Source organism: Amphiura filiformis, chromosome 2 (assembly GCF_039555335.1).
Source record: "Amphiura filiformis chromosome 2, Afil_fr2py, whole genome shotgun sequence".
NCBI lineage: Eukaryota > Metazoa > Echinodermata > Ophiuroidea > Amphilepidida > Amphiuridae > Amphiura > Amphiura filiformis.
In genome coordinates, this window is record NC_092629.1 from 96,781,597 (window position 1) to 96,925,775 (window position 144,179).

Here is a 144,179-nt window from a genome sequence, read left to right on the forward strand (position 1 = left end):
CCTATCCCACAACCTCAATTAAAATGCAAAATTTGACCTCAAGCTACAGAGTATGAGTTTTTGTTCCCAAATTTTCAAAGGTCATTCCATGAATCTACAAATGTATTGGGCTTAAAGAACTGTGCCCTGATGGGTGAGCATGTTGTGAATCCTAGTGTATGGCCAAAAAACCTTTGTGTGTAATGCAATCAACATATAGACCTCAATCTCTACTTCTGTGCAATCTCAGCAATGTTAAGATGTTTTCAAGAAAGAGGTCAAACAACACTTAAACGGATCCCTATGAACAAACATGCAATCTATGTTTTTAATTACCTGTATCCAGCTGGACCTAGTGTTTTTTCTTTCTAACATTAAGTTTGGTAATAATAATAATGTGCTTTCATTTTATTTTTATTATTATTTGTAGGTAATGGTAACAGTATTCTGTAATAATTGTTGCATTTATTTTGTTGTTGTTGTTGTTGAGGAGTTTAGATGCTTACTAAGTATAATTAAATTTAAATTAAATTGATACAAATTATGCATCAACTTCAATTGTTAAACCTGAGGTCCTGGGTTTGATTCCAGGGTGGGATCTCTTCTTCTGATTGTCTCCTTTATTATTTGCGACGGCGAACTGGTAACCTAACATAATTGCAAAATGCCTACTTAGCTAGACAATGAGAAAACTAACATACGGTATTATGGTAAAATAACGATTATTAAACCCTGGATATCTCACAAATACCTTATAACGCCAGCATTGGGCAATGATTCAATTCAAAAGTTTTTATTATGTACCAGATTTTGACTATATTTACATGTATTTAAATTTAAATTAGGCTGATTCAAAATATGCATCAACATCAAGTGTTAAATCTGAGGTCCTGGGTTCCATTCCAGGGCTCGGTCACCCTTTTCTGCTTGTCTCCTTTATTATTTGCGACGGCGAACCTGGTGAAAAAGTATGTTTATTTATCTTCAAGTGTATTGAGGCCCTTTAAACTGGAAACTATATTGACATAATAACAAAAAAGCCTATAACTAGCTGGACAATGAGCATACTAACATATTATGGCAAAATAACGATTATTAAAACTCTGGAGGTTTCACAAATACATTATAAATCCAGCAATCTAACTGTACCCGGCTATATTGTTTTAAAAAGATACTCAGGTACACAAATAAAAATTAAAACTTTGTTTGCTGGAATGTTAACAAACCCATTTTTAATTTTCTTTGGTTTCAGAAAGAGAGAAAGTTAACAAAAAACAATAACAGGTTATATGGAATAAGGTGGTATGAAAATGTTAAATTTAGCTTATCAGATATGCGCCTTAAAAACATAATAGATTTTCAACATTTTAGATGGAAATGACAATATGGAAATATGGAAATAACAATATGGAAGAACATCGGTTCCCAGAGTTTTGTGGTTTGTCTTTTTCATTCCTGAACTTAATTGTAACGGGGAAGACATAACAGAAGTAGTATATGACCAATGCCGTAGTTCTATAAAGAGGTGTTAAAAGTTTGGTACAAAAATAGAAACAGGAAAAAAAATTCCGTAAATATTATATTATTATTATTATAAATATAAGACATGAGAATGAGTAATGTATGAAAGACATTGTTGTAAATAATAGGATTTTAAATTTAGATTAAATTAATTATCTCAGATTATCACAAATACACTGAGCCTCTACTTTATTCCACAATTTAATTGATGTTATCCTGGAAAACTATTGCTATAGAATATGGTATTTTTAACAAGGGGTGGTCAATAAGTTCATAGAACAAGGTACTTGAAAGAGTACTAGTCAAATTCGTTATATCTCAATCTTGAGCATGGTCATTGCATACCTTAATCACCCGTCGCAATTTTTCTTGAAACCTTCCGATTGCTCCATGAGCCACTCTTCAGTGAAGGCTCACCATCATTGATCACCAGCAAACCTGATATTATGGAGGTAGAGTTTAAAGTTCTTAAATAGATTTCACCTACTGGAGGCCATGCCTGGACCACAGTATGGTTGCTTTAGTTAACTAACCCCTCTGTCGCGAATGGCAGCTTGACAAACTGAGAATATGTTACAGGACACAGTTGAAGAACAGTCAGATTCCTACCACCAACCTTTTTCACTTGATGGATTAAAAAACGGGTCTTAGATATTTTTTATCTAGTTTTTAAAAATTAATTTAAAAAATTGGCCCAAGTATTTTTTTGTTACGTTGAATGTAAAAGAAGTGGGCCATAAAACCGTTTTGGGGGATTTGGGGCCAAAAATTAGCATTTTGGCCCAGATTTGACCTCACATACGAATTTATCAAGTATTTGCCATTCTAAATATGTATACTTTTATATACTTTAGACCCATAATTTATCAGTTATGAAAGTTTCAATAATTCCAGGGTTAAGACCACCCTTAATCACCTTTAACCATATAGGGTGAGTCAAAAAAGTGCAATAGAGAAAAGAATCCATTTTTATTTAAAAACCGAGTTGAACATTTTAGGTTTTACAACATTTTATATATGATATATCAGTGACCTTGTGTGAAAACATCAAGGAATTAGCATTTACCGTTTTTTATGACACAGTTTATAGCGATACCCAATTTTAATATTTGTCCAAGAGACATCTAACATTTCAATGTCAGCCCACTCTGTGTAAGGTAGAATTGGAACAACTGCCATTTTCGTAGCCTCATTGGCATTGAAATAAGATGGAACACCCAAAGTGTTATTGCTCTTGGTTTTGTTCAAGAAGAAGAAACATTATTTGTTGTTATTTTCATTTTACCTTTACATTAAAGATGTTTATTCTCTATCAAAAACATACAAATTTGTAGGCGGGTTTTTCAACCAACTTTCAAAAAACTGGAGTTGGAGTCGAGTGAGGTATGAAGTAATGTTAGAAACTTTGTTTGAACAGAAAGAAAAAAAGAAATTAAAATAACGCAAAAATCAACCTTATTTAAGTTAAAGTCAGTTTTGGAGCTGGTGGCTTTACCTTGCATTGTGTGCTCTCATTCAAAATACATGGTACCGCGTGGACAAATAGCGAAATTGGGTATCGCATATTTTCACAGTAGGTGACTATTGAGACTATTTATAAAATTGATAAAAGTTCGACTTGGTTCTTGCATAAATATCGATTCTTTGCTCTATTGGACTTTTTTGACTCACCCTGTATATTATATGAAACCTGACTCGGTCCTCAAGTGTATAGAAGGTGTGGACCTGATTATGTCAACTTGTATCAAATTTGTGCATTAAGATTTTTGGACCCCATCTAGAAAACACCCTGGAATACCCAAATGTTACTGGATATAAATTATGTTGAAAACACTTTCATCAGAGTTGTCATATTTTGTCTCATCGTTCGTTTTGTTTCTCTATTCAACGCCACTGTATTAGCACGTATATCACTGGTGACGTCAGCAAGTCCTTTGAGTGATCTTCAAGGACTCTCATTCCATCCTTGAACTCTAAGGACCATTTCGTTGCTGTTGAATATCAAGGATTGCGTTATCATTTACAGCAACTTTACATTGTTACATTTCATGTGAGTTTTCACTACCGTCTGAAGACATTTCCATGATGACCCTGTGTTCACCTCTGGTAGTACCTGTGAATTTAAGGACGTAGGCCTGTGCAGAGTGTCCTGCTCATATACAGTGATGCAAACATCGAATATTTTTCATTATTATTTTGAAGGAACAAGCTTTCAAATGCGATCAAATTCAGTACCCTGCGACAAAGTAGCATACCTTGTTCTACGAACTTTCTGACCGCCCTCGTAACTGTTTTAAATAGGTGCCACAATATGCACCCATATCTCACACACCACAATATTATCACAATAAACGCAAAACGTTTTAAATAGGTTATATTTTGGGTTTGGGGTTTTAGTAAAACCTGTCGGGTTATATAAAGATCACGAAAACAAAACAAAAACAAAACAAAAACAGCAAAAAAAAAAAAGAAATAACAAAAACAACAAAAAACAACAACAACAAAACACTCCAACAACATTGTTAACATGTTGTCAAAATGTTATTGTCAATCGCTTTTGCAAACATTTTTCCCAAATATTTTGTAAATACTTCAATAACATTATGTTAGAATATCTTCAGTAAGTTGTCAGAAAATGTTTTTGAATGTTATGAAAACGATTTATACCCTTTATATACCCTTTATATAACCTGACATTTAAACGTTTTTTGTTTTGTTTGCTGTGATATAGTACTTTGCAATGATAGTATTATTATCTCATTTTAATATTATTTATCATGTATTACATTTCGTATAATGATATTAATTAATTCTAGAACTGCCTCCTTCGTATTGCATTATTCCTACTTGTACCAAAGTGTGTTGTGATGGAATGAAAAAAAATAATAATAAAGTGAACTAGGGTTAAAAAATTCTCTTTTCATGCTTTAATTGCTTGAAATAAATGACAGATCTGAAATATTGATAGCACATTTATCACACAGATCATTAGGATAACACAACAGCGCAATAAGTGTATTATGCAAAGTAATTCAATTATGACGAATTGATATCAATAGAACCATATTGATGTAGCAAATTTACAACCAGATCATTAGCTGAACACAATAGCGCAGTAAAGGTATTATTATTATTATGTTAACAACGTAAGTCACTGACATCAATAGAACCCAATTTTTAACACGTTTATTACACAGATCATTAGCTGAACACAATGCCGCAATAAGTGTATTATTTGTATACAAAGAAACTCACTTAAGAGGAACTGACATCAAAAGAACAAAATTTGTAGCACATGTATCACACAGATCATTAGCTGAACACAATACCGCAATAAGCATGATAAGTGCATTATACAAAGTAAGTCAACAGTCAGATCAATAGAATCACTGGTGGCACCAATGCAATAAGCTCTGTTAGAAAGTAAAAAGAGCAAGGTATACCAACTTGACGTGGATAAACAAGTAAAATACAAACTAGACCATACACAGAGGGGACAATTCCAACATGCTACTTTTATGATACAGCTTTCGTCTGGCAAATAAACCCACAACATAGAAGTGTCTGTACTCAAATTTTAAGTCAAAAAAGCTGACACACAAGATGAATGGTATGGGTTCTATAGACGAGATCCCAAGACTTGATATAAGATGTACCAATTCCGCCCCCATATACATGATTTTTCTGCCGAAAAACATTATACATTATTGGCCTTAAGTGAAGAACCACAAGATCTTTTATGGAAATATAAATTAAATTACCGGCTTTCATGACTCATTTCCTACAAGTTCGGTGCAGTTTGATAAATGTGTCAGGGCACCCACTTGCATGAAAACCATAATGTACGGTTTTAGAACCAATTTTTTCTGTGACATTGGGGCATATTTCTGTTACACTTGGGTGTATTTCTGAGACATTTGGGTGTATTTCTGTGACATTGGGCGTATTTCTGTGACATTGGGCATATTTCTGTTTCACTTGGGTGTATTTCTAACACAATTGGTTGTATTTCTGTGACATTGGGCGTATTTTGTTACATTTGGTACATTTCTGATACTTTTGGGTGCATATATGTTGGACCTCTGTAATATAGGATTATGAGATTATCATTTTCAAGAAATATTAAAATAGAAAACCGATATCATTTGGAATGCTAATTATATCAATTAAAGTTCAATAAGTACTACTTGACCTGTTGTTTGTTTTTGTTGGAATCGACCTTTGCATTTGGAGATATTGTCCTTTGAAAGAAGGAAGGACGTGTATCACGAATTTCCCTCACAATACAAAACAATTTGTCTACTGCTTGAAGGATTACTTACGAAGGTGTTGGCACTGTGCCCAGCAAAATAGTAATTTTTATGCTTTTCGGTTTGTAAATTAAATTCGTAAAAAAAAAAAATTCCTTAAAAAGCATATAATTTCGTATTTCATATTAAACCCGTAACTTTAAGCAATTTGAATCAATCTCAAATCTATCTCAATCTCAAAACGGTTTGGTTGTTTGAATATGGAGAACTTCTTCTGGAAAGAAAATTTTCCTTTATAGATCATTAGTTACATGGAACAAGCTTCCTTCCAACATTCGTATCAATTTTAATTAAATGAGCTTGGGTGAATATTTAGATATGCAATTGGTCTATAAGTTTCTGTATAATAATTTAAACACAAAATATATTCACCCCATTGTAAATATGCCAGTTATATCGGGAATGGACCATGGGTATTGCAGTTAAGTGAAAGGATACGGAACAGGATGTTAGCCTGAATCTGAACAATTTATAATCATAGTTTACCAATTATACTAATTTACATATTAAATCTGCATAGTTAAATAGGTTTTGCTAATTACATTTTAAAGGTTGTATTGATCCCTGGGCCTCAAGGAAGAACAGATGATTAATTGTGTTTTCAACTAATTGAGTGCCCAGGTTAAAGAAGAAATAAAACAAACAAACAAACAAACAAACAAACAAACAAACAAATATTCACAGATGAGTGGTAACAATTGTTGTGTCTTCACACAACTCTCCTTAATTCTCCTATAAACATTTCTCCAAAGAAATCTAAAACTGTACCCATACACTTGATAAATGTTTATCAATCATGCAAATAGGGGCCTGGTCATCGTTTTGAAGAACTAAATTGCTGGAGATAACTGTGACCTTGATATAGGATGAAATTTAAATTTGATGCACTGGTATTGTGGGATTGTAAGGTGTTTTTTACTAAATATATATGGGCAATTCCATGGTAACTTTTGCTATACCTTTGGGCATGCTTTTAAACACTTTAGGCTCCAGCTTTAAACTCATTTAAGCGGAATCTTAATTTTTTTTGTATTTTAATAACCACTATTCAAGGCTAGATAAACCCTAATGAAGATGTGCAAAGGAGATAAAAATGTAAGTCTTTTTGGCTCAAACAAGTACCAAATTCGTGGTAAACATGCACCAACATAAATGCAAGACAACTTGTTTAAAGCGCATGTTATCCTCTATTATTTTCCTATTGTAGCACTTGTAGTGTTTTCAAAACTTCCGAGTATTTTTCATATTTTGTGTCATGTCCCTGTGAATTGGAATTGCCCATATGTATAGCTGCTGAAAACTTATAACTTGCATACCAAAATGACTGTTTTGTTGTTGCAGAGTCTGCTACCTGTAGCCTATTATTCAAAGGAGATATTTGAGAATAATCACGTATCTGGTATCGTGCAAGTCAACTCAAAACTTGTCACTTTCTGTAGCATAATTTTTGTAAGCACTGAGATCTTTTAAAAATACTTTTGTTGTGACCTGTGTTTTAAGTAACCAAGGTCTTATGCATTTGAACCCTCTTGTTGTATATTTTAACTGATATATTGATGAATAATCTGGAAAAAATGTTTCCTTTGGTGTCTTTTATTTTAGCGAATTTTACGGTCTATTACGATATTTGACAGAAAATTATCGGATAAAATACTAGAGGTTTATTTTATTTACCGATTTTCATTACTAAGACAACTGTAATACCGTATCGTTACCAAGGCAACAGTTATAGGCTTATTAAACATTGATTCAAATGAATGAGTCTCCTCGTTTCTTATAGAGAAATAATTTATAAAAAACATTTTACAATTAAGTTAGTTGATCCCCATCTGTGTTTGACAACAATGGTTTGTTTATATGATCATCACTAGGGCAACTGACAACAGTAATACCTGATCGTTACTATGGTAATGGTTGTCAGGCATTGTGACCTTATTAAATATTCAAATAATTTGGGTTTTATGATCATAACTACCGGCAAACAATGCTTTATAATCATAATTTTAGGCAAGTGATAACTGTACCTGATCGTTACCAAGGCAACAGTTTTTTAGATGACTGAGCTTATTAAATATGGACTTAGATAAATGGTGATATACATAATATTTAATGGTATTCAGAATGTATCCGTACAGTACATTAAAACAAAATCAATATCTTAAAATAAACTAAACCATGTAAACCTGAAATAACCAAATAGAGTAGTCAATAAATGAAGAATTTCATTCTTCGTAGTTTGGTACCTCGTTCGACATGATGCGACTTTTGGACACCAAAATATTTTTAGCTTCAAAGAAAAGCTCCATTAAAGTATGATCAGATGAAATTTTCCTATTTGGGGGTCCTATAACTTTGTTTAGAAGGAAGATATTACTTTAATATGTGCAAATTTGAAAGGTAGAAATATCTATGTTTTCGGGGTGTAGTTGGGGAAATATGATCCATAAATCCAACTTTCGCACAATAAAGCGTTTTCATGCCAACTACCCCAAATTACCCCCCCCCCCCATGTATAAACTTTAAACGGTTGTCATGCATAATTATATCAAAGTTAAAATTACAAATATTCAGGGGTGACAACCGGCAGTATAGGGTAGGTCAGGTTATGCCAACCAAAGACATTTTCGCCAGCCCATTCGCGGGCTGGTATATATTTCTGGGATCGGGTCTGTTTGCTCAAGAGATTAACTTTTATTGGTATTGGAATGACTTATTTTTTTAAATTTTTTGTGGTGGAATTTTTAAAAATTATTGTAATTCGATTTGTCAGGAAAAGTAAGTATGTTTTGCCGTTTCAACGAATGAAAACGAGTGAGTATTACCAAAGTTATGTTTGAATTAATATGACTTTAAAAGTTTTAGGTATAGGCCTAAAATGTAACAATAATAGTTAATATACAGCATCATATGGTCAGCAGAAGAAAAGTATGTCATTTCAGTGTCTTTGACCCGGGGTCCTTGACCACTGAACAGCGTGATATCATGTTGATAACAGATCTAAGAATCAAAATCTTCATCATATGGACCATATTGATGTCAAAGTAATTATCTATCCTATCCTGTGTCGTTTTATGGATACAAATGACTCAAAATGCTATTGATGAAATAGTTGCTATCATAAACATCAGTTTTGCCTTTTCAACGGAAAAAATCCGATGCAAAATAAAGTTTTTAGGGCCTAGCTATAATATGGGCATAATTTATGCATATAGGCCTATTATATAGTATTGAACAATGTACCCATTTGACATGCACTTATAGATAAATAAATTGTCTTACTTTATTAATTTAATAACTTCTATGTTATAAATAAAATGACACATAACGTAAGTGAAGCTACTTTCTATCTTTTTTATTTGATTCATAAACTTACAGTCAAAACACACAAGAGTGAAGATTGCAGTGAGTAATCAGTCCTTTATAAATGTTCTTGCCACCATCTATCATAGTAAACTATACATTGCGAATTAATATCAAATTATTTTAAAATAAAAAATGTACATGTAAGGTGAGTTTATATTATGTTATATGGCGAATTAAAGGAGTATTTCGTGATCCTAGCATCCTCTTTTTATGACATTTTTCAGTAGATATCCACAAAAAAGCTTATTCTAAAAATTTCAGTTGATTCCGATTTTGCCTTTACGAGTTATGCATGGTAATGTGTAGACAATGTGTTGCAATTTTGTTCTGGTATACCTAAACGAAATTCAAATTTCACGATTACTTTGCTAAACGAATTAATCTGCAAGAAATATTTTGTACATAAACATTATGTATAGCCAGAGGTTTCCAGTGATATAAAAATCTCAACTTTTTTTTGAGAAAAGTTGGGGGATGATGCTGTGGATCACGAAATGCCCTTTTAACTAAAACCTGCAGTCAGTGCAGTGTAGTATTTGTGACGTGGTATATCGAAAGCAGACACTTTTGGGCAGGATCGTAAATGGAGAAATAGCCAAAAATCTACCCGGGGTGATTTTTTCACGATTTGGGTTTATGATGTTATTAATGTTTAAAATATTGTCTGATCGTTTCAGACCGGAATATAACTGGCATCTTGTATTTTTGAGACATTTGTCAAGGTAATTCCTACTCTCAACATTGTCAATAATATTTTTAAAGGCAGCTTATCTATTATTAATATTAAAGGCCCATTCAGTGATTTGCTCATCCGGACGATCGTAAAAATCATCAAAATTTTGGTACCGTACCTTTGTTATTACATAGATGTGCTAAGTCTGCGAATGGTTCAGCTGAAAGCCGTGTAGGCCTATTTAAGACAAAATAAGACATTTTACACGAATCTGTATTTTTAGATACTGACAGTATCTAAAATTAGCTACAAGTATTTGAATGGCGGGGCTTCAACTTCGTCAGTACTGCTGTTTTCTTAATTTTTGCCAAATTTGGCATTTCAAAATACCAAATGACAATTTGAATGACTTAGGCCTATCCTTCTCTTTTAAGCAATTTATAAACAATTGCACTTTTTTACTCTTGCGCTGGGATCACTGAATGGGTCTTTAAGAAATGTGGCGTATCATGTCAAAAACAGACATCTTTTGGACAGCTTATACATTTGGAGGCTTTCACATAAAGAGCTATTTTGCTCCACAACGCCGTTCGTAAGTTATGGTATTAAAAAATTGGAAATTGAAATATCGTGGGTAAAAAGCTGAAAAGACAAATAAAACCAGAACAGAACAATTTAGAGAACAATAATGAATTAATAATAATGAACAATAATGAATTAAAGAGGAGATTAGGAGTTAATGTTTTCTGCAGTTTCAGTGTACATCTTCTCACCGTTGATGGTTTGGTGGACTGTCATGTAACATGGATGTAGTAAGCCGTGATCCTAAAAATGCCTTTCACATTGACCAAAACTAATTACAAGACCTCTTCTACATTGAGGCTGGCTTTCCCTTTTAAAGGGAGTTTTATTTAGGCCTAATTGCTTACAAAGGATGACAAGTAGGTTAAATAGAATGAAACCTATTGATATGCATTATAAATGTGAAATGAATGTTTGGTTTAGTATTGTGGCTTAGCCAGGACTTTTTCAGAGGGGTTGGAGAGAGGCGAGGGTGGAGGGGGGATGAAAATGGTCAAAATGGCCTGAAATCTACAAAAGAGGTATACAAATTTAAAATATCAGGGCGGCCAGCTCCAGGGGAGTTGCTCCCCCTGTCCCTTTGGCATATATTCAATTATTTAGAGTATAATTTCGTCTTAGTAATGATACATCAATGTACAAAGGATGACAACTCCCCTGGAGCTGGCCGCCCTGATATTTTAAATTTGTATACCTCTTTTGTAGATTTCAGGCCATTTTTGACCATTTTATATTTGAATGAAATAAAGATGAATGTATATGATAATAAGCATTTAAGAGGCTGATCGGTGTATGGATGGATATTTGTCAAAATTGATAGAAAACCTGGTTACAATGACTGCTGATATTTACTTGATTGTTTTATGTTCTATGATGAAGAGTATCATCAACCTTATGGAAAAAGGTACCGGTATGATTTGTTACTAGAACACGGACGAGACACGGACGAGATGGTTCTCTATTTTGGTACTCTTTTCTCGTTTCTATCTAAAATAAGCAATTCTTACTAATCCTTTCCAGGACAAATAGTCCAGGACAAAAGATACACGGTTTGTTTACCCGATACACAGATATTGGAAACAAGCTTTATCTTTTACGGGAGAATATGAACAAATTGTATCACGCACATACACTTTTAACCAGAGGACCTTTAAAATTGTCGTTTATTTTCCCCAAATTTGAAGCAGCTCTAGTAGTAGCTGCAACTACAAACCTTTTTGGGTTGTGATATCAAATATCTAATTTTGTCACGGACAGACAGCATTATTTGTTACAGACGGACAGAATTTCGTGACGGACAGACAATTCCTTACAAATCACCAGAGGACTTTTAAACTTGCCACTTATTTCTTCCATATTTGAAGCAGCTCTAGTAGCAGCTTGCAATTCCAAACCTTTTTCTGGGTTTTGATGTCAAATATCTAATTTTGTCACACACATATAGCATTATTTTACACAGACAGACAGAATTTCGTCAGGGACAAACAATTAATTACGAAATTTAGACAATGTTATATAAATCTAAACTCTCAAAAGCGACATCTAATCTAAGAAGGAAAAAAGTCTATGATGAAAACACAAATACGTGTTATGTGAAAACTTATTAACGTAAAAGATATATAGGCCTATATTACATATTGCAGTTTAGAGGTTTTGATTGCTGCAAGACTCTATTTTTTTGGATATGAGATTTTATGTATGGATCCAATACATCGCAGCCAATTAAAATGAGGGTGAACAAGAGCAATGTAGTTTCATTTCCCATACTATAAGTGAACACAATTGGATAACCCTTTGTGGTAACTTTAAGTGTTTTACATCAGGAAGTATTGTAACCCATTTGCCATTGGTGTGACCATTTGCAGAGTATTGTGAGGTCAGTTTGCAGGATTTTGGTATCACTAGATACCTTTGGTATCTGATAATCCTATAGAGGAGACAAATATCTGCAAAAAGACGAATACGGGATGAACTGTCTATGTGCATGTGGGAGGAAACGTTTATATGAACCAAAAACATAAAGGGACTTAATACAAGATACAATTCGGGCCGGTTTGGCTGATTCGCCATCAACGACAACTGTCGGTGTTCTGTTCATTAACCAATTTTATACCCATTTCCACATTGAACCTCTATACAATTAACATGATTCTAAACTTAGTTTTACTATTTTTGTGTTAACCAATTATTTTTAAATTTGATCTGAATGAGTTAATCAACAAGGGGGCCTTAATTCTTTGGATACACCCCTAAACTTGCTCCATATTGCCATTTCACACTGTCACTAAGTACCATATCTAAAGTGAAAGTGAACTAGAAGCACCTTTTGGGTCATAAATGTTCAACCAGTTAATGTTAGTTTCTTTGTAAAGATTGATCATCAAGAGATTGTTCATAATAGATCTCCTGAAATTTGCCACCAAATGGTTGTGTTTGGTATTGAAGGTAATTGATAGTGTTCACAAACTAGTCTATCATTCGCAGTAGTGAATCATACAACAATGAAACTGAATTAACGCATCTTTAGCCTAATATACAGGGTGTCCCAGAAAAAATTACCGGGCAAACTAATTTGGCCATAACTTGAGAATTAAGCAATTAAATCGTAAAATTTAAAAAGCAGCGTGTAGCCTATTTTATTTTGCATCTTATATGTTAATTTTATTTGAATCGGTTGACCAGTTGGGAAGAAATGAGCGATTACATAACACATGCACAAATTTACTTCATTCCAAGTTTGCAAGAAAGTTCACTCCACACAATGCACTAGTGGTTAACGTGCATTATATTTCTTACGAACAAACTTTACAATATTAAAATGAAACCTTACATGAAACTCAGTACTTGTAAATATCTTTCTTCGTTTAGAAAATGTTAACATATTGCACAACATAAAGAATGAATTCAAGCTGGTTAAAAATATCGGTTTTCTTTCTTATTTTTGGAATATTTCCAAGAAATGATAATACAAACTTCTTAAATCTTGCAAGGATGGAAGGAAATGTCCAGACGAGTAACCCTGTTAACTGAGGATTTGGACATTATGTTGTTCCGCCTTGCACTCATTCTGGGATTGCGTTGGAGGGCTTGTCTGATAGCGGTGTGTTGTGCAAAATACGTACAGTTCTTGGTCTCCCTGACCTGCACTTATTCAGGTTGACACTCGTACCTTTCTCCTGACACTTTTTGAAATTGTTCCTGATTGTTTTTTCACAAGGATGCCTTCTGTGATGATATCGCCTTCTGAAATCTTGCTGGGCCTGCACAGCACTGTGTGTTTCTGCATATCTTGAGACAACGAAGGCCCTTTGACGGGCAATAAACCGTTCGCCAACCATGTTTGACAAGAAACATTCAAGCAATGGGCATAGACTGCACTGCTAAGTGAAGTACAATCTGAGTTTGACAGCTAGGTCTATATGCTGGTTGTCCAGTTATTATCATGTTAATTAAAAACCCATTGTTAAACCATCATCTATAAAATAATGTCCACTCCAACCAACCTGTCAGAATATCAAAAACCATTGTTGAAGACGGGATGAGTTGTTGGGCTTGTTGTTAATTTTTGAGATGTAATGTCGTCATTCATCAGCTTTACCCTTATTCATTGACTGAATTCAGGTCGTCCAACTTCAAAGGTGAAAGCATGAATAACAAAACATTATCGATTATAAAATAGATACGAGGACTAGATTTAATGAGATACACAGAACTTTAATAGGAAGAGGTGAGCGAATATGAAAAAGGTTGCTGTCACTCCAATATTATATTGCATTCATTGTTCATATCAATTAATAAACCATGATTCTGTATTGAAGTGCTTGATATATTATCCTCATGTAATACATTATTAGAAAGCTTAATATAAACCATAATTAGATGCATTGATTTTTTTGGTCATCTTAATTTTTTGCCAAATTTGGCATTTCAAAAATACCAAATGACAATTTGAATGACTTAGGCCTATCCTTCTCTTTTAAGCAATTTATAAACAATTTTAATTTTTTTACTCTTGCGCTGGGATCACTGAATGGGTCTTTAAGAAATGTGGCGTATCATGTCAAAAACAGACATCTTTTGGACAGCTTATACATTTGGAGGCTTTCACATAAAGAGCTATTTTGCTCCACAACGCCGTTCGTAAGTTATGGTATTAAAAAATTGGAAATTGAAATATCGTGGGTAAAAAGCTGAAAAGACAAATAAAACCAGAACAGAACAATTTAGAGAACAATAATGAATTAATAATAATGAACAATAATGAATTAAAGAGGAGATTAGGAGTTAATGTTTTCTGCAGTTTCAGTGTACATCTTCTCACCGTTGATGGTTTGGTGGACTGTCATGTAACATGGATGTAGTAAGCCGTGATCCTAAAAATGCCTTTCACATTGACCAAAACTAATTACAAGACCTCTTCTACATTGAGGCTGGCTTTCCCTTTTAAAGGGAGTTTTATTTAGGCCTAATTGCTTACAAAGGATGACAAGTAGGTTAAATAGAAACCTATTGATATGCATTATAAATGTGAAATGAATGTTTGGTTTAGTATTGTGGCTTAGCCAGGACTTTTTCAGAGGGGTTGGAGAGAGGCGAGGGTGGAGGGGGATGAAAATGGTCAAAAATGGCCTGAAATCTACAAAAGAGGTATACAAATTTAAAATATCAGGGCGGCCAGCTCCAGGGAGTTGCTCCCCTGTCCCTTTGCATATATTCAATTATTTAGAGTATAATTTCGTCTTAGTAATGATACATCAATGTACAAAGGATGACAACTCCCCTGGAGCTGGCCGCCCTGATATTTTAAATTTGTATACCTCTTTTGTAGATTTCAGGCCATTTTTGACCATTTTATATTTGAATGAAATAAAGATGAATGTATATGATAATAAGCATTTAAGAGGCTGATCGGTGTATGGATGGATATTTGTCAAAATTGATAGAAAACCTGGTTACAATGACTGCTGATATTTACTTGATTGTTTTATGTTCTATGATGAAGAGTATCATCAACCTTATGGAAAAAGGTACCGGTATGATTTGTTACTAGAACACGGACGAGACACGGACGAGATGGTTCTCTATTTTGGTACTCTTTTCTCGTTTCTATCTAAAATAAGCAATTCTTACTAATCCTTTCCAGGACAAATAGTCCAGGACAAAAGATACACGGTTTGTTTACCCGATACACAGATATTGGAAACAAGCTTTATCTTTTACGGGAGAATATGAACAAATTGTATCACGCACATACACTTTTAACCAGAGGACCTTTAAAATTGTCGTTTATTTTCCCCAAATTTGAAGCAGCTCTAGTAGTAGCTGCAACTACAAACCTTTTTGGGTTGTGATATCAAATATCTAATTTTGTCACGGACAGACAGCATTATTTGTCACAGACGGACAGAATTTCGTGACGGACAGACAATTCCTTACAAATCACCAGAGGACTTTTAAACTTGCCACTTATTTCTTCCATATTTGAAGCAGCTCTAGTAGCAGCTTGCAATTCCAAACCTTTTTCTGGGTTTTGATGTCAAATATCTAATTTTGTCACACACATATAGCATTATTTTACACAGACAGACAGAATTTCGTCAGGGACAAACAATTAATTACGAAATTTAGACAATGTTATATAAATCTAAACACTCAAAAGCGACATCTAATCTAAGAAGGAAAAAAGTCTATGATGAAAACACAAATACGTGTTATGTGAAAACTTATTAACGTAAAAGATATATAGGCCTATATTACATATTGCAGTTTAGAGGTTTTGATTGCTGCAAGACTCTATTTTTTTTGGATATGAGATGTTATGTATGGATCCAATACATCGCAGCCAATTAAAATGAGGGTGAACAAGAGCAATGTAGTTTCATTTCCCATACTATAAGTGAACACAATTGGATAACCCTTTGTGGTAACTTTAAGTGTTTTACATCAGGAAGTATTGTAACCCATTTGCCATTGGTGTGACCATTTGCAGAGTATTGTGAGGTCAGTTTGCAGGATTTTGGTATCACTAGATACCTTTGGTATCTGATAATCCTATAGAGGAGACAAATATCTGCAAAAAGACGAATACGGGATGAACTGTCTATGTGCATGTGGGAGGAAACGTTTATATGAACCAAAAACATAAAGGGACTTAATACAAGATACAATTCGGGCCGGTTTGGCTGATTCGCCATCAACGACAACTGTCGGTGTTCTGTTCATTAACCAATTTTATACCCATTTCCACATTGAACCTCTATACAATTAACATGATTCTAAACTTAGTTTTACTATTTTTGTGTTAACCAATTATTTTTAAATTTGATCTGAATGAGTTAATCAACAAGGGGGCCTTAATTCTTTGGATACACCCCTAAACTTGCTCCATATTGCCATTTCACACTGTCACTAAGTACCATATCTAAAGTGAAAGTGAACTAGAAGCACCTTTTGGGTCATAAATGTTCAACCAGTTAATGTTAGTTTCTTTGTAAAGATTGATCATCAAGAGATTGTTCATAATAGATCTCCTGAAATTTGCCACCAAATGGTTGTGTTTGGTATTGAAGGTAATTGATAGTGTTCACAAACTAGTCTATCATTCGCAGTAGTGAATCATACAACAATGAAACTGAATTAACGCATCTTTAGCCTAATATACAGGGTGTCCCAGAAAAAAATTACCGGGCAAACTAATTTGGCCATAACTTGAAAATTAAGCAATTAAATCGTAAAATTTAAAAAGCAGCGTGTAGCCTATTTTATTTTGCATCTTATATGTTAATTTTATTTGAATCGGTTGACCAGTTGGGAAGAAATGAGCGATTACATAACACATGCACAAATTTACTTCATTCCAAGTTTGCAAGAAAGTTCACTCCACACAATGCACTAGTGGTTAACGTGCATTATATTTCTTACGAACAAACTTTACAATATTAAAATGAAACCTTACATGAAACTCAGTACTTGTAAATATCTTTCTTCGTTTAGAAAATGTTAACATATTGCACAACATAAAGAATGAATTCAAGCTGGTTAAAAATATCGGTTTTCTTTCTTATTTTTGGAATATTTCCAAGAAATGATAATACAAACTTCTTAAATCTTGCAAGGATGGAAGGAAATGTCCAGACGAGTAACCCTGTTAACTGAGGATTTGGACATTATGTTGTTCCGCCTTGCACTCATTCTGGGATTGCGTTGGAGGGCTTGTCTGATAGCGGTGTGTTGTGCAAAATACGTACAGTTCTTGGTCTCCCTGACCTGCACTTATTCAGGTTGACACTCGTACCTTTCTCCTGACACTTTTTGAAATTGTTCCTGATTGTTTTTTCACAAGAAATGCCTTCTGTGATGATATCGCCTTCTGAAATCTTGCTGGGCCTGCACAGCACTGTGTGTTTCTGCATATCTTGAGACAACGAAGGCCCTTTGACGGGCAATAAACCGTTCGCCAACCATGTTTGACAAGAAACATTCAAGCAATGGGCATAGACTGCACTGCTAAGTGAAGTACAATCTGAGTTTGACAGCTAGGTCTATATGCTGGTTGTCCAGTTATTATCATGTTAATTAAAAACCCATTGTTAAACCATCATCTATAAAATAATGTCCACTCCAACCAACCTGTCAGAATATCAAAACCATTGTTGAAGACGGATGAGTTGTTGGGCTTGTTGTTAATTTTGAGATGTAATGTCGTCATTCATCAGCTTTACCCTTATTCATTGACTGAATTCAGGTCGTCCAACTTCAAAGGTGAAAGCATGAATAACAAAACATTATCGATTATAAAATAGATACGAGGACTAGATTTAATGAGATACACAGAACTTTAATAGGAAGAGGTGAGCGAATATGAAAAAGGGCCTGTTGATAAAACTTGGAATGAACTGCATTGACGCATGCATTATGTAATCGCTCATTTCTTCGCAGTTGGTCAACCGATTCAAGTAAAATTAACATGTAAGATGCAAAATAAGATGGGCTACACGCTGCTTTTTAATTTTTTTGATTTGGTTGCCTAATTTTCAACTTACGGCCAAATTTGTTTGCCCGGTAATTTTTTCTGGGACACCCTGTATGTTTTGACTGCCGTATTTGCTTTATTAGTTCATGATTGCAGTTTTGCAAAGATTTAGCATCAAGAAGTCTATCATCTTTAAAATAGGATCCCTTGAAATTGTCCCAAAATGGCTTATGACCAATATTATTGACACAAATTCCCATTTTCAGTAGTGAATAAATCAACAACAAAGTGAACTAAAGGCATCTTTAGCCTAATATATGTTTTGACTGCCGTATTTGCTTTATTAGTTCATGATTGCTGTTTAGCAAAGATTTAGCATCAAGAAGTCTATCATCTTTAAAATAGGATCCCTTGAAATTGTCCCAAAATGGCTTATGACCAATATTATTGACACAAATTCCCATTTTCAGTAGTGAATAAATCAACAACAAAGTGAACTAAAGGCATCTTTAGCCTAATATATGTTTTGACTGCCGTATTTGCTTTATTAGTTCATGATTGCAGTTTTGCAAAGATTTAGCATCAAGAAGTCTATCATCTTTAAAATAGGATCCCTTGAAATTGTCCCAAAATGGCTTATGACCAATATTATTGACACAAATTCCCATTTTCAGTAGTGAATAAATCAACAACAAAGTGAACTAAAGGCATCTTTAGTCTAATATATGTTTTGACTGCCGTATTTGCTTTATTAGTTCATGATTGCAGTTTTGCAAAGATTTGGCATCAAGAAGTCTATCATCTTTAAAATAGGATCCCTTGAAATTGTCCCAAAATGGCTTATGACCAATATTATTGACACAAATTCCCATTTTCAGTAGTGAATAAATCAACAACAAAGTGAACTAAAGGCATCTTTAGCCTAATATATGTTTTGACTGCCGTATTTGCTTTATTAGTTCATGATTGCAGTTTTGCAAAGATTTAGCATCAAGAAGTCTATCATCTTTAAAATAGGATCCCTTGAAATTGTCCCAAAATGGCTTATGACCAATATTATTGACACAAATTCCCATTTTCAGTAGTGAATAAATCAACAACAAAGTGAACTAAAGGCATCTTTAGCCTAATATATGTTTTGACTGCCGTATTTGCTTTATTAGTTCATGATTGCAGTTTTGCAAAGATTTAGCATCAAGAAGTCTATCATCTTTAAAATAGGATCCCTTGAAATTGTCCCAAAATGGCTTATGACCAATATTATTGACACAAATTCCCATTTTCAGTAGTGAATAAATCAACAACAAAGTGAACTAAAGGCATCTTTAGCCTAATATATGTTTTGACTGCCGTATTTGCTTTATTAGTTCATGATTGCTGTTTTGCAAAGATTTAGCATCAAGAAGTCTATCATCTTTAAAATAGGATCCCTTGAAATTGTCCCAAAATGGCTTATGACCAATATTATTGACACAAATTCCCATTTTCAGTAGTGAATAAATCAACAACAAAGTGAACTAAAGGCATCTTTAGCCTAATATATGTTTTGACTGCCGTATTTGCTTTATTAGTTCATGATTGCAGTTTTGCAAAGATTTAGCATCAAGAAGTCTATCATCTTTAAAATAGGATCCCTTGAAATTGTCCCAAAATGGCTTATGACCAATATTATTGACACAAATTCCCATTTTCAGTAGTGAATAAATCAACAACAAAGTGAACTAAAGGCATCTTTAGCCTAATATATGTTTTGACTGCCGTATTTGCTTTATTAGTTCATGATTGCAGTTTTGCAAAGATTTAGCATCAAGAAGTCTATCATCTTTAAAATAGGATCCCTTGAAATTGTCCCAAAATGGCTTATGACCAATATTATTGACACAAATTCCCATTTTCAGTAGTGAATAAATCAACAACAAAGTGAACTAAAGGCATCTTTAGCCTAATATATGTTTTGACTGCCGTATTTGCTTTATTAGTTCATGATTGCAGTTTTGCAAAGATTTAGCATCAAGAAGTCTATCATCTTTAAAATAGGATCCCTTGAAATTGTCCCAAAATGGCTTATGACCAATATTATTGACACAAATTCCCATTTTCAGTAGTGAATAAATCAACAACAAAGTGAACTAAAGGCATCTTTAGCCTAATATATGTTTTGACTGCCGTATTTGCTTTATTAGTTCATGATTGCAGTTTTGCAAAGATTTAGCATCAAGAAGTCTATCATCTTTAAAATAGGATCCCTTGAAATTGTCCCAAAATGGCTTATGACCAATATTATTGACACAAATTCCCATTTTCAGTAGTGAATAAATCAACAACAAAGTGAACTAAAGGCATCTTTAGCCTAATATATGTTTTGACTGCCGTATTTGCTTTATTAGTTCATGATTGCAGTTTTGCAAAGATTTAGCATCAAGAAGTCTATCATCTTTAAAATAGGATCCCTTGAAATTGTCCCAAAATGGACCAATATTATCGACACAATTTCCCTTTTCCAGTAGTGAATAAATCAACAATAAAAGTGAACTGAAAGCATATTTTGCTTTATATAATTATGTTGAACCAGTTTAGTTACTTTGCAAATCTGTGCAAAGATTGGGCATAAAGAGATTGGTAATCTTTAAAATAGACAAATCTGAAATAACAGTGCCCGATTGTGACAACATTTGTGTCTGTCCGTGATCCACTTTAAATGAAAGATTTAACTTACTTATTGGTGCCTCTTTTGTTTATAATTCCTGGATGGGAATGGGCATACGATTGATACTCCATTATCTTTTTATTTTTCTACTCTGTAGACTTCTACGCCCAAACCTGTCACGGACGGACAGGCTGCACCAAAATGATAACACATGTCATTTTTCCCACAACTTTTTTTTATAGAATATTTATCTAATCTTTTTAAAACAGGTTTTGATCTATCAATATCACAGGACCAACCATTCCATTTGGTAGAGATATTTTCTAAAACTTTGAGGTGTATTTCATTATCAATATTAGAAATTTATTAGAAATATATTTAGTTGTTCACACCGATGTTAACTCTAAACCAATCAGCCTCTTAATTGGTTTATGCATTCCAATATTATATTGCTTTTATCGTTTGCCATGTCTATGGCATGATTCCTTATTTGAATTTATATCTCATGATCTTGATATATTAAAACCTAATCAGATGCATGTATCTATGCAGCACAACTCACTAATATCTAATGTTACCATGGACGTGCATCAAAATACCATGTTGTCATTGGATGGTTTCAGATGAAATGTTTTGAAAAATAGTTTTGCCTTTGTGATTTTTTTAGTTTGGATTAAATTACATATTGAACCATACTTGTTGGCATTATCAAGAAAGACAAACTAACATTTAATGTAATGTAAGCCCTACTTGGTCATATCAAAATGTTCAGAAATAGAAGATGCAAAGAAAGATTCCTATTGGAATGCAGAAATTTGATAAATTTTGCTTGAAAAAAAAACCACAACAACAAAACCGCAATAGAGAGAAGTTATTTGGAAATTTTATTTTGGTGTCTATTAATAAGCAGTTAATTGGTTTGTGCACGCACTCCACAAGTTGTTGTCACTCCAATATTATATTGCATTCATTGTTCATATCAATTAATAAACCATGATTCTGTATTGAAGTAGCTTGATATATTATCCTCATGTAATACATTATTAGAAAGCTTAATATAAACCATAATTAGATAATAACAGGTTGTTGTCACTCCAATATTATATTGCATTCATTGTTCATATCAATTAATAAACCATGATTCTTTATTGAAGTAGCTTGATATATTATCCTCATGTAATACATTATTAGAAAGCTTAATATAAACCATAATTAGATGCATTGATGCATAATTATCTGTGCAGCATATTTCACTCATCTGATGGGCTATTCCAGTTGAAATCCATACACCCCTATAGAAGACATGACCATAATCTCTCACACAAGGGGTGTAGATTTCAAATGGAGTCACCCATTCAGGTCAGCCCATTTAAAATTCACACTCCATGTGTGGAAGATTACATGTCTTCCATAGGGGTGTATGGATTTCAACTGGAATAGCCCAATTTTATCATATTCTGGTCTCAGTGTTGACATGGAATGTAATAATTAAATGTAATAATTTCAGTTTGTCTTAATTAAGAGTAATGCCACATCTCACTACGTATAGAGATATTTTTTAAAGATGGTATTCCTGGTGTGCCCCCAGAATGAATGCTCGTGGAGACACCAACCAGTCCAAATTAAATACGCGACGTGGGTGTGGGGTGAGTGGATGTATATATGCATGTTAAAGTTTCAGTTAAGAATTTTGAAATTGCTCCAACTCAATTTATAAACCACGATACCTTATTTGAAATAGTTTGCGTCACATATCACTCATCTAATTTTGTCATATTCTGGTCCTTAGTGACTGTTACCATGGAAGTGTATCAAGTACAAACCATAAATTAACCATGAAATTTGATGTAATTAAGTAGCCTACGTGTAAGAAAAATTTAAGCAGCTTGTCTCAATAAAACTGTATTGCCACATCTTGCTTATTATTTATAAGTAAATCTTCGGATGCCGCATTACATATTTACGGGTGTCAAATTTATCAAAAATGGGCTTGTTAAAACGTTGAGTAGGTGAATTGTATTGGGCATAAATTATAAAATTGCCATTAATGTTTAGGAATGCATGTGTCTATTAAATTAGACCTTCAAAACTTATTTTCAAAAAGTTAAAATGTCGTACATCTCACATGTAATAGATTATTTAAGTTATCCGTCACATTTAAAAAAATTTTTAATCCAACATCCGTCACTATGGATTTTACCATAGAGTGTAGATCTGTTAGTATGTAATTCAGCCGAGGAAACGTTAAAGAATGAGATATATCTGATGCAAGTTTACCATAAGGTTAGTTCTGTCAGTAAGTAATACAGCCGACAAAACGTTAAAGAATGAGATATATCTGATACAATCAAGCAAAATATATAGTTTGTCGAGCAAAATCAAAATTTGTTTACAATTTCTTATAATAATTTACAAAACTTTATTTCACTGAACACTCCATCACAATTCGGTCGATTCACAATACGGTGCGCCCCCAGCAGTGCATCATGGGACAGGCAAACCCAGCGTATAAGAATAGAACACAGGGACATATCACTGTGTATTTAAATGCCAATATAATGATGTTACACGACTCACGATAACAGACACTCGCAGCAATTTACAATTATAGTTTTATCATTTTCTATGGATCTCACAGAATCCTTTAAGGTGGAGCTGTTTTCAACTTTATTATTATCACACTTCCGTGAATTCAATGGATGAAAATATGTTTAAGTTTCAGGTTAGGGTTTTGAAATTGCTCCAACACAATTAGTAAACCACAATGCTGTATTTGAAGTAGCTTGGTTTCGTATAATTTCATATAATCCTTTATCAGATCCATAGTGCGTTGCATTTCACCCATCTAATTTTGTCATATTCTGGTCTGGTCAGTGTATAAATTTTATATAATCAAATGGTCTATATGTAATATAATCTTGGAGGTCATCTGAATCAATTTGCATTGTGGGATATGGTGTAGTCAATCCCATGTACAGTATAGCCAGTAGCCACTAATACCACTGGATTATGGCCATATAAAAATGGTACATTTCTTTCAGGATTGAGATATATGTGATGCAACCAAACAAACTAATTCGTTTGTGTTTTCAAACAAACAAAAAATGGATGTAGCTTCAAAAATTGTGAGCCGATTGAAATGTTTTATTCGGTTTTAAAGCTAGCGAATAAAGCTTTCTTTACACACCAATGTCACATATCTCAAAATTAATATTAAGTGACGGACAAACTCCATCACCACCAACACCACCACCAACGTGTCATGTCAGGTCTTTGTCTGCACATAAGTATGTCCTGATATTTCTTTTGATCAGATCGTGTTTCGTCCAGAATGTTTAACTTATTATAAAGAGTGGCCAAATATGTTCGAGTCCTGCTCTATTTGGTATCCCACCATATGATTTGGCTTTATTTATGTAGAAGTTGTTTAATGGTGAAATAACAAATTTGCCATATTCCATTTAGGTGTAAGTTTGGACATCATATGAAAACATTACAAATAATGTCAAAAAATCAGGTTTGAAAAAAAAAATCATATTACAAGATCGTACATTACGGCTTTCAGAAAACAGGAGTGACTCCAGTCTTTAATACCGATATTTCAATTTATAAACCTTACTTTATTATTTCATTAGCTTGATGAGCCTCTTGTAATTTATATTAACCTTATCAAATGCATTTGTTCATGCATGCAACACCCATCTTATTCCTGTCTGTTATGTTGCCATGGAAATTCATAGAGTGAAATTCATTATAGTAACCATGGAGTTTATTTTGAATAATTAAATACATGCTAAAATTGAACCACTTTCCATTTTAAATGAGTTTCGTACACAGAATGTCTTCTTGAAACCGTTGTCACATAATGCTATGCCATAAGAGCTATCCCAAGAACCACTGAACTAATACTAGTTTGTACCTGTTTTGATGTATTATTCATGCTGATTCCAAATATGGTCATGAAAATGTACAATTCTGCAGTCAACACCCATGTGGAGATGTTAATGTTAAAAGTGATGTTACGTCATACATGTCTGATTTTCTGTAGGGAAACTTTGTATGTACTGTTACAAGTAAAGCAGGTGGATGGAGAAGTGGTATAGCCAGGGGGTGGCAAGGGGGACAGCAGACCCCCTCTGGGACATATCCCCCTCCCCCACTTCTCAATATTAAAAAAAATTGTCATGTGCAGTTAATACCCGTGTGGATATGGTTTATGTTAAAAGTGATGTTACGCCATACATGTCTGATTGTCTGGAGGGGAACTTTGTATGTATTGTAACAAGTAAAGCAGATGGATGGGGGAGTGGTATGGCCAGGGGTGGCAAGGGGGACAGCAGACCCCCTTCTGGGACATACCCCCTCCCCCTTACAGAAGCATATGGTGGAATGGTATGGCCGGGGGAGTGGTATGGCGAGGGGGTGGCAAGGGGGACAGCAGACCCCCTTCTGGGACATATCCTCATCTCCCGTTGCATAACACTGGTTGCCATGATACCTAAGATTTATTAGGATTTTGCTTATTTTTACTACTTTCATCCCACTCATTTTTAGTGCTTTTTGAGAAATAATTGGTGTGAATGAGTGGGTTTCAATGTTATGAAAATCATCAAAATTATGAACTTTGAACACCCTGTATCTCATATAGACAACGTAACTTGCCACGTTTGCTTTTTTGTAAGCCTAAAATGTTATTCGCACATTTTAAAAGGTTTTAGCAGAAAAGGTTTTTATGTTAGTAAATAAGAGAGGAACAAAATTTATACTTTTAAAACCAGAGAGTCAACTGATCTTTAAAGGAGTGCAATGATCATGGTAATTAAAGATAAAACAAAATTAACGATTTGAAAACTGGGTCTAAAAATAAGGCATTTGAGTTAAAGACCATGGAGGCAGAATCATTCAGGGATATATGGTTTATGTGTGAACAAGTTAAGATATGGACAAGAAACATGGACAGAACTTAACGCCCAAATACTTGACGGAAGTCTAACTTAAAGACCTTAAAAATCATTGAAATTCAGATTTTGGCACCTTTCTTAGTGTCATGGATAGCCTGCTTATGGGTAAGCTGAAAGCTGTGTATAAAGTCCCATTCAGTGATTCCATGGAAAGTGTATAAAAATTAAAACTGTGTACTATAAATCCCTTTAAAGTGAAGGATAAGTCGTTAAAATTGTCATTTCGTATTTCTGAAATGAAAAATTTGGGCAAAAAACAAGGAAACAGCATTATTGACCAAGTTGAAGCCGCATTGAAATACACAGCTAATTTATATACTGTCAGTATATAAATTACAGATTCATGTAAAATGTCTTATTTTGTCTTTCATATACGGTTTTCGGCTGAAGTACTATACTAGCAGGCTATGTTAGCACATCTATGACAAGGACCAAGGTACCAGAATATTTGATGATTTTTACGATCATCTGGATGATCAAATTACTGAATGAATCTGTAAAGGGCTGTGCAATAAAAATTAATTTGACCTGCCAAAAATCGCATCCCCTGTCTCGGCCTGTCAAAGAATCTTTGCCCCCCCCCCCCTCCATCGTACTATTTTCCTAAGCTAAGTGCATTTTATTTACAAGGCGCCCATTAATGTGTGCTAAAAGTTGCATGCCCCCTCCCCCATTTTGGATTGCAAAAAAATTGATTGCCTCCCCGTTTTTCAGCTGGCCAAAAAAATCTTGCCCCATATTTAGAAATTAGCTTCATTTATTTGAATAGGATTTTAACTTTGTCAATAATGCAGTTTTCCTTGCTTCAAATTTTTCATTTCAAACACACCTTTATTTTATTGACTTATCCTTCACATTTAGGAAATACACAATTTGAATAAAAAGTAAGAGTTTGTAATCACATTAACCCAATGCCTATAAATACCATAAATTACAATGGGCTGGTTCACGCCAGTTTCAGGCAGGGGGAGGGTGGGGTGGTGGTGAGGGTGGAGGGCTAGTAGCTCAAAGGCCACCTCTGACAAAACTCATTTCATAGTTAGAATTAATAATTATCTTTTTATGCTTTAGCTTGAAGTGAAAAGACAAATATGAAATATTACTAGCACATTAAGAAGACACAATAGCGCAATAAGTGTATTACAAAGTAACTCACTTATGATGAATTGACATCAATAAAACCAGTGAGTGGAACCAATCATTTTATGAGTGATGATAGATCAGGAAGCTTATTAAGTTATCAGGGATACACTAAGAATATTTCATTTGATATTAACACATTTTCAAATGATAACTCTAACCAAGGTCAGCAATAATGAAATTGAGATATAGGCTAAAATAAGGGACAAAAGACAATAAAACATAAGAAAACGAACATAACAAAATTTGTAAGGGGTGTGATTTCAACGTCAGTAAGCGTAGCAGCTTTGGAACCTTGAAGATTCATCCAGCTTTGAATTCATCAATAAAGTTATTATCTTAAAAACCAAATGTTAAAGCCATGACCTACCCTCTCTGAGCTGAACTAGATATGCCATTGGTTGGCTGGCAGCGTCATTAAATATTTCGCGATCAGAGTGAACGGGCAATCTCAGGACCTGCGGTGATCAGAAGATTTATGCCCTAGTCTCTAGACAAGACTTATGTCATATCATCTCTGATCATACCATAAGGGGTAGGTACATTAATGTACTGATCAAGATAGAAATAATGATATCAAGAAGATTGTAGGACTCAGCAGGGGTGAACTCAGAAAATGAATTGGAACTCTACCAGACACAAAAACGTAATTAAGTAGACTGGTTGTTTGACCTGTTTGGTGATAAAACTGTTTCATTGAATTAAAATCATTTTCCCTCCGACCTGCTATTTAGAACATACAAGACATTTTAAATTTTAAAAATGAAAACCAAAATAAATTACTTGATAAGCTGAGTAAAATTTAAAGCATGTTAATATTATGCAAGTTTGGGTAGCATAAATCAAACAAAATTGTGTGTTTTGGTATCTTTTCACACAGGAGGAAATAAACACCTCAAAAGTAACTAACCCCCTTAAATATTAACCATTATTCAAAAACGGGCAATTGTATTACAAATCTGTATAATGCGTTGGAAGCAGAATTTATTTCTGCACATTTTGACACCTAATTTGTAGCAATTGACTCAATATTGACGTCACAGTGTACATTTAAATAAATGTAACCCAAGATTTGAAAGTTGCAGTAAATTGTATTGATTTGTATTCAGTATAATGGAAGGAAATCTGTGTAATGATATCCGAGTGCTTTTGTATTGTATGTAAGTGCAACTTTAAAATCTGGACCTCACTACATTAAATTGACCGGTGTTTTATTGTTTTCTGGGCTATCGTATCAAATGAGGTGTCAAAATGCGCAGAAATAAATTCTGCTTCCAAAGCATTTTACAGATTTGTAATACAATAGCCCCTTTTTGAATAATGGCCATTATTTAAGGGGGGGGGGGTAGTTACTTTTTTGAGATGTTCACTTTATTAATTATTCCAATTATGAGAGGGCCATATGCAAGATGTAAGTCGAGCAAGATGTAAGAAGGAAGACAGCCAAAATAACCAAATTTGGTGACTCGTTATTGGCTTAAGGGATCTAGAATGAGCGTTTATGGCGTTTCGACAGTATTTTTTGTGGGACATGAGAGCACCTCATACGTATCGAATTGCATTCTGAATACGAAGCATGTCTTTCTGATATCAAATAATTTTCATTTTTTGAAATTCACGATATAATAGAAATTTTATGACAAATTATCAAAATTTGATATTTTTCAAATTTGTGATATATAACAGTCCTCGAAGTAAATTTTATAAATCTAATGATATATTCTTAAAGTGTATGTAGCTGGGAGAATAAGCCGACGATCAATTGAAAATTTTGACCTTTTATATTGAAGATATGGATTTTTTTCCCAAAAGACCTAGGTAATTATTTTTGGTGTTTTAGGAAAAAAATCCATATCTTCAATACGAAAGGTTAAAATTTTCAATTGATCGTCGGCTTTTCATCCCACCTACATACACTTTAAGTATAAATCATCAGATTTATAAATTTTACTTCGAGTACTGTTAAATATCAAAAATATCAATTTTTAACGATTTGCCATAAAATGTGTATTACATTGCGAATTTCAAAAAATCAAAATTATTTGATATCAGAAGGACATTCTTCGTATTCAGAATGCAATTCGATATGTCTGATGTGCTCTAATGTCCTACAATAAATACTGTCCAAACGTTGATACCCCTTCCCTTAACACATAATCACAAAACTCCAATCAGACTTTGTATCAGGGCAAGAATTCACAATTTCTTATTTAGCATGTCTAGCTACCCAATAGCTAAGAGCAGATTTGTACAAATTATTTTGTTTGGAGTGGCCTTTCTTGTCCTTACTCCTTTTCTTCAAATCTGGTTTTTATTCTGTCATTATCCAGGCCAGCATGCTTTAATAAAGCTTGCCTTGAGTATTTTGCCTGAGTCTTGTCCCATCAGGACCCAAGCGTGTGCCAGCCCGGATCGACATGTTGAACAAATAATGGTTAACAAATGCCAGCTATATTGTAGCCGATCATGTGTGTTGTTGCCATAAAGTGTTACCACACTGCCAAGTTATGGAGGTTGGTCTAGATACAATTAATTTATTTTACTGATTGCATCTGATTATAATTATATTCAGTTATAAAAGGATGAACTGTGAAAGAGTGAAAAGCCACTTTTTAGAATGGACATCAGTCTGACACGAATAAATCGCAATAGATGAAAAACAAAGTTGTATCTGTTGACTCGTGTGACTGTCAAATATGCACAGATAATATGTGATGAGTCCGACTGCTTCAGTTATCTGATAATAGAGTGACGTTTTATCTCTAGAGAAGGAGTTGTCTCACATATTCTACTTTTTTCACTCTTTTAGATAGCACGATATGTAATGAATGAGGCCAGTTACCCTGGTAATAGAGAAACCTTTTTGTTCTGCATAATTTACGATCTTAAAAGAAACTGAAAAACAAATGATTAACTATTTTCGTTTTGCAACAATACCTGCATTGAAATATGAAATTTTGCTTTTGAAACAATAACTGGATTCAATTATTAAAGTTTGCCTTAGCAACAATTACTGGTTTAAAATATGAAAGAGGTCTGGTTTTGCAACATTAACTGGTTTAAAATATGACGAAAGTTTGCTAAAGTAAGAATAAATGGTTTAAAGAAGTTTGCTAATGCAGCAATAACAACATTAAAATATGGAAAAAGTATTTGTTTCCCTAGAAGCTTTCACATATATTATGTTCGCAATATTATATCTAAAGACCATTTTGCAATTAAGCTCATCCCCACCTGTGCTTGACAACAATAATACACATTACGAACATCACTAAGGCAACTGACAACTATAATACCTGATCGTTACTAAGGCAACAGTTGTCAGATATCGTGGGTTTATTAAACATGGACTCAAATTAAGTTTGATTAGGAAGAAAACCTAGGGGAAATAATTGTTACACTTACTCAAAACAATTCAAATACATAATAAAAGTATTTGAAGGCAAGTCTATCTTGGATTTTGAAGAACTGACCTGTATCCCAACCTTCCTCCAACTATGATTGGTTGATCGCTATTTGTATGAACACACTTACAAAATACAAAACAGATCAAACCAGTACAGGTTTCTATCCAAGAATGTAATTAAATACCATTTTGTGAAGATCACACAGCACATTTTATTCCTTTTCCATTAACCTTTTTTAGTTTACACCATTGGTGTCTGCCATTTATCTGTATATAATGGATTACTTTGTATAAATGTTGTTTTTACAGCCTGATTTGGGAAAGGGTAATAGGCTGGTATTCCTAAAAGTTGTAAAGCTTTATTTTGTTATTATGTGTGCTGAGGATGGTTCTGTAATGTTCATAACAAGTGGACACCAAACTCATATATTTCATTAAAATACATACACCTTCCTTCTCCTTTGATTGGTTGATCGCTATTTGTATGGACACACTTTCAAAATACAAAACAGATCCATCCTAAAATGTAATTGAATGTCATTTTGTTTTGTTCATATAGCACATTTTATTCTATTTTCGAACCAAGAACCTTTTTGATAGACACCATTGTTGTCTGCAATTCATCTCTATCTATTGGATTACACTCTATGAATGTTGAACATTTGTTTTTACAGCCTTAGTTTGAACTTGGAAATGGGTAATAGGCTGGTGTTCCTAAAAGTTTTAAAACGTATATCTTATTCGCGCATGTGTGCTTAGGATGGTTTTGTAATATTCATAACAAGTGGACACCAAATTCATATATTTTCATTAAAATATAATTTTAAGCTTATTAAACTTATACAGTTTTGACACCAAAAACAAGTAAATTCGAAGTGCAATTGATTCCACTTTTGCCCAATAATTCACCAGTTTAGCTTCAATATGTCAAAATTTTTAATTTACCATAAACTTATTCTCTCACAGAATGGTGCTGGTCTAGATACTTCCAAGATGTTTTTTCCAACCCCATTCCCTCCATGTAAAAAAAAAACAGAAATCTGTGCCAACTGTTTCTGAGTATTTTAATTTTAATAAACAAAACCAAATTAATTGATGTTGTTGAGTAAGGGGCTGTGCAATAATTATGGGCCGTGGGGGAGCGTAAAATGGGGGGGGGGGGCTGGGGGTTGGCGAGCCAATTTTTGGCGCATATTCATGGGGCGCCTTTTTAATTAAACGCTCTAAAAGGTTTGGGAAAACAGTACAGAAACGCTTTAATATGCAAATTTTCCTGCTTGCTGCGCTCGTAACATATATCTAGACCATTTACAGTTTGCAAATTGGGTCCCTCTACGTGTCAAACTCAGCGCCTGGTACTCAAGGTACAGATCATGCTTGATAATTGAATTCATGATTAGAAATGAGGTGTCTTATGAAGTCTTATATTTCAAGAACGAAACCGTCTATTTTCAAAATTCAAAAAGTATATGACATCTGTTTTACTGTGCATTTCAGAAAATATTCGGTTACGTTTTCTGATTGAACTCGAATGTTTTGTCTGCCAGGTATACCCGCCGAAAAAAATACCCCCATAGAATCATTGACTTGAGGTGGATGGTAAAGAAGTTTGAAATAAAGCGTCCACCTCTGCTATCTTTTTGACATTTTATTCCAGCTTGAATATCAACAGAAAATGAGTTTTAGTTTTAATTTTAACTTTTTGGATTCGCATTTAAATTAAACCGTTTATACCAATGACACTATTGCCATTATAGGCCTACATGTACTTGTTATTATTTCCAAGCATTACTAGCAAATAATCGCCTAAAGTATTATATCAAAATATTGTAAGAAAGTGCATCACAACTTTTGAAAGTTAAACGTAAAATACAAGTTTTAGTGTAAACAACCCAATGTAAAATATCGTTAAGAAACTGCCCCTCCACCATTACTACAAAATATTGGATATGTAATAGAAAATGTCTCAAGTTGAAAAACTTCAATAGTTAGTTTTCCAAATGGGACTAAGTGTCGAAAAAGAAACAAAGGTGGGAGCTTTTTTGAAATTTGCAACGTGTTTGGTATCTCTTTGACACATAAGTAAAAACTTATACCAATGTTTTTTCGATGTTCAGCACGTGTACCATAATTGATTTTCACATGGGTAACACTATATCTCCAGCATCATATTTATACTCAATCAAACAAGTTTTTCATAGGTCATGTATGTTGTTTCCTTCTTGCGTAACACTATATCTCAAGTATCATATTTATACTCAATCAAAAAGGTTCTTTTCATAGGTCCTCCTTGAAGTGTCCATTGGTCTGTGCTATAGTTTGCAATTATGTTGAGGATGGTTGTCGACTTTCATGGGTGATAAGACACTACCAAGATCAGATAACGTGTCTCTCTTTACAGAGACATACAGGAGTAGGTAGCTGTATAATATTACTACATCTACATGTAAGTATTGTAAAGATAACGTGTCTCTCTTTACACAGACATAGAGGAGTAGGTAGCTGTATAATATTACTACATCTACATGTAAGCATTGTAACGATAACGTGTCTCTCTTTACACAGACATACAGGAGTAGGTAGCTGTATAATATTACTACATCTACATGTAAGCATTGTAAAGATAACTTGTCTCTCTTTACACAGACATACAGGAGTAGGTAGCTGTATAATATTACTACATCTACATGTAAGCATGGTAAAGATAACTTGTCTCTCTTTACACAGACATACAGGAGTAGGTAGCTGTATAATATTACTACATCTACATGTAAGCATTGTAAAGATAACGTGTCTCTCTTTACACAGACATACAGGAGTAGGTAGCTGTATAATATTACTACATCTACATGTATGCATTGTAAAGATAACGCGTCTCTCTTTACACAGACATAGAGGAGTAGGTAGCTGTATAATATTACTACATCTACATGTAAGCATTGTAAAGATAACTTGTCTCTCTTTACACAGACATAGAGGAGTAGGTAGCTGTATAATATTACTACATCTACATGTAAGCATTGTAAAGATAACGTGTCTCTCTTTACACAGACATACAGGAGTAGGTAGCTGTATAATATTACTACATCTACATGTAAGCATTGTAAAGATAACGTGTCTCTCTTTACACAGACATACAGGAGTAGGTAGCTGTATAATATTACTACATCTACATGTAAGCATTGTAAAGATAACTTGTCTCTCTTTACACAGACATACAGGAGTAGGTAGCTGTATAATATTACTACATCTACATGTAAGCATTGTAAAGATAACTTGTCTCTCTTTACACAGACATACAGGAGTAGGTAGCTGTATAATATTACTACATCTAAATGTAAGCATTGTAAAATAAAACAATGTGATGGAATGTTTGGTTTAATATTGACGAATCTATTTAGCATTGAAGTAGAGCTCTTCCTCTCAATATATTATATTTATATTTAAGTAGTTAATTGGTTTGTGCACTCCACAAGTTGCTGTTCATGTCAATTAATAAACCACGATTCCCCATTTGAATTTATAACGTGATTATTATATTAAAACCTAATCAGATGAATGCATCTATGCAGCATAACTCACTGATATGTAATGTTGTCATGTAAGTGCATCAGGTAAAGACCATAATATCGTAACCATGGAGTTTATGTTAAATTTATTACTGACTGTATCAATGAAACCATTAATATAATAACAGTAACATCTCACTAATTTACAGAAAAAAATCATCATTTGCTTCATACATGAGTGTATATCAACTTTGTAATTAAAAGGAGGTGTTTGGATGTATGCTGGTTTCCGTGGTGTAGTGAGGGGAAATGCCCACCCCACTACTGAGACATATCCTCTACCTCCCCAAGCCCCCTTGCTGGTTTCCATGATAATTTGTGAGTGATTTATTGGACCTTTGCTTTTTCAGCAATCATTGATTTGAATGGGTGGGTTTCAACAGGGCCTGGCACTTCTGGCAGCAGGGACAAATGGGTGCTTTTGACATTTCTTTTTCTCAAAAGAGAAGCACCTTTAATCGAAACATATACACATATGAATTCTTTAGACTAGTTTGATGAAATTTCAACTAATAATGTGCAATGAACAGTCCTGATGAACATCCTCATGGGAAGCACCTATTGATGTACCAAATGAATTATACAAAGCTTGGTGACCATTCTGTGTAAAGGTATTGAATTGATCAGTCATAATTCTTATGTCCTACTTGTAGCTTGTAGGTATAGAGAAAACCAGCACATATCTAATTACACAAGTGGGCACCAACATCCTACATGTACTTGTAGGTATAAGACCCTCTTTCCCTCTTTCGTGATATGCTATTTTAATAGGTGAAAACATCAGTTTTGAGATAAATGGTTATAACTTTTTATGTACCAATTACAGGTCTGTAAAAGTATACATTGCTGGAAAGCATGAAGAACACAGATTAGAAAACCATAAATATAAAATCAATATTCAGGGTGTGTGAGAAAATATACAGGGTGTACCAATTAACGTTTTAATGAACATGTTGTATAGTTTTAAATAATTGCTTATTTAGCATTTTCACAACCTGAGGAGGTCATAATCAAACAGGACTTGAATAAGCCAACAAGAAAATTTAAAGTTTGTAATTAGAGTGCGATGCTTGCATATATGTATACAGGGTGATCCAAGGTTTCTTCATTATTATACCTAATTAATTATTTAAAAATATTAATTAATGCTAATTAGCCGCTTACAATACTTGCAGTAACTAATTTAAGTCACAAATAATCATAACAACCCAGAAAGAGTACAAGTAATCTGTTCATTTGACACTTTCGGACTTTACAAGCAACTTTGAAAATCGACCATTTTACATAAAATTCTATGGAAAGAGACCCGTAAACCAGCTCGTTAGACTATTAATGAATTAAAATTACAAAAACTACTTATTTATTTAATTGCTATATGATTGCTATCAACCTTGGTACTAAATAATCATGGATTTTAGTCAAGGTCATCTTCTGAAACAAACAAAACATAACATTTAATTTTCTCAAGTAAAACGTCACAACTCCAACCTATTGGGGTACCCAACTTCAGACGCACGGCCATAGAGAAAATCAACATAATAAAAAATAAAGTGATACAATGTAACAGAGTGCACGAAATAATATACCAAAATTCAAAAATGTCCTATTCTTTTCTATTGTATGATTGTCATGCATTAAAGAAACCATATAAACATGTACGGGGAAGAAGGTTATCTTTATTTTACAGTAATCTGCACTGCTGCTCATGGGTTTAATGTCCCCGCCTAACGATGTTTGGAAAGGGGATATTAAATGAGCTCCAATTTGAAGTCATTTCAAGGATACAGGAGGTCATATGAATGAAGATTGCTGCATGAAGGTTAAAGTTTTGGAGAGTTTTAATGAACATAATTATTATCTGGAGATACGTACTGGTTCCAATGACATAACTCGGTGTGGGTAGCATGGAAAGAGGCTCTTAACACAGCCGTTTGTACCGCGACATATTTAATAATTAATACTTTTCAGACTTAGACTTTAACAGGGTTTTTGAGTACATCTTTGGGTATTACAATCTTGCAAAAAGTAGAAATTGGAGATAAAAATGATGGTGTCTCTGTGAGCAAATCGCACATTACGGTTTAATAACTTATTCGTTTTGGGCAGACATTTTGTTTTAAAGAAGAATTTGTTTTTACACCTGTATGCTCAGTAGTATCAAGCTTGAATTTCAAAGTCAAGAAAATGAGCAATAATTATTCTCATTAGCTAGACTCGACACCTGCAAGCGTGTTGAATACTAGGTGGAATTAACACTGCATGCATGTATAAGAATGACAATGATAATTAGAATACTGCATATAATTATTTATGATTATGCTTTGTCTTGAAGGGGGGTGGGATGACTAGGACAATAGCAGTGATCACCAGCATTAGTCATACATGTATTATTAATGATCAGGATATAAATAGTAGTGGGAACTACCGTTAAATGGATCATTATCTTGCCTTGAAAGTGACCAGGATATAGCAGCCGACACCACCATGGATTATTACTTGCCTTGGAAGTGACTAGGATATTAATAGCAGTGGACACCACCATGGATCATTGTGTGACCAGGATAGTAGCAGTGGACACCAATATGGATTAATATATTGCCTTGAAAGTGACCAGAATAATAGCAGTGGCCACCTCCTCCATGGATCATTGTCTCGCCTTGAAAGTGACCAGGATATAGCAGCCGACACCACCATGGATTATTATCTTGCCTTGAAAGTGACTAGGATATTAATAGCAGTGGACACCACCATGGATCATTGTGTGACCAGGATAGTAGCAGTGGACACCAATATGGATTAATATATTGCCTTGAAAGTGACCAGAATAATAGCAGTGGCCACCTCCTCCATGGATCATTGTCTCGCCTTGAAAGTGACCAGGATATAGCAGCAGACACCAACATGGATTATTACTTGCCTTGGAAGTGACTAGGATATTAATAGCAGTGGACACCTCCATGGATCATTATTTTGCATTGAAAGTGACCAGGACATTAGTAGCAGTGGGCACCACCCTGGATCGATCATTATCTTGCCTTGAAACTGACCAAGATATTAATAGCAGTGGGCACTATCATTAATCACTATCTTCCCTCGAAAGTTACCAAGATGGGCACCACCATGGATCACTATCTTGCCTTGATAGTGACAATGATAATAGCAGTGGACAACGCCATTGATCATTATCTTGCGGTGAAAGTGACTAGTTCGGGCTCCACAATTGGTTATTATCTTGCCTTGAAAGTGACCAGGATAATAACAGTGGGCACAACCGTGGATTAGTATCTTGCCTTGAAAGTGACCAGGATGGGCCCGCCATGGATCATTGTCAGTGGGCACCACCATAGACCATTATCTTGCCTTGAAAGTGACCAGGATAATAGAAGTGGACACAACCGTGGATTAGTATCTTGCCTTGAAAGTGACCAGGATGGGCCCCGCCATGGATCATTGTCAGTGCCTAGAAAGTGACCAGAAGATTAAAAGCACTGAACACTACCATAGACCATTATCTTGCCTTGAAAGTGATAGGATATTAAGGATATAGCAGTGGACACTTCCATGGATCACTATCTTGTGACCAGGATAATAACAGTGGGAACCACTGTGGATTAGTATCTTGCCTTGAAAGTGACCAGGATGGGCCCCACCATGGATTAATATCTTGCCTTGAAAGTGACCAGGATGGGCCCCACCATGGATTAATATCTTGCCTTGAAAGTGATCAGGATGGGCCCCATCATGGATCATTGTCTGTGCCTTGAAAGTGACCAGGATGGGCCCCACCATGGATTAATATCTTGCATTGAAAGTGATCAGGATGGGCCCCACCATGGATTATTATCTTGCCTTGAAAGTGATCAGGATGGGCCCCACCATGGATTAATATCTTGCCTTGAAAGTGATCAGGATGGGCCCCACCATGGATCATTGTCTGTGCCTTGAAAGTGACCAGGATGGGCCCCACCATGGATTAATATCTTGCCTTGAAAGTGACCTGGATATAGCAGTGGATACTGCCATGAATCACTATCTTGCCTTGAAAGTTACCAGGATAAAAGCAGATATAGTAGTGGATACCACCTTGAAAGTGAGCAGGATAATAGCAGTGGTTACTTATTCACCAACATTAAATGGGTCATTAATCTTGCCTTGCCTTGAAACAGACCAAGATAATAGTAGTATTTGATCACTGCCATTGTCTCTGCAAAGTGACCAGGATTATACCAGTGGACATCCCCTTGACTTTAGCAGTGGTCACTACCATAATGTTCTGCCTTCAATGGCATCTTTTGGAGGTGCTCCAAGAGTATAACAATGTAGTACCACATATTACAGCCTTTGCATCAGCACATTGGGATAAGATAAGACCAACAAACAAACAGCAGAATTAGTGAGTATGAATATATTTACACTACTTTTACTTCGCCACATTAAAGCTTCATAAATAAGATATAAGAAACACACTATTATACTGTGTTTTTTATACTGTACATACATTCTTTAATGTTCACTTTATGTCAACTAAGTTTATAATAAGTAAATAAATATTTTTTAAATAAATAAATAAGTAAATATTGTTTTCATAACATCATTAATTACATTATTAGGTATACAAATATTGAAGCACCACCTCTCATTACTCATAGTCCAGTTTCCCTACGAAAAACTAATCACTCCAATTGTCCCCTATTGATATTGCTGTCAACAGGGTGTGAACATAAAAGTGTATCAACAGGTTCTTGATATTAATAACACTATTACATTGTATTGTTCTATCAGTTGGTTCATCTTCTGTGGGTTATCATTTTGGTAAGGCTTGGTAATATATAGGTGGGAGTAAAATTTGCTAAAGGGGGTAACTAAATACTAGTATAAATTGAGATTGGTTTGTATCCCTTTTGGCAGCAAAATTCAACCAGTACTAATTTACTACATAATTTCAATGGAGTCATCCATTCAGGCAAACCTAATTAAAAGCCACACTCCCTGTGTGGAAGATTAACCGTATGTCTTCCATAGGGGGCGAAGGGTGTATGGATTGGAAATATAAGACCACATGTCCAGGGATTAATGCTCACATCATCTTTACAGACATTTTGCAAGTTTGCAAGTCCTCAAACAAAATGAAAAGAAATTTGCATTAATTTCTATTACATTTGTATATATATATATATTTTTTAAATATAATTTGGTCTAGGTCCTAGCTGCTGTTTTATGCATAATTATTAAAGTTAGGTCTTAAGGGATCTAGAATGAGCGTTTATGGCGTTTCGAAAGTATTTTTGTGGGACATGAGAGCACCTCAGACGTATCGAATTGCATTCTGAATACGAAGCATGTCTTTCTGATATCAAATAATTTTCATTTTTGAAATTCACGATATAATACAAATTTTATGACAAATTATCAAAATTTGATATTTTTCAAATTTTGATATATCATAGTCCTCGAAGTAAATTTTATAAATCTAATGATATATTCTTAAAGTGTATGTAGCTGGGAGGAAAAGCCGACGATCAATTGAAAATTTTGACCTTTTATATTGAAGATATGGATTTTTTCCCAAAAAGACCTAATTTTTTTTGGTGTTTTGGGAAAAAAAATCCATATCTTCAATACAAAAGGTCAAGATTTTCAATTGATCATCGGCTTTTCATCCCACCTACGTACACTTTAAGTATAAATCATCCGATTTATAAATTTTACTTCGAGTACTGTTAAATATCAAAAATATGTGTATTACATTGCGAATTTCAAAAATCAAAATTATTTGATATCAGAAGGACATTCTTCGTATTCAGAATGCAATTCGATATGTCTGATGTGCTCTAATGTCCCACAATAAATACTGTCCAAACGTTCATACCCTTCCTTAAATAACACCACAAGTTCATGTGTGTTGGTGTTCATTATGTGTCCATGCATTTTGAACTGGGTCAGTATTGTGTTGTATGTTTTTGGTTCAGATGAAATATGTGAAAATAAGGTTCATTGCATTTTATTTGTTGAAACACATCCAATCCCTAAGTAAGTATACATTTACTGAAAGTCTATGAAGCACACTTAACCTTGAACAGGTGCAATGACCTTGGGATATAATATAAAACCTGGTGTCATATTTAAGGAAAAAATGTTGTTTTTAAAAACAGCATAACTCAAAAATAAATATTGGCAAATGAGAAAACACTCAATATTTAAAATACTTTAAGTTAGTGCTTTTCAGAGATGTACAATTCAGTAGGTCTGACACAAAGGGCTTTATTTTGTGCCAGCATATTTCAAGGCATTATTGTCTCAATGTGTAACTTGATCCGAAAATAAAATATGCACAATTCCTTCTAACCAAATTAAATTACATGGAATAAGATTGTATGGTGGAAAACATGTAGCATGCAGTTTAACATGAATTGTAAAATAATTGTCATATTTCAGGAAAAATGTAGTGTTTTGTTTAGTCTTGCTCTATATTAATCATATACGTTTTATCATCATTTTCAACTCAATAGCAGCAATAATGCTATATCTGCTGAACAATAATCAATTTTTCCCGAAGCAGTATTTCAACCTTATTTTAGTCTTAATTCAAGCCCGTATTCACCTGAAGCCACATGCTGTATGTTACTGCCCTAGTTACAGTTGCATGCAGCGTGCAGCTGTGCACAAATTACTGGTAGTGTGTGTTGGACAATGGCAGGGACAGATTCTCTAGCTATAGCGTGGGTTAAGGATAACTAGAGATACGGTAGGGACAGAGGATGATTTAAGCACTTCCCAGCAAGTCTTGCGGTTAGCACAGCTGTGTGAGTGAACATGACACCACTGCCCGCCCACTGCATACACACGTGCATGGTTAAATTTGAATTTGGACAGATATATTTACAATAAAAACACCTTCAAAAAGTTGGTCGATTTCACATTTTATGTTATCTACAGAAGGTGTGAATTATCCTTCATGCATACATCACTTTAGATCTGAAATCGACTAAGTAATAATGACACACAGGCAATTCTAAAACAACATCTTTTGCACAGAGTTCAATGGGATTTGAAAAGTAAAGTGGCAGTTGAAACTGTAGTGATAACACTTTTACAGTGCATGATGGGGCTTCCTTAAATCATCCTCTGCGGTAGGGAGGTCCGTCTTTCTTCCGCGACCAGAAACTAAATGGTATGTGACCAAGAAATAAATAGGTCGCACAGTGATCCTGAAGGGTCATAACACTCCATGGAAAAACACACAGAACACAAAAACAAACAATAAACCAGTGGAAAATTCAAAAGCGGCATGCAAAATTTATTATTACACGTAAACCCGATGGGATTTTTCATAGTGGCATGAAAACCTACTCTATACGTAAAACAATGGGATTTTGAAAACTGACATGAACACTTACTCTACATGTAAACCAATGGGATTTGGCAAAGGGGGAAGACAACTTTTTCTACACATTAAATTATGGGATTTTGCAAAGTGGCATGAAAAGTTGTTTTACACAGAAACCAATGAGATTTTGCAAAGTGGCAGGAGAACTTACTCTACACGTAAACCAATGGGATTTTGCAAAAAGGCAAGGAAACTTACTCTACATATAAACCAATGGGATTTTGTAGAGGGGCAAGAAAGTCTTTTCTACACATTCAATTATGGGATTTTGCAAAGTGGCATGAAAATTTTTGCACATAAACCAATGCGATTTTGCAAAGTGGCATGAAAACGTATTCTACACATAAACCAATGGGATTTTGCAAAATGGCATGAAAACTTTTTCTACACATAAATCCTTGATGGGATTTTGTCAAATGGCATGAAAAGTTTTTATCCACTTTTGCAAAGTGGCATGCATACATTTTCTACACGTAAACCAATGGGATTTTACAAAGAGGAAGAAAACTTTTTCTACACGTTAACCTGCGGGATTTTGCAAAGAGGCAAGAAAACTTACTCTACACGTAAATAATAATGCTAGAACAATAACCCATTTTACACGAAGCAGTTATTCAACCGTATTTTAGCATGTAGCCACATGCTGTATGTTACTGCCCCAATTGCAGTAGCATGCAGCACGGTGCTGTGCACAAACTACTGGTAGTGTGTGTCAGACAACGGCAGGGACAGATTCTCTAGCTATGGGCGTGGGTTAAAGATATCTAAATATACGATAGGGACCCAGCAAACGTTTTTAAAACAAGTTATATTTTCGGTTTTGGTTTGGATATAAACGTTTTAATAACATTAAATGTCGGGTTATATAACGGTCATGAAAACCTTTTGTATGAAAACACACTGCAACAATATTTTAAAAATGTTTTCAAATATTATTGTATACTATTTTTTGCAAACATTTTTTGCCAAATATTTTATCAACACTTAAATAACATTATGTTAAATTATTTGCAGTAGGTTGTCATAAAATTTATACCCTTTATATATCCTGACATTTAAAAGTTTTCTGACAAACTTTTATAACTTTTTGCGATGATGTCGAAAACGTTTTTTGTTCGCTGGGGAGGACCCTCTTTTTTCTAAACTTTCCATGCACTTTTGAGTTGATGACCCTTCTGGATCATCGTACACTGCAGTTTTTGAATTTTGATCAACTTTGAGAAATTTGCACCAAATAGTGCTCAATTTTCAAAAAATCATAAAAAAGCCTGATTTTTGGTGAAATTTGACCTCACAGGTGAATTTATCACGTCTTTGCCATTCTAAGTATGTACACTTTTATACTTTACACCAACAATTTAGCAGTTATAAGGCCCGAAAGTTTCCATAATTAAAAAATAAGCTATTTGTTTCAAATTAACAATCTTAAGTTGAGAAAACTAACAATTTAAATACCTTTAAAAAAAGTTTGTATTGCCTTTCATGATCGAGCCAAACATCTGATTTTTATGTTAATAACTAGATTTTTTATATATTTGGTTTATTATTAGCTCTCTTGACTGTTTGTAATTTGTACTTCACAACTCAGATATATTCAAAAAACGACCCTCCCAGCAAACACAAAACGTTTTCGATATCAAATGTAGTGGACTAACAGTCTTCTTGCGCTCAGGTCTACATTTGAAGTTCAACTGTTCATACAATTTTGTGCAGTGTTAACATTAAGCTATTCAGTGTACATGTCCAGATATTGGGTGAAATCATTGTTAGGTAACACTGCTACATTGTATCTTCCACATAGATTGTACTTTCTTGAGCATAATTTGTGCCTTTATCATGTTTACTAGAGTTTAAACAATAAAATCCTATTATTGTATAGTGTCTTATAACATGTCTGGAGTGTATAACTAACTACGTTGTGATTGACCTCACAATCTGTTGATCAAAACATAGTGTATATTGTAGGAAGTAAATAATATTTATCATACTGTTTTAGTTAAATATATTTTATATAGGAAGCATATTTACCACAAGGAAAACCTAAATACCACATGATATACTTGTACACTTCGAAGTACATTATTGTACACCTAATAACGTTTTAAATAACCTGAGCATGTTCTGTCCAGATGGCATGTTAATCTAGTCAACTAATCATGCTTGCTAAAACTACAAGAACTACCGTTGACTCATTTAATTCTTGTAAAACCTGATATAACAATGCAGGAGTGTAACATTATCATGTCAGGAGTGTAACATTATCATGTCAGGAGTGTAACATTATCATGTCAGGAGTGTAACATTATCATGTCAGGAGTGTAACATCATGTCAGGAGTGTAACATTATCATGTCAGGAGTGTAACATTATCATGTCAGGAGTGTACCATTCTCATGTCAGGAGTGTAACATTCTCATGTCAGGAATGTAACATTACCATGTCAGGAGTGTAACATTATCATGTCAGGAGTGTAACATTATCATGTCAGGAGTGTAACATTATCATGTCAGGAGTGTAACATTTTCATACCCTTTTGATGATAGACCACTGCCCTACCAATTGTTGACATGTGCCTGTAAGATATATCCAGCATTCCAGTAAATTCATTTTCATTGTCAAATCAGCATTAGGAAGCAGTATCTTACACTCTATTATTGTTTTCGTAATATTAAAAACACCAATACCTGAGCCCATATTCATCAGCCCATTTCAATGCTAATACAATTATAGGCACAATTTGATTCACTTATTATGGTCCTCATAACCTCTGATATATACCTATATTACAATGTCAGGAGTGTAACCCGATGTGTACACAATTATGTATTTTTTTGAAAGAATACTGTCTTGCCATAGACTGTAATATGAGCTTACAACTGTCGATATATTTTGATATTGCCAAACTCTGATGTTTACAACTGCTAATACCAAACCTATTTCCTTATATATAATTTTTTTTAAACTGCCAATAGAAGCTATCATCAGTAGATAGCATCATTAACATGATCTGACATAATATATCTTCAGTAGACAGCAAAATTAACATGATCTGATATAAGCTATCTTCCGTAGATAGGATCATTATCATGATCTTACATAAGCCATCTTCAGTAGATAGTAAAATTAACATGATCTGACATAAGCTATCTTCCGTAGATAGGAACATTGTCATGATTTGGCATTTAAGCTATTTTCAGTAGATAGTAAAATTAACATGATCTGACTTGAGGTATCTTCCGCAACATTGACACAATCTAATATAAGAATCTTCAGTAGATAGTCACATTAATGTTAAGATGCATTAATAATAGTCCAAACTAGGTGAAAAGTAACAAGCTGAATGTACGCTACTTTTATTATAATAGGGGAAAAGACACATCATGATAATCATAGGTGCAAGTTCATGTAGTCAACAAAATCTTCTACAATGATGTGGAAAAAAGCAATTTATTATCATCAATTAATTATAATAGAATCTTACAATAACGCTATATCTGGTGGACAATAACCCATCTTACACAAAGCAGTTATTCAACCCTATTTTAGTCATGATTCAAGCCCGTATCCACCTGAAGCCACATGCTGTATGTTACTGCCCCAGTTACAGTAGCATGCAGCTCTGTGCTGTGCACAAATTACTGGTAGTGTGTGTCAGACAATGACAGTGACAGATTCTCTAGCTATTAGCATGGGTTAAGGATTAAGCTAGAGATACGGTAGGGAGGTCCGTTTTTCTTGCGCGATCAGAGACTAAATAGTATTTGACCAAGAAATAAACAGGTCGCACGGTGATCCAGAAGGGTCATAACAGTCTATGGAAAAACACACAGAAAAAGCAAACAATATTAAAGCCAATGGAAAATTCAAACGTGGCATGCAAAACTTACTCTACACATAAAACAATGGAATTCTGCAGAGGGGAAAGAAAACCTTTTCTACGCGTTAAATTATGGCATGAAAAGTGTTTTTTTACAGTGAGAATTTGCAAAGTGGCATGAAAACTTACACTACACATAATTCTATGGGATTTTGCAAAATGGCATGAAACTTTTTCTGCACATAAACCCTTGATGGCATGAAAAGGTTTTCTCCACTTTAACCTATGGGATTTTGCTAAGTGGCATGAATACATTTTCTACACGTAAACCAATGGGATTTTGCAAAGGGGAAAGAAAACTTTTTCTACACGTTAACCTGCGGGATTTTGCAAAGTGGCATGAAAACTTACTCTACACATAAACCAATGGGATTTTGCAAAGGAGCATGAAAACTTACTCTACACGCAAACCAATGGGATTTTGCAAAGGAGCATGAAAACTTACTCTACACATAAACCAATGGGATTTTGCAAAGTGGCAAGAAAACTTACTCTACACGTAAACCAATGAGATTTTGCAAAGGGGAAAGAAAACTTTTTCTACACGTTAACCTGCGGGATTTTGCAAAGTGGCATGAAAACTTACTCTACACATAAACCAATGGGATTTTGCAAAGGGGCATGAAAACTTACTCTACACATAAACCAATGAGATTTTGCAAAGTGGCAAGAAAACTTACTCTACACATAAACCAATGGGATTTTGCAAAGGGGAAAGAAAACTTACTCTACACACAAACCAAAGAGATTTTGCAAAGTGGCATGAAAACTTACTCTACACATAAACCAATGAGATTTTGCAAAGGGGCATGAAAACTTACTCTACACATAAACCAATGAGATTTTGCAAAGTGGCAAGAAAACTTACTCTACACATAAACCAATGGGAGTTTGCAAAGTGGCAAGAAAACTTACTCTACACGTAAACCAATGAGATTTTGCAAAGTGGCATGAAAACTTACTCTACACGTAAAACAATGGGATTTTGCAAAGTGGCATGAAAACTTACTCTACACATAAACCAATGAGATTTTGCAAAGTGGCAAGAAAACTTACTCTACACGTAAACCAATGAGATTTTGCAAAGTGGCATGAAAACTTACTCTACACATAAACCAAAGAGATTTTGCAAAGTGGCATGAAAACTTACTCTACACGTAAACCAATGGGATTTTGCAAAGTGGCATGAAAACTTACTCTACACATAAACCAATGAGATTTTGCAAAGTGGCATGAAAACTTACTCTACACGTAAACCAATGGGATTTTGCAAAGTGGCATGAAAACTTACTCGACACGTAAACCAATGGGAATTTGCAATGTGGCAAGAAAACTTACTCTACACATAAACCAATGAGATTTTGCAAAGTGGCATGAAAACTTACTCTACACGTAAACCAATGGGATTTTGCAAAGTGGCATGAAAACTTACTCGACACGTAAACCAATGGGAATTTGCAAAGTGGCAAGAAAACTTACTCTACACATAAACCAATGAGATTTTGCAAAGTGGCATGAAAACTTACTCTACACGTAAACCAATGGGATTTTGCAAAGTGGCATGAAAACTTACTCTACACGTAAACCAATGGGATTTTGCAAAGTGGCATGAAAACTTACTCTACACATAAACCAATGAGATTTTGCAAAGTGGCATGAAAACTTACTCTACACGTAAACCAATGGGATTTTGCAAAGTGGCATGAAAACTTACTCTACACGTAAAACAATGGGAATTTGCAAAGTGGCAAGAAAACTTACTCTACACATAAACCAATGGGATTTTGCAAAGTGGCATGAAAACTTACTCTACACGTAAACCAATGGGAATTTGCAATGTGGCAAGAAAACTTACTCTACACATAAACCAATGAGATTTTGCAAAGTGGCATGAAAACTTACTCTACACGTAAACCAATGGGATTTTGCAAAGTGGCATGAAAACTTACTCGACACGTAAACCAATGGGAATTTGCAAAGTGGCAAGAAAACTTACTCTACACATAAACCAATGAGATTTTGCAAAGTGGCATGAAAACTTACTCTACACGTAAACCAATGGGATTTTGCAAAGTGGCATGAAAACTTACTCTACACGTAAACCAATGGGATTTTGCAACGGGACATTAAAACTTTTTCTACACGTTAAATTATGGGCTTGTGCAAAGTGGCATGAAAAGCTTTTTTTACACATAAACCAATGAGATTTTGCAAAGTGGCATGAAAACTTACTCTACACATAAACCAATGAGATTTTGCAAAGTGGCATGAAAACTTACTCTACACATAAACCAATGAGATTTTGCAAAGTGGCATGAAAACTTACTCTACACATAAACCAATGGGAATTTGCAAAGTGGCAAGAAAACTTACTCTACACATAAATCAATGAGATTTTGCAAAGTGACATGAACACTTTACTCTACACATAAACCAATGGGATTTTGCAAAATGGCATGAAAACTTTTTTCTGGTAGTGTGAAACAAGGGCAGGGAAAGGTTCTCTAGCTATGGGCGTGGGTTACAGATAGCTAAAGATACGGTAGGGACCCAGCAAACACAAAAATGTTTTAAACAAGTTATATTTTTGGTTTTGGTTTGAATATAAACGTTTGAATAACATTAAATGTCGGGTTATATAAAGGTCATGAAAACCTTTTGTATGAAAACACACTGCAACAATATTTTTAAAATGCTTTCAAATATTATTGTATACTATTTTTTGCAAACATTTTTTGCCAAATATTTGTCAACACCTAAATAACATTATCTTAAATTATTTGCAGTAGGTTATCAAATGTTTTTTTAATGTTATGAAAACGTTTATACCCTTTATATACCCTTATTATAACCTGGCATTTAAACGTTTCCTGACAAACTTTTATAACCTTTTGCGATGATGTCGAAAACGTTTTGTGTTCACTGAGGAGGACCCTCTTTTTTCTAATTATCCATGCCACTTTTGAATTTATGACCCTTCAGGATCACCGTACGCAGCAGTTTTTGAATTTTGATCAACTTTTAGAAATTTGCACCAAAATGGTCAAATAATTTTCAAAAAATCATAAAAAGCCTGATTTTTGCCCAAATGTCAAATATTTTTGGTGAAATTGTTGGTGAAATTTGACCTTACAGATGGATTTATCAAGTCTTTGCCATTCTAAGTATGCATACTTTTATATACTTTTTTTATATACTTTTGACCAATAATTTAGCAGTTATGAAGCCCGAAAGTTTCCATAATTAAACAAAAAAGCTATTTGTTTCAAATTAACAATCTTACTTTAAATGATAAGGGCTGGGGTATGAACGTTTGGACAGTATTTATTTTGGGACATTAGAGCACATAAGACATATCGAATTGCATTCTGAATACGAAGAATGTAATTCTGATATCAAATAATTTTGATATTTTGAAATTCGCAATTTAATACACATTTTATGGCAAATCATTAAAAATTGATATTTTTGATATTTAACAGTACTTGAAGTAAACTTTATAAATCTGATGATTTATACTTAAAGTGTATGTGTAGGTGGGATGAAAAGCCGACGATCAATTGAAAATTTTGACCTTTCGTATTGAAGATATGGATTTTTTTCCCAAAACACAAAAAAATTATGTCTTTTGGGAAAAATCCATATCTTCAATATGAAAGGTCAAAATTTTCAATTGACCGTCGGCTTTTCCTCCCTGCTACATACACTTTAAGAATATATCATTAGATTTATATAATTTACTTCGAGGACTGTTATATATCAACAATTTGAAAAATATCAAATTTTTATAATTTGTCATAAAATTTGTATTATATATATTGTGATTTTCAAAAATGAAAATTATTTGATATCAGAAAGACATGCTTCGTATTCAGAATGCAATTCGATAGGTCTGAGGTGCTCTCATGTCCCACAAAAATACTGTCGAAACGCAATAAACGCTCATTTTAGATCCCTTAAGAAAACTAAATTCATGGTGTTTGGTACAACAACGATCATGTTGAGCGTGTTAACCAATTTAAATACCTTGGTGTTTGAAAAAAAAAACTGAAAAAAAGTTTGTATTGCCTTTTATGATCGAACCAAAAATCAGATTTTTATTTTAGTAATTTGAATTTTTATATATTTGGTTTATAATTAGCTCTTTTGGCTGTTTGTAATTTGTACTTCACAACTCAGATATATTCAAAAACATTACCCGGCAAACACAAAACATTTTCGACATCATTTGCGAAAGGTTAGAAAAGGTTGCCAGAAAACGTTTGTCGGGTTATATAAAGGGTATAAAACGTTTTCATAACATTCAAAAATATTTGTTGATAACCTACTGCAAATATTCTAACTTAAGTTGACAAAATATTTGGCAAAAAATGTTTACAAAAAACATCTTACAATATCAAATCAAATCAAATCTAATTTATTTCCATGTCATATTACAAACATAAACATATAAGTCATGTTAGTCAATATAGTGGTTACATTATATTAATGGAGAATGAGAAAATATGACAAGTTGTTTTCTTATTTTGACATGGAGGAGCCACTCTAAAGGCCGAAAGGCCAGCAGTGAACGACCCCCTTACTTACGCTATGTTACGTTACATCACCTTACAGTACATTATAACTTAAATTAATTTTACAACAAATATGGAAAATTACGATTACACCTTAAGCCTAATATAGATGATATTACAGATTGTAGTCAACCGAATCAACTAAAAATGCAATATATAAATATGCATATAAAAAGCCTTGACCCACAAAAAGTTTCTAATTATATTCCCTGACTTTTAAATCTAGTGAGACATAAAAATTGCATTTCTAAAGTGTGATTTGAACATCTAAGTGTTTTGGCATCAGAAGAAAGTTTATTCCAATGAATAGGGCCAGTGGTTCTGACACCTTTTTATGAAAAAGTGGTTTAATTTCTAGCCAGTTGGTAATTATTGATATATCTTGTACTGTAATTATGAATGTTTTGCATTAAATTGAAGTACCTACTGAATATAGATGGAAAGAGTCCCATGGAATACTTATACATATATGGTCGAATCCAACGAAAAGTGTACACGGCATGTTCAGGGCCATAACTTAAAAGTATTAATCAATTGGCATTCGTTTTTGTATTGTGTTTATTCGCCTTGATCATACGCTTCGCGCCATATATAATAAGACCCCTTCTGTGAAAAACTTAGACACAGAGACCCCAAAACACGCTATTTTTACCCATTTTTTCAAAATATTTCTTAAAGTATTTTTAAAAACATCTAAATCAGTTATGAAAAGAAGTCATTGGATTGAATCTAAATTGATTTCCTGAAAGGTGTGTATTCAAAGATTGCCTGTTCAATTTTTCACATATTTGTACATAATTATGAATTTTTGTGATCATTTTTTGAGTGGTATTTTTTTACATTACCTACGAATACAATTTTTCATAGCACTAGATATATCTTTAAAAATGGAAATCACTAATAAATGCGCAATTGATACAAGCTTTGATATGTCCAATACTGAAATGCATTGCATTCGGACATCTTTATTATTGTGTTTAGCTGCCAGAAATTCTAAATGGCACAAAGGTAGGTTTGGTAAAAAATATGCATTACCTCCGAATACATGTTAAAAGCTGTGTCATTTCCACAAACTGAGAGAATAGTAAACAATAGTTAAGCAATAGGTGCAGGGTAATACACACTTTATTTCTACCAAGTTTCAATAGCCTGCTTTTATATTTTTCTGAGATGTCAACAATAAAAGCAAGTATTCGTAGGTAAATTTCGGTAACCGAATGTTACCTACGAATACAATTTGACATCAAGACAGTATTGTGAAACACCGCCATTCATGCCAATGCCCATATTGGTACATAACGAAGGCCCGTATGTTTGCTATCAAATCATATGTCAATGAAAGTTGCGAATTCACATACATGCCCACCATGCAAAACTGAATGCGGCTTAATTGTTGAAAAATATGTACTGAAATAGACGACGGTCTGCTCATTTGAAAGAAAAATCAGATTCGAAAAAGATTAGAAGGGGATAAATACTTGGATTTGTCAGCTGTCATGTGTGTTTCATTTTAAACGTTTACCAACCTTCTGGTTTCTGAGTAATTTGTGTCCAAATTGGTTTATTCGAAGGTAACTTTTGACGTTTTTGCTAAGTTTACCTACGAATACCATGGACAAAAACTACTTTTCTCATTGTCTCATGATCTAGACAACACAGTGGTGGACCCTAGTATAAAGCTAATTATAGTTGCTCTCATACGAAAGGCCACAAGACGTAACTGACTCCAAGATGGACTTCACAAGTCTGCAATAACGGTTTTAAGCGATTTGTGTGCAATTAAGCAAATTAATGTCACTTTAGTGCCTTTGTTTCTTACTTTAACCCTCTTTCAACCACTGTGAACCGACATTAAATATACATGATAGGGTCTCAAGTATCAATAAACGCACATAAAGAAAATAATACATTCAAAGTGCTTTATAAAATGAAGATTTGATTGCGATATCCACCAAAAGTCTAATTCTTACCCACAAATACTGAAATGTTACTTACGAATACATCATAATAAATGACATGTGTAATGAAGTGTCCCTACCAATGGAAATCAATTGTCAAAAACATTAAGCGGTACCCCCGGACAATATTATTACCCATATACGGATTCATTCAACAATTGTTTATTATGTAAATTTGCTGTTTGACTACTTGTATATCAAAATGAAGTGTTCAAAATCTTGCTAAAAGCATAAAAAAAATTTGATCTAAGGTAAAAGCACTTATTCATTTGAACGTACCATCTAAAAGAGATCTAAAAACTACTATTTTATTCATTCATTATCATAATATCAAAATTTGAACCTCTAAACTTAATATAGATATTGTTAAATCGCTCATGTTACCTACGAATACCCGGCTTTCTTCACCTATCATTTTGTAAAGCGTTAGGTATATGCGTATAATTCCTAATATTCCTGAAAACAGACATCCTACTCTTTCTTATACAATATGTAAATTGATTCATACTCATTTGATAAATAAAATACAGAAACTGACCTAAACTTCATTTTCAAAAATAAACTAGCATAAATTGACTAAGATCATATTGATCGCGTTATAAAAATAAAAACAAATATTTTCTGGTTGAGTTAGCATTTTCCTGACACCCCGTGGTCTACATTACACGAAAAAAGTGTTAATGGGAATATTCCATTTGTTTTAGGTTGATTAGTATTGCGATAGTGAAAGCATCCTTGTGGTATTCGTAGGTAACATTGGGTTTTGATGTCACATTTACTATCACACGTCCTGGATTTATTTTTCAAGATTAGTGATGGCACTTTTGGTTCCTATAAGGCCAACATGCCATCAATCAATGGGCAAAAGGAAAAAATTGTGGAGGCATTTTTATTTTGGACTTTTATTTTTGGCCCGTGGACACTTTTGGTTGGATTCAACCATATACACATAGTTAAAATGTGTACATATCCTGTACTTTGAAAACCTTGAGATCTTTAAAAAGAGGACTGGAATGAGTCCTATAGTGAGACAAATTTATATTTCTTACAGCTCTTTTTTGAAGTTTAAATACTTTGTCTAAATAAATATTGTGAGAGTTACCCCAAGCCAAAATACCGTGAGAAATATAAGGTTGTATTTTAAAGAGTTATAAATACATATTTTAAAGATTACTTTTGTTGGACACAAAATATTTAAGCTTATTTAGAATACCGATGGTACAGGAAATGGTATTTGAAATAGCTTCAACATGGTGTTTAAAAGATAGGTTTTCATCAATAATTATTCCTAGAAATTTAGTCTTGTTTACTCTAGACAAACAAGTTCTGTTTAAAATCACGTTGATATTGCTATTGAATTGAATTTAAAGGTCTTCTGTGGGTGCCCATGATCATTTAATTGGTTTAAACCGCGTTTACAGAGAGCTTGTTTGCTTTAAACCAATTTGTAACTTTCATTAATTCATTGTTTACAATTTGAATTTTACTAGCTAGGTCCTCATGTGCGAATAGAATTGCTGTATCGTCCGCAAACAAGACAAAATTTAAGGTAGAAGAAGTATTGGTGAAGTCATTAGGTATAGTAAGAAAAGGAGTGGCCATAGTATTGAGCCGAATTAAGAAGATCTGACATAAGGTATCTTCAGTAGATATAAAAACTGCACATAGAAGCTATCTTCAGTAGATAGCATCATTAGCATTATCTGAAAAATATCTTCAGTAGCCTGACATACAAATCGTCAGTAGATTGCAACATTAATACGGTCTGATATAAGCAATTGTCAGCATATAGGAACATTATCATGATTTGATATAACATATAAGCTATCTTCAGTAGATAGAAAAATAAACATGATCTGACACTTGAGTGACAGTGACAGTGACATAAGCTACCTTCCATAGATAGGAACATTATCATGATTTGGCTTAAACTATCTTCAGTATATGGTGAAATTAACATGATATGATTTGAGGTATCATCAGTAGATAGCAACATTAACACAGTCTGATATAAGAATCTTCAGTAGATAATCATATTTAAGATTGTCTGATAGAAGCTAAGTTTCTAACAAACCTTTTGTTCACATTGGCCAAGTCCTTAAAATTTGTTGGACTTCTATGATTTTTTCAGGCTTTGCAAATTCAAATGGCAAGTTGATTTTGTCCTTAGTTTGCCGTTTGATACTCTATTTACAGAACTTCTTGTTTTTAGCCATTTTATTTGAAAACTTCAAAGGAAACCTTAATCTATTGTGAGTGTTAAAAGTTTCAGAGATGGAAAAAAGTGTCAGGAGTGCTTGTTAGCATAATTATAAGGACCTTTTTTTTTAAATTTTTTTAATATTTTCATTATACATGTTAAAAATCACAAGAATCAATAAAAATCACACAAGAAAAATCACAAATGCAGCATCAATATAAAAATGTTACATCATATAAAAGTCTACTTTACCAAATACATGTAATTTAACATTGTCTTCAACACAGCCCAGTACCAGGTGGTGGCCGCATTGCATTCTCTAAATTCAGTAAATTTTCATCATCAACCGTGTAATTGAATGGGATTATTTTGAAATTTTAAAACGCTTGAAATATCACAAACAAATAGGCCTATGTTGATAAATAATATAAATACAAGCTAAAACCGTTGGGGTTCGATAATGAACCCCACAAAACTAACTGACTATATTGAAAAAATGCTATACGGCCGGACGGTTTCACAAGTTGCCGGCTCGATCATGTCATCCGCCGCCTGCCCAGTACATACACAAAAACAAAATTAAAGGTCAAATCTCCACTTTTTATAATGAGCAGAAAGTTTACCCTTTTTTTAGCAATGTAATGCTCAGTTTCCCTGTTATTTTTAATATATACTTTGCAAGCAATAAAAGAGGGCTTCATATTTTGAAATTTACACAAATAAATAATATTTTACAGACAAGCATAGATATGAAAGAAAATAATCTTTAAAAACCCCAAACACCTTTTCAAAATTTGACATTGAAAAATTAATGTCATGTTTGTCTTGAATAACCTTTACTAAATCATCCCAAATTGGTTTTACGAGCTCACATTCACAAAAAATATGAACAATAGATTCAGGGAATTTGAGTTGGAATCTGAACCCTGAAGCCATGAACTGGGAATACATTTCATAAGGAAATTAAATTTTCTTCTATCTAACTTGGATATGTACCAAAGTCAAAAATCAATTCTTCATACCTGGGAGAGGTGGATTTAAAAGATCACTTATATACACAATACCTTTGTCGCACCAATCCTCATAAAGAAATAACTTTTTTTTTGGACTTAATATTTCTATTAAACCACATGAATTATAAGGAACTTAAACTAAAGAAGGTACTAATTCGCAAGTTTAGCATTTTTACAAATGTTAACTACAGGAGAGTACTTGTGCATGATTGGTTCAGGAAACATTTGATTCATACTATTTTGTGCATTGTTAACATTAAGCTATTCAGTGTGCATGTCCAGGTATTGGGTGAAATCATTGTAAGGTAACACTACTACATTGTATTTTCTACATATATAGATTGTACTTTCTTGGGCATAGTTTGTGCTTTTATCATATTTACTAACATTTAAATAAAAAATCCTAATAATATATATAGTGTCTTATAACATGTCAGGAGTGTAGATTGGCATTGAGCTCACAATCTGTTGATCAAAACATAGTGTATATAGGAAGTAAATTTATCATATTGTTTTTAGTTAATATACTTTTAAAGCACATTTACTATAAGGAAAATCTAACTACCACATAATAAACTCCTCAACAAAAGTTTGGAAAGTTTTTTTCAAGCATCTGTATCTCAAATTATTTGTGACATATTCATATTGTGTTGCATATCACTGGCTAGCTACAATACTCCTCTTTACAATGACACCTCATTTGAAACAATAACATTTTTCACGGCTGAGTACACGCCTTGTGAATGTAGTGGGGTCTTAAAAAGAATTTGCCAAATTGACCATTATTCTGTGCAGCAAGCTGCAATCCCATAACTTCACAATCTGGGACCTGGGACCTACCTACAGAATATGGGAGTAGAGTTAAAATGATCTGCCATCAGGCCAGACCCGGGGGCCAGACCTCAACACGATTGAACACTTGTGGGACCAGCTTGATCGTGCTGTGCGTGCCAAAGAAGACCATATGCAACCACACTGAATGACCTGCGACGAATCCTTGTTGAAGAATGGAATTCCATCACACAGTAAAATGAAACCAGGTCGGTGAGCAGCATGAGGAGAAGGTGCCTGACTATTGTGGCTGCCTGTGGTTTTTCCACCCGCTATTGAGGTTAGTGGCTAGCTTTGTTTGAGCACAGAATAATGGTCAATTTGGCAAATTCTGTTTGAGACCCCACTACATTCACAAGGCGTGTACCCAGCCGTGAAAAATGTTATTGTTTCACACGGGGTGTCATTGTAAAGAGGAGTATTGTAGCTATCCAGTGATATGCAACACGATATGAATATGTCACAAATAATTGGAGATACCGATGCTTGAAAAAACTTTCCAAACTTTTGTTGAGGAGTTTATATACTTGTACACTTAGAAGCACAATTTGAACATTATTGTACACCTAATAATAATAACTGGTCAACTAATTATGCTTGCTAAAACTACAAGAACTACCTCCGACATATCGAATGGAAAAATACTCTTTTAATTCTGGTAAAATCTGATGTAACAATGCAGGAGTGTAACATTATCATGTCAGGAGTGTAACATTATCATGTCAAGAGTGTAACATTTTCATACCCACTTGACGATAGATCACCGCCCTACCAATTGTTGACATATGCTTTTAATATATATCCAACATTCCGGTAAATTCATTTTTATTGTCAAATCAGCATTAGGAAGCGGTTTCTTACACTCTACTATTGTTTTTGTATTGTTAAAAACACCAATACCTGAGCCCCTGTTCATCACCCCATATCAATGCTAATACAATTACAGGCACAATTTGATTCACTTGTTGTAACTACTTTCATACTTATGATGTGTTTATGATCCTCATAACCTCTGATATCTACCTATATTACAATGTCAGGAGTGTAACACATGTGTACACAATATGTATTCATTTTTTAAACATCACTGTCTTGCCATAGATTGTAATATGAGCTAAAAACTGTCAGTATATTTTGATATTGCCAAACTCTGATGTTAACAACTGCTAATACCAAACCTATTTCCTAATATTTTGATTAAAAGAAACTTTTTGCTTGACCTGTGAAATAAAATTAGGGGTTTTGAGTAGAAAATCTGATCTGATTTTTGTTTCACTAGAGCAGTAGTTTATCAATTTTTGCCTCTTGGGTCATTAAAAAAAAACTGCCAATAGAAGCTATCGCCAGTAGATAGCATCATTAACATGATCTGACACAAGATGACAAGATATCTTCAGTAGATATGGTAGCTAGGAGCAATATCATGATTTGTCATATAAAGCTATCTTCAGTAGATAGCAAAATTAACATGATCTGATATAAGCTATCTTCAGTAGATAGGAACATTATCGTGATTTGGCATAAGCTATCTTCAGTAGATAGGAAAGTTAATATGATCTGACTTGAGATATCTTCCGTAGATAGCAACATTGTAAGTCTAATATAAGAATCTTCAGTATATAGTAACATTAATATTAAGATGTATTAATTGTCCAAAATAGGTGAAAAGTAACAAGTTGAATGTACGCTACTCTCACTATTATAATAGGGAAAAACGCATGATAATCATAAGTGTCATGTAGTCAACAAAAGCTTTTACAATGTCCTCATCTGTCGCTTGTAAACCAGCAGGGGTACTTATATGATGTGGAAAAATAAATATAGGAATTTATCATAATAAATTAATTATAATAGAATTGTAGGCAATATTAGGCAAAATATCTTACAATAATGCTATATCTGGTGAACAATAATCAATTTTACACAAAGCAGTTATTCAACTCTATTCTAGTGATGATTCATGCCCGTATTCACCTGAAGCCACATACTGCCCCAGTTCACTAAATTCACAGCCTTGGCAATCATCTAAGCATCAAAATCATGTGGTGTCTATGGGCTATAATATCACAATCAAGCTATCTTGAGTAGATAGTACATTAGCAGTTATTCAACCCTATTTTGGTCTTGATTCAAGCCCGTATTCACCTGAAGCCACATGCTGTATGTTACTGCCCCAGTTACAGTAGCATGCAGCGCTGTGCTGTGCACAAATTACTGGTAGTGTTTGGCAGACAATGACAGTGACAGATTGTCCAGCTATTGGCGTGTGTTAATGCGCATATATGGGGGGGGTCTTTGGGTGCGAGCCCCCCGTAAAAGCAGTGGGCGGCCTAAACGAAGGGGCGGCGGAAGAAAAAGGGAAAGCAAAAAGAATTAGTAAAGAAAAAGGGCAGAAAATTTTGAAAAAGTATAAAAATTGTGAAAAAATTGTACCATACATGAAAATGTGTTGCTTTTAAGGCGGTAGTGTCGGAAATTTTGTACTGTACGCTATTTTCACACATGATCGGGATGAAAAGGGCTTTATTGTGACACAGTGCGCGCGTAGCACGCAAAAATTTAGTATTTTACTATTTTTTGGCCTATTTAGATGCTTAAAGATGGACGTGAAGAGAAAATGAAAATTCAGTAAATTATAGATGATATTTGACAACAAAATATTCTAAATGTTAACAAAGAGCCTGGGGGAAGGGGTACTTGGATTCTGGCCGGGTACCTATGCTCGATCCGAACAAAGTGAGACTGGTGCTAGGTACTTCCAATAGGGGTATAGGGGAATCCGAAAAATGACTCCCGCTAGGGATATTATATTCCAAAAGTCTCTTCTAGTACCACTATGGATATATCAATTCTGTAATCACAGCCCCGCTATGGGTATCCGCAGCATCAAACTAATTCCCGAATTTTATTAGGGGTCTATGGCTCCATATTAACCAAATTTGTACTTTATGAAAATGAAACTTGCGAAAAAAGTCTCATCAGGGAGTAGTTTTCAAAGCATTCTAGTCCCAGTAGGATTATACTTTCACCTAAACTAGTCACTTAAGGGTATATATTTACTTGAAATTATTCCCGGTGGGATTACCTCCAGAAACCCTGGATCTAGCATGGGTACCCAGAAAATACATGAGACCCCCTCCTCCCTCCGGCAAAGAACAGAGTTAAAAGTCCACATGAGGCTACTATAACAAAATCTTTTTTACATCACTCATCAGATAGTAAGAGTGACAAGAACCGATACACAGTCTGACAGTATAATTCTATCTTCAGTAGATAGTAACAGTAATATGATATAGATAGCAACATTGGCACAGTCTGACAGTATAATTCTATATTCAGTATATACCAACAGTAATATGATATAGATAGCAATATCGGCACAGTCTGACAAAACACCCGATAAAAGGCAGGGCTGTCAACTCTCTCACATTGGGCGTGAGTCTCATGCATTCTGTCACTTTCTCACGCCAAGGTAGCATAATATCATGCAAAGAGCTGTCAAATGAGTAAAATCTCACACATCGTAAAAAATAAGTTGTTGTCCCTACCCCCACACCCCCCTACACACAAACTTTTTAGATTCTCAAGCGCCGTGTAATGTATATTACTATTGTATTTTTTGTAGTGCTTTTATGACTTCTTGATTGTTTATAATCTCAGACACAGGTTATTTGATAATATTAACACGCATGTTTATCAGGTGTGGACTTAAGAATAGTAGGTTTCTCATAGGGTGATTGGTATATTATAATTAGGAGATGTTATTCATATCCATATAAGGTAATGATAGTAGTTAATGTTCTATGACACTTGATACTCTTAACTTGTAAGATCTATGGAATGTGTGGTTTGATAGAGATCCAAATATGAAGGAAGTGTCATCATGGTTATGATTTTAACATGTTTAAGAAATGTCCATAATCATCTCAAATCTGACATAAGATTTCTTTAGTAGATAGCAAAATTGGCAAAGTCTGCAATAAGTTATTATCAATTATCTTCAAATGCAATACATAGCAACATTAACATGATTTCACATAAGTTTCAGTAGATAGCATCATTAACATGATCTGACATAAGATATCTTCAGAAGATAGATACATTAACACATTCTGACAAAAGCATCTTCAGTAGATAGCAGCATTAACATGATCTGACATGAGCTATCTTCAGTAGATAGCAACATTAACTTGGTCTGACAAACTATCTACAGTAGATAGCAACATTAACTTGATTTGAAGCTATCTTTAGTATATCTATAACATTAACATGATCTGACATAAGCTATCTTCAGTAGATAACATCATTAACATAATCTGACATAAGATATCATCAGTAGATAGCATCATTAACATAATCTGACAATGTAATTATGTTTTAGTAATGTAAATAGAAACATTAACGGTCATCCAGACTCGGTGTATATTACTATTGTAATATTTTATTATGACTTGTTACTTCTCTATGACCTATACATGTGGTTCGATACTATAAACAAGCATGGTTATCAGGTGTGATATTATTAAAATTATAACCGGGATATAAAGTAAGAGACACTCGGAGAACTGACCATACCATTGTACCAGTCGTCAGGCACATTAAGCATTGAAGTTGATGTGCTATCATGTAAGGCCCTGAAGCCCGAATCATAACTATAGAGTTTTTCATGAAGAAAATCATACAATTGGGAGAAAACTACCTTCTCGCAAATTTTGGATAGAACCGGGAGAATGACGATAGGCCTGTAATTGCTCGGATCGGTATGATCCCAACTGTTATAAATTGGATTCAATCTAGCTCCTTTCAGCTATCAGGAATTACCCCTGTTTGTAATAGCAACCCCAGCTTTCTTCAGTTCTTCTTCTTCTTCTTTTCAAATACTGGCCAACATCCCTGGTGGAATCAAGCGGTCAGGGGTAGTGCGCATGCAGATGAAAATTAGTTATTCTGGTTGGTTGCTTTGTTTCTTTGGTGATTCTCTACTGCTTCTTTGAATTGTTTGGGTTCAGTTATTGTGACCACTGTTTCAGGTAATGAGTTCCAGTCTTTAATTGTTCTGGGTATGAAAGAGTGTTTATAGCAGTCTTTTGATGTTGATAAGGGTTTGAAAGCTCTGGAATTTGAGTGCCGTGAGGATCGTAGGGTAGGCTGAAGGAGGTTTCCAACTGGTAGGGATAGGTGACCGTGAATTTGACTTATGGAGAATAGCGAGACGCCTTGTTCGTCTTCTAGTTGCAAGTGGCTCCCAGCCTAGCTTCTCCAGCATTTCGGTAACACAGCCTTTTGACTTGGTCTTATAGTCATTCAGGCAAAACCGGGCTCCTCTCCTTTGGACCCCTTCCAGCTTGTTAATGAGGACTTGTGTGTAGGGATCCCATACACTTGATGAATACTCGGTGAGTGGCCGGACGAGGGTTTTAAATGCAGATTCTTTGATGTGTTGTGGACATTGGTACAAGTTTCTTGAGATGAAGCCAAGGGTCCTATTAGCTGTTGCAGTGATTTTATCAACATGTTTATTCCAAGTAAGGTTGTTTGTTATTAATACTCCAAGGTATGGGTGACTGTCGGTCTGCTCCAAGATTGATTCCCCAAGTTTGTATTGAAAATGCTTTACTGTTCTTGCATGTGTGAGTCTCATCACAAAGCATTTTTGGGGATTGAAGTGCATTTGCCAGTCTTTTTCCCAGGCGACAAGTGTATTTAAGTCATCTTGGAGTGACTTGGAATCAAACTCATTTTGGATTTCTCTGTATTGAACGCAGTCGCCTGCGAAAAGACGAACGCTTGAGTTAATGTTATTTGGTAAATCATTAATGTATGCGAGGAACAATAGCGGCCCAAGCACCGTGCCCTGAGGGACGCCCGAAACAACATCGGTCCATGTCGAATGCTCACCACCGACGACGACCCTCTGGACACGATGCTTGAGGAAGCTAGTGATCCAAGCATGTGTTTTATTATGAATGCCGTAGCGTTTGAGTTTCTGTAAAAGACGATTATGGGGGACTACATCAAATGCTTTAGAGAAGTCCATTATCACCATATCAATTTGTGCTTTGTTGTTAAGTGAAAGAGCCAGATCTTGAACGGTGAGAATGAGTTGGGATTCAGTGGAATGTTTACTTCTGAAACCATGCTGCTTGTCTGTGAGAATTGAATGTAAATCAAAGTGGTGGATGATATTTGAGTGAATAATATGTTCAAGCACTTTGCAACATATACTGGTCAATGACACGGGACGATAATTAGATGCCAGGGTCCTGTCCCCTTTTTAAAAATTGGGGAAATATTAGCTTGTAACCAAGACTTGGGGAGCTCGCTAGTGTCAAGGGATCTCTGAAAAATGACACTAAGAGCTGGTGCTAATTCATTAGCAGCCAGCTTGAGTAACCGAGAAGATATCCCGTCAGGACCTGTTGCTTTACTTGGGTCCAAATCATTAAGCAACTTGGCAACTCCCTCAGTAGAGATGAAGATCTCTGGCATGCTGGGAACATGCGAATTAGATTCCTGGGGAAGATTTGGGTTTTCATCGGTGAAAACCGACTTAAACTGATCTTTTAAGATCTCGGCCTTGAATCTGTTTTCTGATTCAAGTTTGCCATCCCTTTTCAAGGTTGGAATACCTGTTGAATCGACTTTTAAACTCTTGATAAATGACCAAAATTTTTTTGGCGAATCTGAACAAACTGATGATAAATTGATATGTAGCTCCTTTATGCGTTTCTTGTGACTTTGTGCGTATTCTTACGCTCGTTAGTAAACCTTTTAAAATTAGGTTGGGTGTTTTCTTTTTTAAAAGCATTGAAGGCTCTCTGCTTGCGTTTATGCAAGCGACAGATCTTTTTTGTGATCCATGGAGATTGAGTACGTTTGGAGATTATTTTTGTGGGTATGTGGCGGTTCATGGCTGTTTCCACAGCTGTTTTGAATTCATCATATAACTCAGTCACTGTTCTCTGGTGTGAGTCCTTGTTAATTTGCACAAATTCGTTTGACCATGTTTTAAGATCATTTTTCAAAGCCTGCTCGTCGGCTTTGTGAAACAGGTATCTTTTGAATGGTGTGTGTTTCACAATCTTGGGTTTAGCACTTATGATGATAAGAGGGATACTGTCATGGTCACTGATTCCAGGGACGGTGGTAGATCTCTCAACAAGAGTTGGATTCGTTGTGAGAAATAAATCCAGAATATTTTTCATTCTGGTTGGCTGTTTCACAACTTGTTCAAGACCAAAATCGGCTGCAATTTCCACAAATTGTTTGGAAATTGCCGGGTATGAACCCCCTGGTTTAAAACAATTCTGATCCCAATCAATGTCTGGGATATAAGTAACCTTATTGAGATGTTATCAACACATGTGGCTTCTTTAGGTGTGCTCTTTCTAAGCTATTAGGAAATACCCCTGTTTGTAATGACAGATTGATTACATGGGTTATGGGATCAATTATAGCAACATCAGCTTTCTTCAGTAACCTTGTTGAGATGTTTTAAATACATGTGGCTTTATTTTCACTCAGAATTTTGGTGTGCTCTAAAACAAACTCATGACTTACAGGTTTAAACCTACTACTGAAGTTTCATTAACATCTACCTTATCATGACATACATTCATAGATATAAAAACAGGGAAAATCTGTTCCAGCTGACCAGCGGGGAACCAAAGGATGGATCCAAAAGTGTGACACTGCTGTATCCTTTTGGATCCATCCATCCCTGTTAGGGTTTTTTTTAACTTTGTTTATATGTTTTGTGTTACTTCCCCATTGGATGTCGTATCATATTTTCCCTGTTTTTAAATACATTCATAGAATCAGAAATCTTTTTTTTTTCAAGATTTGGACCAACGTTAGCAAAATACACGTTAAGTGTGTGTGAGATAACAGTTGGGTCAGAACTTTCACAGTCGTCAACCTTAAGGGGGTACAACACCCCTGCCCAATTTTGTGCCTATTTTTGCATTTTTCTCAAAAATTAAAGTGCATTGGTCTAATATGTGAGAAGACCTGCTTGTTTTTGCTTATTTTGCTGTAAGTTACCAGCAAACACAAAACATTGAAAAGGGTATAATAGGTTTTAATTACGCACAGTCTGATATGATATAAGCTATCTAAGATAAGCAGCAGTCATCTGACATACGCTATCTTCAGTAGATCAATATTGACACATGCTGACATAAGATCTTCAGTAGATAGCAACATTAAGATTATCTCAAATAAGATATCTTCAGAAGGTAGCAACATTGACACAGGCTGACATAGGCTATCTAAGATAAGCAGCAGTCATCTGACATACGCTATCTTCAGTAGATCAACATTGACACAGGCTGACATAAGCTATCTAAGATAAGCAGCAGTCATCTGACATACGCTATCTTCAGTAGATCAATATTGACACAGGCTGACATAGGCTATCTAAGATAAGCAGCAGTCATCTGACATACGCTATCTTCAGTAGATCAACATTGACACAGGCTGACATAAGATATCTAAGATAAGCAGCAGTCATCTGACATACGCTATCTTCAGTAGATCAACATTGACACAGGCTGACATAAGCTATCTAAGATAAGCAGCAGTCATCTGACATACGCTATATTCAGTAGATCAATATTGACACAGGCTGACATAAGATATCTAAGATAACCAGCAGTCATCTGACATACGCTATCTTCAGTAGATCAATATTGACACAGGCTGACATAAGCTATCTAAGATAAGCATCAGTCATCTGACATACGCTACCTTCAGTAGATCAATATTGACACAGGCTGACATAAGCTATCTAAGATAAGCATCAGTCATCTGACATACGCTACCTTCAGTAGATCAATATTGACACAGGCTGACATAAGATATCTAAGATAAGCAGCAGTCATCTGACATACGCTATCTTCAGTAGATCAATATTGACACAGGCTGACATAAGCTATCTAAGATAAGCAGCAGTCGTCTGACATACGCTATCTTCAGTAGATCAACATTGACACAGGCTGACATAAGCTATCTAAGATAAGCAGCAGTCGTCTGACATACGCTATCTTCAGTAGATCAATATTGACACAGGCTGACATAAGATATCTAAGATAAGCAGCAGTCATCTGACATACGCTATCTTCAGTAGATCAATATTGACACAGGCTGACATAAGCTATCTAAGATAAGCAGCAGTCATCTGACATACGCTATCTTCAGTAGATCAATATTGACACAGGCTGACATAAGCTATCTAAGATAAGCAGCAGTCATCTGACATACGCTATCTTCAGTAGATCAATATTGACACAGGCTGACATAAGCTATCTAAGATAAGCAGCAGTCATCTGACATACGCTATCTTCAGTAGATCAATATTGACACAGGCTGACATAAGATATCTAAGATAAGCAGCAGTCATCTGACATACGCTATCTTCAGTAGATCAACATTGACACAGGCTGACATAAGCTATCTAAGATAAGCAGCAGTCGTCTGACATACGCTATCTTCAGTAGATCAATATTGACACAGGCTGACATAAGATATCTAAGATAAGCAGCAGTCATCTGACATACGCTATCTTCAGTAGATCAATATTGACACAGGCTGACATAAGCTATCTAAGATAAGCAGCAGTCATCTGACATACGCTATCTTCAGTAGATCAATATTGACACATGCTGACATAAGCTATCTAAGATAAGCAGCAGTCGTCTGACATACGCTATCTTCAGTAGATCAATATTGACACAGGCTGACATAAGCTATCTAAGATAAGCAGCAGTCATCTGACATACGCTATCTTCAGTAGATCAATATTGACACAGGCTGACATAAGATATCTAAGATAAGCAGCAGTCATCTGACATACGCTATCTTCAGTAGATCAATATTGACACAGGCTGACATAAGCTATCTAAGATAAGCAGCAGTCGTCTGACATACGCTATCTTCAGTAGATCAATATTAACACAGGCTGACATAAGCTATCTAAGATAAGCAGCAGTCATCTGACATACGCTATCTTCAGTAGATCAACATTGACACAGGCTGACATAAGATATCTAAGATAAGCAGCAGTCATCTGACATACGCTATCTTCAGTAGATCAATATTAACACAGGCTGACATAAGCTATCTAAGATAAGCAGCAGTCGTCTGACATACGCTATCTTCAGTAGATCAATATTGACACAGGCTGACATAAGATATCTAAGATAAGCAGCAGTCATCTGACATACGCTATCTTCAGTAGATCAATATTGACACAGGCTGACATAAGCTATCTAAGATAAGCAGCAGTCATCTGACATACGCTATCTTCAGTAGATCAATATTGACACAGGCTGACATAAGATATCTAAGATAAGCAGCAGTCATCTGACATACGCTATCTTCAGTAGATCAATATTGACACAGGCTGACATAAGCTATCTAAGATAAGCAGCAGTCATCTGACATACGTTATCTTCAGTAGATCAATATTGACACAGGCTGACATAAGCTATGTAAGATAAGCAGCAGTCATCTGACATACGCTATCTTCAGTAGATCAACATTGACACAGGCTGACATAAGATATCTAAGATAAGCAGCAGTCCTCTGACATACGCTATCTTCAGTAGATCAATATTGACACAGGCTGACATAAGCTATCTAAGATAAGCAGCAGTCATCTGACATACGCTATCTTCAGTAGATCAATATTGACACAGGCTGACATAAGCTATCTAAGATAAGCAGCAGTCATCTGACATACGCTATCTTCAGTAGATCAACATTGACACAGGCTGACATAAGCTATCTAAGATAAGCAGCAGTCATCTGACATACGCTATCTTCAGTAGATCAACATTGACACAGGCTGACATAAGCTATCTAAGATAAGCAGCAGTCATCTGACATACGCTATCTTCAGTAGATCAACATTGACACAGGCTGACATAAGCTATCTAAGATAAGCAGCAGTCATCTGACATACGCTATCTTCAGTAGATCAACATTGACACAGGCTGACATAAGCTATCTAAGATAAGCAGCAGTCGTCTGACATACGCTATCTTCAGTAGATCAATATTGACACAGGCTGACATAAGCTATCTAAGATAAGCAGCAGTCATCTGACATACGCTATCTTCAGTAGATCAATATTGACACAGGCTGACATAAGCTATCTAAGATAAGCAGCAGTCATCTGACATACGCTATCTTCAGTAGATCAATATTGACACAGGCTGACATAAGCTATCTAAGATAAGCAGCAGTCATCTGACATATGCTATCTTCAGTAGATCAACATTGACACAGGCTGACATAAGCTATCTAAGATAAGCAGCAGTCATCTGACATACGCTATCTTCAGTAGATCAATATTGACACAGGCTGACATAAGCTATCTAAGATAAGCATCAGTCATCTGACATACGCTATCTTCAGTAGATCAACATTGACACAGGCTGACATAAGCTATCTAAGATAAGCAGCAGTCATCTGACATACGCTATCTTCAGTAGATCAATATTGACACAGGCTGACATAAGCTATCTAAGATAAGCAGCAGTCGTCTGACATACGCTATCTTCAGTAGATCAATATTGACACAGGCTGACATAAGCTATCTAAGATAAGCAGCAGTCATCTGACATACGCTATCTTCAGTAGATCAATATTGACACAGGCTGACATAAGATATCTAAGATAAGCAGCAGTCATCTGACATACGCTATCTTCAGTAGATCAATATTGACACAGGCTGACATAAGCTATCTAAGATAAGCAGCAGTCATCTGACATACGCTATCTTCAGTAGATCAACATTGACACAGGCTGACATAAGATATCTAAGATAAGCAGCAGTCATCTGACATACGCTATCTTCAGTAGATCAATATTGACACAGGCTGACATAAGCTATCTAAGATAAGCAGCAGTCATCTGACATATGCTATCTTCAGTAGATCAACATTGACACAGGCTGGCATAAGCTATCTAAGATAAGCAGCAGTCATCTGACATACGCTATCTTCAGTAGATCAATATTGACACAGGCTGACATAAGCTATCTAAGATAAGCAGCAGTCATCTGACATACGCTATCTTCAGTAGATCAACATTGACACAGGCTGACATAAGCTATCTAAGATAAGCAGCAGTCATCTGACATACGCTATCTTCAGTAGATCAATATTGACACAGGCTGACATAAGCTATCTAAGATAAGCATCAGTCATCTGACATACGCTATCTTCAGTAGATCAACATTGACACAGGCTGACATAAGCTATCTAAGATAAGCAGCAGTCGTCTGACATACGCTATCTTCAGTAGATCAATATTGACACAGGCTGACATAAGATATCTAAGATAAGCAGCAGTCATCTGACATACGCTATCTTCAGTAGATCAACATTGACACAGGCTGACATAAGCTATCTAAGATAAGCAGCAGTCGTCTGACATACGCTATCTTCAGTAGATAAAAAAATCAACATTGACACAGGCTAACATAAGGTCTTCAGTAGATAGCAACATTAAAATGATCTCACATAAGATATCGTCAGTAGGTAGCAACATTAACACAGGCTGACTTAAAGAAATCTATAGTATATAGCAACACTGGCACAGTCTTACATAAGCTATCTTAAGTAGATAGCAACATTAAAATGATCTCACATAAGATATCGTCAGTAGGTAGCAACATTAGCACAGGCTGACTTAAAGAAATCTATAGTATATAGCAACACCGGCACAGTCTGACATAAGCTATCTTCAGTAGATAGCAACATTAAAATGATCTCACATAAGATATCGTCAGTAGGTAGCAACATTGACACAGGCTGACTTAAAGAAATCTATAGTATATAGCAACACCGGCACAGTCTGACATAAGCTATCTTCAGTAGATAGCAACATTAAAATGATCTCAAATAAGATATCGTCAGTAGGTAGCAACATTAGCACAGGCTGACTTAAAGAAATCTATAGTATATAGCAACACCGGCACAGTTCGACATAAGCTATCTTCAGTAGATAGCAACATTAAAATGATCTCACATAAGATATCGTCAGTAGGTAGCAACATTAACACAGGCTGACTTAAAGAAATCTATAGTATATAGCAACACCGGCACAGTCTGACATAAGCTATCTTCAGTAGATAAACACCTACCAAAAGTAACTACCCCCTTATGGATGACCATTATTCCATTACAGTTGAACGTATGTCACATTTGGGATATGCAATCAAGACAGAATTTATTTCTGCACATTATAACACCTCATCTGTTGTAATGGTTCCAATATTGATAGCATAACCCCAGATTTGAAAGTTGCAGCAACAGAAAACTTGCTTTGAATTCAGTAACCATGGAAGAAAATGCCTTTGGCTCTCATTGGGTTATTCCTCTTATTTCGTGAATTTAGAGGCGGTCAAAACATGTGATAATCAATATAAAATGTCATTATTCACATTGGTGGATAAAATTTGGTATACAATCAACTGTTTTGGAATAATGGTCATTCACTAAGAGGGGTAATACTTTTTGGGATGTGTTTAGTAACATTAACACATAAACTATCATCATTAGATAGTAACATTATTAATGCAGATATTAATGCTCAGATCATCATTACAGACATTTTGAGTAAAGATTTGAATTTGTTTTAATTAAAATGAAAAGAAACTAGAAATATTTGTAATCACTAGAAACATGATGAGGTAATCCTTAAATTTTCATTATTTACTACATCCTCTACCCCTACAACTAGAGGATGTCGGACATTTTGAGAGTTTCAATTTTGATTATTTCCATCTCAATTTTCAGATAATTGACTTTTTTATGAAAATAATGAAAGTTTTGGTCAAATTGAAAAGGCGATGCAGGTGGGTGACGGGAAATTAATCATTATATTAGACTTTATTTCAACACGGAAAGCCCAATTCAACAAAAGTTGTTCTTACTTGGGGCTGTGCATAAACAAACATACATGTACAAAATAACAAACAATTACTTTATCTCGACTTACACATATTACAAACTCAAAATTATTAATTGTCAAAAGCCAAAATGATACTTATGATTACATACTTACCATGGTGAGCACCAGGTGAGCACTGTGGCCTAGCGGAATGGGCACTGACTCATAATCGGAAGGTTGCGGGTTCGAGCCCCGGCGACGCCATCGTGTTGTGCCCTTGAGTAAGGCACTTTATCTCGATTACTCCTCTCCACCCAGGTGTTTAAATGGGTACCGGCATTCTTAAATGCTGGGAAGGTAACATACTTGCTGTAGAGGAGGTGTAGCGATCCCCTATAGCAACATTACATGGAGGAGTCTGGCCCAATCGCCAATGAAAGAGAGATGGGCACTCTGATCACTGTTTATACAGGATCGTCTCCTTTACCTTTACCTTTACTTACCATGCTTACAGGCATGGCTTTATGATTTTTTAAGATTATTTTTGAAAGTATACAAGGTTGGAAAGTTTTGGATATTATTTTCTAGTTCATTCCAGCTTATTTCATTTCATTTCACTAGCCTAATCTGTCATCAGATATTTTCTGCAGATAGCAACATTGACACAGTCTGACATAAGCTATCGTCAGTAGATAGTAATATTGATATGGTCTTGAGCTATCTTCAGTAGATAGCAACATTTACATGATCTAGCATAAGATATCTTCAGATAGCATTATTGTTACAATCTTCAGTAGATAGCAACATTAAGACTGTCTTATATAAGCTATATTCAGTAGATAATAACATTTAATAATATGATTATTATTATTGTTTAAATTCAGTAACCACGGAAGAAAATGTTTTTGGCTCTCATTGAATTATTATTCTTGTTTCGTAAATTTGGAGGAGGTAAAAACATGTGATAATCAATACAAAATGCCAATATTCACATCGATGGATAAAATTTGGCATACGATCAACCATTTTGGAATGGTCGCCTAATGGTATTTCATTAAGAGGGGTAATTACTTTTTGGAATATGTTTTATATCTTTAGTAGATAGCAACATTGACTGAGTCTGCCATAAAATATCCTCAGTAAATAGTAACATTAATATAATCTGACATAAGATATCTTCTGCAGATAGCAACATTGACACAGTCTGACATAAACTATCATCAGTAGATAACAACATTAATATGGTCTTATCTAAGCTATCTTCAGTAGATATCAGCATTCATGTGAACTGACATATCCTATCTTCAGTAGATAGCAACATTAATATAATCTGACATAAGATATCTTCTGCAGATAGCAACATTGACACAGTCTGACATAAGCTATCTTCAGCATTCATATGAGCTGACATATCCTATCTTCAGTAGATAGCAACATTAACATGATCTGACATATCCTATCTTCAGTAGATAGATAGCAACATTAACATGATCTGACATAACATATCTTCAGTAGATAACAACATTGGCAGTATGAAATAAGTTATTGTCAGTAGATAGCAACATTAACATGATCTGACATACAATACCTTCCGATAGCAATGTTGACACAGTCGTCTGACATGGGCTAACTTCAGTAGATAGTAACATTACTATTAGTATTCTCTCATTTAAGCTATTATCAGTAGATAGCAACATTAATCTTTGGCAACATCTGACATAACATTGACAAAGTCTGACATAAGCTATCTTAAGATAGCAGTAGTCATCTGACATATGTGGCTGGACGCGGCGAATGAGCCGTAAACTCGGCAAACTTCATTTCGAGCTACAGGTGAAAATAATATGCAAATCTCGTATTTTGGTGAAGTTGAGATTTTTGCAGATTTGAAATGTTTAAGGGCTGGGGTATGAACGTTTGGACAGTATTTATTTTGGGACATTGGAGCACATCAGACATATCGAATTGCATTCTGAATACGAAGAATGTCATTCTGATATCAAATAATTTTGATTTTTGAAATTCGCAATTTAATACACATTTTATGGCAAATCATTAAAATTGATATTTTTGATATTTAACACTACTTGAAGTAAACTTTATAAATCTGATGATTTATACTTAAAGTGTAGTAGGTGGGATGAAAAGCCGACGATCAATTGAAAATTTTGGCCTTTCGTATAGAAGATATGGATTTTTTTCCCAAAACACCACAAAAAATTAGGTCTTTTTGGAAAAAAAATCAATATCTTCAATATGAAAGGTAAAATTTTCAATTGACCGTCGGCTTTTCCTCCCTGCTACATACACTTTAAGAATATATCATTAGATTTATATAATTTACTTCGAGGACTGTTATATATCAAAAATTTAAAAATACCAAATTTTTAAAATTTGTCATAAAATTTGTATTATATTATGATTTTCAAAAAATGAAAATTATTTGATATCAGAAAGACATGGTTCGTATTCAGAATGCAATTCGATAGGTCTGAGGTGCTCTCATATCCCACAAAAAATACTGTCGAAAAGCAATAAACGCTCATTTTAGATCCCTTAAGCTTTCTTCTAAACACATACAAAGTTTTTTTAAAGAAATAAGTGGAAATATGAAATAATTTACATTTTCTGAGGCCCATCTGATGAGTGGTCATTATGCTTCCCTAACTTTGAACGCGTTTTTCTCGGTTTCGCGTTTTGATTCATGACAACCTATAACAAGCCATAACTTCGCTTCTAATTGTCATATTAAGTTCATTGAGGTGTCATTTTAATCCCTGAAACATGCTCTTTGCAAATATGTAAAAAAGTAAAAATGACCAGAGGGGGTCTTTACGGCTTATTCGAGGTGTCCAGGCACATATGCTATCTTCAGTAGATATAAAAATCAACATTATCTGACATAAGATATCTTCAATATATAGCAACACTGGCACAGTCTGACATAAGCTATCTTCAGTAGATAGACACCTACCACAAGTAACTACCCCCTTAATGAATGACCATTATTCCAAAACGTATGCCAAATCTGGGACATGACACCTCATTTGTTGCAATGGTCCCAATATTGATGTCGCAGAATACAATTAAATGAAAGTAACCCAAGATTTGAAACTTGCAGCAAAATCCTATTGCTTTGTATTCAGTTTCAATGGAAGGGAATGTTTTCGGCTCTCATTGGATTATTCTTCTTGCTTTGTGACATTGGAGGTTGTCAAAACATGTGATAATCAATACAAAATCATTATTCACATCGGTGGATAAAATTTGGCATATGATCAACCGTTTTGGAATAATGGTCATTCATTAAGAGGGGTGATTGCTTTTTGGGATGTATTTAGTAACATTGATATGGTCTGATATCAATTATCTTCAGTAGATTGAAACAGTCTGACGTAGGCTATCTATAATAGATAGTAACATGGTTTCATATGAGCTATCTTCAGTAGATAATAACATTAACATGATCTGACATAAGATATCTTCTTTATATATCAACATTGGCACAGTATAACACATGCTATCTTCAGTAGATAGCAACATTAACATGATCTGACATAGGATATCATTCAGTATATCAATATGGGCACAGTCTGTCATATGTTATCTTCAGTAGATAGCAACATTGACAGAGTCTGGTCTGATATAAGCTGCCGTCAGTAGATAGCAAAATTAACACAATCTGACAGAAGATATCTTTAGTAGATAGCAACATTGACACAGTTTTGACATATGCTATCTTCAGTAGATAGTAACATAAATATGGTCTGACATAAGCTATCTTCAGTTGATAGCAACATTCACACGATCTGACATAAGATTTCTTTTGTAAAAAGCCACATTGACACAGTCTTACATGCTATCTTCAGTAGATAGTAACATTAATATGGTCTGATATAAATATCCTTAGTAGATAGCAACATTGATGCAGTCTGACATAAGCTATCTCCTGTAGAAAACAACATTGGCACAGTCTGGTATAAACTATCTTCAGTAGATAGTAAAATTAATATGATCTGATAGGTTATAAGCTAACTTTTTTGCATGAACTTGCTATTAACCCTACTCCTACGAAGGTTTTTTTACAAACCTGCAGAAAAAAGTGTGTGTTTAGGCCTCAATTATTTAAGCTATAACCGTAGATCCATCCTATGTGCTCAGTGATAATATTTTTACCCCAGCACATTTACCTAGAGGTAGGACAGATCATAAAGATGACTACCCAGCAAACACAAAAACGTTTTAAAAACGTTTTTAATAAGTTATATTTTGGCTTTTGGTTTACATAAAAACGTTTTAATAACATTAAAATGTCGGGTTATATAAAGGTCATGAAAACGTTTTAAAACGTTTTGTATGAAAACACACTACAACAATATTTTTAAAATGTTTTCAAAAATGTTATTGTAAACTATTTTTGCAAACATTTTTTGCCAAATATTTTGTCAACACTTAAATAACATTATGTTAAAATATTTGCACTCAGCAAACACAGAAATGTTCATAAAATGTTTTTTTCAAAACGTTTTAATAACATTTAAATGTCGGGTTATATAAAGGTCATGAAAACGTTTTTAAAACGTTATTGCAAATATTTTGGGCAAACATTTTTCGCAAAATATTTTTTCAACCCCAAAATAACATTCTGTTTTGAATGTTTTGTATAAAGTTTTCAAAAATGTTTTTGGAATGTTATTAAAACGTTTTATACCCTTTATATAACTCGACATTTAAACTTTTTCTCTAAAACATTTTGTTTTGCTGAGCAGTAGATTATCAAAAAATTATTTTTAATGTGATGAAAACGTTTTATACCATTAATATACCCTTTATATAACCCGACATTTAAACGTTTTCTGACAACCTTTTATAACCTTTTGCGAATGATGTCGAAAACGTTTTGTGTTTGCTGGGTAGGGGTGGTAGTGGTACTACAGCTTTCTACAGTAAAGTCCGTGATTTTCGTTTTCCTGTTATATATTATTGCAAGGACTTTTATTTGGTAGTTAGGTTGAAATAGTCATTTCCTTGTATATTTCGGAGAAAATCAATGTTCCTGTACTTTTGTACATACCTAGAATTTCCCAACTTTGCAATTTATCCCCAATTAACAGCAGGAGAAAGAAAATAATGCATGACACCTTGTTTGTTATAATTGACTAAATATTGTTGTCTCGGTGTAAATTTGAAGGCGACAGGTGCCAACATTCAGATTTGCAGTAAATTGTATTGATTTGAATTCAGCCCAAAGATAATGGGTGCATGGAACTTTTAAATTCATGTGGTTTTTTTTAAAATATTCCTGAAATTGAGTGAATGAATGATCAAAATGCGCATAAATAAACTTCTTTCTATGTAAATATTTTGTGAATACGATTGATAGTTCTGAAGGTATGGGCGTTTTTATAACAGTTGAGTTACTTTCTGCAAGGTCTTTATCTAATGCTTTTTATATGTCGTTTCCAGGAGCGGATCTAGGGCTGTGTTTTTAGGGGCATCTGTATTTTGACAAAAAAAAAAGCAAAATCAGCCCACTTTTGATTATTTTGGGCTTCACAAGCTCCTTCCCACCTGGTCTTGACCATCCAATTTGATCTTTTCATCAGAAATTGGCAATCAATTATCAACTTAAAACACTGGAATCCCCCCTCCCGGGCCAGTACCTTTAGGAATATGGTAACAAGGACTATACATCTAATGTTTCACATTCTCTGATCATTTCATCACAGATTGGAGAGGAGCAACTTAAAAGTTTATTAGAGCAAGTCAGCATGCAGACAGCAAAGAAAACTACAGTTAAGGTAAGCTATTTTAAACCTGATTAAGAGTCTGTTAGAGCAAGTTAGCCTGCAGATATCAAAGAAAACTACAGTTAAGGTTATCTATTTTAACTGTGGTTAAGAGTCTATTAGTTAGTATTAGAGCAAGTTAACATACAAAAAGCAAAGAACACTACAGGTAAGGTAAGAAAATCTGAGTTCTGATTAAGATGATATCAAATATATCATGTATACATTTCAAAGTAGGACGTAACTCGACTTATGGCCTAAAACACGGCCCCTATTTTGCACGTAAAGTCTATGGAAAGCTATTTTGTGTTACGGTATGTACCCTTAAGGTAATCTATTTTAACCGTGGTTAAGAGTCTACAAAAAGCAAAGAAAACTGAAGTTAAGGAAAGATATTTTAATCATGGTTAAGAGTCTATTAGAGCAAGTTAGCATCCAGACAGCAAAGAAAACTACAGTTAAGGTAAGATATTTTAACCATGGTTAAGAGTCTATTAGAGCAAGTTAGCATGCAGACAGCAAAGAAAACTACAGTTAAGGTAAGCTATTTTAACTATGGTGAAGAGTGTATTAGAGCAAGTTAGCATGCAGACAGCAAAGAAAACTACAGTTAAGGTAAGCTATTTTAACCATGGTTAAGAGTCTATTAGAGCAAGTTAGCATGCAGACAGCAAAGAAAACTACAGTTTAGGTAAGATATTTTAACCATGGTTAAGAGTCTATTAGCGCAAGTTAGCATGCAGATAGCAAAGAAAACTATAGTTAAGGTAGGATAATTTTAACCATGGTTAAGAGTCTATTAGCGCAAGTTAGCATACAGACAGCAAAGAAAACTACAGTTAAGGTAAGATATTTTAACCATGGTTAAGAGTCTATTAGAGCAAGTTAGCATGCAGACAGCAAAGAAAAATACAGTTAAGGTAAGCTATTTTAACCATGGTTAAGAGTCTATTAGAGCAAGTTAGCATGCAGACAGCAAAGAAAACTACAGTTAAGGTAAGCTATTTTAACCATGGTTAAGAGTCTATTAGAGCAAGTTAGCATGCAGACAGCAAAGACAACTACAGTTAAGGTAAGCTATTTTAACCATAGTTAAGAGTCTCTTAGAGCAAGTTAGCATGCAGATAGCAAAGAAAACTACAGTTAATGTAAGCTATTTTAACCATGGTTAAGAGTCTATTAGAGCAAGTTAGCATGTAGACAGCAAAGAAAACTACAGTTAAGGAAAGATATTTTAACCATGGTTAAGAGTCTATTAGAGCAAGTTAGCATGCAGACAGCAAAGAAAAAACTACAGTTAAGGAAAGAAAGATATTTTAACCATGGTTAAGAGTCTATTAGAGCAAGTTAGCATGCAGACAGCAAAGAAAACTACAGTTAAGGAAAGATATTTTAACCATGGTTAAGAGTCTATTAGAGCAAGTTAGCATGCAGACAGCAAAGAAAACTACAGTTAAGGTAAGATATTTTAACCATGGTTAAGAGTCTATTAGAGCAAGTTAGCATGCAGACAGCATCGAATACTACAGTTTAGGTAAGATATTTTAACCATGGTTAAGAGTCTATTAGAGCATGTTAGCATCCAGACAGCAAATAAAACTCCATTAAGGGATCTAAAATGAGCGTTTATTGCGTTTCGACAGTATTTTTGTGGGACATGAGAGCACCTCAGACCTATCGAATTGCATTCTGAATACGAAGCATGTCTTTCTGATATCAAATAATTTTCATTTTTGAAAATCACAATATAATACAAATTTTATGACAAATTATAAAATTTGATATTTTTCAAATTTTTGATATATAACAGTCCTCGAAGTAATTATATAAATCTAATGATATATTCTTAAAGTGTATGTAGCAGGGAGGAAAAGCCGACGGTCAATTGAAAATTTTGACCTTTCATATTGAAGATATGGATTTTTTTCCCAAAAAGACCTAAATTTTTTGGTGTTTTGGGAAAAAAAATCCATATCTTCAATAAGAAAGGTCAAAATTTTCAATTGATCGTCGGCTTTTCATCCCACCTACATACACTTTAAGTATAAATCATCAGATTTATAAAGTTTACTTCAAGTTCTGTTAAATATCAAAAATATCAATTTTTAATGATTTGCCATAAAATGTGCATTAAATTGCGAATTTCAAAAAATCAAAATTATTTGATATCAGAATGACATTCTTCGTATTCAGAATGCAATTCGATATGTCTGATGTGCTCTCTTGTCCCAAAATAAATACTGTCCAAACGTTCATACCCCAGCCCTTAAGGTAAGATATTTTAACCATGGTTAAGAGTCTATTAGAGCAAGTTAGCATGCAGATAGCAAAGAAAACTACAGTTAAGGTAAGCTATTTTAACCATGGTTAAGAGTCTATTAGAGCAAGTTAGCATGTAGACAGCAAAGAAAACTACAGTTAAGGTAAGATATTTTAACCATGGTTAAGAGTCTATTAGAGCAAGTTAGCATGCAAACAGGAAAGGAAACTACAGTTAAGGAAAGATATTTTAATCATGGTTAAGAGTCTATTAGAGCAAGTTAGCATGCAAACAGCAAAGAAAACTACAGTTAAGGTAAGCTATCTTAACCATGGTTAAGAGTCTATTAGAGCAAGTTAGCATGCAGATAGCAAAGAAAACTACAGTTAAGGTAAGCTATTTTAACCATGTTAAGAGTCTATTAGAGCAAGTTAGCATGCAGACAGCATAGAAAACTACAGTTAAAGTAAGATATTTTAACCATGGTTAAGAGTCTATTAGAGCATGTTAGCATTCAGACAGCATAGAAAACTACAGTTATGGTAAGCTATTTTAACCATGGTTAAGATTCTATTCTTATGCAACATTTAAATGTTCATTAAACATTTGAATAAAAATCAAAACATGTTGAAAACCCGTTTATAGCGTTTAAAATGTTATTTTTCTGTTTGGTGGGTATCCCAGTCTACAAAATGACTATACATGTATAATTTCTTCCCTTCTTTCTTCTTAATATTTTCACAGTTCGATAGGAGACGTATGAATTTGGACGACAGTGATGATGACTATTGATGGCAGCTTCATCCCTGTGTACTTAATGGAATAATCCATTTGAAATCCATGCACCCCTATGACCAAATGGAGTTCATTCATCCCATTCAGGTAACCACATTTGAAATTCACACTCCCTATGTAAAAGATTAAGGTCGTGATTTTCATAGGGTGTGTATGGATTTCAACTGGAATCGCTCAATTATGTGTTCTGAACTGTGACTTACTTTATTAAGACTTGTATTATCAGCTTTATGCGCTGAAAGTTTTGCAGTCCTGATTTTTTCAGTCTCGCCATACGGTTTACACCCACTATATAGTGCATTGAATCTTGAAGTTATTTATTTATAAACTGGTATATAATATTCTCTATCAGGGTTTCTAAAATCCTTTTTCCCATTGACACAGATTTCATGGGGGGAAATGGCAAGACCCACAGCATAATACAAAATGTTGCTTAATGTCAAAGTTCGGTAGTGTAATGGAAACTACGCATATCAGGTGTAATGAGCCAGGTGTTGTACGATATTGTGACTTAATAGCTACGTATAAGAGAGCCTAAACTGGCTTCATGTGTACATATGGAGTTGCAAAAGGGGTGTTTTCTTCATGTATAAAGACATGCAGAGTTAGACTAATCATAACAAATTAATTGAGGGAGTAAATGAGATAAAGGTTTTAATATGTCAATGGAGTTTTTCACACAAGAAAAAGAAAACGTAAAAGGGACAAGTAATTACAGTGCTTGAGTTCTTCATGTGATTTCTAAAAACTTTCAGTCAAGGTCCGAGACCTCCTGAAGATGTGCCCACGACCTACAGTTTAGGAAGCCCTGTTCTATATGATTGACATCATACCAGACTCACTTCATATCACAGTTGCACCAGAGCTGTCGGTCTGCAACCTATCACAATGGCAACCTAGGAAGTCTGTGTCTTCACTAAATGGAGATTTTTAGCTTAACATTTGGATACATGTGAATTCAACATTGCTTTCGGTTGTGTCAATGGTGGGACACACTTATCCCAGCATCCCAGGGCGGGAAGGATGGCACATGCAATGTACTAGATTTGGGGAAAGAAGGTTTTGTACTTTGTAGAAAAGGATATAATATAGCCCGCTAAAATGACCAAATTGAAGACGCACTGCAGGTGTCATTTTCTTTTAAACCAGTTCGAATGCAGCCATAGAAATTGGCATAAAGAAAGTAAATCAAACTAAAGGTGGATTTGCTCGGCTCACGAAAACTTGCACATACAAAAGTTTGAGTAAATTGCTCTAATATTTTGAGTTTGGCGCCATTTAAAAATCCCTCTGTGATTTCAATTTGTTGTTTATACTCTCTACTACCAACTGCTCGCATGGCCTTGATTGCTGGGTAAAAGGAAAAGGCATGTGTATTGTTAACCTGAAATTGCGTCAGAGATATTTTACTTGACAGTTACTCTATCATTTATAACATACTTGTTTGTACAGTTATTTAATATGCATGTTATTTTCCTGATCTGGATGCCTGAACCGTAATTGAAGTCCTGGTAAATCCAGGCAAACTTTGCCATCTTTGTATATAAATTGTTGCCCACTTACACACTCGACTGTTTTTGGAATTATATACTGGAACTTACTTTACTCGCATCTTTGCAAAGTTGCGTGTAGAATCACCAAAATTCATCAGGCAACTGACCCATTGGACTGGTCACGTGATCATCTTGATGGTCCAGTCCCATGCATGAGATAAGTTAACTCCCTTGACACTACTGGTCATCAAACAGCATTTCTGATTGGTTGATAACTTGAAATGCTCATTTTAATTGCCAATTATGACTAGGCTTTGAACTTTTTATGGTCAAACTTGCATTTGCAGATGATCTTATTAATACCCTCCTTGATTGGTTCAAAATTGGACACAATATTCATTTTGGTCAATTGGTAGGTAGTTCTCATGGGGTTAAAGCGGAGTCCCACTCTCTTGTTTTGTGATGGTTGCTTTCTATGATGCCTCTCCTATGCCCCTGTTCCTTCTGATCCAGAAAGACGACACCTTGTTGTTAATGGGATGCCCAGTAACCTTTAGATAGAGGTAAACATGGTAAAGGACAGAGTTTTGCACTCCGTTTATGCTTGGTCTTTTGTTAACTCATTTCTCAACTGTAATGTACGATTTATGTAATTGTAATATTTGTTAATTTTTTTCACAAAAGTTATACGTATTATTTGTAATAAATGCCAGAAAGGTTTATTATCCTTTTGAAGCCGAAATAATATGAAAAATAAACCACGTATAATCTTGACTGTAATAATGGCACTATACAGTATGGGAATTTATTAGAGTATTATGATAAAGTGAAAAATTGCTTTGTTCTAGAGAGCCATGTGTCGAGAAATGGGGTTCCTTTGCATTTTGTCAGTAACTTTTAAGGCTCATACATGATTTTACATTGAAACACTAATAATTTACAAACTATAGATCCTATCATAGCAAAATGATCAGTAGGAGCAGGTGGAAATTCAAATTTGCATGAAAAGGTTGTCAAAAAGTAGCAACTTCCTCAAAAATATGTAACATCAAAACCATAGCACCCGTTGCACAATGTAAGATGATGCTTGATCCTGGAAATTTATTGATGAATTGAGTGTACATGTTCCATCAATTGATTTTACATGTAAACCGGATCTCAATTTTCGTATCTCTATTTCACTATCTTCATTAACTTAATTACTTTTTTTTTGTAGCATTAAAATGTTTTTGAATTTAATTTAACATGTTTAATAGCATAGACACAGACAAAGTTGTTTTACACTTTTTGCTTCAAGATGAAACAACACTGGGTACCCCAGCTCACGACACATGGCCGTATACAAACACTACACATTTTGTGTTAGGTGTAAGTTGCAACGTTAACATTACAATTATGCCAAAAAATCAGGTTTGAAAAACATGTACAAAATTATTTCAAAAACGTTTGTACCTGAGGGAATTTAGCAGTTAACTTTTTTACACTAAATAATGTGTCAGAAGCAGTTAAAAGGTAAATAATAGGTGCGGTATTCTATCTAATAAAATCTGCATTTTGATGGGGTAAAGTTGGGGAGGGGATAAGGCTGTCAATCTGGACAAGCATCTTTCGTTCTGCACCTTTAAAATAAAATCTGCATTTTGATGGGGGAGGGGTTGAGACTGTCAATTTGGTCAAGCATCTTACGTTCTGCACCACTAAAATAAAATCTGCATTTTGATGGGGTAAAGTGGGGAGGTGATGACGCTGTTAATTTCATCAAGCACCTTAAATTGTATTAAAGACTCACATTATGCATATTTTAGTTTGCATATAAATCAAGTGTTTTATAATTTGATTTTGTATCATAGATATCTATTAAACTGAAAAGTAAAAGAAACAATATTTCATTCCTTGCTTCCTTTCTTGTATTGGTTTATCTCCTTGATGAAGATTTTATAGATATTTATTAAACTGAAAAGTATAAGAAACAATTCATTCCTTGCTTCCTTTCTTGTATTGGTTAATCTCCTTGATGAAGATTTTATAGATATTAATGAAACTGAAAAGTATAAGAAACAATATTTCATTGCTTGCTTCCTTTCTTGTATTGGTTTATCTCCTTGATGAAGATTTTATAGATATTTATGAAACTGAAAAGTATAAGAAACAATTCATTCCTTGCTTCCTTTCTTGTATTGGTTAATCTCCTTGATGAAGATTTTATAGATATTAATGAAACTGAAAAGTATAAGAAACAATATTTCATTGCTTGCTTCCTTTCTTGTATTGGTTTATTCCATTGATGAAGATTTTATTGATATTTATGAAACTGAAAAGTAAAAGAAACAATTCATTGCTTGCTTCCTTTCTTGTATTGGTTTATTCCCTTGATGAAGATTTTATAGATATTTATGAAACTGAAAAGTAAAAGAAACATTTCATTCCTTGCTTCCTTTCTTGTATTGGTTTACCCCCTTGCTGAAGATTTTATAGATATTTATGAAACTGAAAAGTATAAGAAACAATTCATTCCTTGCTTCCTTTCTTGTATTGGTTTATTCCCTTGATGAAGATTTTATAGATATTTATGAAACTGAAAAGTAAAAGAAACATTTCATTCCTTGCTTCGTTGCTTGTACTGAGTGTAATGGGCTATTATAAATTATTTAAAAAACACAAGCCCCCATTAAAGATATTACATGTACCTATTAAACTGAAAAGTATAAGAAACATTTCATTCCTTGCTTCCTTACTTGTATTGGTTTCAAAGGGATTTTACATTTAAAAACCGACCTCTTAAAGATTTCATAGCTTCAGTTCTTGTATTTGTTTCAATGGGCCATTACATTTAAAAACAACAACCCCCTTGGAAATATTATATACCTGTATATCTATTAAACTGAAAAGTATGATAAACATTTCATTCCTTGCTTCCTTGCTTGTATTGGTTTCGAAGGGCTATTACATTTTTTAAAATATTGAAAATATAATATAGCTGTATAATGGTATAATAAATATGAGAAACATTTCATTCCTTGCTTGTATTGGTTTCAAAGGGCTATTACATTTTTAAAAACCGCCTCTTGAAGATTTCATAGATATATATTTAACTGAAAAGGAAAAGAAACAGTTCATTACTTGCTTCATTTTTTGTATTGGTTTCAATGGTCTATTACAGTTGAAAATCACAACCACCTTGAAGATTTTTTGAATTTCATCGATGTTCATCAATAGAGGTTATCCACTTTACTCATGTGTGACTTCTAACAAAAGGCACTGGTTCCCGTAGTATTCCTCATTCACACCAATTCAATTGAATTTTGAAACGGTCATTGTTGCACATGCAGGTACTTCTTTTGAAAGTCCTATACAAGGTATAGCAGTCCCTGATAGGATATGCAGCTTATAGAACACGGATAACCTCTATAGCTGTTCAATATTCAACCATGTCCATTCCAAAACAGTGGAAAAGGTGTAGAATTTCAAATAAAATTTCTCAAATTGAGGTGGAATTAGATAAAATCGAAATAATTTCAATTTTTAAGGTCTTAAGATTCTATCTGGATTGGTCGTATTATTCACCTGCAATTTAGAAACATCAATTCAAATGAAACATGGCGGCTGCTTTGAGCGTGATGAAAATGACATCTTTCATGAAATGATACAATCACCATATTATGTTGGGGATAGAATGGAGGGAAGGGTCCACCCCAGTGCTACAACTTGAATAATACCAAAGCTTCAAGGCCCATTGACCTCAAAATTAACTGACCCATATCAATTTTTACAAACCCGAACGCAACTCTCTCTCCCACTTTCATTTGTTCAGTCTATCAATTTTCACGGGCCCAGACTCAAATTAAAAACTTTGATGTTACACTGGTCCACTTAATGTGACACTTAAGTCTTTTTCTCTCTCACTCCCATTTGTTCAGTCTATCAATTTTCATTGGCCCAGACTCAAATTAAAAACTTTGATGTTACACTGGTCCACTTAATGTGACACTTAAGACTTTCTCTCTCCCACTCCCATTTGTTCAGTCTATCAATTTTCATGGGCCCAGACTCAAATTCAAAACTGATGTTACACCGGTCTACACTAATGTGACACTTTTAAGTGTCTTAAAGAACTTCAGACCCCCCCCCCCCACACACACACACACTCTCTCTCTCCCAGTTTCACTTGCTCTTGCTCAGTCTGTCAATTTTACTGGCTTCTTTATGTTTCAGTATCATCTTTTTCATTATGAGGATTTCTTAATTCTATTTGTCATATTTTCATCCTCTCCTCTACACTCAAGTTCTCCACTCCTATCACTCCCTCACCCCAGAAACCGTGTAACCATGGCAACCCCTTGATGTGTACAATACTCACGAACATGAACTAAGCACTGCAACTGTTCAATAATATTATTGAGCAAATAAATCGACAAAGATTTTTTTACTTTATACCTGAATATTATAAGATCTGTTAAACAAAACAAAATAAAAATAAACTGCCAAATAATTAAAATATTTCAGATCATAAGTAGAAGCAAACCTTATGTTCAAGTATATTTAATGCTGTACTATATGCGACTCTATGTCTAATATGACTCCATATTGGGAGTCATCTGACTCCCTTGAAGAGTCATAAATTTCTTGACTCTGCGGAAGAGTCACTGTTGATGACTCTACAGAGGAGTCATTTGACTCCTAATATGGAGTCATTTTAGACATAGAGTCGCGTAGTGGCTGGACTCTAGAGTAACCCAGACTCCATTTATAGAGTCACACTAGACTCCATTACAGGATTACTCCAACAGGTCGGAAAAAAATTAGCACAAAATAATGACGTATAAATTCAAAGTATATACCCAGCAAACACAAAAACGTTTTAAAAACGTTTTAAATAAGTTATATTTTGGCTTTTGGTTTAGGTAAAAACGTTTTAATAACATTAAAATGTCGGGTTATATAAAGGTCATGATAACGTTTTAAAACGTTTCGTATGAAAACACACTACAGCAATATTTTGAAATGTTTTCAAAAAATGTTATTGTAAACTATTTTTGCAAACATTTTTGCCAAATATTGTGTCAATACTTAAATAACATTATGTTGAAATATTTGAACCCAGCAAACACAGAAATGTTCTTAAAATGTTTTTTTCAAACCTTTTAATAACATTTAAATATCGGGTTATATAAAGGTCATGAAAACGTTTTTAAAACGTTATTGAAAATATTTTGGGCAAACATTTTTTGCAAAATATTTTTCCAACCCCAAAATAACATTCTCTTTAGAATGTTTTGTACCAAGTTTTCAAGAATGTTTTTGGAATGTTATTAAGACGTTTTTATACCATTTATATAACCCGACATTTAAACGTTTTCTGTAAAACATTTTATTTGCTGAGCAGTAGATTATCAAAAAATGTTTTTTAAGGTTATGAAAACGTTTTATACTATTAAAATACCCTTTATATAACCCGACATTTAAACGTTTTCTGACAACCTTTTATAACCTTTTGCGAATGATGTCGAAAACGTTTTGTGTTTGCTGGGTATATACCTACCAGAATAGGATACTTTACTTTGAGTTTCACGCCATATAGATGATCTTCAGAGGACAGGATGTAGAAATTTAGGCTGAACCACCATCCCTTAGGAATTGGAACATATAGGCCTACATTCCATGGTGTCAACAGCCAAACTATTCCAGAGTCTGACTCTCTTGAAGAGTCCTAAATTTCTTGACTCTGTCGGCGACTCTGAATGTAGAGTCAATTGACTCCACAAATAGAGTCAACTGACTCTCCTGTGACAATCAGTTGACTCCTTATGAGGGTCAGTGCTAGTTTACTCCACTGCCTATCAGTTATTACCATGGTTCATTCACTTACTTTTCTCAGAACTTTTTGCGAAAAACAATGTGCACGAGACCGATGACTTAATCATGGGACCCATGGCTTAATGTCCCCTCTGCAAGACTCCGCATTACCATGGTTCATTCACCTACTTTTCTCAGAACTTTTTGCGGAAAAAAATGTGCACGAGTCTGGTGGCTTAACGGGACCCATGGCTAATGGCTATAAATATTATTCAGTTTTGAAATAAATAGTTAAAAATCAATTGAATAGAGTAAGAAGATCATCTTTGTCATCCACTGATGGAAAATGAAACAAAAGTAAAACAACTTGAACTACTTGATAAACAGAGATTTTAAACAGTTCTCTCAACAAATATTTGACTTACTTGATATTTCATCCCACATCCATGGGATTTCATCAGAAAGTGAGGTAGAGCGGTAAACACCTAGTCATGTGACCCACGGGGTAATCCTAAATCACAATAAGGGTAGTGTGTATTTTGCCGAAATGAGTGGGCTACATACACAATATAATTATATTGTTTCCATCCAGTTTGGGGCAGGTAGAGGTAAATTGCCATTTTTATATGTGATGCGATCTCAGAAATATTGAATTTGAGATAGAGGCAAACAAAGGAAATATTTCCTTTTGTTTCCTGTTGTTTTGGAAACTCTTTAGTTGCTCATATCTATCCTGTAAGAAACTGAAAATATAATATCTGATTTTGCTTGATCGCATCACATATAAGCACAGTAGTACAGAATCCTCAGTCATTTGGAAAAAATGTATATCGTCGATTCAAAAAACATAGTTTATCAACATATAAACTGGTTTTTTTTTGTTGAGAGAAACTAATTTTAGCGAAGGAAAAGCTATAAACATGATAAGCTAAGTTTATTGACGAAAGACTTTTTTTTGGATAAAACTTTGGAAGAAAATGTGACACGATCTGGTCCATGGGGGCCAAAGGAGGCATTTTTGAAAATTGAGTTACTGTAATTATTACATTACACATACAATAGGCTATCTATCATTTAACGAAAGCACCAAAGGCCTAGCATACTTCGTTCTAAAGTTATGACATTTTTTGATGTCTATTTTCTTATGTATTTTATTGTTTTTAACTCCATATTTTTACCTTTATCTCAGTTTCAAATTTGCCGCCTTTGGCCCCCATGGACCAGATCGTGTCACAAATTCAGATTAATTAACATTGTATAAATTAGCATTAATGTAATAACATTTTTTATATCAAAACTGATGTCATATTGTATATATCTTTTAAAAGAAAACTTAAAACAAAGTTTCAATTTTGAGCTTTCAAAGTGCTGATTGTGTTGATAAACAAAGCAACATAACACAAAAACACATGACAAGTACCATAAAATAGACAAAATGGAGTATGACTAAGTGGAATGGTATTAAATCGGGATAGTGTTCAACATGGTTGAGTTTGTTATTAGCTATCTGAGCTTACTACCACAAAAACAACTGAATTAATTATAACAATGGTAGTATATTGCCTATTTAATGGAATAAATAGAAGGGTTAACATTTATCGATTCAGAATATGATGGAGTTGCAGTATTTCATGATTATGTTTTATGCAGAGGGAATAAGGGGTCGGCTTTCGAAGTAAATCTTTTGTTTATTCCCTAAAATGAAACATTGTTTTATTTAAAATTAAGTTCCAATACAGGATGAAAGGAAATGTCTATTTTGGCACCAAATATCGTTATAATAATATAACAACACATTTTCAAAGGCCATTGCCTGTTTCTATTCAAATTATATCAGTTTAGCCTTACAAAAGTGTAATACGGGGTGGAGCAAGATTTATACAACTAAAGTATCTGGTTCCCAAACAATACACCAAATGCGATGGATTAAGATAAAGTGAATTTAAATTTACAATTTAAGTTAATCGCTAGCAATATTTAATCACTAGGAATTTTTGAATCACATGCTGCGACTGTTAGTACCATATGCCCCTAATATGTTGCTATGGTTGCCAACAGAGAAAACAGGATGGTTGGGATCATAAGGAGAACATTCGGTTTCATAGACGAAGATATGCTGGTATTTTTCAGTCTGGTATGACAACACTTTGAACATGCAAATTGCATATGGATTCCTGTTCTACAGAGATGTACTAATGAAAGAGAGAGTGAGGAGAAGATGCACATGGATTGTGTCAAGCTTGAAATAGAAGTCATATGAAGAAAGATTGTAGGAGCTAGATTCAACCATCTTTAGCTTGCAGAAGATTTATATTAATTATATTAAGGGGATCGTGATTTGATCCACATGGATAAGATGATGCTTGGTATCAATGACATCAACCCAGCATCCATCTTTCAAATGGCTCAGCAAGAAATGGGAACAAGAGGGCACAGCCTGAAGGTACAACATACAAGACCCTGAATAAGAGAGAATTCTTTCAGCAACAGAATGGTGAGCCCATGGAATGGTCTGCCAGCAATTACAGGCTATGTGAAGACTACCAATGATTTCAAGAATGGCATAGGTAGATCTTTGAAGATGAAATGTAGCAAAAGAGTGGTGAATTTCTAGAATGACATAGAAAAATCTTTGGAGAAGACATGCAACAAGTTTACCTACTGAAAATGAGCCCTATGGCCCCATAATAGGTTTGTGCAGTGTGTGTGTTGGGGTGAACATGGGTGGGCTTCATTAGGGCATTTTGAACCTTTAGCAAGAGGTCAAGAAAAAGGTGCATTCACAATGACAGTGTTGAATGGTTATGGACCATAAAATATCTTCGATTAAAGCCATAATGTGTGATTTGCTTCACAGCGAAGCCCTCAGTTTTACTCGGATTTGTACTTTTTGCATAATTATGCCCAGTGGTATACTAAAATACCACGTAAAAGACTGAGCCAGAAGTGCTTTAATAACAGTAAAATTGAACTTTTTGTATTAAAACCGGCTTGACCCGGTTTTATTCAGAGTTCAACGATCGAGTACTTGCTACCATGTACCGTGGATGTCAGCTTGTATGAACACACGTCGAGCGCGATGCTCCGTGCAGTTACATGTAATACGATCGGCGAGCGTAGTACACGCATTGTATGCTTTGGGATGAATCGCAATTTTCTTCGTTATACCTCATTTGTTTGGCTTGAAATTAAAAGGGGATAATGTGATCAGTGAAAACAAACATTTAAATAAGAATCTATTCTTTATGCAAATCACACATTATTGCTTTAAAAAAGAGTTTCAATAGAAGTATGTTGATCACTCGTGTGCAAGGTTTTGACACAAGTAATAGGAATTTCATTCCAAGCCTGAGTAGGCATATAATTAGAAAGTAAAGGTAGTTTTCCAATAACAATTGGTATCAAATGACAATAATTGCTCTTAGGCGTTGTCATAGTAGAAAAATGGATAAAGTGCATGTCACATCCTTTGTATTCTATCATATATTATTTAGAGATCTGATGGATGGTATCAATAAAAAGAGCTTAGCCTACTTAATAGTCGATTGTTAAAAACTCATTTTAACGTGTCTGGATTTGTTTAACGAAAATTTCTTATGAAAAAAGGGTAACTCATCATGAGCATGATAGCCAGTTCACAGGGGAATGTTGGGGCTAAAGATTGCCCATATATCCGCCCGACAGCTATAACAGGGCAGACTAGCTTGAGCAGAAATCGACCACGATTACAGCGTGTACATCATTTTTGGCCTGTTTAACACGTAAAATCATTTTAAATATGACCGGATCAAAATAAACTCCTCGACAAAAGTTTGGAAAGTTTTTTCAAGAATCTATATCTCAGGTTATTTGTGACATGTTCATATCATGTTGCACATCAATGGATAGCTACATTACTCCCCTTTAAAATGACACCACATTTGATCTGGTGAATGTAGTGGGGTCTCAAACAGAGTGTGCCAAATTGACCATTATTCTGTGCTCAAATAACACTAGTCACCAACCTCAATAGCGATTTAAATAAGCATACGCAGCCAGAACAGCCATCACCTCCTCATGTTGCTCACGATCCTGGTCACACATTGCTGTGTGATGGCATTTCATTCTTCAACCAGGATTTGTCGCAGGTTATTCAAAGTGGTTGAATTGGTTATATTCTGGCACGCACAACACGATCAAGCTGGTCCAATAAGTGTTCAGTCGGGTTGAGGTCTGGGCTGATGGTAGCCCATTCCATTCTCTCTACTCCTATATTCTGTAGGTAGCCGTTGTCTACCCTGGCTCTGTGGGGGCAACTTTGTCATCTAGGAGGATTGCATTAGGGCCCAGACTGTGAAGATATGGAATTACAGCTTGATGCACAGAATAATGGTCAATTTGGGTGTATCCTTCATGTAATTATACACGAAATGTTACACATATATATAACAGTAATATTCATTATGGATAGGCTTATGTGTATATGTATGTATATAAATATATATAGATACATAGGGTGTGTGTGTGTGTGGCGGGGGGGGGGGGTGTATTTTAATAGATATATACGAAACAACATTATATAGACCATTATTCTCAAACCTGTTTTCCAATATGTGTGTATGGGGGGGGTGTATTGTAATAGATATTTATGAAACAACATATATATATAGACCATTACTCTCAAACCTGTTCCAATGTTCCACGTTCCAAAATTTCAAAATATCTTTATATACATGAAACAACATATATAGACCAATACTCTCAAACCTGTTCCAATGTTCCACGTTCCAAAATGTCAAAATATCTTTATATACATGAAACAATATATATAGACCATTATTCTCAAACCTGTTCCAATGTTCCACGTTCCAAAATTTCAATATTACTCTATATACATAAAACAACATATATAGACCACTACACTCAAACCTGTTCCAATGTTCCACGTTCCAAAATTTCAATATTACTCTACATACATAAAACAACACATATAGACCATTACTCTGAAACTAGTTCCAATGTTCCACGTTCCAAAATTTCAGTATTACTATATATACATGAAACAACATATATATAGACCATTACTCTCAAATTTGTTCCAATGTTCCACGTTCCAAAATTTCAATATTACTATATATACATGAAACAACATATATATAGACCATTACTCTCAAATTTGTTCCAATGTTCCACGTTCCAAAATTTCAGTATTACTATATATACATGAAACAACATATATATAGACCATTACTCTCAAATTTGTTCCAATGTTCCACGTTCCAAAATTTCAGTATTACTATATATACATGAAACAACATATAATAGACCATGACTCTCAAATTTGTTCCAATGTTCCACGTTCCAAAATTTCAATATTACTATATATACATGAAACAACATATATATAGACCATTACTCTCAAATTTGTTCCAATGTTCCACGTTCCAAAATTTCAGTATTACTATATATACATGAAACAACATATATATAGACCATTACTCTCAAATTTGTTCCAATGTTCCACGTTCCAAAATTTCAGTATTACTATATATACATGAAACAACATATATAGACCATTGCTTTCAAATCTGTTCCAATGTTCCACGTTCCAAAATTTCTATATTACTCTATATACATAAAACAACATATATAGACCATTACTCTCAAACCTGTTCCAATGTTCCACGTTCCAAAATTTCAATATTACTATATATACATGAAACAACATATATATAGACCATTACTCTCAAATTTGTTCCAATGTTCCACGTTCCAAAATTTCAGTATTACTATATATACATGAAACAACATATATATAGACCATTACTCTCAAATTTGTTCCAATGTTCCACGTTCCAAAATTTCAGTATTACTATATATACATGAAACAAGATATATATAGACCATTACTCTCAAATTTGTTCCAATGTTCCACGTTCCAAAATTTCAGTATTACTATATATACATGAAACAACATATATATAGACCATGACTCTCAAATTTGTTCCAATGTTCCACGTTCCAAAATTTCAGTATTACTATATATACATGAAACAACATATATAGACCATTGCTTTCAAATCTGTTCCAATGTTCCACGTTCCAAAATTTCTATATTACTCTATATACATAAAACAACATATATAGACCATTACTCTCAAACCTGTTCCAATGTTCCACGTTCCAAAATTTCAATACTACTCTATATACATAAAACAACATATATAGACCATTACTCTGAAACTAGTTCCAATGTTCCACGTTCCAAAATTTCAATATTACTTTATATACATGAAACAACATAAAAATAGACCATTACTCTCAAATTTGTTCCAATGTTCCACGTTCCAAAATTTCAGTATTACTTTATATACATGAAACAACATATATATAGACCATTACTCTCAAATTGGTTCCAATGTTCCACGTTCCAAAATTTCAGTATTACTATATATACATGAAACAACATATATATAGACCATTACTCTCAAACTTGTTCCAATGTTCCACGTTCCAAAATTCCAATAATACTTTATATACCAGACACAACATATATAGACCAGTACTCTCAAACTTGTTCCAATGTTCCACGTTCCAAAATTTCAATATTACTTTATATATATGAACCAACATACATATAGACCATTGCTCTCAAACTTGTTCCAATGTTCCACGTTCCAAAATTTCTATATTACTTGATATACATGAAACAACACATATAGACCATTACTCTCAAACTTGTTCCAATGTTCCACGTTCCAAAATTCCAATAATACTTTATATACATGAAACAACATATATATAGACCATTGCTCTCAAATCTGTTCCAGTGTTCCACGTTCCAAAATTTCAATACACGAAATGTTACACATATATATAACAGTAATATTCATTATGGATAGGCTTATGTGTATATGTATGTATATAAATATATATAGATACATAGGTGTGTGTGTGTGTGGCGGGGGGTGTATTTTAATAGATATATACGAAACAACATTATATAGACCATTATTCTCAAACCTGTTTTCCAATATGTGTGTATGGGGGGTGTATTGTAATAGATATTTATGAAACAACATATATATATAGACCATTACTCTCAAACCTGTTCCAATGTTCCACGTTCCAAAATTTCAAAATATCTTTATATACATGAAACAACATATATAGACCAATACTCTCAAACTTGTTCCAATGTTCCACGTTCCAAAATGTCAAAATATCTTTATATACATGAAACAATATATATAGACCATTATTCTCAAACCTGTTCCAATGTTCCACGTTCCAAAATTTCAATATTACTCTATATACATAAAACAACATATATAGACCACTACACTCAAACCTGTTCCAATGTTCCACGTTCCAAAATTTCAATATTACTCTACATACAAAAAACAACACATATAGACCATTACTCTGAAACTAGTTCCAATGTTCCACGTTCCAAAATTTCAATATTACTATATATACATGAAACAACATATATATAGACCATTACTCTCAAATTTGTTCCAATGTTCCACGTTCCAAAATTTCAGTATTACTATATATACATGAAACAACATATATATAGACCATTACTCTCAAATTTGTTCCAATGTTCCACGTTCCAAAATTTCAGTATTACTATATATACATGAAACAACATATAATAGACCATGACTCTCAAATTTGTTCCAATGTTCCACGTTCCAAAATTTCAATATTACTATATATACATGAAACAACATATATATAGACCATTACTCTCAAATTTGTTCCAATGTTCCACGTTCCAAAATTTCAGTATTACTATATATACATGAAACAACATATATATAGACCATTACTCTCAAATTTGTTCCAATGTTCCACGTTCCAAAATTTCAGTATTACTAAATATACATGAAACAACATATATAGACCATTGCTTTCAAATCTGTTCCAATGTTCCACGTTCCAAAATTTCTATATTACTCTATATACATAAAACAACATATATAGACCATTACTCTCAAACCTGTTCCAATGTTCCACGTTCCAAAATTTCAATACTACTCTATATACATAAAACAACATATATAGACCATTACTCTGAAACTAGTTCCAATGTTCCACGTTCCAAAATTTCAATATTACTTTATATACATGAAACAACATATATATAGACCATTACTCTCAAATTTGTTCCAATGTTCCACGTTCCAAAATTTCAGTATTACTATATATACATGAAACAACATATATATAGACCATGACTCTCAAATTTGTTCCAATGTTCCACGTTCCAAAATTTCAGTATTACTATATATACATGAAACAACATATATAGACCATTGCTTTCAAATCTGTTCCAATGTTCCACGTTCCAAAATTTCTATATTACTCTATATACATAAAACAACATATATAGACCATTACTCTCAAACCTGTTCCAATGTTCCACGTTCCAAAATTTCAATATTACTATATATACATGAAACAACATATATATAGACCATTACTCTCAAATTTGTTCCAATGTTCCACGTTCCAAAATTTCAGTATTACTATATATACATGAAACAACATATATATAGACCATTACTCTCAAATTTGTTCCAATGTTCCACGTTCCAAAATTTCAGTATTACTATATATACATGAAACAAGATATATATAGACCATTACTCTCAAATTTGTTCCAATGTTCCACGTTCCAAAATTTCAGTATTACTATATATACATGAAACAACATATATATAGACCATGACTCTCAAATTTGTTCCAATGTTCCACGTTCCAAAATTTCAGTATTACTATATATACATGAAACAACATATATAGACCATTGCTTTCAAATCTGTTCCAATGTTCCACGTTCCAAAATTTCTATATTACTCTATATACATAAAACAACATATATAGACCATTACTCTCAAACCTGTTCCAATGTTCCACGTTCCAAAATTTCAATACTACTCTATATACATAAAACAACATATATAGACCATTACTCTGAAACTAGTTCCAATGTTCCACGTTCCAAAATTTCAATATTACTTTATATACATGAAACAACATATATATAGACCATTACTCTCAAATTTGTTCCAATGTTCTACGTTCCAAAATTTCAGTATTACTTTATATACATGAAACAACATATATATAGACCATTACTCTCAAATTGGTTCCAATGTTCCACGTTCCAAAATTTCAGTATTACTATATATACATGAAACAACATATATATAGACCATTACTCTCAAACTTGTTCCAATGTTCCACGTTCCAAAATTCCAATAATACTTTATATACCAGACACAACACATATAGACCTTTACATTCAAACTTGTTCCAATGTTCCACGTTCCAAAATTTCAATATTACTTTATATATATGAAACAACATATATAGACCAGTACTCTCAAACTTGTTCCAATGTTCCACGTTCCAAAATTTCAATATTACTTTATATATATGAACCAACATACATATAGACCATTGCTCTCAAACTTGTTCCAATGTTCCACGTTCCAAAATTTCTATATTACTTGATATACATGAAACAACACATATAGACCATTACTCTCAAACTTGTTCCAATGTTCCACGTTCCAAAATTTCTATATTACTTGATATACATGAAACAACACATATAGACCATTACTCTCAAACTTGTTCCAATGTTCCACGTTCCAAAATTCCAATAATACTTTATATACATGAAACAACATATATATAGACCAATACTCTCAAATCTGTTCCAGTGTTCCACGTTCCAAAATTTTAATATTACTCTATATACATAAAACAACATATATAGACCATTACTCTGAAACTAGTTCCAATGTTCCACGTTCCAAAATTTCAATATTACTTTATATACATGAAACAACATATATATAGACCATTACTCTCAAATTTGTTCCAATGTTCCACGTTCCACGTTCCAAAATTTCAGTATTACTTTATATACATGAAACAACATATATATAGACCATTACTCTCAAATTGGTTCCAATGTTCCACGTTCCAAAATTTCAGTATTACTATATATACATGAAACAACATATATATAGACCATTACTCTCAAACTTGTTCCAATGTTCCACGTTCCAAAATTCCAATAATACTTTATATACCAGACACAACACATATAGACCATTACATTCAAACTTGTTCCAATGTTCCACGTTCCAAAATTTCAATATTACTTTATATATATGAAACAACATATATAGACCAGTACTCTCAAACTTGTTCCAATGTTCCACGTTCCAAAATTTCAATATTACTTTATATATATGAACCAACATACATATAGACCATTGCTCTCAAACTTGTTCCAATGTTCCACGTTCCAAAATTTCTATATTACTTGATATACATGAAACAACACATATAGACCATTACTCTCAAACTTGTTCCAATGTTCCACGTTCCAAAATTTCAATATTACTTTATATATATGAAACAACATATATAGACCATTACTCTCAAACTTGTTCCAATGTTCCACGTTCCAAAATTTCAATATTACTTTATATATATGAACCAACATACATATAGACCATTGCTCTCAAACTTGTTCCAATGTTCCACGTTCCAAAATTTCTATATTACTTGATATACATGAAACAACACATATAGACCATTACTCTCAAATTTGTTCCAATGTTCCACGTTCCAAAATTTCAGTATTACTATATATACATGAAACAACATATATATAGACCATGACTCTCAAATTTGTTCCAATGTTCCACGTTCCAAAATTTCAGTATTACTATATATACATGAAACAACATATATAGACCATTGCTTTCAAATCTGTTCCAATGTTCCACGTTCCAAAATTTCTATATTACTCTATATACATAAAACAACATATATAGACCATTACTCTCAAACCTGTTCCAATGTTCCACGTTCCAAAATTTCAATATTACTATATATACATGAAACAACATATATATAGACCATTACTCTCAAATTTGTTCCAATGTTCCACGTTCCAAAATTTCAGTATTACTATATATACATGAAACAAGATATATATAGACCATTACTCTCAAATTTGTTCCAATGTTCCACGTTCCAAAATTTCAGTATTACTATATATACATGAAACAAGATATATATAGACCATTACTCTCAAATTTGTTCCAATGTTCCACGTTCCAAAATTTCAGTATTACTATATATACATGAAACAACATATATATAGACCATGACTCTCAAATTTGTTCCAATGTTCCACGTTCCAAAATTTCAGTATTACTATATATACATGAAACAACATATATAGACCATTGCTTTCAAATCTGTTCCAATGTTCCACGTTCCAAAATTTCTATATTACTCTATATACATAAAACAACATATATAGACCATTACTCTCAAACCTGTTCCAATGTTCCACGTTCCAAAATTTCAATACTACTCTATATACATAAAACAACATATATAGACCATTACTCTGAAACTAGTTCCAATGTTCCACGTTCCAAAATTTCAATATTACTTTATATACATGAAACAACATATATATAGACCATTACTCTCAAATTTGTTCCAATGTTCCACGTTCCAAAATTTCAGTATTACTTTATATACATGAAACAACATATATATAGACCATTACTCTCAAATTGGTTCCAATGTTCCACGTTCCAAAATTTCAGTATTACTATATATACATGAAACAACATATATATAGACCATTACTCTCAAACTTGTTCCAATGTTCCACGTTCCAAAATTCCAATAATACTTTATATACCAGACACAACACATATAGACCATTACATTCAAACTTGTTCCAATGTTCCACGTTCCAAAATTTCAATATTACTTTATATATATGAAACAACATATATAGACCATTACTCTCAAACTTGTTCCAATGTTCCACGTTCCAAAATTTCAATATTACTTTATATATATGAACCAACATACATATAGACCATTGCTCTCAAACTTGTTCCAATGTTCCACGTTCCAAAATTTCTATATTACTTGATATACATGAAACAACACATATAGACCATTACTCTCAAACTTGTTCCAATGTTCCACGTTCCAAAATTCCAATAATACTTTATATACATGAAACAACATATATATAGACCATTGCTCTCAAATCTGTTCCAATGTTCCACGTTCCAAAATTTCAATATTACTCTTCATACATAAAACAACATATATAGACCATTACTCTGAAACTAGTTCCAATGTTCCACGTTCCAAAATTTCAATATTACTTTATATACATGAAACAACATATATATAGACCATTACTCTCAAATTTGTTCCAATGTTCCACGTTCCAAAATTTCAGTATTACTTTATATACATGAAACAACATATATATAGACCATTACTCTCAAATTGGTTCCAATGTTCCACGTTCCAAAATTTCAGTATTACTATATATACATGAAACAACATATATATAGACCATTACTCTCAAACTTGTTCCAATGTTCCACGTTCCAAAATTCCAATAATACTTTATATACCAGACACAACACATATAGACCATTACATTCAAACTTGTTCCAATGTTCCACGTTCCAAAATTTCAATATTACTTTATATATATGAAACAACATATATAGACCAGTACTCTCAAACTTGTTCCAATGTTCCACGTTCCAAAATTTCAATATTACTTTATATATATGAACCAACATACATATAGACCATTGCTCTCAAACTTGTTCCAATGTTCCACGTTCCAAAATTTCTATATTACTTGATATACATGAAACAACACATATAGACCATTACTCTCAAACTTGTTCCAATGTTCCACGTTCCAAAATTTCAATATTACTTTATATATATGAAACAACATATATAGACCATTACTCTCAAACTTGTTCCAATGTTCCACGTTCCAAAATTTCAATATTACTTAATATATATGAACCAACATACATATAGACCATTGCTCTCAAACTTGTTCCAATGTTCCACGTTCCAAAATTTCTGTATTACTTGATATACATGAAACAACACATATAGACCATTACTCTCAAACTTGTTCCAATGTTCCACGTTCCAAAATTCCAATAATACTTTATATACATGAAACAACATATATATAGACCATTGCTCTCAAATCTGTTCCAATGTTCCACGTTCCAAAATTTCAATATTACTCTTCATACATAAAACAACACATATAGACCATTACTCTGAAACTAGTTCCAATGTTCCACGTTCCAAAATTTCAGTATTACTATATATACATGAAACAACATATATAGACCATTGCTTTCAAATCTGTTCCAATGTTCCACGTTCCAAAATTTCAATATTACTCTATACACATAAAACAACATAATAGACCATTACTCTGAAACTAGTTCCAATGTTCCACGTTCCAAAATTTCAGTATTACTCTATATACATAAAACAACATATATAGACCATTACTCTGAAACTAGTTCCAATGTTCCACGTTCCAAAATTTCAATATTACTTTAAATACATGAAACAACATATATAGACCATTACTCTGAAACTAGTTCCAATGTTCCCAGTTCCAAAATTTCAGTATTACTATATACATGAAACAACAACATAATTATATAGACCATTGCTTTCAAATCTGTTCCAATGTTCCACGTTCCAAAATTTTACTAGATCTTTATATACATGAAACAACATATATAGACCATTACTTTCAAACCTGTTCCAATGTTCCACGTTCCAAAATTTCAATTGATCTTTATATACATGAAACAACATATATAGACCATTATTCTCAATCCTGTTCCAATGTTCCACGTTCCAAAATTTCAATATTACTCTATATACAAAAAACAACATATATAGACCATTACTCTGAAACTTGTTCCAATGTTCCACGTTCCAAAATTTCAATATTACTTTATATACATGAAACAACATATATAGACCATTACTCTCAAACTTGTTCCAATGTTCCACGTTCCAAAATGTCAATATTACTTTATATACATGAAACAACATAAATAGACCATTACTCTCAAATTTGTTCCAATGTTCCACGTTCCAAAATTTCAATATTACTATATGTACATGAAACAACATATATATAGACCATTACTCTCAAATTTGTTCCAATGTTCCACGTTCCAAAATTTCAGTATTACTATATATACATGAAACAACATATATAGACCATTGCTTTCAAATCTGTTCCAATGTTCCACGTTCCAAAATTTCAATATTACTCTATATACATAAAACAACATATATAGACCATTACTCTCAAACCTGTTCCAATGTTCCACGTTCCAAAATTTCAATACTACTCTATATACATAAAACAACATATATATAGACCATTACTCTCAAATTGGTTCCAATGTTCCACGTTCCAAAATTTCAGTATTACTATATATACATGAAACAACATATATATAGACCATTACTCTCAAATTTGTTCCAATGTTCCACGTTCCAAAATTCCAATAATACTTTATATACATGAAACAAGATATATATAGACCATTACTCTCAAATTTGTTCCAATGTTCCACGTTCCAAAATTTCAGTATTACTATATATACATGAAACAAGATATATATAGACCATTACTCTCAAATTTGTTCCAATGTTCCACGTTCCAAAATTTCAGTATTACTATATATACATGAAACAACATATATATAGACCATTACTCTCAAATTGGTTCCAATGTTCCACGTTCCAAAATTTCAATATTACTATATATACATGAAACAACATATATATAGACCATTACTCTCAAATTTGTTCCAATGTTCCACGTTCCAAAATTTCAGTATTACTATATATACATGAAACAAGATATATATAGACCATTACTCTCAAATTTGTTCCAATGTTCCACGTTCCAAAATTTCAGTATTACTATATATACATGAAACAAGATATATATAGACCATTACTCTCAAATTTGTTCCAATGTTCCACGTTCCAAAATTTCAGTATTACTATATATACATGAAACAACATATATATAGACCATGACTCTCAAATTTGTTCCAATGTTCCACGTTCCAAAATTTCAGTATTACTATATATACATGAAACAACATATATATAGACCATTGCTTTCAAATCTGTTCCAATGTTCCACGTTCCAAAATTTCATATTACTCTACATACATAAAACAACATATATAGACCATTACTCTCAAACCTGTTCCAATGTTCCACGTTCCAAAATTTCAATACTACTCTTTATACATAAAACAACATATATAGACCATTACTCTGAAACTAGTTCCAATGTTCCACGTTCCAAAATTTCAATATTACTTTATACACATGAAACAACATATATATAGACCATTACTCTCAAATTTGTTCCAATGTTCCACGTTCCAAAATTTCAGTATTACTTTATATACATGAAACAACATATATATAGACCATTACTCTCAAATTGGTTCCAATGTTCCACGTTCCAAAATGTCAGTATTACTATATATACATGAAACAACATATATATAGACCATTACTCTCAAACTTGTTCCAATGTTCCACGTTCCAAAATTCCAATAATACTTTATATACCAGACACAACACATATAGACCATTACATTCAAACTTGTTCCAATGTTCCACGTTCCAAAATTTCAATATTACTTTATATATATGAAACAACATATATAGACCATTACTGTCAAACTTGTTCCAATGTTCCACGTTCCAAAATTTCAATATTACTTTATATATATGAACCAACATACATATAGACCATTGCTCTCAAACTTGTTCCAATGTTCCACGTTCCAAAATTTCTATATTACTTGATATACATGAAACAACACATATAGACCATTACTCTCAAACTTGTTCCAATGTTCCACGTTCCAAAATTTCAATATTACTTTATATATATGAAACAACATAACAAGTTTACTTTACAAGTGACTAACTTTGGAATTTTAGAGTGCTCAAACCCATTACAGGTGAGCTATAGAAACAAATTCAAAGTATAGACCTCTGGCAAGGCAACCGTTACTTAAAGTTTCACGGAATACCCTCACTTACGATCACTGGGTAAACCGATCATCAGACGGATCAGATGAAACAAACATATATAGACCATTACTCTCAAACTTGTTCCAATGTTCCACGTTCCAAAATTTCAATATTACTTTATATATATGAACCAACATACATATAGACCATTGCTCTCAAACTTGTTCCAATGTTCCACGTTCCAAAATTTCTATATTACTTGATATACATGAAACAACACATATAGACCATTACTCTTAAACTTGTTCCAATGTTCCACGTTCCAAAATTTCAATAATACTTTATATACATGAAACAACATATATATAGACCATTGCTCTCAAATCTTGTTCCAATGTTCCACGTTCCAAAATTTCAATATTACTTTATATACATAAAACAACATAATATAGACCATTACTCTGAAACTAGTTCCAATGTTCCACGTTCCAAAATTTCAATATTACTTTATATACATGAAACAACATATATATAGACCATTACTCTCAAATTTGTTCCAATGTTCCACGTTCCAAAATTTCAGTATTACTTTATATACATGAAACAACATATATATAGACCATTACTCTCAAATTGGTTCCAATGTTCCACGTTCCAAAATTTCAGTATTACTATATATACATGAAACAACATATATATAGACCATTACTCTCAAACTTGTTCCAATGTTCCACGTTCCAAAATTCCAATAATACTTTATATACCAGACACAACACATATAGACCATTACATTCAAACTTGTTCCAATGTTCCACGTTCCAAAATTTCAATATTACTTTATATATATGAAACAACATATATAGACCAGTACTCTCAAACTTGTTCCAATGTTCCACGTTCCAAAATTTCAATATTACTTTATATATATGAACCAACATACATATAGACCATTGCTCTCAAACTTGTTCCAATGTTCCACGTTCCAAAATTTCATATATTACTTTATATACATGAAACAACACATATAGACCATTACTCTCAAACTTGTTCCAATGTTCCACGTTCCAAAATTTCAATATTACTTTATATATATGAAACAACATATATAGACCATTACTCTCAAACTTGTTCCAATGTTCCACGTTCCAAAATTTCAATATTACTTAATATATATGAACCAACATACATATAGACCATTGCTCTCAAACTTGTTCCAATGTTCCACGTTCCAAAATTTCTGTATTACTTGATATACATGAAACAACACATATAGACCATTACTCTCAAACTTGTTCCAATGTTCCACGTTCCAAAATTCCAATAATACTTTATATACATGAAACAACATATATATAGACCATTGCTCTCAAATCTGTTCCAATGTTCCACGTTCCAAAATTTCAATATTACTCTTCATACATAAAACAACACATATAGACCATTACTCTGAAACTAGTTCCAATGTTCCACGTTCCAAAATTTCAGTATTACTATATATACATGAAACAACATATATAGACCATTGCTTTCAAATCTGTTCCAATGTTCCACGTTCCAAAATTTCAATATTACTCTATACACATAAAACAACATATATAGACCATTACTCTGAAACTAGTTCCAATGTTCCACGTTCCAAAATTTCAATATTACTCTATATACATAAAACAACATATATAGACCATTACTCTGAAACTAGTTCCAATGTTCCACGTTCCAAAATTTCAATATTACTTTAAATACATGAAACAACATATATAGACCATTACTCTGAAACTAGTTCCAATGTTCCCAGTTCCAAAATTTCAGTATTACTATATACATGAAACAACAACATATATAGACCATTGCTTTCAAATCTGTTCCAATGTTCCACGTTCCAAAATTTTAATAGATCTTTATATACATGAAACAACATATATAGACCATTACTTTCAAACCTGTTCCAATGTTCCACGTTCCAAAATTTCAATATGATCTTTATATACATGAAACAACATATATAGACCATTATTCTCAATCCTGTTCCAATGTTCCACGTTCCAAAATTTCAATATTACTCTATATACAAAAAACAACATATATAGACCATTACTCTGAAACTTGTTCCAATGTTCCACGTCCCAAAATTTCAATATTACTTTATATACATGAAACAACATATATAGACCATTACTCTCAAACTTGTTCCAATGTTCCACGTTCCAAAATGTCAATATTACTTTATATACATGAAACAACATAAATAGACCATTACTCTCAAATTTGTTCCAATGTTCCACGTTCCAAAATTTCAATATTACTATATATACATGAAACAACATATATATAGACCATTACTCTCAAATTTGTTCCAATGTTCCACGTTCCAAAATTTCAAGTTACTATATATACATGAAACAACATATATAGACCATTGCTTTCAAATCTGTTCCAATGTTCCACGTTCCAAAATTTCAATATTACTCTATATACATAAAACAACATATATAGACCATTACTCTCAAACCTGTTCCAATGTTCCACGTTCCAAAATTTCAATACTACTCTATATACATAAAACAACATATATATAGACCATTACTTTTTTGGAACGTGGAACATTGGAACAAAATTTAGTAAGTAATCTATATATATATGATAAAAGATCTATTGGACTTTTGGAACGTGGAACATCAACAGGTTTGAGAGTAATGGTATATATATGTTATCATGTATATAATAGTAATATCGTGAACTTTTGGAACGTGGAACATTGGAACAAGTTTAAAAGTAATGGTCTATATATGTTGTATCATGTATATAAAGTACTATTGGACTTTTGGAACGTGGAACATTGGAACAAGTTTAGAAGTAATGGTCTATATATTTTCATGTGTATAAAGTAATATTGAACGTATTTTGGAACGTGGAACATTGGAAACAGTTTAAAAGTAATGGTCTATATGTATGTTATATCATGTGTATAAAGTAATATTGACATTTCATTTTGGAACAAAGAATGAACTTGAACAGTTTAAACAGTAATGGTCTAATGTTATTTTGTATCATGTATAAAAGTAATATTGAAATTTTGGAACGTGGAACATTGGAACAAGTTTGAGAGTAATGGTCTATATGTTTGTTTCATGTATATAATATTGAAATTTTGGAACGTGGAACTGGAACAAGTTTGAAGTATGGTTATGGTTGTTTCATGTGTATAAAGTAATATTTAAATTTTGGAACGTGGAACATTGGAACAAGTTTGAGAGTAATGGTCTATATATGTTGTTTCATATGTATAAAGATCTATTGGACTTTTGGAACCTGGAACATTGGAACAGGTTTGAGTGTAATGGTCTATATATTGTTTTTGTGTATAAAGTATTATTGCACTTTTGGAACGTGGAACATTGGAACAAGTTTGAGAGTAATGGTCTATATGTTGTTTCATGTATATAAAGTAATATTGAAATTTTGGAACGTGGAACATTGGAACAAGTTTGAGAGTAATGGTCTATATGTTTGTTTCATGTATATAAAGTAATATTGAAATTTTGGAACGTGGAACATTGGAACAAGTTTAAAAGTAATGGTCTATATATGTTGTATCATGTGTATAAAGATCTATTGGACTTTTGGAACGTGGAACATTGGAACAGGTTTGAGAGTAATGGTCTATATATATATGTTGTTATCATAAAGTAATCTTGAAATTAAAATACACCCCCCACTATATATATTGTTTCATGTATATAAAGTAATATTGAAATTTTGGAACGTGGAACATTGGAACAAGATGAAAAGTAATGGTCTATATATGTTGTATAATAAAGATCTATTGGACTTTTGGAACCTGGAACATTGGAACAAGTTTAAAAGCAATGGTCTATGTATGTTATATCATGTGTATAAAGTAATATTGAAATTTTGGAACCTGGAACATTGGAACAGGTTTAAAAGTAATGGTCTATGTATGTTATATCATGTATATAAAGTAATATTGAAATTTTGGAATGTGGAACATTGGAACAGGTTTGAGAGTAATGGTCTATATATGTTGTTTCATATAACTATATAAAGTAATATTGAAATTTTGGAACGTGGAACATTGGAACAAGTTTGAGAGTAATGGTCTGTATGTGTTGTTTCATGTATATAAAGTAATATTGAAATATTGGAACGTGGAACATTGGAACAAGTTTAAAAGTAATGGTCTATATACTGTTGTATCATGTGTATAGAGATCTATTGGACTTTTGGAACGTGGAACATTGGAACAGGCTTGAGAGTAATGGTCTATTTATGTTGTTTCATATATATAAAGTAATATTGAACTTTTGGAACGTGGAACATTGGAACAAGTTTGAGAGTAATGGTCTATATATGTTGTTTCATGTATATAAAGTATTATTGAAATTTTGGAACGTGGAACATTGGAACAAGTTTGAGAGTAATGGTCTATATATGTTGTTTCATGTATATAAAGTAATATTGAAATTTTGGACGTGGAACATTGGAACAAGTTTAAAAGTAATGGTCTATATAATGTTGTATCATGTGTATAAAGATCTATTGGACTTTTGGAACGTGGAACATTGGAACAGGTTTGATAGTAATGGTCTATATATGTTGTTTCATATATAAAAGTAATATTGAAATTTTGGAACGTGGAACATTGGAACAAGTTTGAGAGTAATGGTCTATATATGTTGTTTCATGTATATAAAGTAATATTGAAATTTTGGAACGTGGAACATTGGAACAAGTTTGAGAGTAATGGTCTATATGTGTTGTTTCATGTAGATATAGTAATATTGAAATTTTGGAACGTGGAACATTGGAACAAGTTTAAAAGTAATGGTCCATATAATGTTGTATCATGTGTATAAAGATCTATTGGACCTTTGGAACGTGGAACATTGGAACAGGTTTGAGAGTAAAGGTCTATATATGTTGTTTCATATATATAAAGTAATATTGAAATTTTGGAACGTGGAACATTTGAACAAGTTTGAGAGTAATGGTCTATATGTGTTGTTTCATGTATATATAAAGTAATATTGAAATTTTGGAACGTGGAACATTGGAACAAGTTTAAAAGTAATGGTCTATATACTGTTGTATCATGTGTATAAAGATCTATTGGACTTTTGGAACGTGGAACATTGGAACAGGTTTGAGAGTAATGGTCTATATATGTTGTTTCATATATATCAAGTAATATTGCAATTTTGGAACGTGGAACATTGGAACAAGTTTGAGAGTAATGGTCTATATGTGTTGTTTCATGCATATAAAGTAATATTGAAATTTTGGAACATGGAACATTGGAACAAGTTTGAGAGTAATGGTCTATATATGTTGTTTCATGTATATAAAGTAATATTGGAATTTTGGAACGTGGAACATTGGAACAAGTTTGAGAGTAATGGTCTATATGTGTTGTTTCATGTATATAAAGTAATATTGAAATTTTGGAACATGGAACATTGGAACAAGTTTGAGAGTAATGGTCTATATATGTTGTTTCATGTATATAAAGATCTATTGAAATTTTGGAACGTGGAACATTGGAACAAGTTTGAGAGTAATAGTCTATATATGGGCAATTCCACGGTAACTCGTGCTACACTTTATAACTCGTCCTTTTACATACTTTGTGCTCCAGCTTTTAAATTGATTTGATTGGAATCTGTATTTTTGTATTTTAATACCCAACATTCAAGGCTAGATCCTCATAGTATTGCTAATTCAGGATATCAACTTTTGTATGTATGGGACAGCTGTAAAAATCGGTAACTCGTGCTACGAGCAGAGGACAATCTTAAAAATCACTCATTTTTATTTTGATGGTGTGCTAAAACAAAAAACACTAAAGCCTTATTGATTATATGATAAGTAATTGCTATAATAAGGTTTGTTTTGGTATACCTTAAAAGTTGTGCCCCTCATAGTTTTATAGTGACTGGAAAAAAACATGGTAACTCGTGCTACGGTAACTCGTGCTACAGTTTGTCCGGCCATATATAAAATGGTCTTGTTCATCTAAATGTCAATTTTTTTTTGATAACAATTCCTCAACAACTGGTGTAATGATCAAATAACTCAATCTATGTACAAATAACCCCCAAATAACCCATCTATGTACAAATAACACTATTCAGTGTATGTACCAGCATACAATGTACCACACACATTACATACAAACATCCCAGCCTTACATACGCCTTGCTTGATCCTGTTTGGATATTTTATTCTAGGGCTTAAATTTAAACAGTTAAATTGAACAGTCAACAATTGATAAAACTTTTACTTCCATGTTATTTGACTCTAAATTCCCTCACAAAACTTGTAATGTTCATGGTTATTTGCTCTGTAAGTTTTTAAAATTGCTTTCTGAGTTACAGAATGTTTGGTCATCTTTTGGTTGAGACCATTTCCTGCTTGGTGCAAATACTCTAGTTTGCCCGATTTCAATCACTTCACTAAGCTGAAAAATGAGCCTCATTACACTCAACAACAAACCAATTTCCAAAACAAATCTCAGAACTATACAAATCTCAGTATCAACAATGTCACTGTGGCTGTTAATCTCAGGATTTCCAGTATCTATTTTTGTTTGTTTTATTTCTTCTTTTGCCTCGGTTACTCATTCAGTGGATGTTTTAAGGTATCCTCTGTTCTTCCATGAGGCCCATATTAATTGATTGGTTCTTAGGCTAGATCCTAGGGGGTGGAGGGCTAAAATTTTGGTTGCATCATTTTGACCAGGTATTGATAGTGGGATATATGCTAAACAGCATGTTTTTTTAGAGAGACTGTACAATGTAAAGTCTTTGAGCTTTTAAAAAAAAAAGGACTTTATTGGTGTGTGCAAACATTTGGTATAAATAAATTTACACTATTTTGGCACATGATCGGTGAGCAAACTTGCTCCTTGAATCTTATCTCTATCTTTGCCTTCCATATTTTTACTTTAATTTTCCTGCGACAGGAGGTCACTTTTCTCTTTAATTTTTGGCCCCCACACATGTGTGGTTGCCTGGTTGTTTGTTTGTTTCTTTCTTTGTGTGGCTGTCCGGGCGGAAGCAAATTCATTAATCCACTGTACAGCTCCAACACAATAACTACAAACTTGGTACCGGTATGGTGATAGAATAATGGTGGCTTGATGTGCTGTGTAGTTTTGTGTTATGTTATTTGCATATTTATGAATATTAATGAGCTTATTTACAAAGTTTGCCTACATTTTCATTAATCCACTTTGCAGCATTATAAACACAATAACCAATCAACTTCAAACTTGGTTTGGTTGGATATGGTGGCCTGATGTGCTGTATAATTTTGTGTCATGTTATTTGCATATTTATGAATATTAATGAGCTTATTTGCATATTGCATATTATTTTTTATTTACAAACCTTTGTTATTTACACACTTTTGTGTGTGTGTGTATGGGCACCTTAATTACGAACTGCATAATTCTAGTTTGTCATGGGGCAGGCTGCCCCTTCCCCCACACTGGCTACACTGCTGCTAGAAAGCTGTTACCAATATCATGGTCACATATAAATGCATATTCATGAAGTTGGGAGATCCTCTATTGCTGCCAAGTGGTAGATTTTGCATGACCTTTGCTGGTACAGGGGAAGTGGGCTATGGTAACTCATACTACATCGGTAACTCGTTCTACTGGTAACTCGTGCTACAGTTTTAAATGGGTCATTATTATGTGATGGATAGTGTTTTGTATATTAATTTCTTATTTTTACTCAAGACTACTAGTAGAAGGAAAATAATAAGTGGCATCAATTAAATTGCCAACATTTTGAAAATATATAAAAAATGCATCTTTCGGTAACTCGTGCTACGCCATATTTAGTGCTATGAAAACGCAATGAAAGAAAAAAAAAAAATTAGTGGGGATTATTTAAAATGTGTTGGATGTTTCTTGAAGACCATATTTCAGAGATATAAAATGTATCAAATTTAAAAGAAAAGTGCCCATGTTTAATAAAATAGGCCCACTTGGAAAATATCTAAGTTGAACAGGAGTTTTTCACTTAAAATACACTCTCCAAAGAAACTTTAAAAAACCACCAAAATGTTAGAAAAATGCTGAAAAAAGTTTATAACTTGAACCTTACATCTGTTTGGAATAATATAAAAGTTAAAAGAAATATATATTGGCAATTTCATTTTTTTGAGTCATGTCCACTTTTGCTTGGAATTGCCCATATGTTGTTTCATGTATATAAAGTATTATTGGAATTTTGGAACGTGGAACATTGGAACAAGTTTAAAAGTAATGGTCTATATATGTTGTATCATGTGTATAAAGATCTATTAGACCTTTGGAACGTGGAACATTGGAACAGGTTTGAGAGTAATGGTCTATATATGTTGTTTCATATAAAGTAATATTGAAATTTTGGAACGTGGAACATTGGAACAAGTTTGGGAGTAATGGTCTATATGTGTTGTTTTTCATGTATATAAAGTAATATTGAAATTTTGGAACGTGGAACTTTGGAACAGGTTTGAGAGTAATGGTATATATGTTGTATCATGTGTATAAAGATCTCGTGAAATTTTGGAACGTGGAACGTTGGAACAAGTTTAAAAGTAATGGTCTATTTATGTTGTATCATGTGTATAAAGATCTATTGGACTTTTGGAACGTGGAACATTGGAACAGGTTTGAGAGTAATGGTCTATATATGTTGTTTCATATATATAAAGTAATATTGAAATTTTGGAACGTGGAACATTGGAACAAGTTTGAGAGTAATGGTCCATATATGTTGGTTCATGTATATAAAGATCTATTGAAATTTTGGAACGTGGAACATTGGAACAAGTTTGAGGGTAATGGTCTATATGTGTTGTTTTATGTATATAAAGTAATATTGAAATTTTGGAACGTGGAACATTGGAACAAGTTTAAAAGTAATGGTCTATATAATGTTGTATCATGTGTATAAAGATCTATTGGACTTTTGGAACGTGGAACATTGGAACAAGTTTGAGAGTAATGGTCTATATATGTTGTTTCATATATAAAGTAATATTGAAATTTTGGAACGTGGAACATTGGAACAAGTTTGAGAGTAATGGTCTATATGTGTTGCTTCATGCTTATAAAGTAATATTGAAATTTTGGAACGTGGAACATTGGAACAAGTTTAAAAGTAATGGTCTATATAATGTTGTATCATGTGTATAAAGATCTATTGGACTTTTGGAACTTGGAACATTGGAACAGGTTTGAGAGTAATGGTATATATGTTGTATCATGTGTATAAAGATCTCTTTTACTTTTGGAACGTGGAACGTTGGAACAAGTTTGAGAATAATGGTCTATATATGTTGTTTCATGTATTTAAAGTAATATTGAAATTTTGGAACGTGGAACATTGGAACAAGTTTAAAAGTAATGGTCTATATAATGTTGTATCATGTGTATAAAGATCTATTGGACTTTTGGAACGTGGAACATTGGAACAAGTTTGAGAGTAATGGTCTATATATGTTGTTTCATATATATAAAGTAATATTGAAATTTTGGAACGTGGAACATTGGAACAAGTTTGAGAGTAATGGTCTATATGTGTTGTTTCATGTATATAAAGTAATATTGAAATTTTGGAACGTGGAACATTGGAACAAGTTTAAAATTAATGGTCTATATAATGTTGTATCATGTGTATAAAGATCTATTGGACTTTTGGAACGTGGAACATTGGAACAAGTTTGAGAGTAATGGTCTATATATGTTGTTTCATATATAAAAAGTAATATTGAAATTTTGGAACGTGGAACATTGGAACAAGTTTGAGAGTAATGGTCTATATATGTTGTGTCATGTATATAAAGTAATATTGAAATTTTGGAACGTGGAACATTGGAACAAGTTTAAAAGTAATGGTCTATATATGTTGTATCATGTGTATTAAGATCTATTGGACTTTTGGAACCTGGAACATTGGAACAAGTTTAAAAGCAATGGTCTATGTATGTTATATCATGTGTATAAAGTAATATTGAAATTTTGGAACCTGGAACATTGGAACACGTTTAAAAGTAATGGTCTATGTATGTTATATCATGTGTATAGAGTAATATTGAAATTTTGGAATGTGGAACATTGGAACAGGTTTGAGAGTTATGGTCTATATATGTTGTTTCATATAACTATATAAAGTAATATTGAAATTTTGGGACGTGGAACATTGGAACAAGTTTGAGAGTAATGGTCTATATATGTTGTTTCATGTATATAAAGTAATATTGAAATTTTGGAACGTGGAACACTGGAACAAGTTTGAGAGTCATGGTCTATATATGTTGTATCATGTGTATAAAGATCTATTGGACTTTTGGAACGTGGAACTTTGGAACAGGTTTGAGAGTAATGGTCTATATATGTTGTATCATGTGTATAAAGATCTCTTGAACTTTTGGAACGTGGAACGTTGGAACAAGTTTGAGAATAATGGTCTATATATGTTGTTTCATGTATTTAAAGTAATATTGAAATTTTGGAACGTGGAACATTGGAACAAGTTTAAAAGTAATGGTCTATATATGTTGTTTCATTTATATAAAGTAATATTGAAATTTTGGAACGTGGAACATTGGAACGTAATGGTCTATATTATGTTGTTTCATATATATAAAGTAATATTGAAATTTTGGAACGTGGAACACTGGAACAAGTTTGAGAGTAATGGTCTATATGTGTTGTTTCATGTATATAAAGGAATATTGAAATTTTGGAACGTGGAACATTGGAACAGGTTTGAGAGTAATGGTCTATATATGTTGTTTCATGTATATAAAGTATTATTGGAATTTTGGAACGTGGAACATTGGAACAAGTTTAAAAGTAATGGTCTATATATGTTGTATCATGTGTATAAAGATCTATTGGACTTTTGGAACGTGGAACTTTGGAACAGGTTTGAGAGTAATGGTATATATGTTGTATCATGTGTATAAAGATCTCTTGAACTTTTGGAACGTGGAACGTTAGAACAAGTTTGAGAGTAATGGTCTATATAATGTTGTTTCAAGTGCATAAAGTATTATTGGAATTTTGGAACGTGGAACATTGGAACAAGTTTACAAGTAATGGTCTATACATGTTGTATCATGTGTGTAAAGATCTATTGGACTTTTGGAACGTGGAACATTGGAACAAGTTTGAGAGTAATGGTCTATATTATGTTGTTTCTTATATATAAAGTAATATTGAAATTTTGGAACGTGAAACATTGGAACAAGTTTAAAAGTAATGGTCTATATATGTTGTATCATGTGTATAAAGTATTATTTGAATTTTGGAACGTGGAACATTGGAACAAGTTTGAGAGTAATGGTCTATATATGTTGTTTCATATGTATAAAGTAATATTGAAATTTTGGAACGTGGAACATTGGAACAAGTTTGAGAGTAATGGTATATATGTTGTATCATGTGTGTAAAGATCTCTTGAACTTTTGGAACGTGGAACGTTGGAACAAGTTTGAGAGTAATGGTCTATATATGTTGTTTCATATGTATAAAGTAATATTGAAATTTTGGAACGTGGAACATTGGAACAAGTTTGAGAGTAATGGTATATGTGTTGTATCATGTGTATTAAGATCTATTGGACTTTTGGAACCTGGAACATTGGAACAAGTTTAAAAGCAATGGTCTATGTATGTTATATCATGTGTATAAAGTAATATTGAAATTTTGGAACCTGGAACATTGGAACAGGTTTAAAAGTAATGGTCTATGTATGTTATATCATGTGTATAAAGTAATATTGAAATTTTGGAACCTGGAACATTGGAACAGGTTTAAAAGTAATGGTCTATGTATGTTATATCATGTGTATAAAGTAATATTGAAATTTTGGAACGTGGAACAGGAACAAGTTTGAGAGTAATGGTCTATATTATGTTGTTTCATATATATAAAGTAATATTCAAATTTTGGAACGTGGAACATTGGAACAAGTTTAAAAGTAATGGTCTATATATGTTGTATCATGTGTATAAAGTATTATTTGAATTTTGGAACGTGGAACATTGGAACAAGTTTAAAAGTAATGGTCTATATATGTTGTATCATGTGTATAAAGATCTATTGGACTTTTGGAACGTGGAACTTTGGAACAGGTTTGAGAGTAATGGTATATATGTTGTATCATGTGTATAAAGATCTCTTGAACTTTTGGAACGTGGAACGTTGGAACAAGTTTGAGAGTAATGGTCTATATATGTTGTTTCATGTATATAAAGTATTATTGGAATTTTGGAACGTGGAACATTGGAACAAGTTTAAAAGTAATGGACTATATATGTTGTATCATGTGTGTAAAGTATTATTTGAATTTTGGAACGTGGAACATTGGAACAAGTTTGAGAGTAATGGTCTATATATGTTGTTTCATATGTATAAAGTAATATTGAAATTTTGGAACGTGGAACATTGGAACAAGTTTGAGAGTAATGGTATATATGTTGTATCATGTGTGTAAAGATCTCTTGAACTTTTGGAACGTGGAACGTTGGAACAAGTTTGAGAGTAATGGTCTATATATGTTGTTTCATGTATATAAAGTATTATTGGAATTTTGGAACGTGGAACATTGGAACAAGTTTAAAAGTAATGGTCTATATATGTTGTTTCATGTATATAAAGTATTATTTGAATTTTGGAACGTGGAACATTGGAACAAGTTTGAGAGTAATGGTCTATATATGTTGTTTCATATGTATAAAGTAATATTGAAATTTTGGAACGTGGAACATTGGAACAAGTTTGAGAGTAATGGTATATATGTTGTATCATGTGTGTAAAGATCTCTTGAACTTTTGGAACGTGGAACGTTGGAACAAGTTTGAGAGTAATGGTCTATATATGTTGTTTCATATGTATAAAGTAATATTGAAATTTTGGAACGTGGAACATTGGAACAAGTTTGAGAGTTATGGTATATATGTTGTATCATGTGTATTAAGATCTATTGGACTTTTGGAACCTGGAACATTGGAACAAGTTTAAAAGCAATGGTCTATGTATGTTATATCATGTGTATAAAGTAATATTGAAATTTTGGAACCTGGAACATTGGAACAGGTTTAAAAGTAATGGTCTATGTATGTTATATCATGTGTTTAAAGTAATATTGAAATTTTGGAACCTGGAACATTGGAACAGGTTTAAAAGTAATAGTCTATGTATGTTATATCATGTGTATAAAGTAATATTGAAATTTTGGAACGTGGAACATTGGAACAGGTTTGAGAGTAATGGTCTATATATGTTGTTTCATATATATAAAGTAATATTGAAATTTTGGAACGTGGAACATTGGAACAAGTTTGAGAGTAATGGTCTATATTATGTTGTTTCTTATATATAAAGTAATATTGAAATTTTGGAACGTGGAACATTGGAACAAGTTTAAAAGTAATGGTCTATATATGTTGTATAATGTGTATAAAGTATTATTTGAATTTTGGAACGTGGAACATTGGAACAAGTTTGAGAGTAATGGTATATATATGTTGTTTCATATATATAAAGTAATATTCAAATTTTGGAACGTGGAACATTGGAACAAGTTTAAAAGTAATGGTCTATATATGTTGTATCATGTGTATAAAGTATTATTTGAATTTTGGAACGTGGAACATTGGAACAAGTTTAAAAGTAATGGTCTATATATGTTGTATCATGTGTATAAAGATCTATTGGACTTTTGGAACGTGGAACTTTGGAACAGGTTTGAGAGTAATGGTATATATGTTGTATCATGTGTATAAAGATCTCTTGAACTTTTGGAACGTGGAACGTTGGAACAAGTTTGAGAGTAATGGTCTATATATGTTGTTTCATGTATATAAAGTATTATTGGAATTTTGGAACGTGGAACATTGGAACAAGTTTAAAAGTAATGGACTATATATGTTGTATCATGTGTAAAAGTATTATTTGAATTTTGGAACGTGGAACATTGGAACAAGTTTGAGAGTAATGGTCTATATATGTTGTTTCATATGTATAAAGTAATATTGAAATTTTGGAACGTGGAACATTGGAACAAGTTTGAGAGTAATGGTATATATGTTGTATCATGTGTGTAAAGATCTCTTGAACTTTTGGAACGTGGAACATTGGAACAAGTTTGAGAGTAATGGTCTATATATGTTGTTTCATGTATATAAAGTATTATTGGAATTTTGGAACGTGGAACATTGGAACAAGTTTAAAAGTAATGGTCTATATATGTTGTTTCATGTATATAAAGTATTATTTGAATTTTGGAACGTGGAACATTGGAACAAGTTTGAGAGTAATGGTCTATATATGTTGTTTCATATGTATAAAGTAGTATTGAAATTTTGGAACGTGGAACATTGGAACAAGTTTGAGAGTAATGGTATATATGTTGTATCATGTGTGTAAAGATCTCTTGAACTTTTGGAACGTGGAACGTTGGAACAAGTTTGAGAGTAATGGTCTATATATGTTGTTTCATATGTATAAAGTAATATTGAAATTTTGGAACGTGGAACATTGGAACAAGTTTGAGAGTTATGGTATATATGTTGTATCATGTGTATTAAGATCTATTGGACTTTTGGAACCTGGAACATTGGAACAAGTTTAAAAGCAATGGTCTATGTATGTTATATCATGTGTATAAAGTAATATTGAAATTTTGGAACCTGGAACATTGGAACAGGTTTAAAAGTAATGGTCTATGTATGTTATATCATGTGTTTAAAGTAATATTGAAATTTTGGAACCTGGAACATTGGAACAGGTTTAAAAGTAATGGTCTATGTATGTTATATCATGTGTATAAAGTAATATTGAAATTTTGGAACGTGGAACATTGGAACACGTTTGAGAGTAATGGTCTATATATGTTGTTTCATATATATAAAGTAATATTGAAATTTTGGAACGTGGAACATTGGAACAAGTTTGAGAGTAATGGTCTATATTATGTTGTTTCTTATATATAAAGTAATATTGAAATTTTGGAACGTGGAACATTGGAACAAGTTTAAAAGTAATGGTCTATATATGTTGTATAATGTGTATAAAGTATTATTTGAATTTTGGAACGTGGAACATTGGAACAAGTTTGAGAGTAATGGTATATATGTTGTATCATGTGTGTAAAGATCTCTTGAACTTTTGGAACGTGGAACATTGGAACAAGTTTAAAAGTAATGGTCTATATATGTTGTATCATGTGTATAAAGTATTATTTGAATTTTGGAACGTGGAACATTGGAACAAGTTTAAAAGTGATGGTCTATATGTGTTGTTTCATGTATATAAAGCAATATTGAAATTTTGGAACGTGGAACTTTGGAACAGGTTTGAGAGTAATGGTATATATGTTGTATCATGTGTATAAAGATCTCGTGAACTTTTGGAACGTGGAACATTAAAACAAGTTTAAAAGTAATGGTCTATATAATGTTGTATCATGTGTATAAAGATCTATTGGACTTTTGGAACGTGGAACATTGGAACAGGTTTGAGAGTAATGGTCTATATATGTTGTTTCATATGTATAAAGTAATATTGAAATTTTGGAACGTGGAACATTGGAACAAGTTTGAGAGTAATGGTCTATATGTGTTGTTTCATGTATATAAAGTAATATTGAAATTTTGGAACGTGGAACATTGGAACAAGTTTGAGAGTAATGGTCTATATAATGTTGTTTCATGTATATAAAGTAATATTGGACTTTTGGAACGTGGAACATTGGAACAGGTTTGAGAGTAATGGTCTATATATGTTGTTTCATATATATAAAGTAATATTGCAATTTTGGAACGTGGAACATTGGAACAAGTTTGAGAGTAATGGTCTATATGTGTTGTTTCATGTATATAAAGTAATATTGAAATTTTGGAACATGGAACATTGGAACAAGTTTGAGAGTAATGGTCTATATATGTTGTTTCATGTATATAAAGTAATATTGAAATTTTGGAACGTGGAACATTGGAACAAGTTTGAGAGTAATGGTCTATATATGTTGTATCATGTGTATAAAGATCTATTGGACTTTTGGAACGTGGAACTTTGGAACAGGTTTGAGAGTAATGGTATATATGTTGTATCATGTGTATAAAGATCTCGTGAACTTTTGGAACGTGGAACGTTGGAACAAGTTTAAAAGTAATTGTCTATATTATGTTGTAACATGTGTATAAAGATCTATTGGACTTTTGGAAAGTGGAACATTATAACAGGTTTGAGAGTAATGGTCTATATATGTTGTTTCATATATATAAAGTAATATTGAAATTTTGGAACGTGGAACATTGGAACAAGTTTGAGAGTAATGGTCTATATATGTTGTTTCATGTATATAAAGATCTATTGAAATTTTGGAACGTGGAGCATTGGAACAAGTTTGAGAGTAATAGTCTATATATGTTGTTTCATGTATATAAAGTATTATTGGAATTTTGGAACGTGGAACATTGGAACAAGTTTAAAAGTAATGGTCTATATATGTTGTATCATGTGTATAAAGATCTATTAGATCTTTGGAACGTGGAACATTGGAACAGGTTTGAAAGTAATGGTCTATATATTATGTTGTTTCATATATATAAAGTAATATTGAAATTTTGGAACGTGGAACATTGGAACAAGTTTGGGAGTAATGGTCTATATGTGTTGTTTCGTGTATATAAAGCAATATTGAAATTTTGGAACGTGGAACTTTGGAACAGGTTTGAGAGTAATGGTATATATGTTGTATCATGTGTATAAAGATCTCGTGAACTTTTGGAACGTGGAACGTTGGAACAAGTTTAAAAGTAATGGTCTATATTATGTTGTATCATGTGTATAAAGATCTATTGGACTTTTGGAACGTGGAACATTGGAACAGGTTTGAGAGTAATGGTCTATATATGTTGTTTCAGGTCTATAAAGTAATAGTGGACTTTTGGAACGTGGAACATTGGAACTGGGTTGAGAGTAATGGTCTATATATGTTGTTTCATATATATAAAGTAATATTGAAATTTTGGAACGTGGAACATTGGAACAAGTTTGAGAGAAATGGTCTATATGTGTTGTTTCATGTATATAAAGTAATATTGAAATTTTGGAACGTGGAACATTGGAACAAGTTTGACAGTAATGGTCTATATATGTTGTTTCATGTCTATAAAGTAATATTGGACTTTTGGAACGTAGAACATTGGAACTGGGTTGAGAGTAATGGTCTATATAATGTTGTTTCATATATATAAAGTAATATTGCAATTTTGGAACGTGGAACATTGGAACAAGTTTGAGAGCAATGGTCTATATGTGTTGTTTCATGTATATAAAGTAATATTGAAATTTTGGAACATGGAACATTGGAACAAGTTTGAGAGTAATGGTCTATATATGTTGTTTCATATATATAAAGTAATATTGAAATTTTGGAACGTGGAACATTGGAACAAGTTTAAGAGTAATGGTCTATATATGTTGTATCATGTGTATAAAGATCTATTGGACTTTTGGAACGTGGAACTTTGGAACAGGTTTGAGAGTAATGGTATATATGTTGTATCATTGTGTATAAAGATCTCGCGAACTTTTGGAACGTGGAACGTTGGAACAAGTTTAAAAGTAATGGTCTATATTATGTTGCATCATGTGTATAAAGATCTATTGGACTTTTGGAACGTGGAACATTATAACAGGTTTGAGAGTAATGGTCTATATATGTTGTTTCATATATATAAAGTAATATTGAAATTTTGGAACGTGAAACATTGGAACAAGTTTGAGAGTAATGGTCTATATATGTTGTTTCATGTATATAAAGATCTATTGAAATTTTGGAACGTGGAACATTGGAACAAGTTTGAGAGTAATAGTCTATATATGTTGTTTCATGTATATAAAGTATTATTGGAATTTTGGAACGTGGAACATTGGAACAAGTTTAAAAGTAATGGTCTATATATGTTGTATCATGTGTATAAAGATCTATTAGACCTTTGGAACGTGGAACATTGCAACAGGTTTGAGAGTCATGGTCTATATATGTTGTTTCATATATATAAAGTAATATTGAAATTTTGGAACGTGGAACATTGGAACAGGTTTTGGGAGTAATGGTCTATATGTGTTGTTTCATGTATATAAAGTAATATTGAAATTTTGGAACGTGGAACTTTGGAACAGGTTTGAGAGTAATGGTATATATGTTGTATCATGTGTATAAAGGTCTCGTGAACTTTTGGAACGTGGAACGTTGGAACAAGTTTAAAAGTAATGGTCTATATTATGTTGTATCATGTGTATAAAGATCTATTGGACTTTTGGAACGTGGAACATTCGAACAGGTTTGAGAGTAATGGTCTATATATGTTGTTTCATATATATAAAGTAATATTGAAATTTTGGAACGTGGAACATTGGAACAAGTTTGAGAGTAATGGTCTATATATGTTGTTTCATGTATATAAAGATCTATTGAAATTTTGGAACGTGGAACATTGGAACAAGTTTGAGAGTAATAGTCTATATATGTTGTTTCATGTATATAAAGTATTATTGGAATTTTGGAACGTGGAACATTGGAACAAGTTTAAAAGTAATGGTCTATATATGTTGTATCATGTGTATAAAGATCTATTAGACCTTTGGAACGTGGAACATTGGAACAGGTTTGAGAGTAATGGTCTATATATGTTGTTTCATATATATAAAGTAATATTGAAATTTTGGAACGTGGAACATTGGAACAGGTTTTGGGAGTAATGGTCTATATGTGTTGTTTCATGTATATAAAGTAATATTGAAATTTTGGAACGTGGAACTTTGGAACAGGTTTGAGAGTAATGGTATATATGTTGTATCATGTGTATAAAGGTCTCGTGAACTTTTGGAACGTGGAACGTTGGAACAAGTTTAAAAGTAATGGTCTATATTATGTTGTATCATGTGTATAAAGATCTATTGGACTTTTGGAACGTGGAACATTCGAACAGGTTTGAGAGTAATGGTCTATATGTGTTGTTTCATATATATAAAGTAATATTGAAATTTTGGAACGTGGAACATTGGAACAAGTTTGAGAGTAATGGTCCATATATGTTGGTTCATGTATATAAAGATCTATTAAAATTTTGGAACGTGGAACATTGGAACAAGTTTGAGGTTAATGGTCTATATGTGTTGTTTTATGTATATAAAGTAATATTGAAATTTTGGAACGTGGAACATTGGAACAAGTTTAAGAGTAATGGTTTATATGTGTTGTTTCATGTATATAAAGTAATATTGAAATTTTGGAACGTGGAACATTGGAACAAGTTTAAAAGTAATGGTCTATATAATGTTGTATCATGTGTATAAAGATCTATTGGACTTTTGGAACGTGGAACATTGGAACAGGTTTGAGAGTAATGGTCTATATATGTTGTTTCATATATATAAAGTAATATTGAAATTTTGGAACGTGGAACATTGGAACAAGTTTATTTATTTATTTATTTTATTCATATTTATCCCGGGTAGCCCAATTCAGCCGATAGCTGGTCTTACATGGGGCCCTGCAATACATTTACATAACATTAAAAGGCAACAATTTTCAACATGCAATTTATATAAAATATACAACTATTAGATACAAAATTAAAAAACAGAAATATATACAATTTTCAAAGTAAAATAGAAATACATCATTAACAAGTACATGCTCAATTTTTTTAAGACTTGAATCTTTGCTTGAAAGTCTGCACATTTATTGAACTTCTTACATCATTACTCAGTTTATTCCAAACCTCAACCCCACTGTATGAAAAAGATGATTTAAAGTACCCAGTGTCATAACCATTTGTGCAAGGCGGTAGAGCCAATAAATTGGACGCAGCTTGTCTGGTGTTCACATTATGCTTTTCATGTACATAAGAAAACCTGTTGATAAGGTACTGTGGTGATATATCGTTAAGACATTTAAACATTAACAGTGATTTGAAATACATTACACGATTTGGAAGTGATTCCCATCCTAATATAGGAAACATTATATCAGAAGACGTAAGGTAGTTGGCACGCAATATTATTCTAGCACATCGCTTTTGTAAAACACATAATTTACGTACATCTTCATTGAAGCGACCAAACCAAACTACACTGCAATAGTCGAACTGCGGTTGAATAAGAGCCTTATATAAAACATTAAGAGTGCGAACGTCAAGAAATGTTTTTAGACGTCTCAAGAGTCCTACTTTACAAAATAATTTCTGTATGACTGAATTAACATGATCGTGCCAAAGTAATTAAGAATCTATCTTTACACCAAGACATTTGGCACTATGAACTCTTACAAGTTGACAATCATCAATGGAAACTGAAAAAGCAGAGCATTTATCATTACGTAACTTAGGCTCACTACCAATGAGCATAACATTTGTCTTATCAGTATTAAGAAACAATTTGTTTACATTTAACCATGCCTTAATTGCAGAAAGATCGTCAGTGAGTTTTTTAGAAATAACATCAGTATCAGTACCACTGACAGACAGAGTGGTATCGTCTGCGTACATAGATATTTTCCCATGTGATATTACATTTGGCATATCATTGATAAAAATCAAAAATAATAATGGGCCCAATATACTGCCCTGGGGAACACCAACTTTTATTTCAAGAGAATCAGAGACAATACCCTTAAAAGTAACTCTTTGCTTTCTACAAGATAAATACGATGCAAACCATTTAACTGTATCTTCAGATGCCCCAATATAATGGAGCTTTCTAAGCAAAATATCATGATTTACGGTGTCGAACGCTTTTCTAAGGTCGATAAAGGCAACACCAGTCATTTCACCGCTGTTGATGCTCGTCAGCCAATCGTCAACCATGTCAACAAGAGCAGTCTCGGTAGAATGACCAGGACGAAAACCTGATTGATGAACATTTAAGATACCATTTCGATTTAAAAAAGAGTAAACATGATTATGCATAGCCCTTTCAATGATCTTACTTATTACAGGTAGGATGGAAATTGGCCTGTAATTATTGGTGTTATCAAGATCACCTCCTTTATGCAAAGGGATCACTTTGGCTTCTTTCCACAAAGTAGGAAATATCCCCTTTGACAAAGAAAGATTCATTATATAAGTTAAACTTTTAACAATGACTGGACGAGCCAGTTTCAGGATCTTGCAACTGACATCATCCAGACCTACCGCCTTTTTAATGCTCATGGAGCGAGTTTCTTTGTCAACAAAATCATATGGAATACATGGTATATTAAGAACAGGTTTATCATCAAGATCTTCACATGTATGTAACACATTAACATCATCAATATTATTAACATTGTTTACATTTCTTTCATCACTTTCATTAAGTAGATTTGTTGCAACACTTGCAAAATGGCTGTTGAACACATTTGATATATCAATGTCAGATGTAACTACATTATCTCCAAACCCAACAGCTGATGGAGTTGGGGAAACTTTGGATGGAATAACTTTTTAAGTGTTTGCCAGAGCTTACCAGAATCATTACAACTCTCATCTATTAGACCCTTATAATAATTACATTTAGCTGATCTTATCATACTAGTAACTTGATTACGAACAAGTTTATAGGCTTTCCAATCATTTACACTATTAGAACGAGTTGCAATACGATGAAGGCTATCCCTATGATGCATACACTGCTTTATTTCTCTACCTAACCAAGGCGATGGAGTTGATTTAACACGCTTGGTCTTTTTAGGTAAATGACAGTTTACAACATCAAATAACATCGAATTCCACATATTTACAGCATCATCAACATTGTCAATTTTTTCAATATCACTCCATGGCAGTTTGGAGAGATCATTAATGAAACTTTGATCATCAAAATGTTTAAAACAACGATAATCAATGGTTTTATGTTGACCCTTACTTGGCTTGGATTTTCTTATGGCATAGATTAAATAGTGATCACTAATCGATGTTTGAATCACACCACTTTCAGTAAAAAGCTCATCTTTTGATGTAAAAAACAAATCAATAATCGTCTTGCTGTGAGATGTCACACGAGTTGGAAGATTTATCAATTGCTGCAACTGATACAAATCACACACAAATTTTAAATCTCTAACTTGCTTACAGTCGACATGAGGAGAAAAATCACAATTAAAGTCGCCAAGTAAAATTAACTCCTTATCTTCATTTGCAGCTTTTGACAACATTGTACACAACTTATTTGAAAAATCATTATCATTTCCATCAGGATTATACGCAGCACATACAAGGAGTGTGTTTGTATAAGGTGGTGAAATTTCGACCCAAATACATTCAAGAGAATCATCACATAGATCATCCCTTCTCCTGAAATCGAACATATTATTAATTAAAACTGCCACACCGCCGCCACCCCTATTTCGATCTTACCTGAGAATATTAAAACCATCAAAATTAACCTCGTTATCACTTACTGTGTGATCACAAAGTGTTTCATTCACACAAATGATGTCAAACGAATCACCACACATATACTTAAACTCATCAATTTTACCAACAAGGCTTCTTATGTTAAGATGAGCAAATTTAATACCTTTGGTCTTAAAATTAGGTATTTTGCCATTTTGAAGTTGCACGTAATCAGAGCTCTCATCTGTATCAGTCAAATCATTTACACTTACACTACAACTGTCATACAAATTGTTATTATCATGAGTATCATTAATGCAAGCAGAATTAAATACACTTTCATCAACAGATCTTAAATGATTACTAACATTACATGAAACATCGGGCATTTTCTTACTGACATCATTCGCAACATCATTTTCAGACGCACAAGCAACATTTTCATGAACATTCGTCATTTCAGAGTTAGACTTATTAATATGTGACACAAAGGTATCATTAATACAACAATTTTCACACATATTGTTATTAACATATATATCATTATTGCAAGCAAAATTAAGAATAAGCAGTAGAGGAAACGTAAGGCATATTATTTGCAACATCATTATCAGACATAATGGAACAGGCAACATTATCATGAACATTGGTCATATCAGAATTAGACATATCATTATGTGACACAAAGGCATAATTACCACAACTATTTTCATACATAGTGTTATTCACATTAATATCATTATTGCAAACAGAATTAAAAACATTTTCAAACACATTTCCATCAACATATATAAGTTGATTACCAATAGTAGAGGAAACGTCAGGCATATTTTTACTAACATCATTTGCAACATCATTTTCCACGTTTTCAAACATAGTGGAACAGGCAACATTTTCATGAACATTGGTCATATCAGAATTAGACATATCAATATGTGACACAAAGGTATTATTAACACTACAATTTTCATACATATTTTTATTAACATAATCATTATTGCAAACAAAATTAAAAACAGTTTCATCAACAGATCTGAAATTATTACTAACAGTAGAAACATCAAGCATATTCATACTGACATCATTTGCAACAACATTGTCAGACATAGTGGAACAAATAACATTTTCATTAACATTCGTCGTTATATCAGAGTTGGACATATCAATATGTGACACAAAGGTATCATTAACACAATTGGAGCATGAACAAGAATGTTCGGCACCCTTAACATGGCCATTAAATCAATCCCATGAACTAATTCTGCAATACTGAGATTTGTGGCCAAGACGGTTACAAGTATGACATCTTATTCTTTGCTTATGATAACAAGTGCTCTTATTATGGTTTGAGAGTCCACAATTATAACAACCTGAGTACGAGGCACGATCACACGATTCCAGTTTCCGACTTGAATGAGAATGCAATTTAGGCTTGTCCTTGTCATGCCTATGTTGATTGTGACGCGAAAAGTTCATTTGTCTACGATTCCTTGCTTGATAGTGTTCGTGGTGATTATGATTAATGTTGCGCGATCGCGAGGTACCGGACCTTGAATTGATCCTACTTGGATTTGCTTTCCTCTTGGTGACTGTTGAATACTTTTCCTTTGCCAAAGCTAGTCCCGGGACGGATTCAGCAAAAGTTTGTGACATATTTTCGAAGCCGCGTTGGTTTAGATGCAAGCCATCTTTTAACTGCGACGTGTCTGCTGTACCGTCTCTGTATGTCATCTTCACACTTACATCGACGAATCCACAGTCCAAACGTTTGGACAGACTCTTCAGATCTTCGTTCAACATTTGGATGCTTAAGTTGAGCTTTGTATCGTCACGTGGACACACAGCTGATATATGAACTCTAGTTGCTGGAGCTTCAATCTGGATGTAGGTGATTGCTGCTTCCATAGATGATACAATGTCTTTTGTGGGAATTTTGCTTGATATATCATTGGTGCCACAATGGATGACGACATCTTTGAAATTGCTCAGATCAGTGCGACGATTTAATGCTTGAGAAACATCAAGTATTTTAGCGCCACTGATAGATTTGATTTCTGCATTTTCAAATGTTTCATTATCAAAATCTCTTAGCATAGAGTCACCAATGATCAACGTGCCTGAGGGTTCAGCTTCAGGTGTGTCATCTTGATGGACACTTTCAGGTTCAATCTGGACATTTTTGATAAGAGTCAGTACAAATAGCACATATGCAACTGGGCTCATCAGGATCATTTACGCTACACTGGGGATTTGCACATCTGCAGTTCACATCAACTGGAGCGAGAATAGTATTTGTAAGCAAAGTAGGCCTACTACTATTAACTTCAGGTTTCAAAGTTGTACTGGAATCAGGAATGTCAGCCATTAGTAAAGAGCTTGCAGCACCATTTAGTAACATGTTTGGTGTTGATAATATTGATGAAAACTTTGATTGGTTCTTTGTCTTTGGTTTTACAGAGGGGAAGCGTTTTTCATTACATTTAGGGCACAGTGATAAATCACCCTGGCACAATTTGACTTTCGAACCAGTGGCTTTACAATCTTCACCAGCTGGCATGATGATCACCGTGTCTAAGGGTTCTTGAGATGGTGGTTAATGAGATTGTTTATCACACCTCACGAATTGGTGATTACCGGAGCGGAGACCAGCGACTGGACGAAAAATCAATATGGCAACTGATGGAAATTAGGTGATGATGAAGGCGCTGAATTCGGCGTACTTTATATACAAGTATGCTAGATGATGAAAAATGTTCTTACCGGATTTAACCAGACATTGAGTTCAAATCCAATTTAAAAACCCATACATGATAACCGGAACCTTAGATGACTATGTTCATGAGTTCAAAACAACAATTTCAGCGTAGATTTTGGTAAAATCCTTGTAACTTTGTTAGCGAAATCGAGAGGAAAACAAAAGTACGTCTTTACACTTCGGTGTCACTATGTATGAGAGTAATGGTCTATATAATGTTGTTTCATGTATATAAAGTAATATTGAAATTTTGGAACGTGGAACTTTGGAACAGGTTTGAGAGTAATGGTATATATGTTGTATCATGTGTATAAAGATCTCGTGAACTTTTGGAACGTGGAACGTTGGAACAAGTATAAAGGTAATGGTCTATATATGTTGTATCATGTGTGTAAAGATCTATTGGACTTTTGGAACGTGGAACATTGGAACAGGTTTGAGAGTAATGGTCTATATATGTTGTTTCATATATATAAAGTAATATTGAAATTTTGGAACGTGGAACATTGGAACAAGTTTGAGCGTAATGGTCCATATATGTTGGTTCATGTATATAAAGATCTATTGAAATTTTGGAACGTGGAACATTGGAACAAGTTTGAGGGTAATGGTCTATATGTGTTGTTTTATGTATATAAAGTAATATTGAAATTTTGGAACGTGGAACATTGGAACAAGTTTGAGAGTAATGGTTTATATGTGTTGCTTCATGTATATAAAGTAATATTGAAATTTTGGAACGTGGAACATTGGAACAAGTTTAAAAGTAATGGTCTATATAATGTTGTATCATGTGTATAAAGATCTATTGGACTTTTGGAACGTGGAACATTGGAACAGGTTTGAGAGTAATGGTCTATATATGTTGTTTCATATATATATATATAGTAATATTGAAATTTTGGAACGTGGAACATTGGAACAAGTTTGAGAGTAATGGTCTATATATGTTGTTTCATGTATTTAAATTAATATTGAAATTTTGGAACGTGGAACATTGGAACAAGTTTAAAAGTAATGGTCTATATATGTTGTATCATGTGTATTAAGATCTATTGGACTTTTGGAATATAAATTAATATTGAAATTTTGGAACGTGGAACATTATTACAGGTTTGAGAGTAATGGTCTATATATGTTGTTTCATATATATAAAGTAATATTGAAATTTTGGAACGTGGAACATTGGAACAAGTTTAAAAGCAATGGTCTATGTATGTTATATCATGTGTATAAAGTAATATTGAAATTTTGGAACCTGGAACAGTGGAACGTTGGAACAAGTTTAAAAGTAATGGTCTATATTATGTTGTATCATGTGTATAAAGATCTATTGGACTTTTGGAACGTGGAACATTATTACAGGTTTGAGAGTAATGGTCTATATATGTTGTTTCATATATATAAAGTAATATTGAAATTTTGGAACGTGGAACATTGGAACAAGTTTAAAAGTAATGGTCTATATATGTTGTATCATGTGTATAAAGTATTATTTGAATTTTGGAACGTGGAACATTGGAACAAGTTTAAAAGTAATGGTCTATATATGTTGTATCATGTGTATAAAGATCTATTGGACTTTTGGAACGTGGAACTTTGGAACAGGTTTGAGAGTAATGGTATATATGTTGTATCGTGTGTATAAAGATCTCTTGAACTTTTGGAACGTGGAACGTTGGAACAAGTTTGAGAGTAATGGTCTATATATGTTGTTTCATGTATATAAAGTATTATTGGAATTTTGGAACGTGGAACATTGGAACAAGTTTAAAAGTAATGGTCTATATATATGTTGTATCATGTGTGTAAAGATCTATTGGACTTTTGGAACGTGGAACATTGGAACAAGTTTGAGAGTAATGGTCTATATGTGTTGTTTCATGTGTATAAAGTATTATTGGAATTTTGGAACGTGGAACATTGGAACAAGTTTACAAGTAATGGTCTATATATGTTGTATCATGTGTGTAAAGATCTATTGGACTTTTGGAACGTGGAACATTGGAACAAGTTTGAGATTAATGGTCTATATTATGTTGTTTCTTATATATAAAGTAATATTGAAATTTTGGAACGTGGAACATTGGAACAAGTTTAAAAGTAATGGTCTATATATGTTGTATCATGTGTATAAAGTATTATTTGAATTTTGGAACTTGGAACATTGGAACAAGTTTGAGAGTAATGGTCTATATATGTTGTTTCAAGTGCACAAAGTATTATTGGAATTTTGGAACGTGGAACATTGGAACAAGTTTACAAGTAATGGTCTATATATGTTGTATCATGTGTGTAAAGATCTATTGGACTTTTCGAACGTGGAACATTGGAACAAGTTTGAGAGTAATGGTCTATATATGTTGTATAATGTGTATAAAGTATTATTTGAATTTTGGAACGTGGAACATTGGAACAAGTTTGAGAGTAATGGTATATATGTTGTATCATGTGTGTAAAGATCTCTTGAACTTTTGGAACGTGGAACATTGGAACAAGTTTAAAAGTAATGGTCTATATATGTTGTATCATGTGTATAAAGTATTATTTGAATTTTGGAACGTGGAACATTGGAAAAAGTTTAAAAGTAATGGTCTATATATGTTGTTTCATGTATATAAAGTATTATTTGAATTTTGGAACGTGGAACATTGGAACAAGTTTGAGAGTAATGGTCTATATATGTTGTTTCATATGTATAAAGTAATATTGAAATTTTGGAACGTGGAACATTGGAACAAGTTTGAGAGTAATGGTATATATGTTGTATCATGTGTGTAAAGATCTCTTGAACTTTTGGAACGTGGAACGTTGGAACAAGTTTGAGAGTAATGGTCTATATATGTTGTTTCATATGTATAAAGTAATATTGAAATTTTGGAACGTGGAACATTGGAACAAGTTTGAGAGTAATGGTATATATGTTGTATCATGTGTATTAAGATCTATTGGACTTTTGGAACCTGGAACATTGGAACAAGTTTAAAAGCAATGGTCTATGTATGTTATATCATGTGTATAAAGTAATATTGAAATTTTGGAACCTGGAACATTGGAACAGGTTTAAAAGTAATGGTCTATGTATGTTATATCATGTGTATAAAGTAATATTGAAATTTTGGAACCTGGAACATTGGAACAGGTTTAAAAGTAATGGTCTATGTATGTTATATCATGTGTATAAAGTAATATTGAAATTTTGGAACGTGGAACATTGGAACAGGTTTGAGAGTAATGGTCTATATATGTTGTTTCATATATATAAAGTAATATTCAAATTTTGGAACGTGGAACATTGGAACAAGTTTAAAAGTAATGGTCTATATATGTTGTATCATGTGTATAAAGTATTATTTGAATTTTGGAACGTGGAACATTGGAACAAGTTTAAAAGTAATGGTCTATATATGTTGTATCATGTGTATAAAGATCTATTGGACTTTTGGAACGTGGAACTTTGGAACAGGTTTGAGAGTAATGGTATATATGTTGTATCATGTGTATAAAGATCTCTTGAACTTTTGGAACGTGGAACGTTGGAACAAGTTTGAGAGTAATGGTCTATATATGTTGTTTCATGTATATAAAGTATTATTGGAATTTTGGAACGTGGAACATTGGAACAAGTTTAAAAGTAATGGACTATATATGTTGTATCATGTGTGTAAAGTATTATTTGAATTTTGGAACGTGGAACATTGGAACAAGTTTGAGAGTAATGGTCTATATATGTTGTTTCATATGTATAAAGTAATATTGAAATTTTGGAACGTGGAACATTGGAACAGGTTTGAGAGTAATGGTCTATATATGTTGTTTCATATATATAAAGTAATATTGAAATTTTGGAACGTGGAACATTGGAACAAGTTTGAGAGTAATGGTCTATATTATGTTGTTTCTTATATATAAAGTAATATTGAAATTTTGGAACGTGGAACATTGGAACAAGTTTAAAAGTAATGGTCTATATATGTTGTATAATGTGTATAAAGTATTATTTGAATTTTGGAACGTGGAACATTGGAACAAGTTTGAGAGTAATGGTATATATGTTGTATCATGTGTGTAAAGATCTCTTGAACTTTTGGAACGTGGAACATTGGAACAAGTTTAAAAGTAATGGTCTATATATGTTGTATCATGTGTATAAAGTATTATTTGAATTTTGGAACGTGGAACATTGGAACAAATTTAAAAGTAATGGTCTATATATGTTCAATCAATCAATCAATCTTTATTTCATTCAAAATACAACAACAATGTTGTATCATGTGTATAAAGATCTATTGGACTTTTGGAACGTGGAACTTTGGAACAGGTTTGAGAGTAATGGTATATATGTTGTATCGTGTGTATAAAGATCTCTTGAACTTTTGGAACGTGGAACGTTGGAACAAGTTTGAGAGTAATGGTCTATATATGTTGTTTCATGTATATAAAGTATTATTGGAATTTTGGAACGTGGAACATTGGAACAAGTTTACAAGTAATGGTCTATATATATGTTGTATCATGTGTAAAGATCTATTGGACTTTTGGAACGTGGAACATTGGAACAAGTTTGAGAGTAATGGTCTATATGTGTTGTTTCATGTGTTTAAAGTATTATTGGAATTTTGGAACGTGGAACATTGGAACAAGTTTACAAGTAATGGTCTATATATGTTGTATCATGTGTGTAAAGATCTATTGGACTTTTGGAACGTGGAACATTGGAACAAGTTTGAGATTAATGGTCTATATTATGTTGTTTCTTATAAATAAAGTAATATTGAAATTTTGGAACGTGGAACATTGGAACAAGTTTAAGAGTAATGGTCTATATATGTTGTATCATGTGTATAAAGTATTATTTGAATTTTGGAACTTGGAACATTGGAACAAGTTTGAGAGTAATGGTCTATATATGTTGTTTCAAGTGCATAAAGTATTATTGGAATTTTGGAACGTGGAACATTGGAACAAGTTTAAAAGTAATGGTCTATATATGTTGTATCATGTGTATAAAGTATTATTTGAATTTTGGAACGTGGAACATTGGAACAAGTTTAAAAGTAATGGTCTATATATGTTGTATCATGTGTATAAAGATCTATTGGACTTTTGGAACGTGGAACTTTGGAACAGGTTTGAGAGTAATGGTATATATGTTGTATCATGTGTGTAAAGATCTATTGGACTTTTGGAACGTGGAACATTGGAACAAGTTTGAGAGTAATGGTCTATATTATGTTGTTTCTTATATATAAAGTAATATTGAAATTTTGGAACGTGGAACATTGGAACAAGTTTAAAAGTAATGGTCTATATATGTTGTATAATGTGTATAAAGTATTATTTGAATTTTGGAACGTGGAACATTGGAACAAGTTTGAGAGTAATGGTATATATGTTGTATCATGTGTGTAAAGATCTCTTGAACTTTTGGAACGTGGAACATTGGAACAAGTTTAAAAGTAATGGTCTATATATGTTGTATCATGTGTATAAAGTATTATTTGAATTTTGGAACTTGGAACATTGGAACAAGTTTGAGAGTAATGGTCTATATATGTTGTTTCAAGTGCATAAAGTATTATTGGAATTTTGGAACGTGGAACATTGGAACAAGTTTACAAGTAATGGTCTATATATGTTGTATCATGTGTGTAAAGATCTATTGGACTTTTGGAACGTGGAACATTGGAACAAGTTTGAGAGTAATGGTCTATATATGTTGTTTCATATGTATAAAGTAATATTGAAATTTTGGAACGTGGAACATTGGAACAAGTTTGAGAGTAATGGTATATATGTTGTATCATGTGTGTAAAGATCTCTTGAACTTTTGGAACGTGGAACGTTGGAACAAGTTTGAGAGTAATGGTCTATATATGTTGTTTCATATGTATAAAGTAATATTGAAATTTTGGAACGTGGAACATTGGAACAAGTTTGAGAGTAATGGTATATATGTTGTATCATGTGTATTAAGATCTATTGGACTTTTGGAACCTGGAACATTGGAACAAGTTTAAAAGTAATGGTCTATATATGTTGTATAATGTGTATAAAGTATTATTTGAATTTTGGAACGTGGAACATTGGAACAAGTTTGAGAGTAATGGTATATATGTTGTATCATGTGTGTAAAGATCTCTTGAACTTTTGGAACGTGGAACATTGGAACAAGTTTAAAAGTAATGGTCTATATATGTTGTATCATGTGTATAAAGTATTATTTGAATTTTGGAACGTGGAACATTGGAACAAATTTAAAAGTAATGGTCTATATATGTTCAATCAATCAATCAATCTTTATTTCATTCAAAATACAACAACAATGTTGTATCATGTGTATAAAGATCTATTGGACTTTTGGAACGTGGAACTTTGGAACAGGTTTGAGAGTAATGGTATATATGTTGTATCGTGTGTATAAAGATCTCTTGAACTTTTGGAACGTGGAACGTTGGAACAAGTTTGAGAGTAATGGTCTATATATGTTGTTTCATGTATATAAAGTATTATTGGAATTTTGGAACGTGGAACATTGGAACAAGTTTACAAGTAATGGTCTATATATATGTTGTATCATGTGTGTAAAGATCTATTGGACTTTTGGAACGTGGAACATTGGAACAAGTTTGAGAGTAATGGTCTATATATGTTGTTTCAAGTGCATAAAGTATTATTGGAATTTTGGAACGTGGAACATTGGAACAAGTTTAAAAGTAATGGTCTATATATGTTGTATCATGTGTATAAAGTATTATTTGAATTTTGGAACGTGGAACATTGGAACAAGTTTAAAAGTAATGGTCTATATATGTTGTATCATGTGTATAAAGATCTATTGGACTTTTGGAACGTGGAACTTTGGAACAGGTTTGAGAGTAATGGTATATATGTTGTATCATGTGTGTAAAGATCTATTGGACTTTTGGAACGTGGAACATTGGAACAAGTTTGAGAGTAATGGTCTATATTATGTTGTTTCTTATATATAAAGTAATATTGAAATTTTGGAACGTGGAACATTGGAACAAGTTTAAAAGTAATGGTCTATATATGTTGTATAATGTGTATAAAGTATTATTTGAATTTTGGAACGTGGAACATTGGAACAAGTTTGAGAGTAATGGTATATATGTTGTATCATGTGTGTAAAGATCTCTTGAACTTTTGGAACGTGGAACATTGGAACAAGTTTAAAAGTAATGGTCTATATATGTTGTATCATGTGTATAAAGTATTATTTGAATTTTGGAACTTGGAACATTGGAACAAGTTTGAGAGTAATGGTCTATATATGTTGTTTCAAGTGCATAAAGTATTATTGGAATTTTGGAACGTGGAACATTGGAACAAGTTTACAAGTAATGGTCTATATATGTTGTATCATGTGTGTAAAGATCTATTGGACTTTTGGAACGTGGAACATTGGAACAAGTTTGAGAGTAATGGTCTATATTATGTTGTTTCTTATATATAAAGTAATATTGAAATTTTGGAACGTGGAACATTGGAACAAGTTTGAAAGTAATGGTCTATATATGTTGTATAATGTGTATAAAGTATTATTTGAATTTTGGAACGTGGAACATTGGAACAAGTTTGAGAGTAATGGTATATATGTTGTATCATGTGTGTAAAGATCTCTTGAACTTTTGGAACGTGGAACATTGGAACAAGTTTAAAAGTAATGGTCTATTATGTTGTATCATGTGTATAAAGTATTATTTGAATTTTGGAACGTGGAACATTGGAACAAGTTTAAAAGTGATGGTCTATATATGTTGTATCATGTGTATAAAGATCTATTGGACTTTTGGAACGTGGAACTTTGGAACAGGTTTGAGAGTAATGGTATATATGTTGTATCGTGTGTATAAAGATCTCTTGAACTTTTGGAACGTGGAACGTTGGAACAAGTTTGAGAGTAATGGTCTATATATGTTGTTTCATGTATATAAAGTATTATTGGAATTTTGGAACGTGGAACATTGGAACAAGTTTAAAAGTAATGGTCTATATATATGTTGTATCATGTGTGTAAAGATCTATTGGACTTTTGGAACGTGGAACATTGGAACAAGTTTGAGAGTAATGGTCTATATGTGTTGTTTCATGTGTATAAAGTATTATTGGAATTTTGGAACGTGGAACATTGGAACAAGTTTACAAGTAATGGTCTATATATGTTGTATCATGTGTATAAAGTATTATTTGAATTTTGGAACTTGGAACATTGGAACAAGTTTGAGAGTAATGGTCTATATATGTTGTTTCAAGTGCATAAAGTATTATTGGAATTTTGGAACGTGGAACATTGGAACAAGTTTAAAAGTAATGGTCTATATATGTTGTATCATGTGTATAAAGTATTATTTGAATTTTGGAACGTGGAACATTGGAACAAGTTTAAAAGTAATGGTCTATATATGTTGTATCATGTGTATAAAGATCTATTGGACTTTTGGAACGTGGAACTTTGGAACAGGTTTGAGAGTAATGGTATATATGTTGTATCATGTGTGTAAAGATCTATTGGACTTTTGGAACGTGGAACATTGGAACAAGTTTGAGAGTAATGGTCTATATTATGTTGTTTCTTATATATAAAGTAATATTGAAATTTTGGAACGTGGAACATTGGAACAAGTTTAAAAGTAATGGTCTATATATATGTTGTATCATGTGTGTAAAGATCTATTGGACTTTTGGAACGTGGAACATTGGAACAAGTTTGAGAGTAATGGTCTATATATGTTGTTTCAAGTGCATAAAGTATTATTGGAATTTTGGAACGTGGAACATTGGAACAAGTTTAAAAGTAATGGTCTATATATGTTGTATCATGTGTATAAAGTATTATTTGAATTTTGGAACGTGGAACATTGGAACAAATTTAAAAGTAATGGTCTATATATGTTCAATCAATCAATCAATCTTTATTTCATTCAAAATACAACAACAATGTTGTATCATGTGTATAAAGATCTATTGGACTTTTGGAACGTGGAACTTTGGAACAGGTTTGAGAGTAATGGTATATATGTTGTATCGTGTGTATAAAGATCTCTTGAACTTTTGGAACGTGGAACGTTGGAACAAGTTTGAGAGTAATGGTCTATATATGTTGTTTCATGTATATAAAGTATTATTGGAATTTTGGAACGTGGAACATTGGAACAAGTTTACAAGTAATGGTCTATATATATGTTGTATCATGTGTGTAAAGATCTATTGGACTTTTGGAACGTGGAACATTGGAACAAGTTTGAGAGTAATGGTCTATATGTGTTGTTTCATGTGTTTAAAGTATTATTGGAATTTTGGAACGTGGAACATTGGAACAAGTTTACAAGTAATGGTCTATATATGTTGTATCATGTGTGTAAAGATCTATTGGACTTTTGGAACGTGGAACATTGGAACAAGTTTGAGATTAATGGTCTATATTATGTTGTTTCTTATAAATAAAGTAATATTGAAATTTTGGAACGTGGAACATTGGAACAAGTTTAAGAGTAATGGTCTATATATGTTGTATCATGTGTATAAAGTATTATTTGAATTTTGGAACTTGGAACATTGGAACAAGTTTGAGAGTAATGGTCTATATATGTTGTTTCAAGTGCATAAAGTATTATTGGAATTTTGGAACGTGGAACATTGGAACAAGTTTAAAAGTAATGGTCTATATATGTTGTATCATGTGTATAAAGTATTATTTGAATTTTGGAACGTGGAACATTGGAACAAGTTTAAAAGTAATGGTCTATATATGTTGTATCATGTGTATAAAGATCTATTGGACTTTTGGAACGTGGAACTTTGGAACAGGTTTGAGAGTAATGGTATATATGTTGTATCATGTGTGTAAAGATCTATTGGACTTTTGGAACGTGGAACATTGGAACAAGTTTGAGAGTAATGGTCTATATTATGTTGTTTTTTATATATAAAGTAATATTGAAATTTTGGAACGTGGAACATTGGAACAAGTTTAAAAGTAATGGTCTATATATGTTGTATAATGTGTATAAAGTATTATTTGAATTTTGGAACGTGGAACATTGGAACAAGTTTGAGAGTAATGGTATATATGTTGTATCATGTGTGTAAAGATCTCTTGAACTTTTGGAACGTGGAACATTGGAACAAGTTTAAAAGTAATGGTCTATATATGTTGTATCATGTGTATAAAGTATTATTTGAATTTTGGAACTTGGAACATTGGAACAAGTTTGAGAGTAATGGTCTATATATGTTGTTTCAAGTGCATAAAGTATTATTGAATTTTGGAACGTGGAACATTGGAACAAGTTTACAAGTAATGGTCTATATATGTTGTATCATGTGTAAAGATCTATTGGACTTTTGGAACGTGGAACATTGGAACAAGTTTGAGAGTAATGGTCTATATTATGTTGTTTCTTATATATAAAGTAATATTGAAATTTTGGAACGTGGAACATTGGAACAAGTTTGAAAGTAATGGTCTATATATGTTGTATAATGTGTATAAAGTATTATTTGAATTTTGGAACGTGGAACATTGGAACAAGTTTGAGAGTAATGGTATATATGTTGTATCATGTGTGTAAAGATCTCTTGAACTTTTGGAACGTGGAACATTGGAACAAGTTTAAAAGTAATGGTCTATATATGTTGTATCATGTGTATAAAGTATTATTTGAATTTTGGAACGTGGAACATTGGAACAAGTTTAAAAGTGATGGTCTATATATGTTGTATCATGTGTATAAAGATCTATTGGACTTTTGGAACGTGGAACTTTGGAACAGGTTTGAGAGTAATGGTATATATGTTGTATCGTGTGTATAAAGATCTCTTGAACTTTTGGAACGTGGAACGTTGGAACAAGTTTGAGAGTAATGGTCTATATATGTTGTTTCATGTATATAAAGTATTATTGGAATTTTGGAACGTGGAACATTGGAACAAGTTTAAAAGTAATGGTCTATATATATGTTGTATCATGTGTGTATAGATCTATTGGACTTTTGGAACGTGGAACATTGGAACAAGTTTGAGAGTAATGGTCTATATGTGTTGTTTCATGTGTATAAAGTATTATTGGAATTTTGGAACGTGGAACATTGGAACAAGTTTACAAGTAATGGTCTATATATGTTGTATCATGTGTGTAAAGATCTATTGGACTTTTGGAACGTGGAACATTGGAACAAGTTTGAGATTAATGGTCTATATTATGTTGTTTCTTATGTATAAAGTAATATTGAAATTTTGGAACGTGGAACATTGGAACAAGTTTAAAAGTAATGGTCTATATATGTTGTATCATGTGTATAAAGTATTATTTGAATTTTGGAACTTGGAACATTGGAACAAGTTTGAGAGTAATGGTCTATATATGTTGTTTCAAGTGCATAAAGTATTATTGGAATTTTGGAACGTGGAACATTGGAACAAGTTTACAAGTAATGGTCTATATATGTTGTATCATGTGTAAAGATCTATTGGACTTTTGGAACGTGGAACATTGGAACAAGTTTGAGAGTAATGGTCTATAGATGTTGTTTCATGTATATAAAGATCTATTGAAATTTTGGAACGTGGAACATTGGAACAAGTTTAAAAGTAATGGTCTATATATGTTGTATAATGTGTATAAAGTATTATTTGAATTTTGGAACGTGGAACATTGGAACAAGTTTGAGAGTAATGGTATATATGTTGTATCATGTATGTAAAGATCTCTTGAACTTTTGGAACGTGGAACATTGGAACAAGTTTAAAAGTAATGGTCTATATATGTTGTATCATGTGTATAAAGTATTATTTGAATTTTGGAACGTGGAACATTGGAACAAGTTTAAAAGTAATGGTCTATATATGTTGTATCATGTGTATAAAGATCTATTGGACTTTTGGAACGTGGAACTTTGGAACAGGTTTGAGAGTAATGGTATATATGTTGTATCATGTGTATAAAGATCTCTTGAACTTTTGGAACGTGGAACGTTGGAACAAGTTTGAGAGTAATGGTCTATATATGTTGTTTCATGTATATAAAGTATTATTGGAATTTTGGAACGTGGAACATTGGAACAAGTTTACAAGTAATGGTCTATATATATGTTGTATCATGTGTGTAAATATCTATTGGACTTTTGGAACGTGGAACATTGGAACAAGTTTGAGAATAATGTTGATTAATGTATATTACTTTTGTACGTACATTTCGTGTATAGTCTAATTATATATATAAAATTCGTGTACGTACATTTCGTGTATAGTCTAATTGTATATATAAAATTCGTGTGCGTACATTTCGTGTATAGTCGAATTTGTATGGGTCTTATGTGTTATGTATAGGGTGTGTGTGTGTATAGATTTCGTGTATAATTACATGAAGGAGCAACCTCAATTTGGCACATTCTGTTTGAGACCCCACTGCATTCACAAGATGTGTATTCAGCCGTGAAAAAAGTGATTGTTTCAAATGTGGTGTCATTGTAAAGGGGAGTAAGGGTCGGTTCATAGTGAATATTCGAAGGCGAATATTCGTTGTCGAATACTTTTTGTGACGTCAAAATAATATACGGCAACGAATAAAATATGATGACACGCCGAGTTGAATCGGATTAAATATCGCGCAACTGATAGCGAGATACTATTGATTTATATATAAGGCTCGAGGTCACCTGAATATCGTTCGACGAACGATGATTTCATTTGCAGTTGTGCAAAATACGCCTGGATAGTTCCAAAATGGCTGATAACGAACTGAAAGACAACGTTATTAGTGCGGTACAAGCGTACCCATTTTATGTGACATAAAAGTAAGGGACTATATAAAGACGTCCAGAAAAAGGAAATGCCTGTCAGGCAATAGCATTCCAATGCTGTAGTGATGGTAAGTTATGTTTTATGCAAATAATATGATATTTAGGCTTACAAACATAACCTACAAATGTACAAGTGAACGAGATCACCCGAAAATCTATGCAAGAGAAATTTCTTCTGCTGCTGATGAAAAATCCTAGAGTGCGTTTGGAGTTTTTTCCTGCACTTAGGCCTAATAAATTCATAAAAAAATAAAAATCAAATAAACATTTAGAGCGAATGTTTTTACTCACTGCTCATCTGATCCACTTTCCCAGGAAATATCGATACTCCTTAGTTTTTTTCCCTGGCTTTCCAGACATAATTATGAGTAAACATCAAAATTAATGTTTACAAAACAATCAAATATATATACATTCGTTTGCATTTTGTACATTAATATTAATAATGTACAAACATTTAAAAAGGGGGCCTAAGAGTATGTCTATTTTTAATCATACACTAATTCCGCCATGCCCAAACATATTTTATATATGAAATCGTGTAAAAACTGACCCTTGTAAATCTATGGAACCCCAAATTCCAATCAAAAATAAAAACAATTTTGTTATCAAATACACTAGGACTATACATTGTATTACAGGAATTTAATAGATGGTACATTTTAATAAATAAATAGGTTAACACGGAAAGAAATTAATAAAAATAAAAATAAATTAAATGAGAAAATGAAAGCAAGGACATTTGGTGAAGTATTGTTTTAGAATGCGAAGGAGTCCTACATGTTATCCTGGCCCAGGACACTGATTAATGTAAATTCGACCCATAGTTATTTTATCTACTTTTGCCAGCATTCAACCTGTTCAAGGTGATTTATGCCTATTTTAAATACAATTCCGAAATCTGAAGTATCAACATTGTATCGTGCACAAATTATGATCCGAGACTATTTCATTTGACACGGTTGTATGGATTTCAAAAGATCGGTCCTATAATAGATATCGATTATAGAATTACAGCAAGAGACTTTGAGGATGCCGTAATCCTCTTGACCATCAACCAATCAGATAGACATATTTCAGAAATATATTCGTAGAGTTGAAACTTGTTCAACTCTTAAATATATATTTCAAGTAATCTCGTTTCACATTTAGCAGCACTTTGGCTTGCTATAAAGCCACGAAGGGGCGGTAATGCTAATATACGATTTCAGTCAAATATTGGTGCAAATATACGATTTCGGTCAACTATTTGGCTATTCTTTGCCCAAAATTATGAAATGTATATCAGTAACAACTCTTAGGACGGTTTTCGAGTAATTTTAACGAAATAATGAGGTAAAATAAAAGAAATGGTGTTCTAGGGGAATTAAAATATCACAATTAACATGTTTAATTCAAAATCGTTGTCCTACAATGGCTCGATTCACATTATGTATAAGTTGGGACATTGTCAGATTGTGTGAACATTACAAATACAAACAATAAGGTTGAAAAAGAAATAGCCATTTAAAAATGATTTTAAAAGATCGTCTATTTGTAGCTTTATGACACTGAATAGACCAAATATATATCTGCCTCTAACGAAAAAAAATGATTTGTTTTTGTAACGTGTATGTCATTTCAAAAAGAAAGAAAAAAAGGCGGATATTACTTTTTAAAAACTCAACACATTACTATTAATAGGCCTATAATTATAATTATAATGTTATACTTGATTAGATAACAATAATAGCCATGTATTCGATAATCACAGAAAATAAAATATGCAAAATTGCTTCTCAAAGCAAATTAAATTACCTGGAATATGATTGTATGGTGTTAAAGTATGCAGTTTAAAGTGAATTGTAAACAAAATGTGAAAAAAGAAATGGACCTCTTGCATTATATGACCACTGGGGGTCACTTATATTCAATTTGCTCCTCCTGATCGTCCTCCACCACGCAAATTATGCTAATTACCTATAACAAATTACCGAGTTGGAAAACTTTTCGTGATAAAAACTCGAACGGTGGTGATGCAACTGCAAATTTCACTTTTGCAAATCTAATCATTCACCGAGTTACGCTGCATATTCACCTCATTTTTTAAAATCTTAGTGATCAAAGTAAAAATATGAGCAAAAATACCTTTAAAAATATCCAGGGACCTCAAAATAGAGAGCATCAGTTACTAAGTCCGCCTAACAACTACATCGCGTCAAACAAAAAAATCTTGCGTCTTCGCGTATCAACACGCCGCGTCAAACAAAAAACCGCGTATCATTTTGTGCGCTTCCTCTCACGACATAGCGTATCAACACGCTGCAATAAACACGGGAAATCAAAATGAGTGAGGAGAGTGCATGGGTTCCATGGGTTGGCGATATTATTTAACAATCCGCGATGCACATGATACATGGGTGACCATCAAACTGGCAAAAATACAAATTAATAATTTTACCAGTTGACTAGGAAGAACTAATAAAACCACAATAAGAGGCAGAGCGGAGAAGAGGGATGTGAGCTAAAGGGGGAACAGTGGAAAGAACGGGAGGATAGGAGCAAAAAACCTGCGTCAAGAGACAGAGCGGATAAGAGGGAGCAGAGGGGTGTGAGCTAAAGGACCCCAGTGGAAAGAACGGGAGGATATGAGACAACACGGGGGGGGGGGCAACAAAGAAGAAGTTGATTAAAATGAATAAAATTAAACGACTGACCCAATCGCAATAAAAACTCGGAGGGTGTTGATGCATTTGTAAAATTGCATTTATGTACGAACCGCGAAAGACGGGTGACCGCTAGTATACCAATTATTCAAATGTTAATAATTTTTTACAACATTTATTAATACTGTATTGGTCTCATCACAAGCTTTAGCTTGACACCAAATTTAACTACATAGGCTGTAGGCCTATATTATGAACCCCAAAATGTCGCTTGCATGTTACATCTCCACTTAAAACGCATGGCCACTTATTGACTTATTTATTGACTTATTTATTTCTTTAATTTATTAACTTATTAATTTATTTATTCATTTTTATTTTACAGACATTAAATCATGACAGTAGTTCAATATTGAGTTTACCTATTATTGTATTGACTACGTTACAGAAATTCTCTAAATTTTGCTTACCTTGGTCAACGGGCAATACTTGTTAACAGTCGGGCAACGCTGTGAATTGTAGAAATATATCTTTCTCCGGTTCATAGTTTTATATTCGAAGCCGCATATATTTTGACGACCAAAAAGTATTCGAAGCCGAATATTCGCCTTCGAATATACACTTTGAACCAGCCTTAATGTAGCTATCCATTGATGTGCAACATGATATAAACATGTTACAAATAATCTGAGATATAGATGTGTGAAAAAACTTTTCAAACTTTTGTTGAGGAGTTTAGTATAAACTTGCAAACTTTCGCACGCTGCACATGAGCAGGGCATCAGTTTGGGTAGTTTGTGAGGACACTCCTGAATATCAACAGATAGTAGTAATTGGCTACCATTATTGTTCAGTACAGACATTGCTTGTATGTAACATCTATGGTATATGAGTTGCTAAATTAAGATGTAGTGGTAACAATTTGGTCAGTTTATCTTCATCAATTTTCATATAGTTTGGGCATTGTTGCAAAGATATGAACTGAAACAATACAAATTAGAAAGGATTTAGTATTTTCAGCTAGATTTGTAGTAATTTTCAAGGCCATGTGACCTTTGTACCTCCGGTCATCAAGACATGGCTGCCTGAAAATCCAAAATTGTGAGATTTGTTTGAGTAAATGATGGTCTAGTGGGTTTAACAAAGCACCCAAAATTGGCTATGATTACCCGGATTGTTCCTACTGATTCCTCTATATAGTTATAGGGAAACATACCATAGTGCTACCCCTATCCCCTAATTTAGAAACTCAAAGACCATCAATATTTAAAATGCCTTTTGGCACAACAAGTTATACTCACAAGGTACATTAAGTGGCCTCAATGCGCGACACACAAACATGACAGAGTCGGTACTCTTTGATTCTACCTCATTGATTGGGTCCCACTAGGTACATTAAGTGGCCTCCATGAGTGACACACAAACATGACAGAGTCGGTACTCTTTGATTCTACCTCATTGATTGGGTCCTATTAGGTACATTAAGTGGCCTCAATGCGCGACACACAAACATGGCAGAGTTGGTACTCTTTGATTCTACCTCATTGATTGGGTCCTATTAGGTACATTAAGTGGCCTCCATCGAGTGACACACAAACATGGCAGAGTTGGTACTCTTTGATTCTACCTCATT

The 144,179-nt window shown here is 33.2% G+C and overlaps 1 long non-coding RNA gene across 1 annotated transcript; it reads left to right on the forward strand.

Annotated features, from left to right (window-relative positions):
• Positions 1–37,990: 37,990 nt before the first annotated feature.
• On the forward strand, positions 37,991–79,588 carry LOC140146881 (uncharacterized). The gene is made up of 3 exons (XR_011858333.1): positions 37,991–38,516; positions 75,591–75,662; positions 78,655–79,588. It is a non-coding gene; the product is annotated as an uncharacterized lncRNA (long non-coding RNA).
• Positions 79,589–144,179: the final 64,591 nt, after the last annotated feature.